This window comes from Ovis aries, chromosome 8 (genome assembly GCF_016772045.2).
Source record: "Ovis aries strain OAR_USU_Benz2616 breed Rambouillet chromosome 8, ARS-UI_Ramb_v3.0, whole genome shotgun sequence".
In the NCBI taxonomy this organism is placed as follows: Eukaryota; Metazoa; Chordata; class Mammalia; order Artiodactyla; family Bovidae; genus Ovis; species Ovis aries.
The window spans coordinates 74282498-74425144 of NC_056061.1; the positions used below are offsets into that span (position 1 = coordinate 74282498).

The 142647-nt window shown below is 47.8% G+C and overlaps 3 protein-coding genes and 4 pseudogenes across 10 annotated transcripts; 4 read left to right on the forward strand and 3 right to left on the reverse strand.

Annotated features, from left to right (window-relative positions):
* Positions 1–2958: 2958 nt before the first annotated feature.
* On the reverse strand, positions 2959–10202 carry LOC114116132 (UL16-binding protein 1-like; annotated as a pseudogene).
* Positions 10203–13531: 3329 nt separating this feature from the next.
* Positions 13532–26260, forward strand: LOC101111174 (UL16-binding protein 1-like). The gene is made up of 5 exons (XM_060419185.1): positions 13532–13589; positions 20817–21080; positions 21312–21596; positions 22256–22388; positions 23234–26260. Exons 1-4 carry the CDS (start codon positions 13532–13534, stop codon positions 22369–22371), a joined length of 723 nt encoding a protein of 240 aa, XP_060275168.1. The 3' UTR covers positions 22372–22388; positions 23234–26260.
* An 8949-nt stretch (positions 26261–35209) lies between these two features.
* Positions 35210–42285, reverse strand: LOC101110921 (UL16-binding protein 1-like; annotated as a pseudogene).
* Positions 42286–43952: 1667 nt separating this feature from the next.
* Positions 43953–63792, reverse strand: LOC114108725 (UL16-binding protein 3-like). 8 transcript variants are annotated; one of them, XR_009601668.1, is made up of 7 exons: positions 63562–63792; positions 56285–56548; positions 55771–56055; positions 55024–55156; positions 50294–53862; positions 48940–49055; positions 43953–48811 (listed from the first exon to the last, which is right to left on the reverse strand). XR_009601668.1 is itself a non-coding variant. In XM_027972410.3 (6 exons), exons 1-6 carry the CDS (start codon positions 63632–63634, stop codon positions 46083–46085), a joined length of 1017 nt encoding a protein of 338 aa, XP_027828211.1. In that variant the 5' UTR covers positions 63635–63792; the 3' UTR covers positions 43953–46082. The 8 variants fall into 8 exon arrangements, 6 of the variants coding, with proteins under 6 accessions (XP_027828211.1, XP_042109534.1, XP_060275793.1 ...); XR_009601667.1 differs by having other exon boundaries at positions 43953–49055; XM_027972410.3 differs by lacking the exon at positions 48940–49055 and having other exon boundaries at positions 43953–46196; positions 53715–53862.
* A 48665-nt stretch (positions 63793–112457) lies between these two features.
* LOC105605910 (tyrosine-protein kinase RYK-like) lies at positions 112458–113350 on the forward strand (annotated as a pseudogene).
* Positions 113351–114367: 1017 nt separating this feature from the next.
* LOC121820200 (EP300-interacting inhibitor of differentiation 1-like) lies at positions 114368–116553 on the forward strand (annotated as a pseudogene).
* Positions 116554–117894: 1341 nt separating this feature from the next.
* On the forward strand, positions 117895–120905 carry LOC114116134 (UL16-binding protein 3-like). The gene is made up of 2 exons (XM_042253609.2): positions 117895–118338; positions 118574–120905. The coding sequence occupies exons 1-2, from the start codon at positions 117942–117944 to the stop codon at positions 118855–118857; spliced, it is 681 nt and encodes a 226-aa protein (XP_042109543.1). The 5' UTR covers positions 117895–117941; the 3' UTR covers positions 118858–120905.
* Positions 120906–142647: the final 21742 nt, after the last annotated feature.

Here is a 142647-nt window from a genome sequence, read left to right on the forward strand (position 1 = left end):
AGGAAATAAAATGACTAAAAGAGGCATTCAGGCATAATATTTTGTTTTGTTGGAAATACTCTAAAGTTATTTCTCTGAAGATACAAAGAATCCCTGAGTCCTGTAATGACAGATGGTACTTTTTCCCACTGTCATCATTTGCAACAATGAGATTGACATACAGAAGGGAGTCTGATTTTTCACAAACTAGAAGAATACAGAAAGTGTCCTATTTGTGGAGATTTCTTGTTCAAGTAGTTGAACATTTCAGTGCAGGGATTCCATCCTTAGAACCAAGAGAAAGAGGTAAAATAGGCTGGGGAAAAAAAAAAAAAAAGAGCCTGAGGAGGCTGTTCACCAGATGTGACAAGAGACAGGAGACAGTGCAGCCACCGCGTCATCATAACTGGAAGGCAGGCTCCGGATTCCTGGGTCTCATCTCCTGACTCTAAAGTGAACGCAGGAGAACAAAGGCCGCCAGGCAAAGACTGAATCCTGAGGCCAACAGAGCACCTGTTGGGCTTCCTGGGAGCACCGCCTTCTGCAGAAAAGAAAGAGGCCTTGGTCCAGGAGGCTGAGGAACTCCTGTCACTTTCCTGGGGTTGCCCCTCCCCAGCCCCCCTCCAGCACCCCCACCCCTACTGAGGGGCTCCTATGTCCTCCACCACCACCCCAGGCCCAGCAGCTTCTTGTCACCTCCTCCTTCCTTTCTGCATCACAGAGTCACCCCAGGCCCTGACGCCCCCTGCTCAGGCTCAGGACTGGAGCCAGTGAGGAATCAATCTGCCCCCTTTACTCAGGTCCGGATCTTCCCCGGGTGGGTCTAAAGGACCAGGGAGCAGGTCCCTGGAGGACGGGCTTTGCTTCCTGACAGCCTTGCAGGTCTTCAGGCAAACCTCCTTCCTTCGCTCCCCTCCAGCCTCTGAGCCAGCAGCACACACAGCTCTCAGGATCAGGGTCCCTGTCCCCATCTCTTCCTGGTCACCCCAGCTGGGCACCTCTACCCCAGCTCAGGCCCACCACCCCCAGGCACCTCTGCTCAAGGCAGGGCTGCTAAGTGATGGAAGCTCTGGGTCCCCAGGAGGCTGGTGACATGCAGGCCACAGGCTGAGTTAGAACTGCTGCTGCTCCAGGAGCACAGGCCTAGCCTCAGTCCTTCCCCCAGTCTCTGCTGTGGGGCTCCTGCCTTGCCTGCTTGACCCATGCCACCTCTGTGAGAACAGGCCTTTGGAGTTGGGTCTGCAAAGGCTTTCCCACCCATTCCTCCTGGGATGAGAGCCCTGCCCCTCTCATCTTGGCCCCTGGGTGGGTCCCCTCCCGGGTCCCCTCCCCGCTGACGCATCATGTGGAGCCCCCATGCTGCTCTCAGCCCCCTGGAGTCCTGCCCTCACCCTGAGTGCCTGCTGTTCTCACATCCCTACCGTGGGCCCTGCCAGCCAGCAGTCTGTGCTCAGTCAGGGGACTTGGCTAAACCCTTTAAGCATCAGGAGGCCCTCAGCCTAGTGAAGGCCCCTCCCTTTTCACAATGTCACCTGACAGTGGGGACCTCTCAGACCTCAGGGCTGAGCTTGTCTGAGTTCTGCTCTCAGGTGATATGGGGTCTTATCCTCCTGCTCATTTCCAGGATGAGGAGGTTCAGTGAGAGGCAGGGGTTGGCTGGGATTCACCTTCCCTGGCCTCACGCCAGGCCCTGTGCCCCTGCTTTCCCTCTGAATTCTGCACTCAATACCTATTCTTGTAAATGATCAAGGCTAAGATGCTTATTATGACGAAACTGGGGAGAACTCCAAGGATGATCTTGGTTATGTGGTTGCTGACTGGGGCTGTAGGCTGCACTGTAGCGGGGACTGAGGTCAGTGATGCTGCAAGGAGAGTAAGAGTGAAGCCCTTGTCCAGACCCCAAACTCGGCAGATGCCTCCTCGCCCCCCTGACTCAGTACCCCTACTGTGCAGACAGCTTGCACCCATCACATGGAGGCCTCTGTGATAAGTCCCCAGGCGAGATGGGGGGAAGGGAGGAGCCCAGTCCTATGAGGCTCTGACAGCTAATGGGGGAGCAAGGTTTCCAACACAGCCACTCAGTCCTGCTGTGACATCAGAGATGTGACCTGAGGATGCAGTCCTCAGGAGCTACAGTAGAGGCGGTATTGACATTTTTCCCTAAGTGGAATTGGTGACATTTAGAAGAAGATTCTGGAAAGAGGGTACAGTGAGAAATAAATCCCAGAAATCAAAAAGATGTCTACGGGATTTGGACCAGCAAAAATCCACGTTCAGTCATCTAAATGCCTATGCTGTGAGGAGAGACGTCAGGAGGTGGAAGAGGAAGGAAGATGACAGAGCATCCCGGATCATTGTTCCCAGGAACAACTCATTTTTTAAATTTATTTTTTTACGTTCTTTTATTTTATTTTTATTCATGCCCAAAAACATTGTTAATTAGGCAATAGCCATTAACAATGCTATGGTAGTTTCAGGTGAACAGCGAAGGGATTCAGCCATACACATACATGTAGCCCTTCTCCCTTAAAGCCCTCTCTCATCCAGGCTGGCACATAACACTGAGTAGAGTTCGATGTGCTATACCTTGGGAGCTTGTTGGTTATCCATTTACATATAGCAGTGTGTACATGACCTTCCCTGAGTCCCTAACTAGCCCTTCCCCCGGGTAACCATAAGCTTGTTTTCTAAGTCTGTGAGTCTCTTTCTGCTTTGTAAGTTTTCTTGTACTATTTCTTTTTAGATTCCACATATAAGGCATGTCATATGATATTTCTCCTTCTCTTTCTGACTTAGATCACTCAGTATGACACTCTCTAGGGCCATCCGTTTCAGGAACAGCTTGCTGTAGATGGATCACTTTGCCAAAACACACACACACACAAACACACAGACACACACAACACACACACAGGGTGGGTCCATATCACCTTGAGTGGAGTACCAATTCTTTATACTTGTCTCACTTACCTGAGGTCGTCAACATTTTCTCCAGTGCACCATAAAATCCCGAAGCCAGGCCTGACAGTCTCCATGGAGACCTTCTTGAAGAAGTCAGTCACAGCTCTGTCCTTCTCCCACATCTCTTTAATCTGCCTCCTTCCAGAATGATCCACTGTCCAGTGCCCATTCTCTGAATCAAAGCGGAGGCACATTTCTCCATTGAAGCCAAATTGCCAGGATCCACTGATGTGTCCATCGTCTTCACACCAGCACGTCATCCTGCCCTGCAGGGTCAGAGGGTCTGACCCCACCAAGGAAAAGAAAGAGCTCAGGCTCTGGACTTGATGAATTCTTTGCCTCACCGTGTCCACCTCCCCTGGGCCTAGGTAATCTGGCCCCGATCTCTCCTCCAAGGCCTGCTCCTTCCACTGGACTACTAGGGAAGGACCAATACCCAGTTGAATTTTTTACCCATAAGCAATGGATGCAGCTCCTTCAGTATTTGGACTTCCTAAACAAACCTGGACTCGATGGACATGAGTCTGAGCAACCTCTGGGAGTTGGTGAAGGACAGGGAAGCCTGGCATGCTGCAGTCCATGGGGTTGCAAAGAGTGGGACACGACTGAGTGACTGAACTGAACTGAATTGAACTCACCTCTGGGTGTGCGTTTCTCTGGTATAATGTCAGGCAGTTGCCCCTTGAGGAAGTCCCTGATGTCTCTCAGTGTTCCTCTCTGTGTTTCCCAAGTGTTCATAGTTTTCACCTCCTCTCCCAATGGACTTGTGGATTGGATCATGGCGCCACCACAGTCATAGGAGAGAGAAGCATTCCCATCTACCTGGCCTAGAGCCACACACCACGGCTCTCCAAGACGGGTGAGGATCGACAGGGAAGTTGTAGCAAAGAGATTGAGCGTCTGTGAAGGAAAACGCAGCTGAGGGCAGGTTTTGGAGAAGAAGACCCTTTACCTTCTCCCCTCACTTATGTGAGAGCAGAGGAAAGCTGCAGGCCTGGGTTGGTAGAGCAGGAAGGCCCCCCTGCCCCCCAACACCACCTACAGGCTTAGCAAGTGGAGAAACCACATAACATTATCTCTACTGTGCTCATAAGGCTCACACAGAAAGCTGCAGAAAGGAGAATTCACAATTGGTGTCACAGGATTTAGCAAGGCCAGGGAGATGCTGCTGATCTACCACTTGATGGGTCTTGGGATCCTGGAGAAGGCGTGGCCCACATGGCATGAAAGAGAAAATCCAGAACTTCTGAGGCAGGTGGTAGAGGAAGGGATCAAAGGCTCAGAGAAGTGAATGTGCCAGCGAGGATATGGTATGAAAGGGCAGGAAAGTGTGCAGTCCCCCAGGTTCTCTGGAGCCAGAGAGGAAAGAACGAATGAGAAGCATCTCCAACAGCTCCAGGGTGACTTTTGCTGAGGGTCAGGGACGGTGTTGGGACTGGTGTTCCTGTGCGCTTCCAGCAGGAGCGAGGATGGAGAAGGGGAAAGAGCTGATGCCAGGGGGAGTGCCCTATGTCAGAAACAAAGCAGATGCAGAGGCCAAGGGGACCAGAGAGCCCCACTGTAGCCAGGCCTCACTGCAGAGAGTACCACGCTGGCTCCTAGCACAGGGCGATCCTAGAGGCCGACAGATGAGCAGTGAGCCCTGCTAAAAACTACAGGATTGAAAGGAAAAAGTATATAATAAAAAACAGAGACAAACACAAAGCTGGATGTTCAGGAATCTGAGTGCAGACATCCCAACAAAGTGTCCAGGTCCTTTGTGCAGTATCCAGCACTGAGTCAGGTCTTATATTCAGAATCCATTCCTAGAGACAGAGATGCCAGGCATCAGCAAGGAGGGCCCTCTTATCACCACAGCAAGTGCAGAAGTCCTTCTGGCCTTGGAAGCCACAGGGTCATTGACTGGGATAAGTGCACACTTGGCAGAGAAGCCACTCCCACATCCATAAGGACCTAGAGTGGGACTGTCATCATGTCCAGCAGTCTGAAACATCGTCATGGCCCGCCTGTTATTACTGTGGTGCCTGAGATCTGTGTAAGGAATACACATCTGTCCCACGTCCTGCCCACAGGAGTGTCACCCGTTCACTGGTCCTCATAGTGCTCATTTCACATCCATTGCATTTGCAATATGAATGAAAAATCTTCACAGTAAATTACCGTGCAGTGAGGGCTATCATAGAACCGATTTCCAAGTTCACACTTCTGACACTGACCTTCATCCCCCCATAGTACATGTAAGCAATATCATATTCTGGAGAAAATGACAGAGAGGAGTACCAACCTACAATCCTCCAGGGCTGCAGGAGTGTCATCCCTATCCTATCTCCATAATTCCAGTGTGGCTCAAAGATTTCTATAGTTGTACATATGACATATTTCAGGCTCTGCAGACCATAGTTTTCTGTTACAACTGCTGTCCTAGCATGAAAGCAGTCACAGATGAGTGGTGAATGATGATTTGCTTCTTGGGCAGATGACCCAGCAGAGCCTGTGACATCAGAGGTATCTGTGGTCAGAAAGGTGCTATGTGCCGAATATGGCATTTTACTTGAAGGTTCACAACACAGACTCTATGTCCTGAATCAAGGCCATGCGATTTGCAGTGGGGAATACTACATCATTTAAATGTGGCTCCTGGTATGGTCCTGGGTACTGGTGGAGGTGAGGCCTCTGGTCATGAAATTTCAACGTTGTCCATCATGATCTGGGCTCATCAACCTGCAATCGTTAGTTCAGATAGACCAGCCATCAGAGGATTAAATCGATACTGTGCTTAGGCATAAGAAGGGCCAGAGGCAACAAATAAGAGAGAGAAACCGGTGGCCTAGGCCTGACATCAGAATTGTTGTAGGACCACTATTCCTCCAGGCCTGCCCCTGTGGCTCAGCCGTAAGGAATCCACTTGCAATGTCAGAGCTGGAGTAGATGTGGGATCTATCCCTGAGTGCGAGAAGATCCCATGGAAGAGAGCATGGCACCCCACTCCAGTGTTCTTGCCTGGAGAATCTCTTGCCCAGAGGACCCTAGTGGGCTATAGTCCATAGGATCATAAAGAGTTGGACATGACTGGAGTGACTCAGCATGCACACACTGTTCTCTGCTCATGCCTGAGGCTTCGTGCAGTGTCCCCTATATCTTCATGGGCCATGGAAACCACTCTAGAGCAGAGGGGGTCAGGGGACTTTAGCCCATATCTGCTGGACCCACACTCCTTTCACATTAACCCACAAGGTAGGACAGAGCATGTTGTTGGTTTGCCAACAGGAAGCTAAGCATCCGGTTCTCTAGGCCCTAGGGGATGAGTCATCTGTTACTGTTTTGTGACCCAGGGAAGTCACATGGTTCTTTTTTTTTTTTAGGTCATCTTTTCCTGCTGTTACCACAAATGTGGAGATGCAGAATTCACACAGACACCAAATGGCCTGTCGAGACCAACAGTGTTACTCTCTCTCATTTGAAAAAAAGGTTCTCCAACTCCTGTCTTAAATAATAGGTATTTTAGGCCACTGTCCCCATAGTCTCAGGGCTATGAATGTGGGACCAAAGGGTAGAAGTGGAGGGTGCCCATCCTCACCCTTGTGCCCTGTGTCACACACTTTGGGAAACTTTTCTCCCATCTCTCCTGCTTTATGTCCTGGGGGCCAGGCTGGGAGGCTTCTGCTGGGGTGAATTCTCAGGCAAGAGGATAGGGTGCCAGTTGACAGAGGGCAGGTTTAGGATCCCTTCACAGATGGGAAGTTGTTGGAGGCCCTGAGCTTCTTGGGATGGGAAGGAATTCGGAAAAAATAGTGTTGTAACTAAGCACATGAAATTAAAAGAAGCTTACTCCTTGGGAGGAAAGTTATGAGCAACCTAGGTTTGGTTCAGTTCAGTCGCTCAGTCGTGTCCGACTCTTTGCAACCCCATGAATCGCAGCACACCAGGCCTCCCTGTCCATCACCATCTCCCAGAGTTCACTCAGACTCATGTCCATCAAGTCCGTGATGCCATCCAGCCATCCCATCCTCGGTCGTCCCCTTCTCCTACTGCCCCTAATCCCTCCCAGCATCAGAGTCTTTTCCAGTGAGTCAACTCTTCGCATGAAGTGGCCAAAGTACTGGAGTTTCAGCTTCAGCATCATTCCCTCCAAAGAAATCCCAGGGTTGATCTCCTTCAGAATGGACTGGTTGGATCTCCCTGCAGTCCAAGGGACTCCCAAGAGTCTTCTCCAACACCACAGTTCAAACGCATCAATTCTTTGGCACTCAGCCTTCTTCACAGTCCAAATCTCACATCCATACATGACCACAGGGAAAACCATGACTAGATGGACCTTAGTCGGCAAAGTAATGCCTCTGCTTTTGAATATGCTATCTAGGTTGGTCATAACTTTTCTTCCAAGGAGTAAGAGTCTTTCAATTTCATGGCTGCAGTCACCATCTCTGGTGACTTTGAAGCCCAGAAAAATAAAGTCTGACACTGTTTCCACTGTTTCCCTGTATATTTCCCATGAAGTGATGGTACTGGATGCCATGATATTCGTTTTCTGAATGTTGAGCTTTAAGCCAACTTTTTCACTCTCCTCTTTCACTTTCATTAAGAGGCTTTTTAGCTCCTCTTCACTTTTGCCATAAGGGTGGTGTCATCTGCATATCTGAGGTTCTTGATATTTCTCCCGGCAATCTTGATTCCAGCTTGTGTTTCTTCCAGTCCAGAGCTTCTCATGATGTACTCTGCATATAAGTTAAACAAGCAGGGTGACAATATACAGCCTTGATGTACACCTTTTCCTATTTGGAACCAGTCTGTTGTTCCATGTCCAGTTCTCACTGTTGCTTCCTGACTTGTATACAGATTTCTCAAGCGGCAGGTTAGGTGGTCTGGTATTCCCATCTCTTTCAGAATTTTCCACAGTTTCTTGTGATCCACACAGTCAAAGGCTTTGGCATAGTCAGTAAAGCAGAAATAGATGTTTTTCTGGAACTCTCTTGCTTTTCCATGATCCAGCGGATGTTGGCAATTTGATCTCTGGTTCCTCTGCCTTTTCTAAAACCAGCTTGAACCTCTGGAAGTTCACGGTTTACATATTACTGAAGCCTGGCTTGGAGAATTTTGAGAATTGCTTTACTAGCATGTGAGATGAGTGCAATTGTGCGGTAGTTTGAGCATTCTTTGGCATTGCCTTTCTTTGGGATTGGAATGAAAACTGACCTTTTCCAGTCCTGTGGCCACTGCTGAGTTTTCCAAATTTGTTGGCATATTGAGTGCAGCACTTTCACAGCATCATCTTTCAGGATTTGAAACAGCTGAACTGGAATTCCATCACCTCCACTAGCTTTGTTCATAGTGATGCTTTCTAAGGCCCACTTGACTTCACATTCCAGGATGTCTGGCTCTAGATGAGTGATCACACCATCATGATTATCTGGGTCATGAAGATCTTTTTTGTACAGTTCTTCCATGTATTTTTGCCACCTCTTCTTAATATCTTCTGTTTCTGTTAGGTCCATACCTTTTCTGTCCTTTTTCGAGCCCATCTTTGCATGAAATGTTCCCTTGGTATCTCTAATTTTCTTGAAGAGATCTCTAGTCTTTCCCATTCTGTTGTTTTCCTCGATTTCATTGCATTGATCGATGAAGAAGGCTTTCTTATCTCTTCTTGCTCTTCTTTGGACTCTGCATTCAGATGCTTATATCTTTCCTTTTGTCCTTTGCTTTTTGCCTCTCTCCTTTTCGCAGCTATTTGTAAGGCCTCCCCAAACAGCCATTTTGCTTTTTTGCATTTCTTTTCCATGGGGATGGTCTTAATCCCTGTCTCCTGTACAATGTCACAAACCTCATTCCATAGTTCATCAGGCACTCTATCTATCAGATCTAGGCCCTTAAATCTATTTCTTACTTCCACTGTATAATCATAAGGGATTTGATTTAGGTCATACCTGAATGGTCTAGCGGTTTTCCCTACTTTCTTCAATTTAATTCTGAATTTGGTAATAAGGAGTTCATGATCTGAGCCACAGTCAGCTCCCGGTCTTGTTTTTGTTGACTGTATACAGCTTCTCCTCTTTGGCTGCAGAGAATATAATCAATCTGATTTCGGTGTTGACCATCTGGTGATGTCCATGTGTAGAGTCTTCTCTCATGTTGTTGGAAGAGGGTGTTTGCTATGACCAGTGCATTTTCTTAGCAAAACTCTATTAGTCTTTGCCTTGCTTCATTCCGCAATTTGCCTGTTACTCCAGGTGTTTCTTGACTTCCTACTTTTGCATTCTAGTCCCCTATAATGAAAAGGACATCTTTTTTGGGTGTTAGTTCTAAAAGGTCTTGTAGGTCTTCATAAAACTGTTCAACTTCAGCTTCTTCAGCATTACTGGTTGGGGCATAGATTTGGATAACTGATATTGAATGGTTTGCCTTGGAGCTGAACAGAGATCATTCTCTCATTTTTTAGATTGCATCCAAGTACTGCATTTCGGACTCTTTTGTTGACCATGATGGCTACTCCATTTCTTCTGAGAGATTCCTTCCCTGCAGTAGTAGATATAATGGTCATCTGAGTTAAATTCACCCATTCCAGTCCATTTTAGTTCGCTGATTCCTAGAATGTTGACATTCACCCTTGCCATCTCTTGTTTGGCCACTTCCAATTTGCCTTGATTCATTGACCTGACATTCCAGGTTCCTATGCAATATTGCTCGTTACAGCATTGGACCTTGCTTCTATCACCAGTCACATCCACAGCTGGGTATTGTTTTTGTTTTGGCTCCATCCCTTCATTCTGTCTGGAGTTACTTCTCCACTGATCTCCAGTAGCATATTGGGCACCTAATGACCTGGGGAGTTCCTCTTTTGGTATCCTATCATTTTGCCTTTTCATGCTGTTCATGGGATTCTCAAGGCAAGAATACTGAAGTGGCTTGCCATTCCCTTCTCCAGTGGACCACGTTCTGTCAGACCTCTCTACCATGACCTGCCCATCTTGGGTTGCCCCGCAGGCATGGCTTGGTTTCATTGAGTTAGACAAGGCTGTGGTCCTAGTGTGATTAGATTGACTAGTTTTCTGTGAGTATGATTTCAGTGTGTCTGCCCTCTGATGCCCTCTTGCAACACCTACCATCTTACTTGAGTTTCTCTTACCTTGGGCGTGGGGTATCTCTTCACGGCTGCTCCAGCAAAGCACAGCCACTGGTCCTTACCTTGTATGAGGGGTATATCCTTACAACCACTGTTCCTGACCTTCAATGTGGGACAGCTCCTCTAGGCCTTCTTGCGCCTGCATAGCCACCGCTCCTGGGTTGCTCCTCCTAGGTAGCATATTGAAAAGCAGAGATATTACTTTGCCAGCAAAGGTCCTTCTAGTTAAGGCTATGGTTTTCCAGTAGTCATGTACGGATGTGAGAGTTGGACTGTGAAGAAAGCTGAGCGTGGAAGAATTGATGCTTTTGAACTGTGGTGTTGGAGAAGACTCTTGAGAGTCCGTTGGAGTGCAAGGAGATCAATTCAGTCCATTTTGAAGGAGATCAATCCCTGGATTTCTCTGAAAGGAATGATATTAACGCTGAAACTCCAGTACTTTGGCCACCTCATTCGAAGAGTTGACTCATTGGAAAAGACTCTGATGCTGGGAAGGATTGAGGGGAGGAGGAGAAGGAGACAACAGAGGATGAGATGGCTGGATGGCATCACTGACTTGATGGATGTGAGTTTGAGTGAACTCCAGGAGTTGATGATGGAAAGGGAGGCCTGGCATGTTTCGATTCATGGGGTTGCAAGTAGTCACACGACTGAGTGACTGAACTGAACTGAAACTTGAGATAAAGCTTGAGCTCATCCAGGCTCTAGGCCTCTGACTTCTCTTTTCTTAGAACATTTTATTTCAAAATCTGTTGTCACTTTTTTCTCTTACTAATTTACAACTCAGGCCTGTTTTCTCAAGGCCCTGGGAGCCATCTCTTTCTTTCTCTTAAGGTGACTTATTAGGGCCATTTATTACTTAAATGTGCTAGCACACTCTATGACCAAGCCCAGATGAAAGGAAGAATGAGAAACTAAGACAAGCTATACACCTAGTGGAAAAGGAATCAGTGGAGGATACTAACTTGCTAGTCTATGTGACGAGTTTTTCCACCGTGTATTATCTAATAATGTATAACTTCCTTTATTGCTGTTTAGCCCCTAAGTCATGTCCAACTCTTTGAGACCTCATGGACTATAGCGAGCCAGGCTGCTATGTCCATGGGATTTCCCAGGGAAGATACTGGAGTAGCATCTGTTTACAGATTTTTGTTTTTGGTTGCCCTGGTCCTATGTTTCTGCATGCAGGCTTTCTCCAGCTGCAGCTAGCAGGAGCTCCTCTCTAGTGACGGTGCTTGGGCTTCTCACTGAGGTGGCTTCTCTTGCTGTGGAGCACTGGCCTAAGGCACGTGGCATTCAGTAGTCACAGTATTGGGTTCGGTAGTTATGGCCTGCAGGCTCTAGAGTGTGGGCCTTGGGAGCTATCTCTTTGAATCTGGAGTATTAAAGGAGATAGTGCTGGCATCTCCCAGTCTCTGTAGGAGGGTAGGAGCCTATATTTGGCTCTGAAGTAGCTCAGCTTGTAAAGAATCCACCTGCAAGGCAGGAGACCCTAGTTTGATTCCTGGGTTGGGAAGATTCCAGAGAGAAGGGATAGACTACCCACTCCAGTATTCTTGGGCTTCCCTTGTGGATCAGATGGTAAAAGAATCCACCTGCAATGTGAGAGACCCAGGTTCAATCCTTTGGTTGGGAAGATCCCTTGGAGGAGGGCCTGGCAACTCACTCCAGTATTCTTGCCTGGAGAATCCCTGTGGACAGAGGAGCCTGGAGGGCTATAGTTCGCGGAGTTGCAAAGAGTCAGACAGGACTGAGCAACTAGGCACAGCACAGCACAGGAGCCTATACTAGTCAGCTGGTCCTGCCATACAGAGGACCACAGACTGGATGGCTTACACTACGAACACAGGTTTTTCTGCAGTTCTGTAGGGAGGAAGTCCAAGATCATGGTGCTGGAGGGTTTGTATCTTCATAAGATCAATGGATCTTATTTTTTGATGCATTTCAAACGTGAAAACAATAAAACATTTGCCTCAAACACTTCATCATGCAGTTCCGTAACTAATGGTCTTTTCTGCCTTTGAATCTGTACTGTTTCCCCATGTCACCATGAACTTCTAATTTAATGAATATTGCTGCATTTTGTTTAATGGACTGTATTAATTTTTTGGTTGTAATATTTAAAGGTTAAGGGTTAAAATTTAGTTTCCCCAGATAGAAATTAAGATGCATCATTTTTAGTTTTTGGCTGTGCCATGAGGCATGTAGGATCTTGTTCCTTAACCAGGGATCAAACCCCTACCCCTGGCAGTCTAAGCATGGAGTCTTTACCGCTGGACCAACAGAGAAGCCCCCCTATCCACCATTTTAATATACATACATATATATAAATATATTTTATAGATATTATAAATATATTTTATATTTTTCTTTTTATCTCAGTAAGAGATAAATGATCACTAAAGGGAGCCTCCCCAACTGTATAAATAGTACAAATTGAAGAGCTCTGGTCCATGGATGGAAATGAAGAAAGAGCATAAGATAAAAATAGACATCGGGAATCAAGACAGCCTTTCATTACCGTCCCTTTTGGTTGTTGTTAGTCCTGTTCAGAATGATCATCTCCAATACATTTTTAGGGGATATATCAACCAAGCTCCCCTCTAATTTTCAGAAAACAATACGGACCTCAGCTCCAGTATTTTCCCAGAGGACTCATGAATGTGATGTTAACAAGACCACAGTCATAGGAGAGAAAAACCTCTCCATCCACCTGGCCTTGAACCTCACACCATGGCTGTCCAGGACTGGGCTGAGGACTGATGGTGAAATTATAGGAAAGAGAGTGAGCATGTGTGAAGGCAAAACACAGTGAGGGTGAGGTTGGGAGAAAAAGACCCATAGGCCTCCTCCCCCAGTTATGTGAGAGCGGAGTAGGGCTGCAGGGCTGGGCTGACAGAGCAGGATGGCCCCCCTGCTGCCCCCCAACCCCAAACACACCCCAGTTACTAGCTGAGGAAGAGGAGGAAGCCTTGATCAGGCAAAAAACAGCACACAGCCCTGGATATGCCTATCTCCACTCTGTTCAAAAGCTCCACACCTTCCATGAACTGACACACTTTTTTCCAGAGGTGTGCCAGGCCAGCTCAGAAGAAAAGGCCTAAACACAGAGGACTGTGACAATGTCTCCAAGTGTCCTGAGGAGAGATGGGGAGCATTTGGGGGCTGCTCCTGAGGAAGCAGGATCACAGTGGGGGAGGATGAGCACAGAATCCAAAGCTGGAGAAGAGAGAGTTCACAGTTAGGGGGTCACTGGGCTTAGCAAGGCCAAGGAGATGCTGCTGATCTCCCACTAGGATGGGTCTTGGAAGCCTGGAGAAAGGCCTGGCCCACACAGCATGAGAGAAATTCCAGAACTTCTGAGGCAGCTGGTAGAGGAGGGGATCCAAGGCTCCTAGATGTGAATCTGCCAGGGCGGACACGATATGAAAGGGCAGGAAATTGTGCAGGCCACCAGCTCCATGGGAAAGCCTGATGGACTCCATGGAGCTCGAGAGGAAAGCGCGGATAAGAAACATGTCCAACAGCACCAGTGAGATCTGCCGGGACTTGAAACCTGGGATCTGTGAACCTTTGCTTTAGTGCTTGCACCTGGACAATGATCTCCTCTAGGAACAAAATACAAAAAAATTATAAGGGACCGAAAATAACTGCATGCATGCCAAGTTTGAGTTAATTATGAATGAAAAGATAAAAAACCCAACTGGAAAAGCAGGGTACGGGGTATGATCTCTGCACAGGGCACTGCCACGACGGTGGGCAGGCCACCTAGGCCATCCCTCGGGTCCTAACCTTTGGCCTGTCCATACCCTCACCCCATATAAGAGGCCAGCCTGCCACCCCCCACCCCGCAGAAGGGTATAAGCAAGGAGACCCATTGCTGGTGCTTGCGCCCTCACACTGCAGCACGTGTCCCAGGGAAGCCTCGCCTGGATTTCTTATCTGGCCTCTTATCCACTTCTGTCAATTAAGGTTCTGTTCCTGCCCTCCTAGAGTCTATTTGCCCAGTCCTGTGTACGTTCTGGCAGCTCTTTGATGGGGTTAATGGCGACCTCTACCAAGAGGACTTATGCCATACCCATGTCTGCCGAACCCAGAGCCCCTGCCCCTGCGGCGTCACTGACTCAATGGGCATGAGTTTGAGTAAACACTGGGAGTTGGTGATGGACAGGGAGGCCCTGGCATGCTGCAGTCCATGGAAATGCAAAGAGTTGGACACGACTGAGTGACTGAATGAACTGAACTGAATGAACTGATTAAGGAGGCCAAGAAGCTTGCTCACTAACATACTCTGTGGCAACCACGAAGGGCTACTGTCCCCTTTCTGCCAGAGCATCTGGGCATCTCTGTGACCTCGGGGTGCAACTTCCCCGGAGCCTGCAGCACAAATTAGTAGAGGCCAATAATCCGCAGGCAATTTCTCAACAGGACCTGGTCCACAAGGTCAGATTGCCTGTGGAATGGGTTACCTGGTCAGAAAAGTCCTCCACATAACCCGGCTGCTAGGAGCTCTGCCATTGATGACAGCCTCAAGTTAAGAGTGCAGATAGCCCCTCTCCAGAATCTTGTACCCATGGACTCTCACTGTGTGGGGGACAATGAAAAAGTGGGATCGATGGATGGCTCATGAACGTCTGGTTAAGAATGAGGTCTCCAGACATTCCTGGTGATCCAGTCGCTAAGTTTCCAGATTCCCAGTGAAGGGGCCGGGTTCGATCCTTGGTCGAGGAACTGGATCCCGCATGCTACAACTAAGAAGTCAGCATGTTGCAACTAAGAGTCTTCATGCTGCAGAAAGATCCCAAGTGCCACAACAAAGACCCAATACAACCCCCCCCCCCAAAAAAAAAGATATTAAAAAAATAATTTTTTTAGTTCTCCATTGCTAGTGATGTGTGGGCCTTCAGAGTGATAGTGTGGGAGTTCATAGCTCTGGGTCAAACACCTTACACGGATGTAGACTCTTTAGAGATATGAAAGAAGGTCATCAAATAGCCCAGCCTATTAACTGTCCTGATGAACCATTTGCTGTGATGGCTTGTGCTGGGCCTCAGATTCGGAGGAGAAGCCCAATTCTAGCAGCTGGCCCATTGTCTCACAGGGTTCCATGCAGCCCTGGGGGCCTGTGTCTGACTGTCCTCTCACACTCCCCCAGCATCAGGGGGAAGGTGCCTGCTGAAGCCCCCTTGGAGCCAGCCAGTCACATACATCACCCAGCACCGCAGAAGCACATTGTCTTCCAGAACACTGTGCCTTAGGAACGCCATAGCATCTGAACTTTCTAAGACAGACTTAGTGATGTGGAATATTTTCTAGATATCACTTTCATTAGGTTGAACTGAAAATGTTTGTATACGTTTTTTGACCAAGAAATTTTTAAACAGTATTGTAAAATAAATAGTTTTTAAAATTGTTTCAACGCAAATACTTGGACTAGCTTAGTGCCAAGTGCTTTTTAGTTTTTACTTCATCAAAGTAATATAGTTGATTCACCCTTTGTGCTGGGCTTAGTTGCTCAGTCGTGTCCGACTGTTTGCAACCCCGTGGACTATATAGCCCGTGGAATTCTCCAGGGTTGAATACTGGAGTGGGTAGCCTCTCCCTTTTCCAGGGGATCTTTCTGACCCAGGAATTGAGCTGGGGTCTCCTGCATTGCAGGTGGATTCATTACCTCCTGAGCCACCAGGGAAACCCTTAAGTTTCTTTCTTCTTCTTTTTAAAATATTTATCACAAGTCTTGGGAATTATTTGTCTATAAGATAAAATACTTTGTCTTAGGGAAAGAAAAATGAAAAAATGCTGTTGCCTTGTACAGGAAAAGGCAGTGTTGGAGGAAAAAAACTTAAAAGCTAGAAGGAAAAAAAAGAGAAAAATACAATAGAAACAGAAACTACTCTTTCATGAAAAATTGCCTTAAAAAAATTTTTTTTAATACAGAGGAGTTCTACCTTCTTACTTTGGGGAATGTAGGAGAGGAATTCACTGAAACATCTTAAATTTGGCAGATCCTAGCATATGGCACCCCACTCCAGTACTCTTGCCTGGAAAATCCCATGGATGGAGGAACCTGGTAGGCTGCAGTCCATGGGGTCGCTAAGAGTCGGACATGACTGGTAGACTTTGCTTTCACTTTTCACTTTCATGCACTGGAGAAGGACATGGCACCCGACTCCATTATTCTTGCGTGGAGAATGTCAGGGACGGGGGAGCCTGGTGGGCTGCCGTAATGGGGTCGCACAGAGTCGGACATGACTGAAGCAACTTAGCAGCAGCAGCAGCAGCAGCAGCAGCAGCAGCAGTTCTCAGAGCCACAAGTGGATTTGGGGCAGGTCAATAGTAAACAATGGTGATTTTATTTATTTTTACTTTCTAGAAAAGGAGGATAACTCAATTCCAGAAGGTGCAATCATGGTTTAAGGTTAAGAATCTCTTTTACTGCACCTAGAACAGTGCTATGCACAGAATGGGTGCCCGAGTTGTGTTGCGTAAATTAAAAAAAAAAAGTAAAGAGATTTTGTGCTTATTTTCAAGACTGGCTTAAGCATAAAATGGATTTTTTATAACACTTGAAAAAATTAAGTAATTCAATTTATTAATAAAAAAATTATGTATGCATCATGAGGAAGGCACTCAATGCCTAGCCACCGATCAGCGCCTCCCTGGAGTCAAAGGTCCTCCCAGACAGCTCAGGCTGTTACTGATTGAAGCTGGTTATGACCCAGATCCTACCACTGGTGAAGTTAACAAGTGGTGGAAAAGGACAAGATGGTTTGTCCAGGAGCCCTGAGGAAATAGTGACCTAATGTCTTCAGACCGCCTCCAAGGTTCCAGGTTAGAAACGGGCCAGAGGTGGCTGCTGCAGGGCGCATCAGCCCATCAGGTGGCTGACTTGTGCGTAGTCAGGGTGGTTGGCACAAGGCGAATGTTTGAGCACCACCAAGCTTATGGTTTCAACCAGTCTGGGGGTCTGCGTGCTTGCAGCCAACAGTTTTTATGTGCTGGGGGTCTGCTTCCTGTAGAAGCAACTTGAGGCTTGTGTCAGCTCTTTGTTATCTTTCAGGGAACTGGGAATTTCATGACACTGCTCTGTGGCTGCTCACAGTCTAAATTGTTACGTTTCCCAGCCTAAGGAGTGTTTCTTTCTCCATCTTCACATGTTCTAATCCTTAACTCTTAAACCACCATTTGAGACTCACAGGAGGCCTGGCTGACTAAAACTTTTCTACAGACAAGAGGCAGACATATTCCATGGGGGGTGGTCTTTCCCACTAAGGCACCCTAGGGCCCTTTTGGTTACAAGACCATTTATTACCCATTTTTCCATGATCCCAAGAAGCCCAGAGCCTTCAACAGCTTCCTGTCTCTTGAAGAAAGTCTAAACATGCCCTCTCTCAACTGGCATCTTATCCCTCTGTCTGATAACTCACCCAACAAAACCCCCTGAACTGGCCCCCAGGACCTAACTTAGGGAGAGGAACAGGGTTTCCCAGAGTGTGACACAGGGCTCGAGGGTGAGGCTGGGCATCCCCACTTCTACCCTTTGCTCCCACATTCATAGTGTCTAGGAATTGGGACAGCAGCAGCCTATAATGGTTATTGATTAAGGTAGGAGTTGACAGACTGTTTTCTACAGAAGAAAGTAAATCTCGAAGCATCTTTAGGAAATTTGGTATCTGTCTCTGGGTGCAAAAGAGCTTCCATGTTCGTGGAGCACCAGAAGCCAAATATAATGTGTAAATCAACTGAGAACCAGACTTGTTCACTGTCCTGGTTTCTGACCCCAGTAATGAGTGACCCATCCCGTAGAGAATCAGCCAAGAGCTGCTTCAGTTGTCTGTTTACGAACCAGAAACTTACCCTGTCCTGCCTTGTAGCTTCTGGTGGTGGGACTGTGATGGGAGTGTGGATCTGGCTGTTAGGGGCTCATGCACCCCCTCTGCTGTAGACTGGCTTCCTTGGTTCAAGGAGCCATAGGGGACACTGCATGAAGCCACAGATGTGATCAGGGGATAGTGGCCCTGTATCAACGCTGGTGTCAGGCCTAGGTCCCCTGCTGGTACATCTGATTTTTTCCCTGTGGCCCTGGTTATGCCAAGCCACATAATCACTTCTATCCTATGACGGCTGGCCTATCTGAACTAATGGTTAGGAGTTGGTGAACCCAGATCATGCTGGGCAACTCTGACATTCCATGACCAGAGGCCTCTTCTCTCAGGCCCCAGGACCATACCAGGAACCACACTGAATGGTATGGGCTTTCTCACTGCAAGTGGCGTGTCCTTTCTTCAGGACACTAGGAGTCTGTGTTGTGAGCCTCCAAGTAAAATGCCACATACAGCATGTAGCCCCTTTCCAAACACAGATAGCTGTGACGTCACCAATTCTGTTGGGTCATCTGCCCAAGAAGCAGGTCCAGCCACACTCATCATTCATCAATTGTGACTGCTTTTGTGCCAGGACAGCAGTTGCATTGGATACCTAGGGTCTGCGAAGCCTGAAATGTTTCATATGTACCATTAGAGGAAACCTAGGACCTCAGTGGTAATTCAGTGGCGATAAGATAGGGACCACAGCTCTGCATGCCTAGGGAGACTGTAGGTTGGTACTCGTTTCCATGATTTCCTCCAGGAGATGATATTGTTTACACGTACTATCAGGGGATGGGGAGTCAGGGTCAGAAGAGTGAATGTGGAATTCACGATGATGGTACCCTCACCCATGGTAGTTTACTAACAACACAGACTGTCCATTCATGTCAGAAGTCCAGGACATGTGCAATGGACACTGAGTGGATCTGTGGACCCAGAGACAATCACAGTTAGCAGGACCTGGGACATGTTACTATTAATTGCCTGGTCCTTGGAGCATCACTTCACAGCACGGGGGCCATGATCATGCTACAGTCCTGTGCGTGGTGTTAGTAACAGACTGGGTCCCATATGAATGTGGGAGTAGTTTCTCCTTCTGCAGTTCCAGTTCAGTTCAGTCACTCAGTGGCGTCCGACTCTTTGCGACCCCATGGACTGCAGCCTGCCAGGCTTCCCTGTCCATCACCAACTCCCAGAGCTTACTCAAACTCATGTCCATCGTGTCGGTGATGCCATTCAGCCATCTCATCCTCTGTGGTCTGCTTCTCCTCTGGCCTTCAATCTTTCCCAGCATCAGGGTCTTTTGCAATGAGTCAGTTCTTTGCATCAGGTGGCCAAAGTATTGGACTTACTTACCCCAGTAAATAACCATGTGGCTCATCGGGAGAGAATGGAAGGACTTCTGTACTTGCTGTGGTGATGAAAGGGCCCACCTCACTGCAACGTGGCTTCTTTCTCTGGTGATGCCTTCTGAGAAGTAGCTCAGTTCTGGAAATTTTGGTAGGGATGTTTGGGAGGGATGGCTGCTTTCAGCCTGCTGATTATCCAGTCTTGTGTTTGTCTCTCCTTGGTTTCTCTCAATCAAGCAGTTTGCATCCAGGTTCACTGACCATCTCTTTGTCTCTAGGATCACCCTGTGCTCTGAGCCGGCATTGTGCTCTCTGCAGTCAGGCCTTGACTGGCATTGGGACTCTCTAATCACTTTCAGCTTCCCTGATAGCTGAGTTGGTAAAGAATCCGCCTGCAACACAGGAGGCCCAGTTTGATTCCTGGGTTAGGAAGATCCGCTGGAGAAGGGATAGGGTACCCACTCCAGTATTCTTGGGCTTCCCTTGTGGCTCAGCTGGTAAAGAATCCGCCTGCAATGCAGGAGACCTGGGTTCAATCCCTGAATTGGGAAGATTTCTCTGGAGAAGAGAAAGGCTACCCACGGCAGTATTCTGGCCTGGAGAATTCCAGGGACTGTATAGTCCATGGGGGTCACAAGAGTCAGACATGACTGAGTGACTTTCACTAATCACTTTGACCATTGTACCAACTTTGCTCCTGACATAGAACACTCCACCTGGAATCTGATCTTTCCCCATTTTCCATCCCTGTTCCTGCCGGAAGCCCATAGGAACACGGTCTCCTACCACTATCCCTGATTTCCGCAAACGTCATCCTTGAGCTATTGGAGATGCTTCCCATCCATGCTTTCCTCACTGGCTCCATAGACTCCATCAGGCTTTCCCATGGTGCCTGGTGTCCTGGACACTTTCTCTCCCTTTCATTCTGTGTCTGCCCCGGCAGATTCACTTCCCTGAGCTTTTGATCCCCTCCTCTACCACTTGGAAGTTCTGGATTTTCTCTTTCATGCCATGTGGGCCAGGCCTTTCTCCAGGCTTCCAAGACCCATCCTAATGGGAGATCAGCAGCGTCTCCCTGGCCTTGCTAAGTCCTGTGACCCCTAATTGTGAACTCTGTCTTCTCTAACTTGAGGTTCTGTGCTCACCCGTCGCCTCTTTGCCCCTCTCCCTGTGATCCTGCTTCTCCAGGGGCATCCCCACAGGCTCCCCATCTCTCACAGGACCCGGGGTTAGATTCTGACAGTGCTCTGTCATCTAGGCTTTTCCTGCATAGCAGCCTGACACGTCTCTGCAAAGGTTATGATGCTGGGAAAGGACCTGGTGGACAAGGGGACACAGCCAGGATGTGTGAAATTTGCCAGGCAGGGGACTCCTCCTTCTCCACAAGGAGAGGAGGGGCACTGGCTGTATGGTGTGTGTTGTGGGGTGTCATTGCTCTGTCAGCCTAGCCTTGCGCTTTACTCCGCTCTCACATAACTGGGGGAAGGGGTCTCAGGGTCTTATTTTCCCCAACCTCACCCTCATTGTGTTTTGCCTTCACAGACACTCATTCTCTTTCCTATAATGTCACCATTGATCCTCGGCCCAGAGATGATCAGCCATGGTGTGAAGTTCGAGGAGAAGTTGATCAAAATGTCTTTCTCTCCTATGACTGTGGTAGAGCTAAGATCAAGTATATGAGTCCACTGGGAGAGGAAGTGAAAAGTATGAGCACCTGGGATATGCAGACTGTCACACTCAGAGACACTGCAGACTTGCTCAAGGAGCAAATGCCTGACGTTACACCAGAAAAACAGATAGACAAGGGTGAGTTAGAAAATCCAAATGCAGGAGGAATAGACTGGGGGCTTAGCTGTATTCACTGTTTTCAGGTTAAAAGAAAAAAATTGAATATTGTCCTTCCCTAGTAGTCCAATGGAAAGAGCAGCTGTTGCAGGAGAGACCAGGGCCAGACTAGCTGGACCTAGGGAAGGTGGACCCAGGTAGGGCAAAGAATCTGTCAAGTCCAGAGGCTGAGCACTTTCTTTTCCTCGGTAGGGCCAGGACCTCTCACCCTGCAGGCCAGGATGACATGCTGGCGTGAAGACAATGGTGGACACACCAGTGCATCCTGGGAATTTGGCTTCAGTGGACAACTGTGCCTCCTCTTTGATTCGAAGAATGGATTCTGGACAATGGTTCATTCTAAAGGGAGGCGGATGAAAGAGAAATGGGAGAACGACAGAACTGTGACGGACTTCTTCAGGACGGTCTCCATGGGAGACTGTTGGCTCTGGTATCACACTTTCTTGGAGCACTTGGAGAAAATGTTGAAGACATCGGGTAAGTGAGAAGAGTAGGAGAGAGTGGTAGTTCTCTCATGGTGAAATGGACCCACCCCTCTGTGTGTATGTGTGTGTGTGTGTGTGTGTGTGTGTGTGTGTGTGTTTGTGTGTGTGTGAAAATGATCCATCAGAGGTGAGCTGTCCTGGTAGAACAATGTCCCGGGGATGCTCTGTCATCCTCTTTCCTCTTCCACCTCCTGACATCTCTCCTCACAGCACAGGCCTTTGTACAATTGAACATGGATTCTCACTGATCCTAAACATGAGAGCATCTCTATGATTCCAGTCTCCTTCTTACCATTCCCTCTTTCCGGAACCTTCTTTTAAATGTCACCAATCCTTCTTTTAAATGTCACCAAATCTGTCAATAGCACCTCTGCTGTCAGCTCCTGAGGACTCCATCCTGATGTCACCATCTCTGATGTCACAGCAGGACTGAGTGACTCTGTTGGAAATCTTGCTTCCCCATTAGCTGTCAGAGTCCCATGGGGACCGGGCTCCTCCCTCCCTCCCATCTCACCTGAGGACCTGTCATAAGGGCCTCCACGTGTGGGTGCAAACAGACTGCATAGTAGGGGTACCTGGGTCTGGGGGGCTGAGGCGGCATCTGCCGAGTTTGGGGTCTGGACAAGGGCTTCACCCTTATTCTCCTTGCAGCATCACCGACCACGGGCCACCCTACAGTGAAGTCCTTGGCCACAGCCATCATGCACATCACCTGGATCCTCCCCGTGCTCCTCACCAGCTTCATTATAACTGTCTTCCTGGGCTGAGTCCTTTCCAGGAGCAGGTACTGAGGGAAGAATTCAGAGGGAAGGCAGGGGCACAGGGCCTGGTGTGAGGCCGGGGAAGGTGAATCCCAGCCAACCCTTGCCCCTCACTGAACCTCTTCACCCTGGATAAGAGCAGGTGGATAAGACCCCATATCACCTGAGAGCAATAACTGCAGACCCAACTCCAAAGGCCCGTTCTCACAGGAAGTGGCCTGGGTCAAGCAGGCAACGCAGGAGACTCACAGCAGAGACTGGGGGAAGGGGTGAGGCCAGGCCTGTGCTCCTGGAGCAGCAGCAGTTGTGACTCAGCCTGCATGTCACCAGCCTCCTGGGGACCCAGAGCCTCCATCACTGACAGGCCCTGCCTTGAGCAGAGGTACCTGGAGATGCTGGGCCTGAGCTGGGGTGGAGGCACCCAGCTGGGCAGGACCGTGAAGAGATGGGGTGCAAGGACCCTGGTCCTGAGAGCTGTGTGTGCTGCTCAGAGACTGGAGGGGAGCGAAGGAAGGAGATTTCCCTGCAGCCCCCCAAGGCTGTCAGGAAGCAAGGCCCCTCCTCAGGGGACCTGCTCCCTTGTCCTTTAGGCCCGCCTCAGGTAGGGTCTGGACCTGAGTAAAAGGAGCAGATTGATTTCTCACTGGCTCCAGTCCGGAGCCTGAGCAGGGCATGTCAGGTCCTGCCATGACTCTGTGATGCAGGAAGGAAGGAGGAGGTGACAAGAAGCTGCGGCCTGGGGTGGGGGTGGAGGACATAGGAGCCCCTCAGTGAGGGCAGGGCTCGAGGCAGGGCTGGGAAGGGGTCACCCCAGGAAAGTGACAGGAATTCCTCAGCCCCCTTGACCAAGCCTCTTTCTTTTCTACAGGAGACAGTTCTCCCAGGAAGCATGACAGGTGCTGTGTCTGCCTTTCTTCTGCTCTTCACTTAGATCCAGGAGATCAGACCCCATGAATCCTGAGTCTCTTTTCCGGATACGACGTCACAGTAGATGCATCACCTCATGGGCTTTATCACATTTGGGGAAATCCTACTCAGCATCTCTAAAAAACAAAACAGAAACAATTTATTTCCCCACTTTCTCCTGTTGCTAAGTGATGGAATTTCTACACTAAAATGCTCAAGTAGTTGAAGAAATCGCCACAAAAAGAACACTTTTCATCATATTCTAGTTTGTGGATAATTAGATTCTGCCTCGTGACCTCATTCTTGCAAATGATATTGCTAGAAAAATACCATCAGCTATTACAGGACTCAGGGATTCTTTCTGTGTCTGGAGAAATCACCTCAGACTATTTTCAATAGAAGAAAGTTTTATTCATGATTATTTCCCTTAATAGTTTATTATGCTGAAAGGGAAGTGTTAGTCGCTCAGTCATGTCTGACTCTTTGCGACCCGGTGGACCTTAGCCTACCAGGCTCCTCTGTCCATGGGATTCTCCAGGCAAGAACACTCAAGTGGGTTGCTGTTTCCTTCTCCAGGGGACCTCCCCAACTCAGGGATTGAACCCGCGTCTCCTGTGTCTCCTGCGTTGACAGGCAGATTCTTTACCATCTGAGCCACTGGGGAAGCCTGTTTACGATGCTGGTGCTGTTTGAATCAGCATCTCAGGACTCCAGCAAGCTTGAAGTATGTGAGAGTTTTGTTTTCTAACCCACGAGAGAGGTCATGATGTTTCACCATTTCTCCGTCTTATGGGATTCAGTGCACCTGGAGATTCTGAGGAAACAGGGTCTGAGAGGACACCCTGTGTTCACAGCAGCACTGCTCACAGCAGCCGGAACCTAGAAGCCACCTAAACGTCCAGCCACAGGTGAATGGATAAAGAAGATGTGGGACATATACACAGGGCAGTATTACTCAGCCGTCAGAAAGAATGAGATAATGCCTATGCAGTAACATGGATGGACCTGGAGATTGTCATATTGAACAATGTAAGTCAGACAGGGAAGCAGAAGCACCTTCTGACATCGCTTATATGTGGAATCCAAACAATTGTGATACAAGTGCTCTTACTTACAAAACAGAAAGAGACTCACAGACTTAGAGAATGAATTTATGGTTTCCAGGGGGAAAGGATGGGGGGAAGGGATAGTTAGGGAGTCTGGGATCAACATGTACATACTGATTTATTTAAAATGGATAACCAGCAAGGACCTACTGTATAGCACACAGAACTCTGCTCAATGTTATGTGGCAGCCTGGGTGGGGATGGGAGGGGAGCTGGGGAAGAATAGATGCATGTATGGAAGTGAAAGTGAAAGAAGGTTAGTTACACAGTCATGTCTGACTCTTTGGGATCCCATGGACTGTCAGCTGCCAGCTCCTCTGTTCATGGAAATCTCCAGGCAAGGGAGTACTGGAATGGGTTGCCATTTTCTTCTCCAGGAGATCTTCATGACCCGGGGGTCGAACCCGGGTCTCTTGCATTACAGGCAAATTCTTAGCAACTGAGCCACCAGGGAAGATAGAGACATGTAAGTGAGGAAGTGTTCGTTGCTCAGTTGTGCCCGACGGTTTGCAACCCCATGGACTGCAGCCCACCAGACTCCTCTGTCCATGAGATTTTCCAGGCAAGGATACTGGAGTGGGTTGCCATTTCCTTCTCCAGGGAATCTTCCCAACCCAGGGATCGAACCCGGGTCTCCTGCACTGCAGGCAGATTCTTTACTGACTGAGCTACAAGGGAAGACCTGTATGTGTGTGTTAAGCCCCTAGCCTGGCTTCTCTGTGCTGCTCATTCAGGATGCCTGCACTCCTCTCTGGGTGTATATTTCTGCCTTGCTTCCATCTTAAATAAATAAACTATTTCTGTATGTCCCCAGTAATAACTTTGGTATCTGTTTTTACAGCTTTTGCCTCCTTGAAACATTCTTGCTTTCAAAGATGGTAAGAGCCAAGGGAACTTTGCATGTAGCCCCTGGTGTTAAGTGTCTAGACTTCCTCATTTGACACCAAGCTACCCAGATTCAATTCCTGAGCAGGAAACTAAGATCCCTCTTTTGCATCACTCACTGCTGTCTCTCTGAGATCAATATTAAGGAAATAGACACCTTATATTACTACACCTTATATTAAGGTGTAAATATGCACCTTAAATACACAGGTAGAGGGGCTTCACAATTTTGTCATGGGAGATTTCGCCTCTGCCAAGAGTTTAAAAAAAAAAGAGCAAGTCCTTCCAAAGTTAACCCGGGTCCTTCCCTTTCTAGGCCCTTTAATGGCCATTGTTGTTCTTTCCTTTCTAGCCCTTGTTTATTTAACCCTTTGATTGACTTTGTGTCTGTAGGATCTACCAGTTTGAAATAACACTCCTGGTGGCTCAAGGAATACAGCCCCTTCCAGTGGAGGGTGGCCCAGATCCATGTAGGTCCTTGTGAGGGACTTCTGCACCTTGAGGGGAGGCTCAGTTCAGTGGTCTCTGTCCATAGGGAGAAGTTTTGATAGAAGAAAGCTTCAGCCCCTCAACCCTTAAGAATACGGGTGTAGACCCCTCAGTGGGTAATGAGACAGGCTGGGACAGTTTGCTGCAGTGAGTGTACTGGGACCAAAGTCACATTAAGCATCAAAATACAAAGAAATTGTAAGGGGCTAAAAGTAATTGCATGCATGTGCAGTTGGGAAAAATAATCAACAACAAGATACAAAGAGACCAAAAACCAAAGGCGATTTCAGAGCAGCTATGCGCAAAAGCAGGGTACTGGTCATGATCCCTGCACACAGCACCACCAAGGGGGAACAAACACCCAGGTTACCCCCCTGGCCTGAACCCAGGACTTGCCCTCACCCTCATCTCATAGGTGGGACCGGCTCCACCAACCTCTGGAGCCAGCAAGGGAACATGTTACTTGTTTTTGCTCCCTCATGAGAGTCCCAATAAAGCTTTTCTCCCCTTGATTTTGTGTCTGGCCTTTTACCAACTTCTATTGATCGAGTCCAGGAGCCCTGGTCAGTAACACAGGAGGGCTTGCTTTTGCTGAAGATCAGGATGCTGCTCGGAGATGGTGTCTCCAGTGGGCTTCCAGCAGAAACAGGGGTTGAACGCATGCAGATCCCAGGTGGGGATGCACCGTGTCAGGAACAAAGCAGGTGCAATGGTTGATATGAGTAGAGAGATGGGACGGCTGCCAGGTCCTGACTGCAGAGTATGACGCTGGTTCCCAGCACAGGGCGATCCTAGAGGCAAACACCTGGATGGGTGGCCAACCTGGACACAAACTGCACGACTGAAAGGAATGAGACCAGGAGATGCCCTGGGGCTCCACTGGTTAGGACTCCAGGCTTTCACTGCCAGGTGCCCGGTTTGATCACTGGTTAGGGAGTTAAGATCCCAAAAGCCAGGCATCTGAACAAAAAACAAAAAACCCAAGAAACAAAACCAAAATATAACACAAGCTGGATGATCAGGACGCTGAAAACAGCCATCACAACAGCTTGTCTGGATACTTTGCCCAGTTTCTAGAACTGAGCCAGTTATCAGAACTGAGAACCCGTTATCTGAGAGAGGTGCAGTTTCCAGCAGGCGGGCCCTCATCACCATGGCAAGCGCAGTGCTGTGGTCCTCTGGCCTTCCCCATCCCTGGGAGCCATGTGGCCATTGACTCAGGTAAGTGCCCACTGGGAAGTAGAAGCCACCCCATATTCCTATGGACCCAGGGTGTGACTCACATCATGTCCAGGGATCTGAAGCATCATCGCAGCCCCTCTGTGATTAATGTGATGCATGAGATGCAGGGTACTGAGTACGTAACCGTCCTGCATCCTGCTTACAGGGGTCTCACGGTGTGTGAAGACCCACGCAGTGGTTATTTCACATTCTCCAGATTTGCACCAGTGATGGAAAAGTCTCTGAGGTTAGGAATGGGGTGAAGGCTGCCATAGTTGAGAAGTACGAGTACATTCTCATATTGCCTTTCCTTTGCTACAAACAGAATGTTGCAAGACCACCCTTTTCTGGGTAAAATGACAGAGATTAGTGAACAGTCATAACCTGAAAGCATGCAGGGCTCTGATCCCTTCACATCTCCTTTTTATATCTGCCTGGTCTAAAGCATTTCTATCATGGCTGGACACTATATATTTCAGAATTTGCAGACCAGAGGCCTCTGCAACTGCTCAGCTCAGCTGTGGAAGGTGTTCATGGAAAGGACATGAAGGAAGGAGTGTGGCGGGATCTGCCACTGGGACCCTAGGACCCTGCAGCACCCATGACACAGAAGTCCATCAGCGGGGAAATCACGCCAGGGGTAACCTGCCTGCCTGCTAAGTCACCTTAGTCATGTCTGACTCTTTGCGTCCCTATGGACTGTAGCCCACCAGGTCCCTCTGTCCATGGGATTCACTGGGCAAGAATACCAGCGTGGGTTGCCATGCCCTTGCACAGGGACAGCTTGTGACATCTAATCAGAGCACCCCAACCCAGCTCCACAAGCTCAGAGGTATGGCCACGCCACTTGTAGTGGGGAAAGCCTAACATTTAAACATGGCTTTTGATATGGTCCTGAGTCTGGTAGAGAAAGGACCTCCGGTCTTGATGAACTGGGCTCATCCAGTTGGTAATCATTACCGAGAGGTCAGCTGTCATAGGATAGAAGTGATCGTGTGGTTTGGCATAAGCAGGGCCACAGGGAACAAATAAGATGAACAACAGGGGACCAAGACCTGACACCAGAACTGTGGTACCTCCCAATCCTTTGCTTACCTCTGTGGTTACCCAGGGTCCCCGTGGCCCCTTGGACCCAGGAAGCCACTCTACAGCAGAGGAGGGGAGCATTAGCCTGTAACTGCAGGACCTACACTCCTATCATCTTCCCACTACCAGAGGCTACAAGGCAGACCGGGCAGGGTTGGGATTCATAAACAGGCAGCCGAGGCAGCCGCTGGATAATTCCCCAGGTGACGAGTCGCCCAGTGCTGGGGTTCGAAAACCAGGGCAGTGGTCAGAGGGGTTCCTTTGGTTTTTCACGTTGTCTTTGCCTGTTGTCGCACCACAAACCTGGAGGTTCACAGAGACAGACGCCAAAAGGCCTGAAGAGACAAACAGATTTGTCTTCTGTAGATTTCCCCAGCTCCTGTCTTAATCAATAACCATTACAGGCTGCCATTTCCACAGCCTGTGGATGATATGAATGTGGGACCAAAGGCAGAAGTGGGAGTGCCCCTCCTCATCCTCAAGCCCCATGTCACACTTTGGAAGAATGGGCTCCCATCGCTCCTGGGGACCAGGCTGGAAGGCTTTTGTTGGGGTGAATCCTCAGGCAAGGGGATACGATGTCAGTGGTGGAGAGTGTGATTCTTGTCCCTTCACATGTGGGAAGGTATTGGAGGCCCTGGGCTTCTCAGGATGCAGAGATGTATAATCAACTTAGTGAGTTGCAGAGGAGGAGCTGTGGCCACTAAGGGGATGTGTCTGGGGAAGGGAGAGCCCGGGGTGGCACGGGTTGTTCATGGCTGGTAAAGTGGCCTGGGAGTCAAGGGCAGGGGGTCGTGTGGAGGAGAAGGGTTTGTGTGGACAGATGAGATGAGTGGTGTGTGCTTTTCAGGGGGTGTCTGGGTTCCTCCCCACAGGAAAGTCGCCTGTCCCAGCCCTGCCACGGGGGCTCCCACTCCTGGAGGCATGGCTGAGGGGCTTGGAGCTTAGGGATGGCAGTGTTTCCTGCCATGCTCTCCTTGTCCTCTTGCCTCCCCACCTCCCATTGTCTGAGCATTGCTATATCAACCAGTTTGCCCTTTTGCTGGCCTGAAAGTGGCCAACAGGCCAGCAGCTGTCTACAAGGAAAGGAGCTCACCTACAGATTGAGGAGGAGGTGGCGGAGGCAACACCACACCCGTGGGCTCTCTGATCAAGGCAACTCGGTCCTGCTCTCTGGTTATAATGCATCATCCCCGCCCTCTCCCAGCAGGTTTACCAGGAGCTCACCACCCTGTGCTTTGTGGGCACAGTTGGGCTGCAGAAGCAGGACCAGGAAGCACGAGTGAAGTTGGTGCCAGCAGCCCTTGCCACCTGGAGCCCCAGGGTGACCCACCCTTGGGGAGGAGCCTGGTTGGCCAGTGGAGAAGGGAATGAGTCCCCAGAGTTCTCCGTCTGGAGTCTCTCCTGAGGGCTCCCCACAGGCTCCCCAAACCTTCTGTGGGACTGATGTTCCTCAAAATTTCAATGATCTGTCCCTCACCTTTCTTCTATCCAGCCCCTTCTCTGGATCCTCATGTTCCTTGTGTGTTTTTTTTTTTTTTTTTTTTTTTTTAGCAGCACTAACACCTGTTAAGGGGCTTCCCAGGTGGCTCAGCAGTGAAGAATCGGCCTGTCAATGTGGGAGATATCTGTTCCATCCCTGGATGGGGAAGATCCCCTGGAGGAGCAAATGGCAACACACTCCAATATTCATGCCTGAGGAAATCCCATGGACAGAGGAGGCTAGCGGCCTACAGTCCACAGGATCACAGAGATATGACTTAGTGACCAAACAACAACAACTCCCGAGACAGGGGTTTGGCGAGCCCTCAGCATATACACACTCGGGGCCACCTGCATGATCTCCTCAGGTCCTAAATGAATGTTCAGCCTCTGTTCATTCCCGAGGGTAGCGTTTCCCATTGACAAATGTGTAAGTTGAGGCATGGCAAGATGAAGAAACTAGCATAGTCAGAATTTTGTCCAGATTCCTGTTTCTGGAGGTATCTATAGTTCACATCCATGAAACTGCCTCAGGTACTAATTGCAACCTCCCCAGCCCTCCACCTCTGACCTCACGCCTGGGGATGTGGAGTGAGCCTGGGGGTCAGGGGCATGCATGGGGTGAGTCTGGGTGCCCAGGTCTCTGGAGCCCGTGCTCCTCACCCAGGGCTGATCTGGCCCATCTGTGGCGGCAGCCTCTGACTTCCTTCTGTTCTCCCAGTCCTTCCTCCCTGTGGTCTGAGTCTACCAGGGGCTTCCAGGTTGCCGCCACCGGGGGATTCAACCCAGGCTCTCGCCCCCAGCCCTTCATAAGGGAGTCTCTTCCCATGCAGCTCACCTGGCCCCACCAAGCTCTTGCCCCATTCAACCCTGAGTCCTGCACACCCCTGTGGGTCTCTTGTCCTCCAACCAGCCTCCTAGCACTGGTCCGTCCTACACAGAGACTCTAGTGAGTCCATTGAGAAACTTCTTGTCTCCTTTGCACCTGCTGATTCACAGAGTTTGGAGCTCTCTGTGGGCGGCTGCTGGGTGACCCCAATGTAGAGCCTGGTGTCAGACTGGGTGTGAGTCAGGGCTTCTACCAGATAAGCCTGTGTGTGGCAATGCAGTCACACAACTCATCAGGATCCCAGGGACCTGCAGGGATTGTCTTAGCCTGGGCTGGCATCACGTGGAGGTGGGGCAGAGCTGAGAGATTGGCTAGAGCCAAGCTTTGGCCTCTCCCTGTGTGTCTGTGGGTGTGTTGGTGGGGGGATGGTTTGCGGGGAGGCTCCTGTCTGGAGCTCTGTTGGCTGTGAGCCCCAGCCTATGCTAGGCATGGTCTCCAAATGCTGGCCAGAGCACCAGACACTTTGCAATCTGCTGACTGCTGGGACAGGAAGCAAGTAATTCTGTGCCCATGGTCTCTAAGAGTGGAGTCTCCATTTCCCACAGTCCTCCAGTGCTCCAGATCATAAACCCTCTTGGTTTCTAAAACAGGAGTGAGGGAGGAGGGACGTGGGGCTGGTTCTCCCAGCACTGCACCAGGGCTGAGGTGCCTGATGGAAGGCCAAAACCTCCTGCTCCTTAGGCAGAATGCTCCATTTTGTGATGACCCCTCTGTTGGAGAGTACCTGGCCAAAGGGTCCTGACTAGATCCCTTCTTTTCTGCTCCTTCCCTTCTCAGCGTAGTTCTTCTCTATGCTGGTTGTAGAGGGGATGTTCTGCTGGTTTCAGGTCATTTTCTTAGAAAGAGAGCTGTTCTGTATGTGGTTGCAGTTTTGGTGTGTCCATGGGAGAGTGGAGCTCAGGGCGTCCTTCTTGGCCATCTTGATTTTGACTTTGTGTGATCAATGATCTCTCATGTTAGTATTGTAAATGTTTTGAAGTGCCAGGAACCATGTGTACATTGCCATCCGATATGTGTGTGTGCCCTGACTGCTCCGTTGACCCATCCATCTCTCTCCTGAGACTCCTGAGTCCCTGAGACACAGCAATATCGAAATTAGGCCAATTAATAACATTACCTCTACATGTCCCATTGACAGGAAGAATCACACCTCTCTCACTTTAAATCCAAAGATAGAAATGGTTAAGCTTTTGAAGAAGGCATGTCAAAGCCAAGATGGACCAGAAACGAGGCCTCTTCCCTGTAATAGTCAAGTTGTGAATGCAAAGAAAATGTTCATAAAGGAAATCAAAAGTGCTCCTCCAGTGACCAAACAAAGGAGAAGATATGAAAACAGCCTTCCTGCTGATATGGAGAATCTTTCAGTGGACTGGAGGAAAGATCACAACACTGCCTTAGGCCAAAGCCTAATCCAGAGCAAGGCCCTAGCTTGCTTCAAGTCTATGAAGGCTGAAAGAGGTGAGGAAGCTGCAGGAAAAAACGGTTGAAAGCCAGTAGAGGTTGGTTCATGAGTTTTAAGGAAAGAAGCCATCTTCGTAATTTAAGCACAGAGTGGAAGAGAGAGGGTTGATGCCGAAGCTGCAGCAAATCATCCAGAAGAGCTAATAAAATAATCTCTGAAGATGGCTTCCTAAATTAGAGCTTTCCAGTGTGGAGAAAAGAGTGTTCTATTGGAAGAAGATGCCCCCGAGGACTTGCACGGCTAGCAAGGAGAACTCAGTGCTTGGCTTCAAAGATTCAAAGGCTAGGCTGACTCTCTTGTTAGGGGCTAATGCAGCTGGTGACTTGAAGCCAAGCCTCACTTACCTTCTGAAAACCCTAGTGACTTTCAGAATTATGCTAAATCTGCTCTGCCTGTGCTCTGCAAACAGAACAACACAGTCGAGATGACAGCATCTCTGTTTACAACACTGATTACCAAAAATATTAAATCCACTGTGGAGACGTAGTGCTCCCAAAAAAGGATTCCCTTCAAGATATCACTGCTCATTGAGAAAGCACCCAAGGGCCCTGATGGAGAAGTGCAATGAGATTCAGGTTGTTTTCACACCTGGTAAGACAGCATCCATTCTGCAGCCCACGAATCAAGGAGTAATCATGATGTTCAAGTCGTGACACTTAGGAAATAGTTTCTGTAAGGCTATAGCTGCCACAAATAATGATTCCTCTGATGGATCTGGGCAAAGTCAATTTGAAACTTTCTAAAGCGAATTGAGGATTATAAGTTCCACCCAAAACATTTGTGATTCATGAATAGAGGTTGAAATTTCAACATTAATAGAAATTTAAAAGAAGTTGATTTTAACTTTCTTAGATGACTTTGAGGGCTTCTAGAGTTCACTTTTGAAGAAGTAACTACAGCTGTGGTGAAAATAGCAAGAGAGTTAGAATTAGAAGTGGAGCCTAATGTAAAGATGGGACTGATTGTTGCAATCTAATGATAAAATTGGAATAAATGAGAGTTGACTCTAATGGATGAGCAAACAAAGTGGTTTCTTGATATAAAATCTACTCCTGGTGAAGATTCTGTGAAGATTGTTGAAATGACAACAAAGGACTTAGAGTCTTTTAAGTTTAGAATGAATTTAGTTGAAAAGGCAGGAGGAGGATTTGAGAGGCTTACCTCCAGTTTTGAAAGAAGCTCTACTATGGGTAAAACGCTGTCAAAGAGCATTGCTGCTCAGAGAATCCTTCTGTGAAAGGAAGAGTCAAATGATGTGGCAAATTTCACTGTTGTCCTATTTTCAGAAATTGTGCTACCCACCGAAACCCTCAGCAACCACCACCCTGATTAGTCAGTAGCTACAGACACTGAGACAGGACCCTCCACCAGCAAAAACATGGTGACTCACTGGAGGCTCAGATGATGCTCAACATATTTTATTTTAGAAACAAAGTGTTGTGTATTAAGGTCTGAACATTGTTTATTTAGACATGAAGGTATTGCACACTTAACAGATTTCCATGTCAACACAATATTATGTGCAATGGAAATGAAAAAGTTTGTGTGATTCCCTTTATTGTGAAATTTACTTTATTGCCCTGGTCTGGAACCCAGCCCACAGTATCTCTGAGGTTGGCCTCTATCTACATGGCTTTTAGGCTATGTTTTCCAGCCTGGAACTAACACTCGAATGGCTGCATAGTAGGGTGAACACATGACCTACTGTTGGGATATGGTGAAATATACATTTAAAAGTCCAGAGAATTTAAAGATCACTTCACAGCTGGACTGCATGTTACTTTAGGAATGATCGTTTAATTCTGTTTCCACAAGAAATAAAGCATTATCATTGGTTTTATTTATAGAATGTGAAGGAATGGGAAATACCATGCTACCACCCTTGTGGCAGAAAGTCAAGAGGAACTAAAAAGCCTCTTGATGAAAGTGAAAGAGGAGAGTGAAAAAGTTGGCTTAAAGCTCAACATTCAGAAAACGAAGATCATGGCATTTGGTCCCATCACTTCATGGGAAATAGATGGGAAACAGTGGAAACAATGTCAGACTTTATTTTTTTGGGCTCCAAAATCACTTCAGATGGTGACTGCATCCATGAAATTAAAAGGCGCTTACTCCTTGGAAGAAAAGTTATGAGCAACCTAGATAGCATATTCAAAAGCAGAGACAATACTTTGCCGACTAAGGTCCGTCTAGTCAAGGCTATGGTTTTTCCAGTAGTCATGTATGGATGTGAGAGTTGGACTGCGAAGAAGGCTGAGCGCCAAAGAATTGATGCTTTTGAACTGTGGTGTTGGAGAAGACTCTTGAGAGTCCCTTGGACTTCAAGGAGATCCAACCAGTCCATTCTGAAGGAGATCAGCCCTGGGATTTCTTTGGAAGGAATGATGCTAAAGTTGAAACTCCAGTACTTTGGCCACTTCATGCGAAGTGTTGACTCATTGGAAAAGATTTTGATGCTGGGAGGGATTGGAGGCAGGAGAAGAAGGGGACGACCGAGGATGGGATGGCTGGATGGCATCACTGACTCGATGGATGTGAGTCTGAGTGAACTCTGGGAGATGGTGATGGACAGGGAGGCCTGGCATGTTGCGATTCACGGGGTCACAAAGAGTTGGACACGACTGAGCGACTGAACTGAAATGATGACTTTTCTCCTGGATTAGAAAACAGGCATGAAGTACTTAACTTTTGTGCATTATAGAGATGTTGATTTAAGAATCACTATAAAGGCTTCCCAGGTGGCGCTTGTGGTAAAGAATCACCTGCCTACGAATGAGGTACAGGAGACACAGGCGACATGGGTTTAATCCCTGGATCAGGAAGATGCCCTGGAGACGTAAATAGCAACTCACTCCAGTATTCTTGCTTGGGAAATCCCATGGACAGAGGAGCCTGATGGCCTACAGTCCACGGGATCGCAAAGAGTCGAACATGACTCAGCACCAATAGGGTAATAAATTATGATGGGAACCAGTCAATGTAAAACTGTATCCCTTTGAAAATATAATGAAGTTGTTTCTCTGGATAAAGAAAAAAACCCCTGAGTCCTGCAAGAGCAGATGTATTTTTCCACCAATATCATCATTTTTAAGAATAAGGTCACGATGCAGGCAGAAGTCTAATTTTCCAAAAACCAAAAGATTGAAAGTGTTATGTTTATGGTGATCTCTTGCACAAGTAGTTAAAAGTATCAGTGCAGAGACTGCATCACTCAACACCAAGAGGAAGTGGGAAAGGAGATTTGAAAAAAGTAAAGATGTTGAGGAGGATGCTCATCAGCTGCGACAAAAGACTCGAGATGGTGCAGCCACTGTGTCGTCATAACTGGTAGACAGACTTGGGATTCTGAAGGTGTGGTCTCTTGGCTCTGAAGTGAACAGCAGGAGAACAAAGGTGGCCAAGCAGAGACTGAGTCCTCAGGCCAACAGAGCACCTGCTGCACTTCCTGGGAGCACCGCCTCCGGCAGAATAGAAAGAGGCCTTGGTCCACGAGGCTGAGGAACTCCTGTCAATTTCCTGGGGCTGCCCCTCCCCAGCCCCCCTCCAGCCCCACCCTCACTGAGGGGCTCCACCTCCACCCCCACCTCAGGCCCAGCAGCTTGTTGTCATCTCCTCCTTCCTTCCTGCATCACAGAGTCACGCCAGGCCCTGACACCGCCTGCTCAGGCTCAGGACTGGAGCCAGTGAGGAATCAATCTGCTCTCTTTACTCAGGTCCGGATCCTCCCCGAGGAGGGCCTAAAGGACCAGGGAGCAGGTCCCAAGAGGAGGGGACTTGCTTCCTGACAGCCTTGGGGGGCTGCAGGGAAACCTCCTTCCTTTGTGCCCCTCCAGACTCTGAGCAGCACACACAGCTCTCAGGACCAGGGTCCCTGCCCCCATCTCTTCCTGGTCACCCCAGTTGGGCATCTCCACCCCAGCTCAGGCCCACCACCCCCAGGCACCTCTGCTCAAGGCAGGGCCGCTCAGTGATGGAAGCTCTGGGTTCCCAGGAGGCTGGGGCCGGGCAGGCCACAGGCTGAGTCACAACTGCAGCTTCTCCAGGAGCACAGGCCTGGCCTCAGCCCCTCCCACAGTCTCTGCTGTGGGGCTCCTGCCTTGCCTGCTTCACCCACACTACTTCCTGTGAGAACGGGCCTTTGGAGTTGGGTCTGCAAAGGCCTTCCCACCCCTTCCTCTGGGATGAGAGCCCAGCCCCTCTCATTTTGGCCACTGGGTTGGTCCCCTCCCCGCTGACACATCACGTGGAGTCCCCATGCTGCTCTCAGGCCCCTGAGTCCTGCCCTACCCCTGAGTGCCTGCTGTTCTCACACTACCTACCCTGGGCCCTGCCAGCCAGCAGTCTGTGCTCAGTCCGGGGACTTGGCTAAACCCTTTAGCATCAGTAGGCCCTCAGCCTAGTGAAGGCCCCACCCTTTTCACAGTGTCACCTGACAGTGGGGACCTCTCAGAACTCAGGGCTGAGCTTGTCTGAGTTCTGCTCTCAGGTGATATGGGGTCTTATCCCCCTGCTCATTTCCAGGATGAGGAGGTTCAGTGAGGGGCAGGGGTTGGCTGGGATTCACCTTTCCCGTCCTCACACCAGGCCCTGTGCCCCTGTCTTCCCTCTGATTTCTGCCCTCAGTACTTCTTCTTTTAAAGGATCCAGGCTACGATGCTTATTATGACAAAACCGGGGAGAACTCCAAGGACAATCTCAGTTTTGTGGTTGCTGGCTGGGGCCGTGGGCTGCACTGTAGCGAGGACTGAGGTCAGTGATGCTGCAAGGAGAGTAAGAGTGAAGCCCTTGTCCAGACCCCAAACTCAGCAGATGCCTCCTCGTCCCCGACTCAGTATCTCTACTGTGCAGACAGCTTGTACCCATCACATGGAGGCCCCTGTGATAGGTCCTCAGGTGAGATGGGGCGAAGGGAGGAGCCCAGTCCTCTCGGGGCTCTGACAGCTAATGGGGGAGCAAGGTTTCCAACACAGCCACTCAGTCCCGCTGTGACATCAGAGACGGTGACCTGAGGATGCAGTCCTCAGGAGCTACAGCAGAGGCGGTATTGACAGTTTTCCTAAAGTGGAATTGGTGACATTTAGAAGAAGATTCTGGAAAGAGGGTACAGTGAGAAATAAATCCCAGAAATCAAAAAGATGTCTACAGGATTTGGATCAGCAAAAATCCATGTTCAGTCGTCCAAACGCTTGTGCTGTGAGGAGAGACGTCAGGAGGTGGAAGAGGAGTGAGGATGACAGAGCATCCTGGATCATTGTTCTCCCAGAAACAATTCACTTTTTAGATTTTTTAAAATATTATTTATTTTTATTCACTCCAAAAACATTGTTAATTGGGGTATAGCCATTAACAATGTTATCATAGTTTCAGATGAACAGCAAAGAGATTTAGCCATACACATACATGAACCCCTTCTCCCCTAAACCCCTCTCCCATCCAGGCTGGCACATACCACTGAGGAGAGTTCCATGTACTATACCGTGGGTGCTCGTTGGTTATCCATTTACATATAGCAGTGTGTACATGACCTTCCCATAGTTCCTAACTATCCCTTCCCCCAGGTAACCATAAGCTTGTTTTCTAAGTCTGTGAGTCTCTTTCTGTTTTGTAAGTTTTCTTGTACTATTTCTTTTTAGATTCCACTTATAAGGCATGTCATATGATATTTCTCCTTCTCTTCTGACTTAGATCACTCAGTATGACACTCTCTAGGGCCATCCATGTTTCAGGAACAGCTCACTGTAGATGGATCACTTTGCCAAAACACACAGACATACAGACACACACACGCATACACAGAGGTTGGGTCCATATCACCTTGAGTGGACTACCAGTTCTCTACACTTCCCTCACTTACCCGAGGTCTTCAACATTTTCTCCCAGCACACCATAAACTCCTGAAGCCAGGCCCGACAGTCTCCATGGAGACCTTTTTGAAGAAGTCGGTCACAGCTCTGTCCTTCTCCCACTTCTCTTTAATCCACCTCCCTCCAGAATGATCCACTGTCCAGTGCCCATCCTCTGAATCAAAGTGGAGGCACATTTCTCCATTGAAGCCAAAATGCCAAGATCCACTGACGTGTCCATCCTCTTCACACTGGCATGTCATCCTACCCTGCAAGGTCAGAGGATCTGATCTCATCAAGGAAAAGAAAGAGCATAGGCTCTGGACTTGATGAATTCTTTGCCTCACCGTGATCCACCTGCCCTGGGCCCAGGTAATCAGGCCCTGTTCTCTCCTCCAAGGCCCACTCCTTCCACTGGACTACTAGGGAAGGACCAATACTCAATTGAATTTTTTACCCATAAACAATGGATGCAGCTCCTTCAGTATCTGGACTTCCTAACTCACCTCTGGATTCGATGGACATGAGTTTGACTTGATGGACATGAGTTTGAGCAACCTCTGGGAGTTGGTGAAGGACAGGGGAGACTGGCACGCTGCAGTCCATGGGGTTGCAAAGAGTGGGATATGACTGAGTGACTGAACTGAACTGAACTGAACTGAAGTCACCTCTGGGTGTGTCTTTCTCCAGTATATTGTCAGGCACTTGCCCCATGAGGAAGTCCCCGATGTCTCTGAGTGTTTCTCTCCGTGTTTCCCAAGTGTTCGTAGTTTTCACCTCCTCTCCCAATGGACTTGTGGATTGGATCATGGCGCCACCACAGTCAAAGGAGAGAAAAACATTCCCATCTACCTGGCCTTGAGCCACACACCACAGCTCTCCAGGACTGGGGTGAGGATCGACGGTGAAGTTGTAGCAAAGAGAGTGAGCATCTGTGAAGGAAAATGCAGGTGAGGGCAGGTTTTGGAGAAGAAGACCCATTACCTTCTCCCCCCACTTATGTGAGAGCAGAGGAAAGCTGCAGGGCTGGGCTGGTAGAGCAGGAAGGCCCCCCTGCTCCCCAACACCACCTACAGGCTGAGCAAGTGGAGAAACCACATAACATTATCTCTACTGTGCTCATAAGGCCCACACAGAACCCAAAGCTGCAGAAAGCAGAATTTACAATTAGGGTCACAGGATTTAGCAAGGCCAGGGAGATGCTTCTGATCTGCCACTTTGATGGGTCTTAGGATCCTGGAGAAGGCGTGGCCCACATGGCATGAAAGAGAAAATCCAGAACTTCTGAGGCAGGTGGTAGAGGAAGGGATCAAAGGCTCAGAGAAGTGAATGTGCCAGAGTGGGCACAGTATGAAAGGGCAGGAAAGTGTGCAGTCCCCCAGGTTCCTTGGAGCCCGAGAGGAACGAGCGGATGAGAAGCATCTCCAACAGCTCAAGGGTGACTTTTGCTGAGGGTCAGGGTTGGTGGTGGGATTGGTGTTCCTGTGCGCTTCCAGCAGGAGCGAGGATGGAGAAGGGGAAAGAGGTGATGCCAGGGGGAGTGCCCTATGTCAGAAACAAAGCAGATGCAGAGGCTAAGGGGACCAGAGAGCCCCACTGTAGCCAGGCCTCACTGCAAAGAGTACCACGCTGCCTCCTAGCACAGGGCGATCCTAGAGGCAGACAGAAGACAGAAGAGCAGTGAGCCCTGCTAAAAACTACATGATTGAAAGGAAAAATTATATAAAAAACAGAGACAGACACAAGGCTGAGTGTTCAGGAATCTGAGTGCAGACATCCCAACAAAGTGTCCAGGTCCTTTGTGCAGTATCCAGCACTGAGTCAGGTCTTATATTCAGAATCCATTCCTAGAGACAGAGATGCCAGGCATCAGCAAGGAGGGCCCTCTTATCACCACAGCAAGTGCAGAAGTCCTTCTGGCCTTGGAGGCCACATGGTCATTGCCTGGGGTAAGTGTACACTTGGCAGAACGCCACCCCCACATTCATGAGGTCCAAGGGAGGGACTGTCATCATGTCCAGCAGTCTGAAACATCATCATGGCCCGCCTGTTATTACTGTGGTGCCTGAGATCTGTGGTAAGGAATACACATCTGTCCCACAGGGGTGTCACCCATCCACTGGTCCTCATAGTGCTCATTTCACTTTCATTGCATTTACATATGAATGAAAAATCTTCACAGTTAGTAAATTACCGTGCGGTGAGGGTACCATAGAAGTGATTTCCAAGTTCACACTTCTGACACGGACCTTCATCCCCCAAGAATACTTGTAAAGAATATCACATCCTGGAGAAAATGACTGAGTACCAACCTACAACCCTCCAGGGCTGCAGGAGTGTCATCCCTATCCTATCTCCATTTAGTTCCCAGTGTGGCCCATAGATTTCTATACTTGTGCATATGACATATTTCAATCTCTGCAGACCATGGTTTTCTGTTACAACGGCTGTCCTAGCACAAAAACAGTTAGGGACAATTGGACCTGATCACCTGCTTCTTGGGCAGATGACCCAGCAGAACCTGTGACGTCAGAGCTATCTGTCTGTGGTGGGAAAGGTGCAATGTGCCGTCTACGGCATTTTACTTGGAGGTTCACAACACAGACCCTTTATGTCCTGAAGCAAGGCCATGAGATTTGCAGTGGGGAATAGCACACCATTTAAATGTGGCTCCTGGTATGGTCCTGGGGGTAGTGGAGATGAGGCCTCTGGTCATGAAATGTCAGCGTTGTCTATCATGATCTGGGCTCACCAACCCCTAATTATTAGTTCAGATAGACCAGCCATCAGAGGATTAAAGAGATATTGTGGTTTGGCATAAGAAGGGCCAGAGGCAACAAATAAGAGAGAGCAGCAGGTGGCCTAGGCCTGACATCAGAATTGTTGTAGGACCACTATTCTCCAGGGTCTGCCCCTGTGGCTCAGCAGTAAGGAATCCACTTGCAATGTCGGAGCTGGAGTAGATGTGGGATCTGTCCCTAAGTGAGAAGATCCCGTGGAGGAGAGCATGGCAACCCACTCCAGTGTTCTTGCCTGGAGAATCTCTTGGACAGAGGACCCTCGTGGGCTATAGTCCATAGGATCATAAAGAGTTGGACATGACTGAAGGGACTTAGCATGCACACACTATTCTCTGCTCATGCCTGAGGCTTCATGAAGTGTCCCCTATATCTCCATGGACCATGGAAACCACTCTAGAGCAGAGGGGGTCAGGGGACATCAGCCCATATCTGCTGTACCCATACTCCTTTCACATTCACACCACCCAGAACCTACAAGGCAGGACAGAGCAAGTTTTTGGTTCACAAACAGGCAGCTAAGCCATCCTTGCACTAGTCCCTAAGGGATGAGTCATCTATTACTATTACAGGGGAGTCACATTGTTCTTTTTTTTTTTTTTTCCCCAGGTCGTCTTTGCCTGCTCTTGTAGCACAAATGTGGAGATGTAGAATGCACACAGACACCAAATGACCTGTTGAGACCAACTGTGTTACTCTCTCTCTTTTGAAGAAAAGATTCTCCAACTCCTGCCGTAAATAATAGCTATTTATAGGCCACTGTCTCCATAGTCTCAGGGAATATGAATGTGGGACTGAAGGGTAGAAGTGGGGTTGCCCATCCTCACCCTCATGCCCTGTGTCACACACTTTGGGAAGCTCTTCTCCCATCTCTCCTGCTTTATGTCCTGGGGGACAGGCTGAGAGGCTTCTGCTGGGGTGAATTCTCAGGCAAGAGGATAGGGTGCCAGTTGACAGAGGGGCAGGTTTAGGAAGTTGTTGGAGGCCCTGAGCTTATTGGGATGGGGAGGGATATGGAAAAAATAGTGTTGTAACCAAGCAGGACTCTAAGGAGGCTTCTTAGGTAGACTCCAGCCATCTCCTTGGCCCCACCTCCTGCTCCGCGCCCCCCCCCCCCCAACACCCCGCCCAAGTGTCGGACTCCACTTAGACCTTTGCCCATCTCCCTCCCCGCCCCCTGCCGCCCCGGCCCGCCCAAGGCAACTGGTCAGGCTCCACCCAGCCTTCCTCTGAACCCCATGGGTTCGGTCCCTCGGGAGCGGCCCCCACCTGTCCTGCACCCGCTTCAGTGGCTCCAAATTCCAGAGAGGCGGCCTGCGGATTGGAGCAGCATTTCTTGCTGCTGCCCGGGCTCCCATTTCTCCCAGCTTCCTCTCCCTTTATGCTGTGATTCCTCTTTCACCCAGATCTTGTCTTTTTCATGCCAGGGCAGGGAGGGGGGCCGGGGCGGGGGACGAGGGATGGCAACAAGCTGGGGAGTGGGGGCGGGGAGCAGGAGCCCAGCGGGAAAGGAGGCGCGGAGGTCTAAAAGCAGGGAGGCGGTCCAGGCTCGACGTTCCCGAACCTGGCGGACACCCTCATCCCTCTCGGGGTCTTAAGGCCCCGTGTCCGCTCCCCGCAGGTTAATCCATGAACTCACCGCCTTGCGCCGTGCAGAACCGGAGAGACAGGAGAAGAAGCAGGGCAGCCACACAAAGAGGCGCTTCGGAGTCAGTGGTCCAGCCCATCACCAAGGGGAAAGTGCTTTGATCTGACTTCGTGGGGAGACCCGAGCTATTTGTGTGAGAGCCCGCCCCGCCCTTCCACTCTCCGCCCTGCCCTCCAGTCCACTCCCGCCGGTTCCTCGCCGTGTCACCCCCCTGACCCTCCTCAGGTGATGCCTGGAAGGTCCAGGGGAGCCAGGCGCCTCCTTCTCAGGCATCGGAAGCCTCGCATGGCCCCACCCAGCCGGCCCCTCCTGACTCACTCCTTGCTCCTCCGAGTCCTTCTCGCCCCTCAACCTTCCTCCCCATTCCCGCCTGCAGTCTTCCTGCGGTGGTGGTTTACTTGTTCAGTCGTGTCCGACTCTTGCGACCCTGAGGACTGTAGCCCGCCGGGCTCCTCTGACCATGGGGATTCTCCAGGCGAGAGGACTTCAGTGGGTCGCCATGCCCTCCTCCTTGGGATCTTCCTGACCCTGGGATCGAAGCCGGATCTCCTACGTTGCAGGCAGAGGCTTTACCGACTGATGTAGGAGGGAAGCCCTGCTTTTTTTTTAAAGACTCAAGATTTCCAAGCCATCCACCACCCCTCAACCACCCCCACCAAAGAATTCTGCGGATCTCTTGAAAGGGCCTGAAGACAGCCCTTAACTGCAGTGTCATCAGCAATATGTTTTCTAGTACTTTCTGCCCCCAGAGTAGTCCTAGGTCTTTTGTGGGCCAAAGTAACTGCTCATTAGAAAGAGTTTGAGGACTGAGGCCAGAACCTGAATTTGCAGGTTCCGCGCGGAGACCGGGATCCAGCGCTGCCACCGCGCGCCCCCTGGCGGTCTCTTCCGGCTGCTCGTTCTACACTGGTAGCCTGTGTGATCCGTTTTATTCCCCCTCATAATTTACTTGTATGCAGCATCCAGCCAGCACTGAACATCTCACTTTCACATCTCAGGGCTATCCACTGATGAAGAGTGAGATGATCCATCACTCTTTGGGACTGACAAGACCTCCTAATTCTTGGGAAGTGGTCTATCTATGACATAGTGATCTATCAATGACATTGAGAGGTCAACGTCTGTGACAGAGGGATCCATCTCTCTGTTATCACGGGGCTCTTGGCTTTTGCTAGCTTCAGGGGTGACTGAGCCCTGACCTCGGAAGGTCGCACGGACACCTCAGCACGGGTAGTGCTCCATTTCATGTCTTCTCACTGAGTGAGGCTGGCTTCCCTATTTATAGATATGGAAATGGATGCGAGCAGAATATTACCGAAGTAGCAAGAGCGATCAGGTGGAGTTTTATGTTCTTGGAAGGATGTTCATTGTTGACACTCATTAACATCACCTCCCGGTTGATTTCACTCCCATCTGGGGCCACTGTGTCTGGGGGTGGCCAGGCCTGTCCAGAGTGGCCCGTCTTCTCCTATGTGGCTGTCCTGACCAGGGGTCTAATGCTGTCCTTTCGTCTTTCTCGTGCTCTCCTAAATCACTTGCCTCTTTACCAGCCTCCTCCACTGGGGCTATGTGGTCCCCGTGTTGCCTCTTGCCAGAGATTAAACCCAAGGTCCTCTCCCCCAGGCCTATGCATGAGAGTTTTCCCCTGACACATTGATCACCTGAACCCACTAAATTGGTGCCCCACCCAAGCCTGAGTCCTGTCTGTTATGCACTGAGCCTGTATCTCCGAACCGACCGAACCCACCGAGACAGCAAGTCCACCACAGTAATGCAAAGGCAAGAAGGGAGTTTATTTCTAGCGCGCTAGGGCCCAAGTCTCTTCCAGCACAGTGGAATCCGACAAGAGCCCCGAACAAAGGAGTATGGCGGCTTATATACAGGCAGTTCTTTGTCTCAGTTACAAGAGTAGCTGGCGTTACATGATTGGCCAGGCAGGGTGAGCGCATGTCCTGTCTCTTTCTGGTAAACATGACTCAGGTCCTAGAGCCCGTCATTTGGTCCCTAACATTCCCCCCATCCTTAGATCATATAGAGGAATCTTCCTCTCAGTCCTGAGACACAGTTTGATATTGTTGCCGAAGCACAAACAGCTGTACTGTATTTATGCGTTCCTTTACAAAGGCTACAAGTCTATTGATAATACATGGGCCAAAGGTAAGCATCAGTAGAAGTATTAGCAGGGGTCCCAGCAAGGTGGAGATTAGGGTGGTCAACCAAGGGGATTGTGGAAACCAAGACTCAAACCATCCTTTTTGAGCCTCACATTCTCGTTTATGTTGGGCTAGTCCCTCTCTTACTTTGGCCATAGATTCTCTAACTATTCCTGTGTGATCAGCATAAAAACAACACTCTTCTCCTAGGGCAGCACAGAGTCCCCCCTGTTGCAGAAAGAGCAGATCTAATCCTCTTCTGTTTTGCAGAACTACTTCAGATAGGGAAGTTAAAGACGATTCTAAATGACTAATAGATTGCTCTATACGGGTGATGTCCTCATCTATGGCCGCTCTCAGGGAGTTAAATCCTTGGCTTTGCAGGGACAAAGCTGTTATTCCTGTTCCGGCCCCGGCTATTCCAAGACCGAACATAGTTGCTATGGTTATGGCAGTAAGAGGTTCCCTCTTGACTTTGTAAGTTCCTTCTTGAGGATTTAGGGTCAATTTTTGGGCCCAGTAATCATATATTGTTTCCTCTGGTCGGTACAGAATCTTTGGCACGACTGCTACCATAACACAGAATTCTTCTTTGGGATCAAAGATTGAGCTGTGTAAGCATGGAGTCAGCCCCATGTGTGAACAGACCCACCATCCTCCCATCCGTGGTATTAGCCACCTGGCTATGGGCAAGCCCATAGGCTCAACGACATGCACACACAGTGGAGATCTCTCTGATAATACCTTGCCCATACATAACCCTTTTCCCCATACCTCTCTCATTGTAAGGCCTACTTTTCGGTCTCCCCATTAACATTGAGGAGGATTGGTGCTGTTGGCCAGGTCGTAAGAGGCGTTGAGGCCTACTGCCTCATAATAAGGGGGAATTAAGTTGTAACATAACCAACAGGATTTAGTTGCCTCAGGATGGGTTTGATTTAAGGTAGCATAAGCTGCCTTTACTAATTTCCATAGTGGATCTGTTTGTCCGAGTTTAGCAAGGGGGCCTGCCTCTGGGTCTTTTGTTGGTCCCTGGGATGTAGGTAGGGAGGTGGTCGGGTAGAGAGTTGCATGGACCTGTTCAATGGGGTTTGGACCTATACTATATATTTGTACCGATTCTAAAACTTGACTCACAACAATGATCTCATTATAATACTCCCGGTATGGGAACCCGTCAGTTCTGGTCTGAAGCCCCCATGATCTCCCGTTGACCCAGGCCTTTTCTTTTTTTGCTTTGTCAATGTTAAACCTTATTTTTACCTGGGCAAAGTTATGATCCTTTTCCCAATTGGAGTACGGAGGTACGGGTCCTACAAATGAGAAGTTAAGCAAGTCCCGATTTCCTACATCCCACCGTCTATACCCTGGAGTCTCCGATCCATCATTGGAAGTTACGCAGTCCCAAGATTTACAATAAGAGTCCTGTATCCCCCCACAGATCTTCCAGTTATGCCTGGGCGCACCTGGACATGCCCAGAATGCATGATTCCGGAGCTTGCCCCTCTTCCAGGGTACATTTACCACCGGCTTAAGGTCAAAGTATAAGTCTGGCCACCAAGTATTTGGTGGATGTATTGTGGTGGTGAGTTAAGCATCTCACATGTTAGTCCATTTTGCAGTTTCCAGGTGATTCTGATGGGTTGGTGCGGGTTCACGCTGGCAGCTTCGGAGCAGAGTAACATGGTCATCTATAAGATGGTCCAGACAAGTTGTCTTGGTCCTGTTGACGACGCCGGAGCTTCAGCCTCAGGGGGTTGAACGGGTGCAGACACGCTTCTCATTTTTTTTAGCGTCTTCCTGCTCTGCTGAAGTAGCTGGGCGTACGTGGTTGCAATGCACACAAGGCCCGATACTGTCAACCTTTAGGGCAGTTGGGGTGGTAAGAAGAACAACATAAGGACCCTTCCATTTGGGTTCTAGTGCCTTTGTTTAGTGCCTTTTGACCCATACCCAATCTCCTGGGCCAATGTCATGTGAGGGAATAGTTCCCTTATTTTGACCCATATGTATTTCCCAGAGCAGTTTCCAGACACGAGAGTGCACCTTGTTTAAGGCCATCAAGGCCTCTTGGAATTGTCCCAACGTGGGAGGCGGTAGTTTCTTCCCTTTAAATATTGGACATACAGGGGGAGGTCTCCCATACAGAATTTCAAATGGGGTCAGATTAAGTTGATAAGGAGTATTATGCGCAGGGAAGAGGGCGAAGGGAAGGAGGGTCACCCAGTCCCCGCCAGTCTCTATAGCCAATTTAGTTAAAGTTTTTTTAGGGTCCGATTCATTTTTTTTTTTTTACTTGCCCTGAGCTCTGTGGACTGTATTTACAATGTAACTTCCATTTAGTCCCCAGGGCTAGGGCAAGGCTCTGAACTATTTGACTCACAAAAGCAGGTCCATCATCAGAGCCGATGGTCACCGGCAGGCCAAACCTGGGAACTATTTCTTTTAAAATCTTTTTCGCCACTATCATTGCAGCCTCTCCCTTTGTAGGAAAAGCCTCCATCCACCCTGAGAAGGTATCCACCAACACTAATAAGTACCGGTAACCATACTTGCCTGGCCTTACCTCGGTGAAATCTATTTCCCAGTGTTTCCCTGGTCCTTCTCCCCGATACCTCAGTCCTGCATGTTGTCTTTTTCCTGGTCTCATCTGTTGACATGCCTTACAAGCATGCACTATGTTTTTTACAGTTGTCTGGTACCGGGGAAATCGCAGGAGCGCAGTTTGAAAGAGCATCAGAGTCTTCTTTTTTCCCAGATGAGTAGACAAGTGTAAATGCTCACATAGTTGCTGTCCCAACTGAGCAGGGAGTATCAAGTAGCCGTCTGAGTCTCGGTACCATCCATCTTCACCTTTTTGAAGGTTGGTGTGTTCTTGGATCCAAGCAATGTCTGTGGATGAATACTCAGGGATTGGGGGCAGAGTTCCCATACCTGGAGGTGGAAGTCTGATCGCCAACACAGGGGTGATGAAATCTTCATCAGCTACTTTTTGAGCTGCCAGGTCTGCAGCACGATTCCCTCGTGCCGTGAGGCTGTCACCCTTCTGATGCCCAGGTATGTGTACTATTGACACAGCCCGAGGCATCTGTACAGCCTCTAAAAGTCTACGGATTTCACGCAAATTTTTAATTTCTTTTCCTTCAGCTGTCAAAAACCCCCGTTCCCGATATATCGGGCCCTGGATGTGTACCGTGCCTAAAGCATAGCGACTGTCAGTGAAAATAGTTATTTTTTTTTTCCTTTGGCTCTCTCTAATGCTTGAATCAGGGCAATTAACTCTGCCTTTTGTGCTGAGGTATCCGGGGGAAGGGCCTCTGCCCATATCGTCTGTCCAGAGTCATCTACTACTGCGGCTCCTGCCTGTCTCTGTCCATCTTTTACATAACTGCTGCCGTCTGTGAACCATTTTAGCTCACTGTTATCCAGTGGAGTATCAGTTAAGTCCTTTCATATTGCTGTTACCCCGGCCAGTATCTCATCACAATCATGGAGGGGGCTATTTTCCTCCGGACTGGGCAAAAGAGTGGCCGGATTTAGAGTGCAGGGCGTTTGGAAATGAATCCATGGGGTGTCAAGTAGCAAGGCCTGGTAGTGCGTCAAGTGGGCATTAGAAATCCATTTACCTGGGGGTTGCTTTAAAACTCTCTTTATGGCATGAGGAGTGTAGACCAAGAGTCTCTGTCCATAAGTCAGTTTATCAGCATCATGGACTAAGAGCACGGTGGCCATGATGATACGGAGGCAAGGTGGCCATCCGGCTGCCACTGGGTCCAGTCTCTTGGAAAGGTAAGCTACAGGTCGCTTCTATGGTCTCCATCTCTGTGTTAGTACCCCCTTTTCTATCCCCCGCTTTTCATCTACAAATAATTGGAAAGGCTTAGATGGATCAGGGAGGGCAAGGGCAGGAGCTTCTAGCAAGGCTAGCCTGAGCTCTTGGAAGGCCTCTTTCATTGGCTCAGTCCATTTCCAGTCCTTGTTTTCTTTGGTCCCTTCATATAGGGGCCTGGCCTTTTCTGCAAACCCCAAGATCCATAACCAGCAATATCCCACAGTTCCCAGAAATTCTCTCACTTGTCTAGGGTTAGCTGGCTCAGGGATCTGGAGGATGGTTTCTTTCATAGCCTGTGTTAGCCACCCCTGGCTGTTTTATCTTATAACCGAGGTATGTAACCTCTTGCTTGGCAATCTGGGCCTTTTTGGCACTGGCCCTGTAACCTAAAGTCCCCAAGGTTTGGAGAAGGTCACCTGTTGCCTCTTGGCACTCTTTCTCTGTAGCCGCTGCCAGCATAAGGTCATCAACATATTGTAATAAAACAATGGTAGGGTGTTCAACCCGATACTCATGGAGGCCTTCGTCCAGGGCCTCATTAAATAACGTGGGCGAATTTTTGAAACCCTGTGGTAAGCGAGTCCATGTCAGCTGCACAGGGGTCTGACCACAGTCTTCCTGCCATTCTAAGGCAAAGATCTCTTGGCTTGCGGGGGCAAGAGGCAAACAGAAAAAGGCATCTTTTAAATCTAAAACAGTATACCAAATGTAGTTTGGAGGTAAGTTGCTTAGCAATCTATAAGGGTTAGGAACCATAGGATGAATATCACTCACCCGTTTGTTGACTTCTCGTAGATCTTGAACCGGTCTAAAATCAGTTCCCCCAGGCTTTTTCACAGGCAACAGGAGAGTGTTCCATGGGGACTGGCACCTTTTCAGGACCCCAGCGTCTATGAGACGTTGTATATGAGGAGTAATTCCTTGTCGAGCCTCTTGACACTGGCTTTCAGTCCCACAATGATAGGGCGCCTCTGTTTGGCCAGTCCCATTCCTGCTGTTTCAGCCCAGGCCTGAGGGTATCTTTGAACCCATGGCTGTACTTTGGGGCTTATCGTCGCTGGGGCCTCTGGCAAGTAGAGTCTGTATTCATCTTTTAATGCCAGAGACAGGACCTGAAGAGGATGCCCGGTCCCATCTAAAACCGACACTTGTCCGTGGTCGAAATGAATTTGGGCGTTCACTTTAGACAGTAAATCCCTTTCCAACAAGGGCACTGGACACTCAGGTATCACCAGAAAAGAATGGGTTACCTGGTGGGCCCCCAAGTTCACATGCCGTTTTGTAGTCCATCCATATCATTTAGTCCCGGTTGCTCCCTGCACCCAGCTACTTTTCTTACACATGGGTCCATCTTTTTGGTTTAAGACTGAGTATTGGGCTCCCGTGTCCACCATGAAGCCAACCAGTTTCCCCTCCACATTTATAGTTACCCAGGACTCGGGGAGGGGCTTCGAGCCCTGACCCCCTTAGTCGCTATCCTCACCCACGTAGAGGATATGACTGTCTGGAGAGGGAGTCTCGTTCTTGGGGTTCTTGGGCCCCTCTTTTAGACTTTTCTTGGGGCATTTATCTTTCCAATGTCCAAACTCTTTACAAAATGCACATTGGTTTTTCTCAAGCTTACGCCTTGTCATTTTTTCTTCAGTTTTTGAGTCCAATTTTTTCCCTTTTTGAAACCTGTTTTTGTTTTCAACCCCAGCAAAAAATATCTGGGCCAGCTCTTTTTGATTTTTACAGTTTTCTTCAGCTCTAAATTCTCTTTCTTCTCTTTTAATGCGGTCCTCTCTCTCTTCTGGGATCTCTCTATGATTAAAAACTCTCTCGGCTGCCCTCACTAGATCTTGCAAGGATTGTTCACTTTACCTCTCTATCTTTTGTAACTTTCTTCTAATATCGGGGGCTGCTTGATTTACAAATGCTAACATAACTGCCGCTCGTGACTCATCTGCCTGTGGGTCCACAGGGGTATACTGTCTAAAAGCTTCCATTATCCTTTCAAGGAAGGCTGCTGGGCTCTCATTTGGCTCCTGCCTCACTGAATTTATTTTGGCCAAATTAGTTGGCTTCCTGGCGGCCGCTCTAAGGCCGGGCATAAGAGTCTGGCGGTACACTCGGAGACGCTCCCTACCTTTAGCACGCTCAAAGTCCCAGCAGGGCTGCATCAGGGGAAATCCCTCATCAATCAGGTTAGGCTGCATAGTGGGTCTCCCATCTACCCCGGCACATTCTTCCAAGCTTCTGACAGGATCCGCTCGTGCTCCTCTGTAGTGAAAAGCACCTGTAACAGTTGCTGACAATCATCCCAAGTGGGATTGTGAGTAAAAAGGATAGACTCTAAAAGATCAATTAGACCCTGCAGTTTTTTAGAGGAGGGGGTCTGGGTTTTCCAATTGTACAAATCACTAGTGCAGAAAGAAGGGCCAATACTGATATGTCCCCTCTCCACCCTCTCTGGCTGGCCCTGCCCGGACCGGAAATGCGTGAATGGTGGAGGAGGGGACTTCTGGGTCTTCTTTTTCCGCTATGCTGGCCATTTTCCCTGTTCTTCCCTGAGTTCCCTGGGCGGGGGCCCCTTCTCTGGGAGGAGCTGAAGGCTCGGTTCTCCTCCTGGCTTCTCCCGATGAAACCTGTGGAACCTGTGGAAGCAAGGGCAGATGTGGATCTGCATACAGGGGTGGGAACAATTTGGTCTCCAGATCAAGTAAATTGGGGTATAGTGAGGATTCCTAGAATACCGGTTTCACCCGGTTGCTGCACTTTTTTTTCTCTTTTTTCTCTTTGGATGCTTCAACGACTAGTACCTGTGGACGTAATGAAGCTGAGGATGCGGAAGAGGGAAGGGAAGTGAGGGGCTGGAAAACAAAAGGTTTTAGCCAGGCTGGGGGGTTTTCCACCAGGTCCTTCCAGACCAAAATGTATGGAGTTTGGTCTGGGTGCCCCGAAGGGTAGGGGGCGAGCACCTTCTCTCTGACCGCTCAAATAGTAGGCAGGCTGAAGGTGCCTTCTTGTGGCCAGCGAACATCAAAAGCAGGGCACTTGGCAGAACAAAAAGTTACTAACTTGCTTTTCTTCACCAGCAATGATAGATTCTGTGTTCTAGACTTAAAATCAGAGAAGTGGTTAACCATAAGAGATAAAGGAGTAGAAGTTGTTTGTCCCATGATCACAGAAAAGTACACTGAGAGCCAACAGAGCACACAAAGAGCAACGCAGACACCACAAATAGACAAACAGATAACAAACGCAAGGTAGCCACCAACAACGCACTCAATCTTACCTGCAGGATGTTCACAGAGCCAGCCGCCTCCCCGGCACGATACTGGGCCTCGGCCTTATGCCGGACTTAATCTAGTAACCAGAGCCAGCCGCCTCCCCAGCACGATATTGGGCCTCGGCCTTATGCCGGACTTCCCTCTGCACTTTACACCCAGATGCCTCCCCAGTACGATACTGGGCCCCGGACTTAATCTGGGCTTCTGCAACGTTAGCACCAGTGCTCAGAGCTCTTATCTCCTAACGAGGTTACTCCCTTCTACCAGGAGAGTTGTCCTCCCCGGTGGGATGGAGATCCTGGACGAGCACCCAAATGTTTTGCACCAAGCCCGTATCTCTGAACCGACCGAGACAGCAAGTCCACCACAGTAATGCAAAGGCAAGAAGGGAGTTTATTTCTAGTGCGCTAGGGCCCAAGTCTCTTCCAGCACAGTGGAATCCGACAAGAGCCCCGAACAAAGGAGTATGGCGGCTTATATACAGGCAGTTCTTTGTCTCAGTTACAGGAGTAGCTGGCATTACATGATTGGCCAGGCAGGATGAGCGCATGTCCTGTCTTTCTCTGGTAAACATGACTCAGGTCCTAGAGCCCGTCGTTTGGTCCCTAACACTGTCCTCCTCCCAGCCCCCATGTGTCTCTTGTTCCCAAATTGCTACACACCAGGCTCTTGGTTTCCTTAATCAGTATAAATCAATCAGAGGCCAGATAATAGAAATAAATCAAATTTCTTAATGAAAAGAAATTGAGGCAAGGCTTTATTGGGACCACTACTGCAGCAGAGGGGAGTGAGAACAAATGACAGTTTGCTTGCGTGCTTACTCCCCAAGGTGGTGGAGCTAGCTGGTTCCTTCTATGGGGTGATGGGAGGGGTGTGTCCAGGGGTCAGTCAGAGGGATGGCTAGGTGACTGGCTGAACCCTTAAGTGTTGTTGTGTTCTGGGGGCATGTGAGGCATCCTGCTTTTGCTCTGGGTTCTTCAAAAGTGGCAGTTGGGTTTTTCATCTCTTTGTATCCTTTTTCCAGAATTTGCTTTAACTACTCACTAAGCGCAGGCGGCTGTGACAGGGTGCACTAAGCGCAGGCGGCTGCGACTGGCGCACTAAGTGCGGTCGAGAGGAGCTACCCCACGGCTGAGGTTGGGGCAGCAGTCGAGAGTGCCAGGCTGCTAACACGCAGGAACAGCCGGGAAGAGCTACCCTGAGTCCAAGGAGCGGTGGCTGCGCGGGCACAGGAGGGCCTAGAGGAGCTATCCCATGTTGAAGGTCAGGAAGGGTGGCGGTGAGGAGATAGCCCTTATCCAAGGTAAGGAGCAGCAGCTGTGCTTTGCTGGAGCAGCCCTGAAGAGATTCCCCACGCCCAAGGTAAGAGAAACCCAGGTAAGATGGTAGGTGTTGCAAGAGGGCATCAGAGGGCAGACACACTAAATCCATACTCACAGAAAACTAGTTAATCTAATCACACTAGGACCACAGCCTTGTCTAACTCAATGAAACTAAGCTATGCCCGCGGGGCAACCCAAGACAGGCGGGTCATGGTGGAGAGGTCTGACAGAATGTGGTCCACTGGAGAAGGGAATGGCAAACCACTTCAGTATTCTTGCCTTGAGAACCCCATGAACAGTAGGAAAAGGCAAAATGATAGGATAATGAAAGAGGAACTCCCCAGGTCAGTAGGTGCCCAATAAGCTACTGGAGATCAGTGGAAAAATAACTCCAGAAAGAATGAAGGGATGGAGCCAATGCAAAAACAATACCTAGCTGTTGATGTACTGGTGACAGAAGCAAGGTCCGATGCTGTAAAGAGCAATATTGCATAGGAACTTGGAATGTCAGGTCCATGAATCAAGGCAAATTGGAAGTGGTCAAACAAGAGATGGCAAGAGTAAACGTCAACATTCTAGGAATCAGCGAACTAAAATGGACTGGAATGGGTGAATTTAACTCAGATGACCATTATATCTACTACTGTGGGCAGGAATCCCTCAGAAGAAATGGAGTAGCCATCATGGTCAACAAGAATCCGAAATGCAGTACTTGGATGCAATCTCAAAAATGACAGAACAATCTCTGTTCCTTTCTAAGGCAAGCCATTCAATATCACAGTAATCCAAGCCTATGCTCCAACCAGTAACACTGAAGAAGCTGAGGTTGAACGGTTCTATGAAGACCTACAAGACCTTTTAGAACTAACACCCCAAAAGGGGTCCTTTTCAGTATAGGGGACTGGAATGCAAAAGTAGGAAGTCAAGAAACAACCTGGAGTAACAGTGCAGCCACCTTGTCATCATAACAGGAAGGCAGGCTCCGAATTCCTGGGTCTCTTCTCTTGCCTCTAAAGTGAACGCAGGAGGGCAAAGGCGGCTGAGCAGAGACTGAGCCCACAGGCCGACAGCACACCTGCCACACTTCCTGGGAGGACCATCTCCTGCAGAAAAGAAAGAGGCCTTGGTCCAGGAGGCTGAGGAACTCCTCTCACTATCCTGGGGCTTCCCCTCCCCAGTCCCCCAGCCCTGCCCTCACTGAGGGACTCCTATGTCCTCCACCCCCACCCCCACCCCAGGCCCAGCAGCTTCTTGTCACCTCCTCCTTCCTTCCTGCATCACAGAGTCACCCCAGGCCCCCCTGCTCAGGCTCAGAACTGGAGCCAGTGAGGAATCAATCTGCTCCCTTTACTCAGGTCCAGATCCTCCCCGAAGGGGGCCTAAAGGACCAGGGAGCAGGTCCCAAGAGGAGGGGACTTGCTTCCTGACAGCCTTGGGGGGCTGCAGGCAAACGCCTTCCTTCGTGCCCCTCCAGCCTCTGAGCAGCACACACAGCTCTCAGGACCAGGGTCCCTGCTCCCATCTCTTCCTGGTCCCCCCAGTTGGGGGGGCGCTTCCACCCCAGCTCAGGCCCACCATCCCCAGGCACCTCTGCTCAAGGCAGGGCCGCTTGGCAATGGAGCTCTGGGTCCCCAGGAGGCTGGTGACGTGCAGGCCACAGGATGAGTCACAACTGCTGCTGCTCCAGGAACACAGGCCTGGCCTCAGCACTTCCCACAGTCTCTGCTGTGGGTCTCCTGCCTTGCCTGCTTGACCCAGGCCACTTCCTGTGAGAACAGGCCTTTGGAGGTGGGTCTGCAAAGGCCTTCCCACCCCTTCCTCCTGGGATGAGAGCCCAGCCCCTCTCATCTTGGCCCCTGGGTGGGTCCCCTTCCCGCTGACACATCACGTGGAGCCCACATGCTGCTCTCAGCTCCCCTGAGTCCTTCACTCGCCCTGAGTGCCTGCTGTTCTCACACCACCCACCGGGGGCCCTGCCAGCCAGCGGTGTGTGCTCAGTCAGGGGACTTGGCTAAACCCTTTTAACTTCCAACAGGCCCCCAGCCGCCCCCCACTTCTCACTGTCATCTGACAGTGAGGACCTTTCAGTACTGAGGCCTGAGCTTGTCTGAATTCTTGCTCTCAGGTTATATGAGGCCTTGTTCACCTACTCATTTGCAGGATGAGGAGGTTCAGTGAGGGGCAGGGCTTGGCTGGGATTTCCCTCCCTGTCTTTACGCCAGGCCCTGTGCCCCTGCCTTCCCTCTGAATTCTGCCCTCAGTACCTCTTCTTGTAAAGGATGCAGGCTACGATGCTTGTTATGACGAAAACGGGGAGAACCACAAAGATGATCTCTGTTATGTGGTTGTTGGTTGCGGCCGTGGGCTGCACTGTCGTGGGGACTGTGGTCGGTGGTGCTGCAAGGAGAGTAAGAGTGAAGCCCTTGTCCAGACCCCAAGCTCAGCAGATGCCTCCTCGCCCCCCTGACTCAGTACTCCTACTGTGTAGACAGCTTGCACCCATCACATGGAGGCCCCTGTGATAGATCCTCAGGCCAGACGGGGGAAGGGAGGAGCCCAGTCCTCACGAGGCTCTGACAGCTAATGGAGGAGCAAGGTTTCCAACACAGCCACTCAGTCCCGCTGTGACATCAGAAATGGTGACATGAAGGTGCAGTCCTCAGGAGCTGACAGCAGAGGTGCTATTGACAGATTTCCCGAAGTAGTATTGGTGACATTTAGAAGAAGATTCTGGAAAGAGGGTACAGTGAGAAATAAATTCCAGAAATCAAAAAGTGTCTACAGGTTTGGGGTCAGCAAAAATCCATGTTCAGTCGTCCAAACGCCTGAGCTGTGAGGAGAGACATCAGGAGTGGAAGAGGAAGGAGGATGACAGAGCGTCCCCGGGCCATTGCTTTCCCAGGAACAACTCACCTCTGACGGATCACATTCTAACACACACACACACCACATGGGAATGGGTCCATGTCACCATGAGAGGACGACCACTTTCTCTTACTCTTCTCACTTACCCAAGCTCTTCAACATTTTCTCCCAGTGCACCAAGAAAGCCTGAAGCCAGGCCCAACAGTCTCCCATGGAGACTGTCCTGAAGAAGTCAGTCACAGTCCTGTCGTTCTCCCATTTCTCTTTCATCTGTCTCCCTCCAGGATGAACCACTGTCCAGTGTCCATTCTCTGAATCAAAGAGGAGGCACAGCTGTCCATTGAAGCCAAACCCCCAGGATGCATTGGTGTGTCCATCGTCTTCACGCCAGCATGTCATCCTGGCCTGCAGGGTCACAAGGCCTGATCCCACTGAAGGAAAGAAAGAGCTCAGCCTCAGGGCTTGACAGATTCTTACCCACCTGGGTCCACCTCCCCTTGGCCCAGCTAATCGGGCTCTGGTGTCTCCTGCAACAGCTGCTCTTCCCACTGGACTACTAGGGAAGGACAATATCCAATTTTTTTTTTTTTTTTACCCGATAACAGTGGATGCAGCTAAGCCCCCAGTCTACTTCTCCTGCATTTGGATTTTCTAACTCACCCTTGTCTGTGTGTTTCTCCGGTGTAACGTCAGGCATCTGCCCCTGGAGCAAGTCTCCAGTGTCTCTGAGTGTGACAGTCTGTGCTTCCCAGGCGCTCATATTTTTCACTTCCTCTCCCAATGGACTCATGTACTTGATCTTAGCTGTACCACAGTCATAGGAGAGAAAGACCTTTTGATCAACTTCTCCTTGAACCTCACACCATGGCTGATCATCTCTGGGCTGAGGATCAATGGTGAAATTATAGGAAAGAGAATGAGCGTCTGTGAAGGCAAAACACAGTGAGGGTGAGGTTGGGGAAAAAAACCTGCAGGCCCCTTCCCCCAGTTATGTGAGAGCGGAGTAAAGTGCAGGGCGGGCTGACAGAGCAATGACATCCCACAGCACACACCATACAGCCAGTGCCCCTCCTCTCCTTGTGGAGAGGGAGGAGTCCCCTGCCTGGCAAAGATCACACATCCTGGCTGTGTCCCCTTGTCCACCAGGTCCATTCCCAGCATCATAACCTTTGCAGAGACGTGCCAGGCTGCTATGCAGGAAAAGTCTAGATGACAGAGGACTGTCAGAATCTAACCCTGTGTCCTGTGAGAGATGGGGAGCCTGTGGGGATGCCCCTGAGGAAGCAGGATCACAGGGAGAGGGGCAAAGAGGCGGCAGGTGAGCACAGAACCCCAAGTAGGAGAAGGAAGAGTTAATAATCACGGGTCACAGGACTTAGCAAGGCTGGGGAGACACTGCTGATCTCCCACTAGGATGGGTCTTGGAAGCCTGGAGAAAGGCCTGGCTCACATGGCATGAAAGAGAAAGTCCAGAACTTCCGAGGCAGGTGGTAGAGGAGGGGATCCAAGGCTCAGAGAAGTGAATCTGCCAGGGCAGACAGGGAATGAAAGGGAGGGAAAGTGTCCAGGACACCAGGCACCATGGGAAAGCCTGATGCAGTCTATGGAGCCCGAGAGGAAAGCATGGATGAGAAGCATCTCCAACAGCTCAAGGTTGACTTTTGTGGAAATCAGGGATAGTGGTAGGAGACTGTGTTTCCATTGGCTTCCAGTAGGAACAGAATGGAAAATAGGGAAAAATCAGATTCCAGGTGGAGTGTTGTATGTCAGGAGCAAAGCTGGTACAATGGTCAAAGTGATTAGTGAAAGTCGCTAGTTTTGTCTGGCTCTTGTGACCCCCATGGACTATACAGTCCATGGAATTCTCCAGGCTAGAATACTGTGGTGGGTAGCCTTTCTCTTCTTCAGAGAAATCTTCCCAATTCAGGGATCAAACCCAGGTCTCCCGCATTGCAGGTGGATTCTTTACCAGCTGAGCCACAAGGGAAGCCCAAGAATACAGGAGTGGGTAGCCTATCCCTTCTCCAGCGGATCTTCCTAACCCAGGAATCAAACTGGGGTCTCCTGTGTTGCAGGCAGATTCTTCACCAACTGAGCTATCAGGGAAGCTGAAAGTGATTAGAGAGTCCCAATGCCAGCCAGGGCCTGACTGCAGAGAGCACAATGCCAGCTCAGAGCACAGGGTGATCCTAGAGACAAAGAGATGGTCAGTGAACCTGGATGCAAACTGCTTGATTGAGAGAAACCAAGGAGAGACAAACACAAGACTGGATAATCAGCAGGCTGAAAGCAGCCATCCCTCCCAAACATCCCTACCAAAATTTCCAGAACTGAGCTACTTCTCAGAAGGCATCACCAGAGAAAGAAGTCCCATCCAGGTGAGGAGGGCCCTTTCATCATGACAGCAAGTGCAGAAGTCTTTCCATTCTCTCCCGATGAGCCACATGGTTATTTACTGGGATAAGTCAGTCCAATACTTTGGCCACCTGATGGGACGAATTGACTCATTGGAAAAGACCCTGATGCTGGGAAGGACTGAAGCCCAGAGGAGAAGTGGACGACAGAGGATGAGATGGCTGGATGGCATTACCGACACGATGGACATGAGTTTGAGTAAACTCTGGGAGTTGGTGATGGACAGCGAAGCCTGGCAGGCTGCAGTCCACGGGGTCACAAAGAGTCGGACGTGACTGAGTGACTGAAGTGAGCTGGAACCACTCCCACGTTCACATGGGACTCAGTGTGCTACTAACACCATGCACAGGACTGCAGCATGATCATGGCCCCCGTGCTGTGAGGTGATGCTCCGAGGACCAGGCAATTAATAGACACCTGTCCCAGGTCCTGCTAACAGTGCTTATCTCTGGGTCCACAGATCCACTCAGTGTCCATTGCACATGTCCTGGACTTCTGACATGAATGGACAGTTTGTGTTGTTAGTAAACTACCATGGGTGAGGGTACCGTAGTCGTGAATTCCACATTCACTCTTCTGACCCTGACTCCCCATTCCCTGATAGTACGTGTAAACAACATCATCTCCTGGAGGAAATCATGGAAACAAGTAGCAACCTACAGTCACCCTAGGCCTGCAGAGTTCTGGTCCCTATCTTATCTCCACTGAATTACCACTGAGGTCCTAGGTTTCCTCTGATGGTACATATGAAACATTTCAGGCTTCGCAGACCCTAGGTATCCAATGCAACTGCTGTCCTGGCACAAAAGCAGTCACAATTGATGAATGATGAGTGTGGCTGGACCTGCTTCTTGGGCAGATGACCCAACAGAATTGGTGACGTCACAGCTATCTGTGTTTGGAAAGGGGCTACATGCTGTATGTGGCATTTTACTTGGAGGCTCACAACACAGACTCCTAGTGTCCTGAAGAAAGGACACACCACTTGCAGTGAGAAAGCCCATACCATTCAGTGTGGCTCCTGGTATGGTCCTGGGGCCTGGCAGAGATGAGGCCTCTGGTCATGGAATGTCAGAGTTGCCCAGCATGATCTGGGTTCACCAACTCCTAACCATTAGTTCAGATAGGCCAGCCGTCATAGGATAGAAGTGATTATGTGGCTTGCAATAACCAGGGCCACAGGGAACAAATCAGATGTACCAGCAGGGGACCTAGGCCTGACACCAGCGTTGATACAGGGCCACTGTCCCCTGCTTACACCTGTGGCTTCATGCAGTGTCCCCTACGGCTCCTTGAACCAAGGAAGCCAGTCTACAGCAGAGGGGGTGCATTAGCCCCTAACAGCCAGATCCACACTCCTATCACAGTCCCACCACCAGAAGCTACAAGGCAGGACTGTGTAAGTTTCTGGTTCATAAACAGATGACTGAGGCAGCTCCTGGATGATTTCTACGGGTTGGTCACTCTTTACTGGGGTGAGAAACCAGGACAGTGGACAAGTCTGGTTCTCAGTTGATTTACACAGTATATTTGGCTTCTGGTGCTCCACAAACATGGAAGCTCCTTTTGCACCCAGAAACAGATACCAAATTGCCTAAAGAGACCTCAAGATTTACTTTCTTCTGTAGCAAAAAAAAAAAATCTGTCAACACCTACCTTAATAACCATTATAGGCTGCTACTCTCCCAATTCCTAGACACTATGAATGTGGGAGCAAAGGGTAGAAGTGGGGATGCCCAGCCTCACCCTAAAGCCCTGTGTCACACTCTGGGAAACCCTGTTCCCGTCCCTCCTAAGTTAGGTCGTGGGCGCCAGGTCAGGGGGTTTTGCTGGGTGAGTTAACAGACAGAGGGATAAGATGCCAGTTGAGAGAGGGCATGTTTAGACTCTCTTCAAGAGACAGGAAGCTGTTGGAGGCCCTGGGCTTCTTGGGACCCTGGACAAATGGGTAATAAATGGTCTTGTAACCAAAAGGGCTCTAGGGCGCCTTAGTGGGAAAGACCCCACCCTCCCACCCCCCGCCATGGTCTCTGTCTGCCTCTTGTTTGTAGAAAAGTTTTAGTCAGCCTGGCTTCCTTTGAATCTCAAAATGGTGGTTTAAGAGTTAAGGATTAGAACATGTGAAGATGGAGAAAGGAATACTCCTTAGGCTGGGAAACTGGTAACAATTTAGACTGTGAGCAGCCACAGAGCAGGGTCATGAAATTCCCAGTTCCCTGAAAGACAACAAAGAGCTGACACAAGCCTCAAGTTATTTCTACAGGAAGCAGACCCCCAGCACATAAAAACTGCTGGCTGCAAGCACGCAGACCCCCAGACTGGTTGAAACCACAAGCTTGGTGGTGCTCAAACGTTCACCTTGTGCCAACTAACCTGACTGTGCTCAAGACGCTGATGTGCCCTGCAGCAGCCACCTCTGCCCCCTTTCTAACCTGGAAACTTGGAGGTGGTCTGAGGACATTAGGTCACTATTTTCACGGGGCTCCTGAGCAAACCAACTTGTCCTTTTCAACCACTTGTTACCTTCATAGGTGGTAGGATCTGGGTCATAATCAGCTTCAACAAGTAACAGCCTGAGCTGTCTGGGAGGAGCTTTGACTCCAGGAAGGTGCTGATCAGTGGCTAGGCATTGAGCGCCTTCCTCATGATGCATATGTAATTTTATTATTAATAACTTGAATTATTTAATTTTTTCAAGTATTTTTAAAAATCCATTTTATACTTAAGCCAGCCTTGAAGATAAGCACAAAATCTGTTTACTTTTTTTTTCCTACACAACACAACTCAGGCACCCATTCTGTGCATAGGACTGTTCTACTGCTACTGCTTCTGCTGCTGCTAAGTCGCTTCAGTCGTGTCCAACTCTGTGCGACCCCATAGACAGCAGCCCACCAGGCTCCCCCGATCCTGGGATTCTCCAGGCAAGAACACTGGAGTGGGTTGCCATTTCCTTCTCCAATGCGTGAAAGTGAAGTCTCTTAGTCATGTCCAACTCATCGAGATCCCATGGACTGCAGCCTACCAGCCTCCTCCATCCATGGGATTTTCCAGGCAAGAGTACTGGAGTGGGGTGCCATTGCCTTCTACGATAGGACTGTTCTAGGTGTAGTAAAAGGGATTATTTACTATTGACCTGACCCAAACCCACTTTTGGCACTGAGAAATGCTAGGATCTGCCAAATTTAAGATGTTTCAGTAAATTCCTCTCCTACTTTCCCCAAAGTAAGAAGGCAGAACTCCTCTGTATTAAAAAAAAAAAAAAATTAAAGGCAACTTTCCATGAAAGAGTAGTTTATGTTTCTATTGTATTTTTCTCCTTTTTTTTCTTTAGCTTTTAAGTTTTCTTTCTCCAACACTGCTTTTTCTTGTACAAGGCGAGAGCATTTTTTCATTTTTCTTTTCCTAAGACAAAGTATTTCATCTTATAGACAAATAATTCCCAAGACTAGTCATAAATATTAAAAAAAAAAAAAGAAAAGAAAGAGAGAAAAGAAAGAAACTTAAGGGTTTCCCTGGTGGCTCAGCAGGTAATGAATCCACCTGCAATGCAGGAGACCCCAGCTCAATTCCTGGGTCAGAAAGATCCCCTGGAAAAGGGAGAGGCTACCCACTCCAGTATTTGTGAGCTTCCCTGGTGCCTTAGATGGTAAAGAATCCACCTGCATGGTGGGAGACCTGGGTTCAATCCCTGGGTTGGGAAGATCCCCTAGAGACGGGAAAGGCTATCCACTCCAGTATTCAACCCTGTATAAGTCCATGGCATCGCAAAGAGTCAGACAGGAGTGAGCAACTACTCACGGCACATTCAAGGATGAATCAACTACATTACTCTGGTGAAGTAGAAACTAAAAAGCACTTGGCCTTAAGCTAGTCCAAGTATTTGTGTTGAAACAATCTTAAAAACTATTTATTTTATAACATTGTTTAAAAATTTCTTGGTCACAAAAGTTATACAAACATTTTCAGTTCAACCTAATGAAGGTGATATCTAGAAAATATTCCACATCCCTAAGTCTGTCTTAGAAAGTTCAGATGCTATGGCATTCCTAAGGCACAGTGTTCTGGAAGACAATGTGCTTCTGCGGTGCTGGGTGATGTATGTGGCTGCCTGGCTCCAAGCGGGCTTCAGCAGGCACCTTCCCCCTGACGCTGGGGGACTGTGAGAGGACAGTCAGACACAGGCCCCCAGGGCTGCATGGAGCCCTGTGAGACACTGGGCCAGCTGCTGGAACTGGGCTTCTCCTCCGAATCTGAGGCCCAGCACAAGCCATCACATTTCGTAGCACATTTTCCTTCCTTTCAAATTTTTGAAGAAGGGAAGTTTTTGAAGAACTTACAGTCAATACTAATACTGACAGTTGACAGACTAATACTATCAGTGTAGCACTGCATTTAGTATCATAACCTCATCATCTACTTTGCAGAAAAGGAAAGCTAGAGACAATATAGTGCGTGGAAATCCCTCCACCCCGTGCCCCTCGCACCCCCACCCCCACCCCCACCAAGCAGAAATGCTGACCTGGGGAAGGTCCAGGAAACTGTCTACTTGGAAACCTACTTATACTCAACTTGGACTCTGCAGGCCACGTGAAAGGCAGGACATCTATTTCGCTGGGTACTAACAGGTTAAGGGATATACGTGGTGCCCAACAGGATCAATTCTCTAATAAAAAATGTTCTGCATCTAGACCAATGGGCCAGTGCACGCGGTCCCTGCACAGAAAGAGGCTAGCATCCGCCACCGGAGTTCGGGGTGCAGCCGCGCAGGGGAGCACAGGAACAGGGAAGGAACTGCGCCACAGAGCCCAGGGATTCCTGGGGGAGCAGCGCAGCGGAGCCTCGGGGTCCTGGGGTGGAGCCATGGGGCCGGGGGTGGAGCCCAGGGAACACGGATGGAGACGCGCCTTGGAGCCCGGGGACCGGGGTGGAACCAGCAGCTGCGGCTCGGACAACAGCAACTCAAGCACGTTTCAGCCAGGAGCGCGCCGCCGTCGCCGCCTGGGCACCCGGGTCCGCTCTGCGTTTATAACTTACCGCCGGGAAAGAGCGCTGGTCCTTCAAGGGCCGGGAGATGGACGGACCAGAAGGGTCTCTGTTGCACAGGTCGGGGCAGGAGAGTGTGCTTTTCGGGGTGGGTCTGGGTCCCTTCTCCCCGGGAAGGCCGACTGGTCCCAAACCGCCAGGCTCCAGGGCTCCCACTTTCCAGGGGCGGGCTGGACCTTTGGGTGGTTTCACCGCATTTCCTGCCGCGTCATGGCCGCCCTCTTCTCCCAGCGTCACCTCCCAAACTCCCGGCATTACTACTTCACCCAAGGCACCCCTGTTCTGTCCCGTAGAGCCGGCAAGAAGCTGGCAGGAGCCTCCGAGGAGAAAAGGGGCCGAGGGAAGCGAAAGAGGAGGAGGCGACGGCGACACGCTGCAAGAAGTTTCGCGAACCCCGCGGACACCACCCCCATGCCCTTTCCGGGTCAGAACCCATCCAACCTCCTCGCGTTCCCCCGCAGGTTCATCCTGGAACTCACCGCTGGACGTCCCGCTGAACAAGACAATCAGAAGCAAAAGGAGGAAGCCAAGACTGCTCTTGGAGTCACCCATCTCTCCCTTTCCCACCTGGATCGCAGTTTTGCAAGAGTGCGAGTCTGCCAAGTCAGAACCTGTGATCCTCTATCGCTAGCCGGCAACTGCGGTCTGGACCTCCGCGGCTGCGGTCTGGACCTCCGCGGCTGCGGTCTGGACCTCCGCGGCTGCGGTCTGGACCTCCGCCTCTGCGCGGACTGCCTGGCGGTCCCTCCGCCGACAGGCCCCGCCCAGGTTTCCGCTTGGAGGCTTCGCGCCAGGGTCTGGGCTGGGCACGCTTGCCAGCTCCCTCACTCACAGGCTTGCCTTCCTGTAAACCAGCCTACCCGCCTGTTTACCCTGGGCGCCAACGTGCACTGGTTACAGGAGACAGCAAGCCCTTGTTCCTTCAGTTCAGTTCAGTCGCTCAGTCGTGTCCGACTCTTTGAGACCTCATGGACTGCAGCTCACCAGGCCTCCCTGTCCATCACCACCTCCTGCAGTTTACTCAAACTCATGTCCACTGAGTCGGTGATGCCATGCAACCATCTCATCCTTTGTTGTCCCCTTCTCCTCCCGCCTTCAATCTTTCCCAGCATCAGGGTGTTTTCCAATGACTCAGTTCTTTGCATCAGGTGGCCAAAGGATTGGAGTTTCAGCTTCAACATCAGTCCTTCCAACGAATATTCATGACTGATTTCCTTTAGGATGGACTGGTTGGATCTTGCACCAAGAGTCTTGTCCAACACCACAGATCAAAAGCATCAGTTCTTCAGCACTCAGCTTTCTTTACAGTTCAAATCTCACGTCCATACATGACTATTGGAAAAATCATAGCTTTGACTAGGCAGATCTTTGTTGGCAAAATAATGTCTCTGGTTTTTAATATGCTGTCTAGGTTGGTCGTAACTTTTCTTCCAAGGAGCAAGAGTTTTTTAATTTCATGGCTGCAGTCACCATCTGCAGTAATTTCTGGGGCCCAAGAATATAAAGTCTGTCCCTGTTTCCATTGTTTCCCCATCCATTTGCCATGAAGTGATGGGACCAGATGCCATGTTCTTGGTTTTCTGAATGTTGAGCTTTAAGCCAACTTTTTCACTCTCCTCTTTCACTTTCATCAAGAGGCTCTTTAGTTCTTCTTCACTTTCTGCCATAAGGGTGGTGTCATCTGCATATCTGAGGTTATTGATATTTCTCCCAGCAATCTTGATTCCAGTTTGTGTTTCCTCCAGCTCAGCATTTCTCATGATGCACTCTGCATATAAGATAAATAAGCAGGGTGATAATATATAGCCTTGATTTACTTGTTTCCCGATTTGGAACAACTCTGTTGTTCCATGTCCAGTTCTAACTGTTTCTTCCTGACCTCCATACCGATTTCTCAAAAGGCAGGTCAGGTGCTTGGTATTCCCACCTCTTGAAGAATTTTCCACAGTTTGTTCTGATCCATACAGTTAAAGTCTTTGGCTCAGTCAATAAAGCAGAAGTAGATGTTTTTCTGGAACTCTCTTGCTTTTTCAATGATCCTTTTTCTTTCACTTGTTCCTTATCAGATCAGGGCACTCAGGCCAGTTGTCAGAGTTAGGGGAGACAAAGGAGAAAAGAAAATACCTGTTTAGGCCACTGGGTTGGGTCAGTCAGTGGACAAGCTTGTCCATAAGTACCTGAATGTTCAGGGCATCAGTGGCAGTGAGGAAATCCCACCAGAGTCACCATCTGTTACAGAAAGGGGGACTCCTTGCAGGGTCTGAGAGTGGGCTTTTGTCTAACACTGAAAAGTGAATTGTTCCATGCTGACAAAGCAAGAGGCTTTTTTGGGAAGGGGCTACAGGGTAGAGAGCAGCATGTTAAGGGAACCCAGGAGAACTGCTCTGCCACATGGCTTGTAGTCTCAGGTTCTCTGGTGATGGAGTTAGTTTCTGGGTCATTTCGGGCCAATCATTCTGACTCAGGGTCTTTCCTGGTGTCAGAAATGTGTTCTGGTGAGCTTTATTGATATGTCTGAGACTTTATTTATACAGTGCTTCAGTTCAGTTCAGTTCAGTTGCTCAGTCGTGTCCGACTCTTTGCGACTGCATGAATTGCAACACGTCAGGCCTCCCTGTCCATCACCAACTCCTGGACTTCACTCAAACTCATGTCCATTGAGTTGGTGATGCCATCCAGCCATCTCATCCTCTGTCATCCCCTTCTCCTCCTGCCCCCAATCCCTCCAAGCATCAGAGTCTTTTCCAATGAGTCAACTCTTTGCACGAGGTGGCCAAAGTACTGGAGTTTCAACTTTAGCACCAGTCCTTCCAAAGAACACCTAGGACTGATCTCCTTTAGAATGAACTCGTTGGATCTCCTTGCAGTCCAAGGGGCTCTCAAGAGTCAACTCCAACACCACAGTTCAAAAGCATCAATTCTTCGGTGCTCAGCTTTCTTCACAGTCCAACTCTCACATCCATACATGACCACTGGAAAAACCATAGTCTTGACCAGAAGGACCTTTGTTGACAAAGTGATGTCTCTGCTTTTTAATATGCTATCTAGATTGGCCATAACTTTCCTTCCCAGGAGTAAGCGTCTTTTAATTTCATGGCTGCAGTTACCATCTGCAGCGATTTTGGAGCCCAAAAAAATAAAGTGTAACACTGTTTCCACTGTTTCCCATCTATTTCCCATGAAGTGATGGGACCGGACGCCATGATCTTCGTTTTCTGAATGTTGAGCTTTACCAAGTTTTTCACTCTCCTCTTTCACTTTCATCAAGAGGCTTTTTAGCTCCTCTTCGCTTTCTGCCATAAGGGTGGTGTCATCTGCATATCTGAGGTTATTGATATTTCTCCCGGCAATCTTGATTCCAGCTTGTGCTTCTTCCACTCCAGCGTTTCTCATGATGTACTCTGCATAGAAGTTAAATAAGCAGGGTGACAATATACAGCCTTGACGTCCTCCTTTTCCTACATAGTGCCTACCTTCCCTTAACCCAATTAAATCCAGCTCAGTTACAAATTCATTTCCATGTAAAGACGGAACCAGAAATCTCCTTGTTTTACTGCTTCGGTTTTTGAAAATGCTATTTTTTCCCCTCATTCTAGGGGACCACAAATGGATCAGATGGTTCCTGAGAACCCAGGCGAAAGACTTACATTTTTGGAAGGGAGAAATTCAAGCTCCCTTTTTTGTTTGTTTTGTTTTTTTAATACTTCCAAAATGATTGTGAACAGTGACTGCAGCCATGAAATTAAAAGATGCTTGCTCCTTGGAAGAAAAGCTATGACAAACCTAGACAGCATACTAAAAAGCAGAGACATCACTTTCCTAACAAAAGAGCCTATAGTCAAAGCTATGGTTTTTTTCAGTAGTCATGTATCGATGTGAGAGTTGGACCATAAAGAAGCCTGAGCACTGAAGAATTGATGCTTTTGAGCTGTGGTGTTGGAGAAGACTCTTGCGAGTCCCTTGGACAGCAAGGAAATCAAACCAGTCAATCCTAAAGGAAATCAGTCCTGAATATTCATTGGAAGGGATGCTGAAGTTTAAGCTCCAGTACTTTGGCCACCTGATGTGAAGAGCTGACTCATTGGATAAAACCTGGGAAAGATAGAAGGCAGGAGGAGAAGAGGATGACAGGGAATGAGATGGTTGGATGATATCACTGACTCAGTGGACATGAGTGAGAGCAAGCTCCAGGAGATGGTGAAGGACAAGGAAGCCTGGTTTGCTGCAGTCTATGAGTCACAAAGAGTCAGACATGACTGAGTGACTGAACAACAAGTAACCCATGCCCACAATTGTAGCAGAGCATTGCACGAGCAATGGGACAGAGAAAAGTACATAAAACAAAGATACTTTTAAATTCACTGACTGACAGAACCTCCCAATGATAGAAAATTAACAAACAAGAAACAAAGAGAGGGTCTTACTGGGAAGTGGCCTCTGGGGCACTTTGGCCAGCCCAGTCCAAGTCTTCTCTCAACTGGCCCTTCTACAAGGGGGCCAGTGGGAACCTCAAGCCTGAGTTGGGAACACAAAGCAAACAAGTGGTGGTGAAAAAGGTGACCCAGCAGGGAGTCTCTTGGATGTAAAATGACAGGAGTGTAGGTATGAGGACCAAGGGGGAGCAAAAGGGAGGAGGCACAGAAAAGACTGAGAAACGGAAAGGTGCCATTGCCTTTTCAGCCCCTGCACCTGCGGGTGTCTATTTATTCAGGCACCAACCTGCAGGCTTCCAGAAAGGGCCAGTGAGGGAGGGAGCACCCTGTCCACTGCCCACTGGGGTGATCAAGCCCAGAAACTAGCCCCTTGTACATCGGCTGTGGGCCTGCAGCCCAGAGGTGGGATTCTTACCCATGTGTAAACCAGCGTTTAGAAATCTGCCCCTTCACTGAGTTCCCAACAGGGCTTCTCTTGGCGGCAGGAAAATTGATGCGAGAATATTGGTATGATTAGACGTCCAGCCACTGCCTAATAAGAGGTTTGAACCTCTAGCATTCTCACAAATCTCTTATGAGGCAGAACCTGCTGGACCAAGACCTGCAGGGTATGAGGTGGGTCTCTGCCACCAGCTTGTCACTCATCAAAGTAAGCCATTGACAGCCAGAGGGAGCTTTGTCTCCTAAGTTGAGAGGAGTGATGCTATCCTTGCCGAGGTCCACTCTCTCAGAAGGATAAGACAGAGAGAGGAGAAGTGGAGAGATAATAGACGAGGGAAAGGGACAAAGGGTGAGGGGAGCACGATGCCTAAATGAGGGCCCTGAGGCCCCCAGGGGCCAGGAAGGCAGACCAACCAAACTGGTGACTCTGAGCCGAGGTTCAGGTGGCAACTTGTCACCACGGGGAAGTTGCACCCCAAGGTCACAGAGATGCCCAGATGCTCTGGCAGAAAGGGTACAGTAGCCCTTCGTGGTTGCCACACAGTATGTTAGTGACCAGGCTTCTTGGCCTCCTTAATCAATCAGTTCATTCAGTTCAGTTCATTCAGTTGCTCAGTCGTGTCCAACTCTTTGTGACCCCATGGACTGCAGCACGCCAGGGCCTCTCTGTCCATCACCAACTCCCACTGTTTAGTCAAACTCATGCCCATTGAGTCAGTGACGCTGCAGGGGCAGGGGCTCTGGGTTCGGCAGACTTGGATATGCTTAGTGCTGCAGACATGGGTATGGCATAAGTCCTCTTGGTGGGGGTCACCATTAACCCCACCAAAGAGCTGCCAGAATGTACACAGGACTGGAGAAATAGACTCTTGGATGGCCCAAACAGAACCTTACTCGATAGAAGTGGATAAGGGGCCAGATAAGAAATCCAGGCAAGGCTTCCCTGGGACATGTGCTGCCGTGTGAGGGCGCGAGCACCAGCAATGGGTCTCCTTGCTCATTCCCTTGGGAGGCGTGGGGGGGGGGTAGGCTAGCCCCTTATATGGGGTAAGGGTAGGGGCAGGCCAAGGGTTAGGACCTGAGGGATGGCTTAGATGGTCTGTCCACCGTCGTGGCAGTGCCCTGTGCAGGGATCATACCCCGTACCCTGCTTTTCCAGTTGGGTTTTTTATCTTTTCATTCACAATTAAGCCCAACTTGGCATGTGTGCAGTTATTTTCAGTCCCTTATAATTTCTTTGTATTTTGTTACTGGAGGAGATCATTGTCCAGGTGCAAGCACTAAAGCAAAGGTCCACAGATCCCAGGTTTCAAGTCCTGGCAGATCTCACTTGCACTGTTGGACATATTTCTCATCCATGCTTTCCTCTAGGGCTCCATAGAATCCTTCAGGCTTTCCCATGGAGCTGATGGATTGCACACTTTCTTGCCCTTTCATACTGTGTCTACCCTGGCAGATTCACTTCTCTGAGCCTTGGATCCCCTCCTCTACCATCTGCCTCAGAAGTTCTGGAATTTCTCTTTGATGCCATGTGGGCCAGCCCTCTCTCCAGGCTTCTAAAACCAATCCTAGTGGGAGATCAGCAGCATCTACTGGGCCTTGCTAAGTCCTGTCCCCCTAATTGTGAACTCTCCCTTCTCCAGCTTTGGCTTCTGTGCTCATCCTCCCCCACTGTGATCCTTCTTCCTCAGGAGCAGCCCCCAAAAGCTCCCCATCTCTTCTCAGGACACTCAGAGACATCCTCACAGTCCTCTGTGTTTAGGCCTCTCCTTCTGAGCTGGCCTGGCCCATCTCTGGAAAAAATTGTGTCAGTTCATGCTAGGTGTGGAGCTTTTGAAAAGAGTGGAGATAGGCATATCCAGGGCTGTGTGGTTTTTTTGCCTGATCAAGTCTTCCTCCTCTTCCTCAGCCAGTAACTGGGGTGTGTTTGGGGTCGGGGGTGGGGCAGGTGGGGCCGTCCTGCTCTGTCAGCCCAGCCCTGCAGCCCTACTCCGCTTCACATAACTGGGGGAGGAGGCCTATGGGTCTTTTTCTCCCAACCTCACCCTCACTGTTTTGCCTTCACACATGCTCACTCTCTTTCCTATAATTTCACCATCAGTCCTCAGCCCAGACCTGGACAGCCATGGTGTGAGGTTCAAGGGCAGGTGGACGGAGAGGTTTTTCTCTCCTATGACTGTGGTCTTGCTAACATCATGTTCATGAGTCCTCTGGGAGAATTCTGGAGCTGAGGTCCCTATCGTTTCTGAAAATTAGAGGGGAGCCTGGTGGATATATCCCCTAAAAATATATTGGAGATGATCATCCTGAACATGACTAACTCTAACAACAATAACCAAAAGGGACGGTAATGACAGGCTGTCTTGATTCCCGATGTCTATTTTTATCTTATGTTCTTTCTTCATTAGCATGGACTTGAACTCTTGAATTTGTACGGTTTATGCATTTGGGGAGTTTCCCTTTAGTGGTCATTTATCTCTTACTTAGCTAAAGTGAAAGTGAAGTTGCTCAGTCCTGTCCGACTCTTCACGACCCCATGGATTGTAGCCTACAAGTCTCCTCTGTCCATCGGATTTTCCAGGCAAGAGTACTGGAGTGGATTTCCATCGCCTTCTCCAGGAGATCTTCCCAAGCCAGTGATTGAACGCAGGTCTCCTGCATTGTAGGCAGACCCTTTACCATTTCAGCCACCAGGAAAGTCAAAAGGTAAATATTAAGAATATTTATAATATCCATTTATAATATATGGAGAAGGCAATGGCACCCCACTCCAGTACTCTTGCCTGGAAAATCCCATGGACAGAGGAGCCTGGTGGGCTGCAGTCCATGGAGTCGCTAAGAGTCGGACATGACTGAGCAATTTCACTTTCACTTTTCACTTTCATGCATTGGAGAAGGAAATGGCAACCCACTCCAGTGTTCTTGCCTGGAGAATCCCAGGGATGGGGGAGCCTGGCAGGCTGCCGTCTATGGGGTCGCACAGAGTTGGACACGACTGAAGCTACTTAGCAGCAGCAGTGGCGGCAAAATATATATATATATATATAAACATGGTAGATCGGGGGCGGGGGGCCTTCCCTGTTGGCCCAGTGGTAAAGACTCCAAGCTTAGACTCTAGGGGTGCGGGTTCGATCCCTGGTTAAGGAACAAGATCCTACATGCCTCATGGCACAGCCAAAAAAATTAAAATGATGCATCTTAATTTCTATCTGGGGAAATTAAATTTTAAACCTTAACCTTTAAATATTAAAACTAAAAAATTAATACAATCCATTAAAGAAAATGCAGCAGTATTCATTAAATTAGAAGTTCAAGGTAACATGGGGAAACAGAATACAGATTCAAAGGCAGAAAAGACCATTTGTTTCTGAACTACATGATGAAGTGTTTGAGGCAAATGTGGTATTGTCTTCAAGTCTGAAATGCATCAAGAAATAAGATATATTGATCTTATGAAGATACAAACCCTCCAGCACCATGATCTGGACTTCCTCCCTACAGAACTGCAGAAAAACCTGTGTTTGTTGTGTAAGCCATCCAGTCTGTGGTCCTCTGTATGGCAGGACCAGCCGACTAGTATAGGCTCCTGTGCTGTGCTGTGCCTAGTTGCTCAGTCCTGTCTGACTCTTTGTGACTCCACGTACTATAGCCCTCCAGGCTCCTCAGTGCACAGGGATTCTCCAGGCAAGAATACTGGAGTGAGTTGCCAGGCCCTCCTCCAAGGGATCTTCCCAACCCTAGGGTTGAACTTGGGTCTCTCACATTGCAGGTGGATTCTTTTACCATCTGACCCACAAGGGAAGCCCAAGAATACTGGAGTGGGTAGTCTATCCCTTCTAAAGGGGATTTTCCCAACCCAGGAATCAAACCAGGGTCTCCTGCCTTGCAGGTGGATTCTTTACCAGCTGAGCTACTTGGGAGCCAAATATAGGCTCTTACCCTCCTACAGAGACTGGGAGATGCCAGCACTATCTCCTTTAATACTTCAGATTCAAAGAGATGGCTCTCAAGGCCCACGCTTTAGAGCCTGCAGGCCATAACTGCCGAACCCAATACCGTGACTACTGAACCCATCGTGCCTCAGGCCAGTGCTCCACAGCAAGAGAAGCCACCTCAGTGAGAAGCCCAAGTGCCACCACTAGAGAGTAGCTCCTGCTAGCTGCAGCAGGAGAAAGCCTGCACGCAGAAACATAGACCCAGGGCAACCAAAAACAAAAATCTGTAAACAGTGCCACTCCAGTATTCTTCCCTGGGAAATCCCTTGGACATAGGAGCCTGGCTGGCTATAGTCCATGAAGTCTCAAAAAGCTGGACATGACTTAGGGACTAAACAGCAGCAACAGCAGCAAAGGAAGTTATAGCTTATTAGATAATACACAGTAGGAAAGCTCATGTCACATAGACTGGCAAGTTAGTATCCTCCACTGATTCCTTTTCCACCAGGTGTGTAGCTTGTCTTAGTTTCTCACTCTTCCTTTCATCTGGGTGGGCTTGGTCATAGAGTGTGCTGGCGCATCTAAGTAATCAATGGCCTTAATAAGTCACCTTGAGAGAAAGAAAGAAACAGATGGCTCCCAGGGCCTTTGAGAAAACAGTCCTGAGTTGTAAAACTGGTAAGAGAAAAAAATGACAATGACAAGATTTTGAAATAGAATGCTCCAAGTAAAGGGAAGTCAGAGGCCTAGAGCCTGGAATGAGTTCAAGCTTCATCTCAAGTTTAGTGAAGCGAAAAGAAATATTAAGGTCACCCTGGTCACACTTCTCAAAATAAAGGCAGTGGAAACCACAGAGCAACTCACCTAAGGAAGAAAAAGTCCTCAATAGTCAGGATAAAGGAGGTCAAACCAAAGTCTCCAGAATGTCAATAAGATACAGACTAGCAAGTGATCACGATGATGATGATGGCAAAAATAAAAGGTGAGTTTGATTCTGATATTTGCACAGACAAATAAAATGTGGGCTGAAACTTCATTTCTGTATTAGAGGGATATTCCTCTATTATAAAACAGTAATAATAATAGGAATATCGTAATATTCCTCTATCATAAAACAGGAATATCCTGTTTCCTGACAATATTTCAGCCCATAATTTTACCATCTATTGATGATCCTGGACTGATAACATTTTCATTAACACTAGAAAACAAGCAGTAACTGAACATGTACTCATTCAATAAATATTTATTGGATTCTTGCTGAGAAATAGGAACTTTGCAGGCATGGAGACAGCAGCTGCCCCTGTTGACCATCTCCTCACACAGTGTGGCCAGGATCTCTCTCTGTGTCAACCACACTTTTCCTCTGAACCATGGAGAACAGTAATTGAGTTCAGTGACTATTTCCTCAATTCATCCAAAAGGATGGCATGTAACCAGAACCATTTTAGATGTCTGGATGAGAAGTTAATTCACTATACACTGCGAAATTAACTCCATACAGCAGTTCTTCCAATCAGATGGAAGGGGGTTCAGTTATTCTCAGAACTCATTTTCTGGGTGTTGAGTATAGACCGTGGGAAAGTTTATGACCGGGGAGTCCAAGCCAGAATTCCCTCTTCTCCTCCTGCTTCTGTCACACCTGAGACAGGCTGGGACCTGGACTAAGGTCTCATCAAGCATCAAAATGCAAAGACACTATAAAGGGAGAAAAAGTGCTGCATGCATGCACAGTTGGGACAATTATGAGCAACAAGATACAAAATGATCAAGCCCCAACTGCCACTACTGAGGTGTTGGGAGCAAAAGCAAAGTAGTGAGTATGAGCCGACACACAGCACCACCAATGGGGTGAGCAGACCACCTAAGCCACCCCTCCTGCCTCACCCAGGGATCCGGCCCCACCTTCACCCCACATAAAGGACCAGCGTGTCCCCCTCAGGATCAAGTGAAGGAACTTGTTTCCCTTCCCTCGAACTGTAGCAAGAATTCCATGAAACAGGGCGGGACCCTATGGTCCTTGCCCCACCATGTCCTCAGCCTGCCTTTTGTCCGTGGAAAAGCTCTAGCCACACACTAAGCTTAATCAGAGAGTGAAAAAATGCAGAAACTAAGGAAATAGTCAAAGGAGACCAAATAAGAATAGTGTAGTCATAAGTGTCGTCAAGGACTTTGAGGTCCTTCTCAAGGGCTGTTGATAATATTCTGAGCTCTATCCTGTGAGCTGTCTTATAGATACATAAATTCTCACCAGTTGGAAGAAATTAGCTACATGATGACCAGACTGTAGCCATGATATAAGCTGCCACAATTCCAAGAACTGTCCTCAAGGAGATGAGAACAAGCCAACCATGGAACCAAGATTAATTGTACTTGAAACAATCAAGATGACTCTGGTCAGACCATCCATGACCAATCTGGAGATGACTGTCAGAGCTGACTGTGCTGTTTCTGCATGCAGCCCCCTCCCTCTGTCTATAAAAGTTCTTGCCCACTGATTGTGGGGAGTCAGCCTTTGGACAGATGTCCATCGTACCCACACCTCCCCTCACCTCCATTTGTTGTTTACTCACTAAGTGTGTGACTGTGACCCCATGGACTGTAGCCTGTCAGACTCCTTTGTCCATGGGATTTTCCAGGCAAGAATACTGGGGTGGGTTGCTATTTCCTTCTGCAAGGAATCTTTCAGAGGCAGGGATTGAACCCACACCTCCTGCACTGACGGGTGGATTCTGGGCAGATTCTTTACCACTGATCCACCATGAAAGTCCCCTACCCCTGTCCCCTCTGCCATTGCTGGCATCCAGAATAAGGCAAACTTTCCTTTCCATCAGCATGACCTCTTTAATGGTTTTTGAGCGGGAAGCAGCCAGACCCTAGTTTCAGGAACGCCAATAAAACCTAGCCTGGATTTCTCGTCTGGCCTCATCAAATTCTATTGATTAAATATCTGAGAGGAGCTACCCCACGTACAATGTAAGGAGCAGTGGCTGCGCTTTGCTGTAGTAGCCGTGAAGAGATACCCCACATCCAAGGTAAGAGAAAGCCAAGAGAGACGGTAGGCACTGAAAGAGGGCATCTGAGGTCGGACAGATGGAAACCACAATCACAGACAACTAGCCAATCTTACCACATGGACCACAGCCTTGCATTACTCAGTGAAACCAAGCCATGCGTGTGGGGCCACCCAAGATGGATGGGTCATGGTGGAGAGGTCTGACAGAATGTGGTCCACTGGAGAAGGGAATGGCAAACCACTTCAGTATTCTTGCCTTGAGAACCCCATGAACAGTATGGAAAGGCAAAAAGACAGGACACTGAAAGATGAACTCCCCAGGCTCGTAGGTGCCCAACATGCTACTGGAGATCAGTGGAGAAAAAACTCCAGAAACAATGAAGGGATGGAGCCAAAGCAAAAACAATACCCAGCTGTGGATGGAACTGGTGACGGAAGCAAGGTCTGATGCTGTAAAGAGCAATATTACATAGGAACTTGGAATGTCAGGTCCATGAATCAAGGCAAATTGAAAGTGGTCAAACAGGACATGACAAGAGTGAAGGCTGACATTCTAGGAATCAGCGAACTAAAATGGACTGCAATGGGTGAATTTAACTCAGATGACCACTATATCTACTACTGTGGGCAGAAATCCCTTAGAAGAAATGGAGTAGCCATCATGGTCAACAAAAGACTCTGAAATGCAGTACTTGGATGCAATCTCAAAAAATGACAGAATGATCTATATTTGTTTCCAAGGCAAACCATTCAATATCATGTTAATCCAAGTCTGTTCCCCGGCCAGGAACGCTGAAGAAGCTGAACAGTTCTATGAAGACCTACAAGACCTGCTAGAATTAACACCTAAAAAAGATGTCCTTTTCATTATAGGGGACTGGGATGCAAAAGTAGGAAGTCAAGAAACCCCTGAAGTAACAGGAAAATTTGGCCTTGGAGTACAGAATGAAGCAGGGCAAAGGCTAATAGAGTTCTGTCAAAAGAATGCGCTGGTCATAGCAAACACCCTCTTCAAAAAACAAAAGAGAAGTCTCTACACGTGGACATCACCAGATGATCGACAGTGTAATCAGATCGATTATATTCTTTGCAGCCAAAGATGGAAAAGCTCTATACAGTGAGCGAAAACAAGACCGGGCGTGGACTGTGATCAGATCACGAACTCCTTATTGCCAAATTCAGACAGAAATTGAAGAAAATGGAGAAAACCACTAGGCCATTCAGTTCAGTTCAGTTCAGTTCAGTCGCTCAGTCATGTCCGACTCTTTTAGACCCCATGAATCGCAACACGCCAGGCCTCCCTGTCCATCACCAACTCCCAGAGTTCACTCAGACTCGCATCCATCGAGTCAGTGATGCCATCCAGCCATCTCATCCTCGGTCGTCCCCTTCTCCTCCTGCCCCCAATTCCTCACAGCATCAAAGTCTTTTCCAATGAGTCAACACTTCGCATGAGGTGGCCAAAGTACTGGAGTTTCAGCTTTAGCATCATTCCTTCCAAAGAAATCCCAGGGCTGATCTCCTTCAGAAAGGACTGGTTGGATCTCCTTGCAGTCCAAGGGACTCTCAAGAGTCTTCTCCAACACTACAGTTCAAAAGCATCAATTCTTTGGCGCTCAGCCTTCTTCGCAGTCCAACTCTCACATCCATACATGACTACTGGAAAAGCCATAGCCTTGACTAGTTGGACCTTAGTCGGCAAAGTAATGTCTCTGCTTTTCAATATGCTATCTAGGTTGCTCATTACTTTTCTTCCAAGGAGTAAGCGTCTTTAATTTCATGGCTGCAATCACCATCTGCAGTGATTTTGGAGCCCCAAAAAATAAAGTCTGATACTGTTTTCACTGTTTCCCCATCTATTTCCCATGGAGTGATGGGACTGGATGCCATGATCTTCATTTTCTGAATGTTGAGCTTTAAGCCAACTTTTTCACTCTCCTCTTTCACTGTCATCAAGAGGCTTTTTAGTTCCTCTTCACTTTCTGCCATAAGGGTGGTGTCATCTGCATATCTGAGGTTATTGATATTTCTCCCGGCAATCTTGATTCCAGCTGTGCTTCTTCTAGTCCAGCGTTTCTCATGATGTACTCTGCATATACGTTAAATAAGCAGGGTGACAATATACAGCCTTGACAGACTCTTTTTCCTATTTGGAACCAGTCTGTTGTTCCATGTCCAGTTCTAACTGTTGCTTCCTGGCCTGCATACAGATTTCTCAAGAGGCAGGTCAGGTGGTCTGGTATGCCCATCTCTTTCAGAATTTTCCACAGTTTCTTGTGATCCACACAGTCAAAGGCTTTGGCATAGTCAATAAAGCAGAAATTGATGTTTTTCTGGAACTCTCTTGCTTTTTCCATGATCCAGCGGATGTTGGCAATTTGATCTCTGGTTCCTCTGCCTTTTTTAAAACCATCTTGAACATCAGAAAGTTCACGGTTCACATACTGCTAAAGCCTGGCTTGGAGAATTTTGAGCATTCCCTTACTAGTGTGTGAGATGAATGTTATTGTGCAGTAGTTTGAGCATTCTTTGGCATAGCCTTCTTTGGGATTGGAATGAAAACTGACCTTTCCCAGTCCTGTGGCCACTGCTGAGTTTTGCAAACTTGCTGGCATATTGAGTGCAGCACTTTCACAGCATCATCTTGCAAAATATGAAATAGCTCAATAGGAATTCCATCACCTCCACTAGCTTTGTTCGTAGTGATGCTTTCTAAGGCCCAGTTGACTTCACATTTCAGGATGTCTGGCTCTAGATGAGTGATCACACCATCGTGATTATCTGGGTCATGAAGATCTTTTTTGTAGAGTTCTTCTGTGTATTCTTGCCATCTCTTCTTAATATCTTCTGCTTCTGTTAGGTCCATACCATTTCTGTCCTTTATCGAGCCCATCTTTGCATGAAATGTTCCCTTGGTATCTCTAATTTTCTTGAAGAGATCTCTAGTCTTTCTCATTCTGTTGTTTTCCTCTATTTCTTTGCATTTATCACTGAAGAAGGCTTTCTTATCTCTTGCTATTCTTTGGAACTCTGCATTCAGATGGTTATATCTTTCCTTTTCTCCTTGGCTTTTCACCTCTCTTCTTTTCACGTCTATTTGTAAGCCTTCCCCAGACAGCCATTTTGCTTTTTTGCATTTCTTTTCCATAGGGATGGTCTTGATCCCTGTCTCCTGTACAATGTCACGAACCTCATTCCATAGTTCATCAGGCACTCTATCTATCAGATCTAGGCCCTTAAATCTATTTCTCACTTCCACTGTATAATCATAAGGGATTTGATTTAGGTCATAGCTGAATGGTCTAGCGGTTTTCCCTACTTTCTTCAATTTCAGTCTGAATTTGATAATAAGGAGTTCATAATCTGATTCAGGTATGACTAAATGAAATCTCTTATGACTATACAATGGAAGTGGGAAACAGATTTAAGGGACCAGATCTGATAGGCAGAGTGCCTGATGAACTATGGACAGAGGTTCATGACATTGTACAGGAGACAAGAATCAAGACCATCCCGAAGAAAAAGAAGTGAGAAAAAGCAAAATGGCTGTCTGAGGAGGCCTTACAAATAGCTGTGAAAAGAAGGGAAGTAAAAAGCAAAGAAGAAAAGGAAAGATATATCCATTTGAATGCAGAGTTCGAAAGAATAGCAAGGAGGGATAAGAAAGCCTCCCTCAGTGATCAATGCAAAGAAATAGAGGAAAACAATAGAATGGGAAAGACTAGAGATCTCTTCAAGAAAATTAGAGATACCAAGGGAACATTTCATGCAAAGATGGGCTCGATAAAGGATAGAAGTGGTATGAACCTAACAGAAGCAGAAGATATTAAGAAGAGATGGCAAGAATACACAGAAGAACTCTACAAAAAAAGATCTTCATGACCCAGATAATCACGATGGTGTGATCACTCATCTAGAGCCAGACATCCTGGAATGTGAAGTCAACTGGGCCTTAGGAAGCAATGCAATGAACAAAGCTAGTGGAGATTATGAAATTCCAGTTGAGCTATTTCAAATCCTGCAAGATGATGCTGTGAAAGTGCTGCACTCAATATGACAGCAAATTTGGAAAACTCAGCAGTGGCCACAGGACTGGAAAAGGTCAGTTTTCATTCCAATTCCAAAGAAAGGCAATGCCAAAGAATGCTCAAACTGCCACACAATTGCACTCATCTCACATGCTAGTAAAGTGATGCTTAAAATTCTCCAAGCCAGGCTTCAGCAATACGTGAACCGTGAACTTCTAGATGTTCAAGCTGGTTTTAAAAAAGGCAGAGGAACCAGAGATCCAATTGCCAACATCTGCTGGATTATTGCACAATCAAGAGTTCCAGAAAACATCTCTTTCTGCTTTATTGACTATGCCAAAGCCTTTGACTGTGTGGATCACAAGAAACTGTGAAAAATTCTGAAAGAGATGGGAATACCAGACCACCTGACCTGCCTCTTGAGAAACCTATATGCAAGTCAGGAAGCAACAGTTAGAACTGGACATGGAACAACAGACTGTTTCCAAATAGGAAAAGGAGTCCGTCAAGGCCGTATATTGTCACCCTGCTTATTTAACGTATATGCAGAGTACATCATGAGAAACGCTGGACTAGAAGAAGCACAAGCTGGAATCAAGATTGCCAGGTGAAATATCAATAACTTCAGATATGCAGATGACACCACCTTTATGGCAGAAAGTGAAGAAGAACTAAAGAGCCTCTTGAAAGTGAATAAGGAGAGGGAAAATGTTGGCTTAAAGCTCAACATTCAGAAAACTGAGATCATGGCATCCAGTCCCATCAGTTCATGGCAAATAGACGGGGAAACAATGGAAAGAGTTGTTGACTTTATTTTTCTGGGCTCCAAAATCACTGCAGTTGGTGATTGCAGCCATAAAATTAAAAGACAATTACTCCTTGGAAGGAAGGTTATGACCAACCTAGACACCAACCTAAAAATCAGAGACAAACTGTCACTGAGTTGCGTCTAGTCAAGGCTATGGTTTTTCGAGTAGTCATGTATGGATGTGAGAGTTGGACTGTGAAGAAGGCTGAGCGCCGAAGAATTGATGCTTTTGAACTGTGGTGTTGGAGAAGACTCTTGAGAGTCCCTTGGACTGCAAGGAGCTCCAACCAGTCCATCCTAAAGGAAATCAGTCCTGGGTGTTCATTGGAAGGACTAATGTTGAAGCTGAAACTGCAATCCTTTGGCCACCTGAGGTGAAGAACTGAGTCTTTCAAAAAGACCCTGATGCTGAGAAAGATTGAAGGCAGGAGGAGAAGGGGATGACAGAGGATGAGATGATTGGATGGCATCACCAATTTGATGGAAATGAGTTTGAGCAAGCTCTGGGTGTTGGTGATGGACAGGAAAGCCTGGCATGATACAGTCCAAGGGGTGGCAAAGAGTCGGACATGACTGAGAGACTGAACTGAACTGAACTGAACCCACCAATCACTTCCCACACATCCAACTTTCGATTCTATCACATTCAGGGCCAAAGTTGCAACATACAAATTTCGTAGGGCACATGAAGAGTGAGTCAGCACTCCCCAGGCCAGCTAGCACCTGAGTTTCCTCACAGACCCTTAACTTGGCTACAACTTCATTGTCACTCCAGCCCTAATATAGAAACAGACTTTCCTTCATTATGACAGTTAACAGGCCCAAACCCTTGCTTCTTTTGGAGAATTAATGCCTTGTAGGCCTGCTCAGAACAGACCCAGACCCTGGGGGAGACATGGGGCAAGGACTCAGAACCTGAGGCCGTTCAGCTGGAGAATTATGGGCCCAGGGTAAGAGGTGGGAACCAGGGCCTAGACACCATCAGGGGAAGGAGAATGTGTGTGTGCTTAGTAGCTCAGTCGTGTTCAACTCTTTGCGGCCCCATGGACTATGGCCCACCAGGCTCCTCTGTCCATGGGATTCTCCAGGCACGAATACTGGAGTGGGTTGCCATGCCCTCCTCCAGAAGAGCTTTCCAACACAGGGACTGAACCCAGGTCTCCCACATAGAAAGCAGATTCTTTACTGTCTGGTGCCCGCCGTGGCTGGTCTCTCTCTCGCTACTGCGCGTTCACTGGCCCGGCCAACGCCCGCAGCTGCGCCGCTGCTATGGGAGTCCTGGCCTTCTTCCGCTGGCTCGAGTCCAGGCCTTCTTCCGCTGGCTCGAGTCCCGGCCTTCTTCCGCTGGCTCAGCCGCAAGTACCCGTCCATCATTGTCAACTGCGTAGAAGAGAAGGTGGGGGGGCTCCAGGCGGCCGCCACGCCGACGTCTAGAGCACCCCCCTGCCCCGGCGCGCGTGCAGACAGTGGTCCTCGAGGGGCTCGCCGCCCGCCCGCGGGGCCCGCGCCCGCTGCCTCTCCGGTCGCCGCGGGCCGAGTGCGGGCGCTCGCAGTCCCGGGCCGGGAGCGGCTCGGGCGGTGCGAGGGCCGCCCCTGCGCTGCCCGCGGGTTCCCGGGCGGCAGACCCCGCCCACGGCTTTGTCTCCTCCCGGGGCGGCCGGCCTGAGAGGCTTTCGGCTCGGGGAGAGGCAGTCCGTCGCTGTTGTGTCAGGGGTCGCCTGGGGAGAGCAGCGCCTCGGGAAGGTCTCGGACAGCACTCAAGTCCGCGAAGGGGCCCGTCCCTCGTTGCCTGACTGCTGGGCCAAGCCTGCCTTTGACGTTTTCAGGGTTCCTGGGCGCGCTCGATCGGTGCTACGCCTCTTTGCTGTTGGTTTCTTGGCGTTTCGTATTGTTTCCAGGTTTCTCTGTCCGGTTTCGATTTGGTACCCGTGCTTTCAGTTTCCAGATCGGGGAGGTTCAGGGCCACACGATGCCCTGATTTTGAACGAAGTGCCCAGCCGACACTGGGAACTTTCTGCTTAGGCTAGTGAGGGTTTTTTGGGGGGGGAAGGGGGAAAGGTTATTTGTTTAGGTTTTGTTTGTTCTGGACAGGTAGATGGGTCTCCAGGCTTCATTCAGTGTGAGATCTTGACCTTGCTTAGTTCCTGTCCGAGGAGAAACCGAAACTGATGGTTCTGATGAAATTTCCAGTACCGCCTGTTTTTCTCAAAGAGAAACTGTGGAAAAAATGTTCATGTCCTTTGCGTTTAAAACTTCGATTATATCTTACCTCCTTTCTGCTCTGCAGGGATAACTGCTTTAAACTTATTTTTGGTTCTATCTCTGAGTGTCATGGTTATGTTTGATGTATTGCTTTTGGATGTATCTGTTGAATTGTAGCTGTGTTAGAAGTCACTTGTACAGGCTCCCCCCCCCCCCCCCCGCAATCAGTGCCTTTATTCTTCTACTGATATACTATAGCGTTAAGTAATTTTTTCCCCCTTTTCTGTCTCCTATACAGAGTACCCCTTGACCCTTCACATGCTGAGGTTAGGTATTAACTTTTCTACCCCTGCTGTCCTTACTGCTCATGCTAAGCTTGTCAGCTGTGCTCTTTGCCTTGTTGGCATCCAGGATTAAATTGTCAGGGCTTTGGCTATACAAATTTGTTTTAAAAGCTGAAAAATCAAGTAGTATTGGTGACTATTGTCACTATGTAGATCTAGGTTGTGTACTAGGATTCTGTTTCTTTTCTGCTACGTTTGCCTTTTTGTCTGTTGTCTGTTTTCCACTGTACATGGTTCCCCATCCAGACTCTTATATCAGATATTCTATCAAGTTCTCTTTCTAACTGGAGACTGCTTGAAGTCTGTATTTCTGCTGCTGTGGCACCTGGTTATGTAGCCTTGCTGGAAAGCTGCTTCTTGATATTTTTAAAAATTTCTGCAGTTGGAGGTACTGTTTTTAATCATCTTTCTTGGTTTTGGTTCTTACTTGCGTTCTTAAGAAGCGCTGTTGTAGTTTGTGAGTTTTCTAAGTCCATTCTTCCCTCGTAATCATGAGTAATCATTAGCTAGGCAGAGGTTGAGTTTGAAAATTGCTTTCCCTCAGAACTTGGAAAGCATTGTTTTTAAAATTTTTGTCATCCAAAATTGTTGATGAAAAGTTGAATGTTAATGCAGTTTGTTTATTTGGCTAACACTTAAATGCAGTATTTAGTAGGTACTAGGCATTTCACCGGAGAAGGCAATGGCACCCCACTCCAGTACTCTTGCCAGGAAAATCCCATGGATGGAGGAGCCTGGTAGGCTACAGTCCATGGGGTCGCTAAGAGTCGGACACAACTGAGTGACTTCACTTTCACTTTACCATCTGAGCTACCTGAGAAACCATAGAAGCAACTTAAATGACAATTGACAAATGAATGGATAAAGAAGATGTGGCAGGGGCTTTCTGGTGGGCCAGTGATAGGAATTCACCTGCCAATGCAGGGGACACAGGTTTGATCTCTGGTTAGGGAAGATCCCACATGCCACAGGACAACAAAACCCATGTGCTTTGGAAGCCCAAGCAAAGTAGAACCAGTGCTTTGCGACAAGAGAAGCGACTGCAATGAGAGGCCTACGCAACCAACCCTGCTCTGTTTCTTAAAGTCTGTCCTTGTTCCCCAGTAGGTGCCCTGGATCCTGGGGCTGAGACGCTTTAGCTTTTACTGCTCATTCTCTGACAACATTTATTCTCCTTCCCCCTTCAAGGAACCTCACACTGGTCAGAATGGCCATATTGAAAAGTCTGTGAGTTTGAGTAGGCTCCAGGACTTGGTGATAGACAGGGAAGCCTGGCGTGCTGCAGACCATGGGGTCACAAAAATCTGGACAGGACTGAGTGACTAAACTGAACTGAACTGAACAAACAATAAATGCTGGAGAGACTGTGGAGAAAAGGGAACCCTCCCACACTGTTGGTGGAAATGTAAATTGATACACGCACTATGGAGAATGGTATGGAGATTCTTTTCAAAACTAAAAACAGAGCTAGCACGTGGTAGTGATTTAGTTGCTAAGGCGTGTCCGACTCTTTGCCACCCCAGGGACTGAATTCCCCCATGGAATTCTCCAGGGAAGAATACTGAAGTGGGTTGCCATTTCCTTCTCCAGGGGATCTTCCTGACCCAGAGATTAAACCCAGGTCTCCTACATTGCAGGCAGGTTCAGGCTACCATATGATTCAGCAGTCCCACTCCCTGGCATATATCCAGAGGTGATAGGTGATGGAGAGAGAGAAACTGGGAGGTTAGGATTGACATATACACACTACTCTACTTAAAATAGATAACCAACAAGGACTTGTGTGGCATAGGGAACTCTGTTCCATATTCTGTAATAGCATAAATGGGAAAAGAATTTATAAAAAAATAGATACATGTATATGTATAACTGAATCACTTTGCTGTATACCTGAAAGTAACACACATTTTAAATCAACTATATATTCCAATATACAATAAAAATGCTTAATTAACTAATTAAAAATAATAAATATTGATATTGAGCATCTTTTCACATGCCTATTGTCCATGTGTATGCCTTCTTTGAAGAAATGTCTATTTAGATCTTCTGCCCATTCTTTGATTGGGCTCCCTGTTTTTATTATTGAGTTGTAAGAGCTGGTCATGTATTTTGGGAATTAAGCCCTTCTGAGCTGCATCATTTGAAAATCTTTTCTCCCAGTCTGCAGTTTGCCTTTTTTGTTTTGTGCATGGTTTCCTTTGCTGTGCAAAAGTATATAAGTTTGATGAGGACTAATTGCTTTATTGCTTTTCCTCATCTTTCTGTTTTCTGTTTCTACCAGAGTAGAAGCTATATTGAATTGGCCTTCTTTCAGGAACTTTAATTTCCCTTGGATGGTTGCTGGGAGCAAGGGAAAGTTTTTTGTTTTGTTTTGTTTTTTGAATGACAAATAATACTGGATCATTATAACTTATGTAATTTTCAAAGGTTGGACAATTATACAAAAAAAAATCAGGGGCAAACAACCTGTAGAATTACACAGAATCCCTCTTCAAAATGCACTGGCATTGAAATTGTGAAGGAGAAATAAACAAATGGGACTGAAGCAAACTTGCGGTGATGAACTGGCCTAATTTCAATACTGCTGTGTCTCTGGGACTCAGGAAGCCCAAGGAGAGGGAGAGAGATGAGAGAAGGGCAGATCAGTGGAACGGTCAGAACACAGACAAAATTTATCAATTAAGTCTGCCACCTGAACTGGCACCGGAAACAATAAGTGAGTTGGCTGAAAAGTTCCTTCAGGTTTTCATAAGATGGTATGGAAAACCCTAAAGAAACTCAATACAATGGAAAAGGTCAGTGATCACCCAAGGCAAGCTCAAGATGGGGAAGCAGGAAGCCCTGAGCTCACCCCTCCATAACCTTCTTGCCAGAAATTCTTCCCTGACCACTGATCAATTTCTATTAATTCAGTTCAGTTCAGTCGCTCAGTCGTGTCCGACTCTTTGCCACCCCATGAATGGCAGCACGCCAGGCCTCCCTGTCCATCACTAACTCCCGGAGTTCACTCAGACTCACGTCCAGACCAAAATGACAAAATGATCTAACTAGGAAGATTCTGGCTATCAGCCCATTAAACGCCTCCAACAAGTGGGAAGAGGAGGAAGTGGCAACACCCTGGAGGAAGTGGCAACACCCTGGCTTCCAGCTAGCAGTCTGGGGAAGCCACAGGTTACTGACTGCACTGGCCTTGCCTGGGGCGTGTGGGCGGAGCAACGCCAGCGGCCCCAGAAGTGCAGTGTCTGCCTCCCCAGAAAGGATAGGCTCCTCTGACCTGGCATCCTCCACTCCTGCAAAATCGAGATCCAGGTAGCAAAGGGAGAGATGGGTGGCCCCAAGACCAGTCTTGGCTTCCTGGACTTGCTTCTCTTTGTCTGGTTCAGCGGGACTTGCAGCGGTGAGTTCTGGGATGAACCTGCCATGGGGCGGGGGAAGTTGGGTGAGTTACAACCTGAACGGGAGTGGTGGTGTGCGCAGGGGTTCTGGAAACTTCTTCCGGGGAAGCGACGCCTTTCCCTTGGTCTTTTACTCCTCAGTGGCTCCCCTGGCCTACTTGTGGGCTCTCCGGGCCAGAACAAGGGTGCCTTGGTGAAGCAGTAATGCGGAGACTTTGGGAGGTGACGCTAGGAGAAGAGGGGGCCAGAACGCTACAGGAAATGCTGCTGAGGCCCCCAGGGTTCAGCCTGGCCCGGGGTAGTGGGAGTCCTGGAGCCCGGAGAAGGGACCTGAAGCCGCCCCGAAAAGAAAACCACAGGTGTATGATCTGCCCTTCTGCACAGTCGCAGCCGCCTGGCTCCTGTCCCCTGTCTCAGCCGCTGCTCTCCTGAGCCAGGCTTCAGAAGTACGTGAACCATGAACTTCCAGATGTTCAAGCTGGTTTTAGGAAAGGCAGAGGAACCAGAGATCCAATTGCCAACATCTGCTGCATCATCGAAAAAGCAAGAGAGTTCCAGAAAAACATCTATTTCTGCTTTATTGACTATGCCAAAGCCTTTAACTGTGTGGATCACAGTAAACTGTGGAAAATTCTGATGGAGATGGGAAAGCAGACCACCTGACCTGCCTCTTGAGAAACCTATATGCATGTCAGGAAGCAAGAGTTAGAACTGGACATGGAACAACAGACTGGTTCCAAATGGGAAAAGGAGTACGTCAAGGCTGTAAATCGTCATCCTGCTTCTTTAACTTCTATGCAAGGTACATCATGAGAAACACTGCTCTGGAGGAAGCACAAGCTGGAATCAAGATTGCAGGAGAAATCACAATAACCTCAGATATGCAGATGACACCACCCTTATGGCAGAAAGTGAAGAAGAATTAAAAATCCTCTTGATGAAAGTGAAAGAGGAGAGTGAAAAAGTTGGCTTAAAGCTCAATATTCAGAAAACTAAGATCATGGCATCTGGCTCCATCACTTCATGGCAAATAGGTGGGGAAACAGTGGAAACAGTGGCTGATTTTATTTTTCTGGGCTCCAAAATCACTGCAGATGGTGATTGCAGCCATGAAATTAAAAGACTTCTTGGAAGGAAAGTTATGACCAACCGAGGCAGAATATTAAAAAGCAGAGACATTATTTTGTTACAAAGGTCCATCTAGTCAAGGCCTTGGTTTTTCCAATAGTCATGTATGGACATGAGAGTTGGACTATAAAGAAAGCTGAACGCCAAAGAATTGATGCTTTTGAACTGTGGTGTTGGAGAAGACTTTTGAGAGTCCCTTGGACTGCAAGGAGATCCAACCAGTCCATCCTAAAGGAGATCAGTCCTGGGTGTTCATTGGAAGGACTGATGTTGAAGCTGAAACTTCAATTTTTTGGCCACCTGATGTGAAGAGCTGAATCATTTGAGAAGACCCTGATGCTGAGAAAGATTGAGGGCAGGAGGAGAAGGGGAGGACAGAGGATGAGATGGTTAGATGGCATCACCGACTCAAAGAACATGGGTTTGGGTGGACTCCAGTAGTTGGTGATGGACAGGGAGGCCTGGTGTGGTGTGGTTCATGGGGTCGCAAAGAGTCAGACCTGACTGAGCGACTGAGCTGAATTGATGATCTGCACACAGAGCCCCTTGTGGTCCCTTCGTACTACAGATGAGCTGAAGCAGCTTCCTTCTCTACTGCTCTCTGCCCTTAAAGGACCACCAGGTCTCTTCTCTACTGCTTTCTGGTCCCTTCTTACTATTGCTGAGGGAAGTAGGTAATTTCCCTACTGTTCTCTGCTCCCTTCTCACTACTGCTGAGGGAAGTAGGCCCCTTCCCTGCTGCTCTCAGCCCTTGAAGGACCAGCAGGTCCCTTCCCTACTGCCCTCTGGTTCCATCTCATTACTGCTGAAGGGAATTAGGTCCCTTCCCTTCTGATCTTTGGTCTCTTCTTACTACTGCTTAAGGGAAGTGGGTCCCTTAACCCAAACTGCTATTTCAAACTATTTCAGCATGTAATCAATATAAATATGAAATCAATATAAAATTCATAATGGGATACTGGACATTTTTTGTACCAAGTCTTCAAAATCTGGCATGCATTTTACAGTTACAATATCCCAAATCAGACTTACCATCTGATTTCAAGTGCTTAAGAGCCAAATGTAGCTAGTAACTACTTACTGTTTTAGATTTTAGAACTATCAGGCAGGAATTAAAAATAGCTATACTTAGTATGTTTAAGGGTCTAAAAAAGATGGAAATTCAATGTAGCACTAGAAATTATATACACTTGATATATGGAATAACCTATGACATAAAACTGAGTAACTAAAATTAGGAATTCAATACATATGTCTAATAGCAGGTTATACATGGCTGAAGAGAGAATTAGTAAACTGGAAGGTAAATAAAAAGAAATTATCTGGAATGAGGTACCAAAAGTCCAAAGGGTGAAAAAATACAGAAGAAAGAGTAAGAGACATGGCAGACACAGTGAAGCTTACCCCATATTTCCCTGGAATCCCAGGAAAAGGTGAAAGAAAACAAGGAAGAAGTCATATTTGAAGAGATGATGGTTCAGGATTTTTTAAACTAATTTGAAGTCTGTTGTCAATTTGATTGTCTTTCCATTACAGATAGCCTATATTTTATCAATAGTCACTTTTCATTTTTTCTCCTTTTTCTCTTTTAAGATCTTGAAAATATTTTGAAATTTCACTACAGTACATCTAGTAATTAATTTATTCATGTGTCTCTTTCTTGGGATTTGTTGTTTTCAGAAATTGAGAATTAATGTCTTTCATAAGAATCTGGGAAATTCCTAGCTCTTTGAAAATTTCCTCTCTCTCATTTTTTTCCTTTCTGCTTTTGAAAGTCCTGTTAGATGTAGGTTGGAAGTCTTATTGTATAGCTTTCTCTTATATCTCTCTCTCAGTTTCAGAATGAAGCTCTCTGCTGAATTTTGATTAATTTCTTCAGACCAATCATCTAGGTCATGGATTCTTTATGCTGCTTTGTCTAAAATGCTGGTCCACCAGTGCAGTGAGTTTTAAATTCAGCAAACATTTTCACTGCTAGAAGTCTATTTTGACAATGTCTCATTATTTGCAGTTATTTTTGTTCTTTCCTATATGCCTTTATTTTATATATATATATATATATATATATATATATATATATATATATATAATGGTTCCTACTGAGTTGGCTAGACTTATTTCACTTACCGTGGTTTGAGTCTTGATGCGATTTCTAAGTTTAAGCCATGAGGTTTTCTTGGCTGGCCTTTATCTATGACTAATGTCAGCAGCCTACTTGAGATTGTGTTCTTCTGGAGGAGTATTAGTTTAGTCCTGTAGACACACATGGATCTTTACTAGCAGGAATCATTTTTATGTTAGTTTTGTGACTTGGAGATCCCTTGATGGGTCAGGCAGAGTAAATTCTAACCCTAAAACCAGATAAAGACAGTCTATAGCTATTAATTCTCAGCAGAGTTTCTCTTTTGTTTTACAAAGATCTCTCGGGCGAAGATAGAGAAGTATGCCTGCTGTCCCCTTTTACTGTTGTTTCTCTGTGGCCCTGAGATGTCTTTCTAAATCATCTTTTCACTCTCTCTCAGCTTTATACGGTGTCCCAGATCCAACTCCTCACCTTGATAAAGCCCATAGGCTGGTGCCTAGATAGGAGTGAAATCTAAATGCTTAGCGTCCTGAGGCCAAGAACCCTGCCCTTCCACCAACCTCTGGAAATCCTCCCCTCCTTGGCTTACCATTCTGTCTTTCAATTCTCTTTTCTGGTTTGGCCCTCACAAATTTCCCTCCTGTGTAAACTCAGCTGTGCTTTAAGGAGTTATGTGTCCTTCTCGCTTTGGAGACTCAGAGCCAAAACTCTAAACTGAAAATATCTCAACTCTCAGTTAAAGGTGAATATTTCATCATGAATTTTACCCAGTTAGAACACACAGGAATGGTTCTCATGTGTTCTTACCTAGCTTAAACTTCTAGAGAATAAAATCTAATCTGACTTCACTGTAGCAACATAAACATTAGAAGTTTCTCTATATATTTCCATTTTCCCACCTCGCCATCTGAGCAAGTAGTTTTCTGGGTTCTTTCCCTCCAGAAAGATTCACAGCAAAGTGAAAAAGACTCCCTTCCCTCCACTCCAACCCCGCCTCTACCAAAATCCTAAACCCTGAGAGAAAGTCTTAGATGGCGTCTTCAAGAACTATCAAGAGAAGGTCCCCCCACCCCCAACTGCAGAGAGCCAATGGAGATGGTGATAAACCACTCAAGGAATCCTGGGCAAGTGTTCTTCACACGAGTAACAGCAGGGCACCATCTGAAACCTGCTGATGACTTAGAGCATTCTGTCCCATATTTCCTCTCCTTTTATTTTTACTTCTCCTTCTCCTCTCTTATTCCAGTGCACATCTTAACTGCTCACGCCGGGACCCAATCCATTCTCTTTCCCACCAATGGTTATGGAACAAATGAGTAAACCTGCCTTTGTGAGACAGAGAAGGCAATGACACCCCACTCCAGTACTCTTGCCTGGAAAATCGCATGGATGGAGGAGCTTGGTAGGCTGCAGTCCATGGGGTCACTGAGGGTCAGACACGACTAAGGGACTTCACTTTCACTTTTCCCTTTCATGCATTGGAGAAGGAAATGGCAAGCCACTCCAGTGTTCTTGCCTGGAGAATCCTAGGGATGGGGGAGCCTGGGGGGCTGCCATCTATGGGGTTGCACAAAGTCGGACACAACTGAAGTGACTTAGCAGCAGCAGCAGCCGTTGTGAGAAAATGAGCATGACTTGCTGTAAATTCAGCCAAGGAGTGCCAGTGACCAGATTCATGTTCTCTACGAGAAGAAGCAGAGAAGCTAAGTAGTGTCATCGCAAAGATGAATCTCATGGCTCAGAAGGGAGACCAAAGGAGTCCTTTCCAAAAGAGAGAGAAGTGAAGGAGAATTCAAATTACCGTGGGTAGATAGGAGCTTTTCAAAGGAGTCTTTGAGAAATCAAGCACACTCCTTTGAGATAAGCTTTACTTTTATGAAAAGATAAAAAAATATTTTGATAGTAATTAAAATGGATGGCATTCTGACAGGAACAAATTTCAGGCATTCAGTATTGTGGGGGAAAAATAAGAGAAAATGTCTTACATAATACACAAAAAAATCAGAAAAAATGGAAAACAAAATTACTATCTGATTTGTTAAATATTAAAATAAGTGCAATTACATGTTTAGCACATACCTGCTAATAAGGCAAAACATGTTCATGAAAAGCATATGTTACTAGCTTTCCATTTTATACCTTTTTTCCCCAGATAAATATTACTTTCTTCCTTTGACAATTTTCATCCATTATTGTAGAAATCAGAGGTTTGAATGTTGTTCATCTTTGCTGCTATTCCTTGTTCCTTGTTTGTTAGTTCATCATGGGGAAGATGGGCTTTAGCCAAAATGTTTTGTAGAAGATGATCTGAAACTGATTGTAGCAGAAAAAATAACATGTGCTTTTCTCGCCCTTCTGCTACTATATCACGTAGTAACTGGTAGCTAAAACTACAGTTAATTATGTAGTTTCAAGGTAAAAAGAAAAAAAAATTCTCATATTACAAGGAAATGTCTAACCATCCAATGAAGTAACTGTGTAGTATGGATTTTCACTGCTCGCTTGTATTCATAGAGGCACAATTCTCCCAATTCATCTTTTCCTATTGTGCAACTCTATGTTAAATCCAAAACTAATGATTTCTCCTCAACAGCAAAGTGTTACTATAATTCACGCTGTTTAGATATATTCTAAAATGTATTTTAAATTATTTCAAACTGTTCATTAAGCTTCTCTGAGAGTCTTCAAGCTATCTAGTTTATCTGATTTAATTTGGTTGAGTTCAGTTTTTAAAGGGTGCTGTATTCTACAACGTGACTTAAAAAAAATTTTTTTTTAGTAAATTAATATATTTTTTTCTTCCATTTTTGAGATATAATTGACATACAGAAACATAAGTTTAAGGTATATAGGATAATGCTTTGACTTGTATATACCATAAAATGATTGCCACAAGTTTTGTAAATATCCATCACTTCATTTAGATACAAAAGAAGAAAATGTTTTTTACTTGTGATGAGAATTCTTAAGATTTACCCACTTAAGAAATTTAACACAGAACATTGTTGTTCAGTCGCTAAGTCATGTCTGACTCTTTGAGACCCCATGTACTGTAGCCCACCAGGCCTCCTTGTCCTTCACTATCTCTCAAAGTTTGCTCAAGTTCATGTCCATTGAGTCAGTGATGCCATCCAACCATCTCATCCTCTGATGAGATATATCATACATACAGCAGTGTTAATTTTATTTACTATACTGTATATTACACCCAGTACTCTTGCCTGGAAAATCCATGGACAGAGGAGCCTCCGAGGCTGCAGTCCATGGGGTCGCAAAGAGTTGGATACGACTGAGCGACTTCACTTTCCCTTTTCACTTTCATGCATTGGAGAAGGAAATGGCAACCCACTCCAGTGTTCTTGCCTGGAAAATCCCAGGGACGGTGGAGCCTGGTGGGCTGCTGTCTGTGGGGTCGCACAGAGTCGGACATGACTGAAGCGACTTAGCATCAGCAGCAGTGATTACTTATCTTATAACTGGAAGTTTGTACCTTTTGGCTAACTTCATTCAATTCCCCTTCTCCCACCACTTCCACCCCCACCCCGCCTCTGGTAAACACAAACCTAATCTCTTTTTCTGAGGTTGTTATTTGTGTTTGAAATATAACTGATATACAACACTGTGTTAGTTCCTGGTATACAGCGTAGTGATTAAATATTTCTATATATTTCAAAATGATGACCGTAAGTCAGTAAGTCGAGCTACTTTCTATCACCATGCAAAGATGTTAAACTCTACTATGTTCCCCACATTGTACTTTTCATGCCCTTGCCTCATTTATTTTGTAACTGCAGGTCTGTTCCTCTTAATCTCCATCCCCTACTTCTTTCTCCCTCCACCCACCCTGACAACCACTTGTTTGTTCTTTGTATCTATGACTCTGTTCATTTGTTTTGTTTTTTAGATTCCACATGCAAAGGCATACAATATTTGTCTTTTTCTGTCTGACTTATTCCCCTTAGCTTCCCTGATAGCTCAGTTGGTAAAGAAGCTGTCTGCAATACAGGAGACCCTGGTTCAAGTCCTGGGTCGGGAAGATCCACTGGAGAAGGGATAGCCTACCCACTCCAGTATTCTTGGACCACCTTGATGGCTCATCTGGTAAAGAATCCACCTGCAATGCGGGAGACCTGGGTTCAATCCCTGGGTTGGGAAGATCCTCTGGAGAAGGGTAAGGCTACATACTCCAGTATTCTGGCCTGGAGAATTCCATGGACTATATGGTTCATGGGGTCGCAAAGAGTCAGACATGACCGAGCGACTTTCACTTTCACTTTCATGGTCCATCCTTGTTGTCACCAATGGCTGTGGCTTTTTTAGGGGTTGGGGGCCCACACCATGCAGCATGTAGAACTTGCCTCGCCAGGGACCGAACCCATGCCCCTGCATTGGAAGCACAGAGTCTTAACCCCTGGGCCACCAAGGAAGTCCATATTTTTTAAAGTCTATAATCAACATAAGTGTTTCCAGTGACTAAAAGTGAGTGGGCAGTTCATTAAAATATCTACCATACTTGTAATAAATATAGTATTATGTGGACTAATTTTATGAAGCTCATAAACACCATAGTAAGTGGAAGTGACTTCTAGTTCTGGCATTCACTTTGTCTAAAAGATCAAGGGCTTCACTGAGAAAAATCATTAGTTCTTTCAGTTCTGCACACTTGAAAATAGGACTACATGGAAATATGATTCTCCACAGAATTTACAGTTTGGTATGATGATTAATCTGGATTGTGAAGATCATTTCTGTCAGTAATACGTGAACCGTGAACTTGCAGTTGTTCAAGCTGGTTTTAGAAAAGGCAGAGGAACCAGAGATCCAATTGCCAACATCCGCTGCATCATTGAAAAAGCAAGAGAGTTCCAGAAAAACATCTATTTCTGCTTTATTGACTATGCCAAAGCCTTTGACTGTGTGGATCACAACAAACTGTGGAAAATTCTGAAAGAGATGGGAATACCAGAACACCTGACCTGCTGCTTGAGAAAACTATATACAGCTCAGGAAGCAACAGTTAGAACTGGACATGGAAAAACAGAATGGTTCCAAATAGGAAAAGGAGTGCGTCAAGGCTGTATATTGTCACCCTGCTTATTTAACTTCTATGCAGAGTACATCATGAGAAACGCTAGGCTGGAAGAAGCACAAGCTGGAATCAAGATTGCTGGGAGAAATATCAATAACCTCAGATATGCAGATGACACCACCCTTATGGTAGAAAGTGAAGAGGAACTAAAGAGCCTCTTGATGAAAGTGAAAGAGGAGAGTGAAAAAGTTAACTTAAAGCTCAACATTCAGAAAACTAAGATCATGGCTTCTGGTCCCGTCACTTCATGGCAAATAGATGGGGAAATAGTGGAAATAGTGTCAGACTTTATGTTTTTGGGCTCCAAGATCACTGCAGATTGTGATTGCAACCATAAATTAAAAGATGCTTACTCCTTGGAAGCAAAGTTATGACCAACCTAGAAGCATATTAAAAAGCAGAGACATTACTTTGCCAGCAAAGGTGCGTCTAGTCAAAGCTATGGTTTTTCCAGTGGTCATGTATGGATGTAAGAGTTGGACTATGAAGAAAGCTGGGCATCGAACAATTGATGTTTTTGAACTGTGGTGTAGAAGACTCTTGAGAGTCCCTTGGACTGCAAGGAGATCCAACCAGTCCATTCTAAAGGAGATCAGTCCTGGGTGTTCATTGGAAGGTGAATGAATGCTGATGCTAAAGCTGAAACTCCAGTACTTTGGCCACTTCATGCGAAGAGTTGACTCATCGGTAAAGACTCTGATGCTGGGAGGGACTGGGGGCAGGAGGAGAAGGGGACGACAGAGGATGAGATGGCTGGATGGCATCACCCATGATGGACATGAGTTTGAGTAACCTCTGGGAGTTGGTGATGGACAGGGAGGCCTGTCGTGCTGCGATTCATGCGGACTCAAAGCGTTGGACACAACTGAGTGACTAAACTGAACTAAACTGATGATGATTCGTGGCTGAAGTAATATCATTCATCTGCTCTTACTTCCATAGCCTGGGAACATGTCTTATAATTTTGCCAAATGCCTACATGTTTCTAATATACTCCCAAAGATAAAGGACTTTAAGCTGCTTTATTCAAAAGGAAGGCACTCTATAAACTATATCTCAATAACTTTCTATAAATTATATCTCAATTATAACTGTCTGTAAATTATGTCTCAGTAACTGGTTTACATTAAAGATGGAAAGAGAGAAGACTAATAATAGTGGAACAAAAGAAAAACAATGAACTTGTCCCACCTATGAGCACATCTATTGATCTGTTGTTTGAAACGTTTTTGAAACCTTCCCCCACGTCCACTAGGACTAAATGACTGCCTGTGTGTGCATGCATGCTAAGTTGCTTCAGTTGTGTCCAACTCTTTGCGACCCCACAGACTGTAGCCCACCAGGCTCCTCTGTCCATGGAATTCTCAAGGCAAGAATACTGGAGTGGGGTGCTGTTTCCTTCTCCAGAGGATCTTCTCAAGCCAGGAATGGAACCCAGGTCTCCTGTATTGGCAGGCAGATTGTTTTTACCACTGAGCCACCTGGCAAGCCCCTAGAAAAGAGTTTTAGGCCTACAGTTTTATATCCAGACAAAGTTTCCTTTAAGTGGGAAGGGTGTGTGTATTAGTTTTCTATTTCTGCCATAACACAGACTCAACTGCTCAAATCAAACCCACTATTTTCAGACACTTCTTGTCTGCAGGACAGAAGTCCGAGGTGACTCCCTGAGTTTCGCTGCTCTGGTTCTCCCCAGCCTGAAATCAAAGTGTGGAGCAGTTGGGCCCTTTGCCTGGGGCCCTGGGAGGAATCAGCTTCACACCTCCCTAGATCACTAATAGAAGCCATTTCCTTAGAGGTTCTGGACTGGGAAGCCATTAAGACCCAGGACTAGGAGGCGGTGCCCCAGAAGTTTCTTGCTGGTGGTTTCCTCACCCCTGTCTCATTTCTCTCTGCAGGCTCTTCCTCCTTGTAAATTCTCCTGGGGCTTGTTGCCATCCTCCAGTCAAGGCAAGGCCAGATAAAATTTAAAAACTGGCCCCCTAAAAGTACTGTGTGGAGGAGAGGTAGCGCACAGAGAAGAGGGCGTGGCAGGAAATGCTGCTGCCCGCAGGCCACCCCATCCCCTCAGAAAGTGGGAGCCCCTGAGTTGGGCAGGGCAGGACAAGGCAGTTCCTCCCTGTGGTTCCCTGGACAACTGTGAGAAGACCTGAAATGCTTTAAAAAGCCAGTGAGCAAGTGAATGCATGTACACACACAGTCACACACACAAACACACCCCTCCCTCTCATTTGGTAAATTCATGACACCTCTGCTTTTACCCTTGAACTTGCCAGAGGAAAACCACTAACCAAAGCAAGTTAGCCCTCACTTCCCCCAAACACTGGCATGTTACCCTTTTGCCTGAGGACAAACCCCAGTGGAGCCCTCAGTTCCTGAAGTAGGAGGAATGGAAGTACAGTTCCCCAAAGTGGGGCTTGGGCCGTGAGGGTGAGGATGGGCACCCCACTTCTACCCTCTGGTCCCAGATGCGTATAGTTACCTGCTGGGGACACAAACATCACAGTGGTACTTGATTGAAGCAGGATTCTGCAAACTTTTCCAGGCAGGCCCTTTGGTGTCAGTCTCTGTCTCAGGGGCCCAGCCCCACCTTTGTAGAGCAAAAGCAGCTGAAGACAACAGGCAAATCAATGCGGGGGACAGGAGTGCCACTGTCCTAGCTTACCATCCTCAGATTTAGGGTATATGGGGCCCTGAAATGGGTGTCTCACCTCTAGTGAACCTGCTGAGGGGTTCCTCAGCCTGCCTTTGAAGAGCCCTGGCTATGGTTTCAGGGCACAGTGGATGTGCTAGGAGCATGGGTGTGCTATGCAGTGCCTTCCTGGTCTAAGGGGCCACGAGAGATGATTCGTGAAGCCGAAGGTGTGAGGAGAGGGTGTATCTGATGATCACTGAGCCCACCTGACCTAATGAGTACTGGGTTGAGGAGCACAGATCACGATGGGCACGCCTGGGTTGCCAGGTTTCTTGATTTCCTATGGTATCCAGCTTTGGATTCTGTCCTCCTCACCCTCTCTGTGATCCCACTTCCTCAGGAGTGGCCTCCACATGCTTTCCATCTCCCCGCATCTTCCTCTCCCTCCTCAAGCCAGCAAAGGACACTCTTTTGACTGGTGATGACAGGGCTGGGCAGGGACAGTCCTTGCTCTGCCAAGCGCAGCCCTACAGAGGGATGCACTTGCTGTCACAGGGATCAGGAAGGAATGCCTGTGGGTCCTTTCCTCCTGACAGGTGAGTGTATTCTCCTCAGTTCTGTCTCCTCTCAACAAAAATTAGAAGCGATGGACGTTAGAGCCCTCAGCTTGTCATAAATCTCGGACAGACTGTGTTATAGCTCTCAGGTTCAAACAGACCGTGTTATAGCTCTTAGATCAGTGTTACAGCTCCGTGTTACAGTTCCATTATATTTAAAAAATAGCAGGAAAATACATCCTGGAGGCGTGAGGGCATGCCGACCCAAAGAAGCCAAGAGAAGAGAGAGAGAGGGAATGAGCACACACGTGTGGAGAAGAGAGAGCACCCCGGCCCTTTGGCTCCCTTTTTTATATGTTTTTTCCTCCCTCCTGGGCCTGCCCTGTGTAAGTTGGACTAGCCAGGAGTGCTGTTTGTTCTGCCTGAGGTCCTCACTCTGGTCCTCGGACCTTCCTTTGTTCTATTTTCACGGGCTTTTCCCTTCCTTGTCTTTTAGCTACCGCCATTTTGGACTCCTGTTTCCTATTCTAACTACCTAACACTCCTCCCTCAAGAGATGGGCGGCCCAATTCTTTGGGAATAGGGGCGTCAAGGTCTTTCTGGCTTCTTCCTGCTGAACTGGGACGACGAGGGGTATTGGGCCTCCCCCTCTTGTTAGTCTCAGGCCTCAGAGTCCTTATGGTGGTATCCATGTAAGGGTGAGGGAGATTTTTCATGGTTGGCTGTAGTTTTATATATCTTTGTTGAACTGGGCACTGCATGTTGTAGCTTGTTGACCTGGTGGCAGAGACAACACAGGTTAGACAATTGATAATACATGGAACAATCATAAGCAGCATCAATATGGCATAACAAGGACTAGTAGGGGCGTTAGCCAATTCCAAATTCCATCGCCAGGAAGGCTCAAGTCCCTCCCTGTTCAGGTATCAGAGGACCTATCTCCTGTCTGTTTTGGAGTACAACCCCTGCCAAGATGTGTTGGCTCTTAAAAGCTGAGCTGAGAAATCTTATCCCCAGAAACCAGATTTTGGGGGTGCTCATTAGAATGGCACTCCTCTGTAGTCCTAAATAGGTGTCTGAGATCTTCCCAGGGTCTCACAGGTGTGTTGAGTGTCTTCTTCTGTTTTCATTCACGGCTTGACTCGTGAGTAGTAAACCCAGAAGTCATGTCCTGGTACCTTGACTGCTGTGGGGGTAGAAAGTATTACAGGGTAGGGGACCTTCCATGTGGGCTAGAGTTGAGCCTTTGGGGACCCATCTTTCCAGACTTTAATTAGGACTTGAGTCCCTGGAGCAGATAGTGGTGACTCCTTAGAATCATTTGGGTCCTGGTTCACACCTCACAAGTGTGTATCCTGTTGGATTTGCCCAGTGGCCATGGTATAAGACTGAGGGTCTGAGCCTCTGGATCTAGGAAGCAGTCATTGACATAAACAAAAGGTCTCCCATATAGCACCTCATAAGGACTAAGGCCAACCTGTTCCTCAGGGGTGATATGGGTGCAAAGGAGAGCGATTGGTAAAGCCTCCTTCCATCTCAGGGAGGTCTCCTGGGTTATCTTTTTTGTCGCTGATTTTAAGAATTCGTTGGCTCTTTCTGCTTTTCCTGAAGACTGAGGCCTCCAGGCACAATGGAGATAAGTAATGCCCAATGCTTTAGAGACCCCTTGGGTGACCTTAGAAGTAAATGATGTCCCACTGTCACTTTGTAATGATCAGGGCAGACCAAATCCTGGAATGATTTCATGGAGCAGTTTTTTTTATCACCTCCTCAGCCTTCTCAGTCCAGATGGGAAAGCCTTCGATCCATCCTGTGAATCTAACATGACTTATAGGTATTTATACCCTTGAGAAAAGTGGCATCTGGGTGAAGTCCATCTGCCAGTCCTCTCCTGGGTAGGCCCCACATTGTTGGATGGGCTGGGCCAGCTGGGGTCTTTGAGCTCCTTGGGGGTTGTTTAATTGGCAACTTGCCTTATGGTTGTTTGGAGGCCTGTTCCTCTGAAGGACCTTTCTAGTAATCTTTGGAGGGCCTTTGCCCCTAAATGAGTGGTGGCATGTAAGGAGTTAACCAACATTCATTGGAGGTTCCCAGGCAGAAAAATGAGTCCCTCCTTTTGGAACCACCCCATAGGATCTTCTTGAAAGCCCTCGATGTTAGCTTTAAGAGTTTCATCTTCAGTATGTGAAGGAGTTTCTGGCAAATTAGCCTGTGGAACTAGGGTGGCAACCCCTATTAGGTCATTGTTCTGTAATGCTGCTCTCTTAGCTGCCTGATCAGCTGCTTGGTTCCCTCGTGCCACTTCCGTGCTCCCTTTTTGGTGTCCTTTACAGTGGGAGACTGAAACCTCAGTGGGCAGATGTATTGCCTGCAAGAGTCTAAGAATTTGATCACCATTTAATTGGGGACCCTCGGGTGGTCAAGTGGCCCCTTTCTTTCCAAATAGCAGCATGTTCATGTAGCACCAGAAAGGCATACTTGGAGTCATTATAAGTGGCTATTCTTTTTCCTTTTCCCAGTCCTAAAGCTTGAGTCAGGGCTATGAGCTCAGCTTACTGAGCTGAAGTACCTGGTGGCAGAGGCTTAGCCTCTATGGTCTCAAAATTGGAGACTACTGCATACCCGCCTCTTCGTTTTCCATCCAAGACAAAGCTGCTTCCATCAGTGTACCAGATTTCCTCAGGATTGGTCAGAGGATCTTCTGACAATCCCTCTCGGAGTTTTGTCCAGTGGGCCAAGGTTTCTAGACAAGAGTGAAAGGGGAGAGAGCCCTCGGGGATAGGCAGGAGGGTGGCTGGGTTAAGAACCTCACAAAGGGATATAGTGAGGCCTGGATTTTCCATCAGCACTACTTGATATCTGAGGATTCTTTGATCAGACATCCATAAACAGCCTCTCCCATTTAGGAGTTGTTTTACTTGGTGGCTGGTAAAAATAGTTAGTTTGCCCCCAAAGGAGAGTTTTAAAGCATCTTCGATCAAGATTGTAATAGCTGCAAGATTTCAAAGGCAGGGGGTCGATCCTCTTGGATAAATAAGCTCCAGGCCGGCACTCAGAGCCCAACCTTTGAGTGAACACTCAAAGAGAGGCTATTCCCTCTCTTTCGTGGACATAAAGTTGGAATGCTTTTTCTGGGTCTGACAACCTCAAGGCTGGTGCCTGAGTTAAGGCCTGTTTTAGGGTAGTGTCTGCCTTCTTTTGAGGAGTTCCCCACATCAGTGGGATTGAATCATCCTGTCCCTTTAAGCTTTCATATAAGAGCTGGGCAATTACACCATACTTGGGTATCCAGATTCTACAATACCCAGTTAGCCCCAGGAAAACTTGCAATTGTTTTAGAGTCGTGGGGAAGGGCAACTGGAGGATTCCTTGTACCTGATCAGATGACAGCCTCCTAGACCCGTGTGTAATCTGAACTCCCAGGTAAGTGACCTTTGTCTCGACCATCTATGCCTTAGCACGCAAGACTTTATATCCCCTCTCTGCCAAAAAGTTTAGGACCTGAATTGCATGTTGTTGGACATTTTTTTTTTTTCATCTGGAGAGCAGATTAGTAGGTCATCTACATATTGTAATATTTTTCCATTAAGTCCCAGGTCCAGATCTAGGAGATCCTGGCTAAGGGCCTGACCAAACAGGTGGGTGCTATCTCTGAACCCTTGAGGTAATACTGTCCAAGTCATCTGTTGGAGTTTTTCTCCTGGGGCTGCCCACTCCAAGGCAAAATCATACTGTGATTCTTTAGCCAGTGGTATGCAAATAAATGCATCTTTGCGATCCAAGACTGTACACCACTTGGCACTGGGTGGGATTTCTCCCAAGATTACATAGGGATTGGGTACTGTGGGATAGAGGGGGCTACAGCTTCCTTTATGATCCAGAGATCTGGAACCATTTGCCCGGTTCCGTCCTTTTTCTTTACGGAGAGGATTGGGGTGTTACATGGTGAATTGGTGGGGACCAATAGCCCACAAGCAAGGAATTTATTTATTAAAGGCTGTAGTCCCTCCCGAGCGTCTATTTTGAGGGGATATTGTTGCCAGTTGGGAAACCGAGTGGGATCTTGGAGGACAATGATGACCGGTTCAGCTTGGTGGGCTCGTCCAGGAATCCCCTGGTCCCACACCTGGGGGTTAATTTTGTCCTCCCATAGTCTTTGGTCCCTCTCTATTGAAGGTGTAATGGGTTCTTCAGTAGTAACCAGGAGCTATAGGGCTCTGGGGGCTGAAAAGCTTCCCATCACCAGGGTGGTCCCCAGTTTAGTGAGTAAATCTCTTCCCAATAAGGGAGTAGGACACTCAGGGAACACCAGAAGCTGGTGAGAATATATTTGTTCATCCCAGCAACAAAGAAGTGCTTAGGTGAATCTTTTAGTAGTTGTTTTTCCTGTAGCACCCAAAATGGTACAGGTTTGGGAGAAGGCTCCAGAGTAGGAGATCAAGACAGAGTAGGTAGCCCCCGTGTCAACCAAGAAATTCTCAGACCTGCCTGCCACATCCAGTTGCACCCTTGGCTCCAGCCCCGTGATGGTTATCTGTGACAAGCAGACTGGCTGGAGCGGGCTGCTTCAGTCCTGTTGAACCATCTTGAGGGAAGGCTTGACCTTGAGGCTTTTGGGTCGCAAGGGCAGAGTGCTGCCCACTGTCCCAGTTGATGGCATTTGTAAGGAAGCCGTTTTAAGGGACTTGTCACGGTTTGAACACTTTTTGGCCCAATGCCCCGCCTGTCTACAGATTAGGAATTTGCCTTGTCCTTTCAGGACTCGGGGTTTGCCATAGGGCTTCCCTGGAGGGCAGCCAGCATCTGGGCATGCTTTGTCTCTTTCCTTCTCTCTCTCTCCTGGGCCTTGGCCTCCTTCTCCTGTTCTCTGTCATAAAACACATTGGTGGCCGTCTGGACCATCTCATCTAAAGAGGAAGCAGGGTCCTGCTGCTGTAGCTGTTACAACTTTATTCTGATATCTGATGCCCATTGGGACAGGAATTTGTCCTTTAAAATCACCTGTCCTTCATAAGAGTCTAAGCCCATATTGGTAAACTTTTGGAGGGCCTTTTTTAACCTTTCCAGAAAGGCAATGGGGTCTCGTTGGGTTCCTGAGTTTTGTTGAGACTGGGCACAGCCCCACAAGTTAATAGGCTTCCTTCTGTTTCCATGGGTGGACTTCCTTAGGGGTGAGTCTATCTGAAGCTTACCCTACCTAGTACTGTTGGAACCCGAGAGCCAGGTATCCCTGGGTCAGGGTGCAGATCCCCAGGCAGGCTGAGGCGTGACAGCCTCCTAGAGATTGAATCCATGGGCAGGTCGAGGTGTGACGGTCTCCCGGGGATTGGGTCCTTGAGCAGGTCAAGGCGGGACGACCTCCTGGGACCCCTGGACTGGCAGATCCCCAAGCAGGTTGAGGCATGACAACTTTTCGACGACCAGATTCCTAGGCAAGTCAAGGCAGGTTGACCTCCTGGGACCCCCGGGCTGGCGTTGGGCATCCCCAAGATCTCCAGCATGACCAGTGCTGGGTAGGATTAAGGGGTTATAATTTTACCTCATTGCCAGTTTGTTGACTGCAGATGGGAATAGAAACCCTGCTGCTGGTAAGTCACTTCAGTCATGTCTGACTCTGTGTGACTCCATAGACGGCAGCGCACCAGGCTCCCCCATCCCTGGGATTCTCCAGGCAAGAATATTGGAATGGGTTGCCATTTCCTTCTCCAATGCATGAAAATGAAAAGTGAATGTGAAATCGCTCAGTTGTGCCTGACTCTTAGCGACCCCATGGACTGCAACCTACCAGGCTCCTCTGTCCATGGAATTTTCCAGGCAAGAGTACTGGAGTGGGTTGCCACTGCCTTCTCCATAGAAACTGTAATGTAAAGCAATCCTAGCCTATGCCCTGAGACTGGGAGCCTGGTGAAACGGTCATAAGCTTTATCCTCTTACTGCTCTAAATGATTGTAAGTCACTGATTTCCTCCCCTAGTCCTCCATAAGAGCAGGTTAGAGTGTATCCACAGGTAAACATTTTGTTGTCATAGACCCACTTTAGGTAATAACAGAAGTAATGACAAAGGAATGGGTTATCTGGCCCTGTTAGGGGCATTAAGGTATGTTAATAATAGTCTGGGTGGAGCAACATTGCCTACAAAGGGCAGGGTCCTAACTGTAGGAGTTAGTAATTGGCATAAGAACAAGTTTGTTAAGAGGCAACAAACCAGATGTCCCATAAAAGTGGAATGGAGATTTGATCCAGGGATATGTTTGTAACTTTAGGAGAAGGTTGGTAAGGGTTTGGGCCCAAACAGCCTGCAGGGCTAACTCCCAAAGTGTCAAACATTATCCCTGGAAGCCCAGTCGTCTTTGAAGGGATGCCAACAGATGGACTTCTAGCAGGCATGTGTGCCTGTCGCCCGCCCCAGCGGGTTCACTGAGATGCTGGTGTTGCACATGTTGTAGGAAACATGGAAGATGAAGGCCTGAGTATCTAGAGGGGTTGGATATTATACAGTATTTCCCTCCCAAGGGCCAGCGATTTTCTGGTTGTCCCTCCAGAAGATTGTAGAGGCAACGTTGTGGGCCTGGACAGGATTCAGGAAAAGAGCATGAAACAGGAGGGAAGGGGGCAGGGCACAACTTTTGAAAGCGTGACATAGCCCAAGGGCATAACGTAAACCAATTAAAATCAATTGGGTCCAATATGAAAAGTCAAATTCAAGTAAACCTTAATCCCCAATCTGTAAGTTAAATGACACACCCAGTGGTGGCAGGACAGCTCCAGTTCAGTTCAGTTGCAGTGAGCTGAACTGGACAAGTGAAGCCACTCAGTCATGCCCGACTCTTTGTGACCCCATGGACTGTAGTCTACCAGGCTCCTCCGTCCATGGGATTCTCCAGGCAGGAGTACTGGAGTGGGTTGCCATTTCCTTCTCCAGGAGATCCTTCCTATCCAGGGATCAAACCTGGGTCTCCTGCATTGCAGGCAGATGCTTTACCATCTGAGCCACCAGGGAAGCTCTGAACTGGAGGCACTGTCAAAAGATGGTTCCCCAAGGTTGGGATGGTCCTTCCACTCATTAGCATATGAATTCATCTGGCTCACAAAACCTAGCCAGGCCACATTCCAAGGCCAGAGCCCTCTGCAATAGCCCACACCCTGTAGAGTGTGCTTCTCTCTGAATCCTAACAAATCCACCTCTTACCTATCCCTTTTTCTCTCACTGAATTTTTGCAAGGAGACATCAGAGCCTGAGCTTCATAGGTTTTGGCTGGGTTCCAGTCTCAGGAGAGAGAGCTGAAGGACAGGAGGAAAAAGCAGTGGGGAAAACGTGGGAAAATCCCCTTCATAGCCTGCCAGGAAATCTGCTAAATACCTGACCTGTGCTCACAGTTTTCAATGGCCTGCTCCTTGGCACAAAGAAGATTAAGGACAGAAGGACCCCCACCGGCTTGGGTAACAGCTACTGGGGCTCAGCAGATAGTGCCTTTGGGGCATACTGAGGAGCAACCTCTCCAGAGTCCCCCTCAATTGCACCCACTGCCACCCGCCTGTTCCTGGGGGGTTCGAGGAAATAAGAAATGAGAGATTGTAAAGGAATTAATATTTCATTAGGCATATGTCCCTCCAGCAGTAGAAGCGAGGACCTCCTACCTTAACCAGATGTCTTCTGGAATCTGAGACTGAGCTGCATGAGCTTTCTGCTGAATTCCTTTCTTACTGTCCCAGTTTCCAGCATGATGGGCTTCTTGTCACTTCCCCTGCACTGGGTTTTCTTCGTGTTTGGCTTCTACCATAGGAGCTTTCGCTGAGTCTGTTCCTGCTGTGCTTGGTCTCCTCCTTGTGGGACCATGCAGAGGTTGTTTCAGCCAGGTTAAACCCGAGTCACGACGCCATAGATGTCAGGCGAGTGTATTCTCCTCCGTTCTGTCTCATCTCAACAAAAATTTGAAGTGACAGACGTTAGAGCCCTCGGCATGTCATAGCTCTCGGACAGACCGTGTTATAGCTCTCAGGTCTCGAACTGACCATGTTATAGCTCTTAGATAGATCAGTGTTACAGCTCTGTGTTACAGCTCAATTTTATTTAAAAAATAATAGGAAAATACATGCTCAAGGCGTGAGGGCATGCCGACCCAAAGACGCGAAGAAAAGAGAGAAAAGGAGCACGCATGTGTGGAGTGTGGGCAGGTATGTTGGAGCGACTCCCCATCCTTTGGCTCCTCTTTTTATATGTTTTTTCCTCCCCCCTGGGCCAGCCCTTTGTAAGTTGGGCTAGCCAGGACTGCTGTTTGTTCTACCTGAGGCCCTCACTCTGGTCCTCGGACCTTCCTTTGTTCTCTTTTCGCCGGCTTTTCCCTTCCTTGTCTTTTAGCCACCGCCATTCTGGACTCCTGTTTCCTATTCTAACTACCTAACACTCCCAACCCCAACCATCACCTGCATTTCTCTGTCACAGACTCTTGCTCTCTTTGCGATGACTTCCCCACCAATCTTGAGCCCAAACTAGGACAACCATAGTGTGTGGTCCAGGCCAGGTCAATAAGACTTTTGTTTACTATCTTTGTTTAATGAGAAGGTTAAATTCTTTGGTCCTCCGGAACATCAAGGTGAAAGGCCTGGGAAGACAGGCAGAGACTCTGAAAAATCTGGAGGAGAACTCAAAAAAACAAAACAAAAAAACACCAGCTTGACATGAAGCTGGAAACTGTCACAACCGGCGGGAAGGTCCAGGGCAGAGGCAGAAGAATCATAGTAGGGTTACAGAATTATGTGTTTGCATACAGACTGGATGGAGAAAGCAATGGCACCTCACTCCAGTACTCTTGTCTGGAAAATCCCATGGACGGAGGAGTGTGGTAGGCTATAGTCCATGGGGTCGCTGAACTCAATGATTTCACTTTCACTTTTCACTTTCATACATTGGAGAAGGAAATGGCACCCCACTCCAGTGTTCTTGCCTGGAGAATCCCAGGGACAGCAGAGCCTGGTGGGCTGCCATCTATGGGGTCACACAGAGTTGGACATGACTGGAGCGACTTAGCAGCAGCAGCAGCAGCAGCAGCATACAGACTGGAAGTTGGTCCCGCAGGAACAGAGAGGATAGAGCAGGACCAGGAGATTGGAAGAGAAGCAGAGGAGTGATGGGGCATTGGGACAGGTTGTCTAGACCAGACACTGACCTCCCCTGCTGGGGGTAGGACTTCCCACCCTGCAGGGAGGGTGATGTGTCAGGGCAAAGCAATGAATTCTCCAGCAGATTCTGGCAGTTTGGCTTCCAAGGATAAATCCTCTTCTTTTGACTCAGAGAACAGAAATTGAACAGTGGTTCATCTTGGAGGCAGACACTGGACAATCAGAGAGCTGTGACTGAGTTCCTCATGAGAATCCCAAATGGAGACTGTAAGGGCTGGCTTGAGCAAGTTTTCGTTCATTGGGATAAAATGCCAAAGACAATAGGTAATTAAGATGCTCAAGATGGAGTGGTGATTCTCTTGAAATGGGATAGACCTATCCCACTCTGTGTGTGTGTGTGTGTGTGTGTGTGTGTGTGTGTGTCTGTCTGTGTGTTTGGGAAAATTGTCCATGTGCCATGACTTGGTCCTGGGTGGACAATTGCCCTGGGTACCGGGAGCCAGCAGGAGGAGTCCCGCCCATGGCAAAGGTCAAGAGGTTAAGGGGTCCGACAGGCAAAAGTGAGTCTGGCCTTAAGGGAGCCTCGCTATATTTTCTTGAGCATCTACCCCCAAGACCAGAGTCTGCCTGCCTTACTGCATTATGCTTTCCACCTATTCTTCTGACATTACAGGGGGGCTAACCCCGACCACCTTTCTCTGGAAAAAGTTAACTTAGAGCTCCAGTTAACAGTCTCCTGCATATAAAAGGAGTGTTTCAGCTCAAACCCCTCTGATGGCTCTCTAACTTGCCTTACCCGGACTTTCTTTTACAACTATGCCTGTGATTGTTTACAGCCCCCAACTGTGAGAGGCATGGGAAGCCTAAAACATAGAGCCTTTCAAAGCGTTAAAAAGTTATTAAGAGTAGTGCTGGTGTAAGATTTCACTGTTGAGCCAATTCTTGTTGCTAAGTTCCCATATCTCTTATTCACTGTGCACCTGGGAGTACATTTGTTAACATAGTTAGAATGTAAGAAAAACAAAATAGTAGCCTTGAAACTAACTACATCAGACTTTTGAGCTAATTGGTTCTTTCTTTACTGTAACTTACTGCACCTTTGCTTCATGAAAATATAACTTTGTTTGATACTTTCTGAGGATGACATAGATTAAAAATATAAAGAAAAAACACTTCAAGAGAAAATAAGTTTTCTGGTTAAGCAGGCTTTGTCAAAAGAGGGTCTTAAAATGTTTCACAGGCCTCCAAGGCCAGAAGATAATGTACACAACATAATTTGTGGGAAAGGTATAATAGTCCTTTTGAAAATAAAGTTATTGGGCCTCGCTCACCGAAGCAGCTTGGTCTCCCTGTGTCAATCATTTTCTCTCTCCCCCTCTTACTCTCTCTCTCAGGCTAGTTTCCATCTGGACAGAGGTCTGCCATGGCTACTTCTTTGCCTGGGTTTCTAAGACCTGAACAGGAAGGTGCCCTGCATCTTCACTCCCTTGGGAGACCGGGAGGGCACTTGTGGCCTTATGTAGACAGTGCAAGTCCCTTGTCTTGAGACTTTATTGATTTTCTGTATAAACCAAGGAACATCAGCCTCTTTTCTTCTCTCCTCTCTTTTCATATCTACAACATTCTTTCTTTATCTATCTCTCTCTAAATCAATTGTCGACTCCGTCTCCCCTTAGAATTCCCTGGATCCACCGGGCTGGACCCTGGCACCTGGGGATGCTCTGTCATAGTCCTTTTCTCTTCCCACCTCCTGACATCTCTTCCTTACATCACAGGCCTTTGGAATATTCACTAATCAAAATAACTCAACTATGGAATCATTTTGATTCTAGAGATTTACTTCTTATTGTTCCCTCTTTCCAGAATCTTTTGTTTCTCATCTCACTTGTTCTATTTCCAGAATACCTTCATACCATCTGACATGCCAGCTTCTGGAAACACTCTACTACCTTCCTCATGAGTAACGGCATTTTCCATCACAGCAGGAGTGACTGGATATATGACCTATGCTTCCCTCATTAGGTGTTTGAGCTGTGTGGGCCCAGTCCTAACACCTGAGCCATTTTCTCACCAAACAATAGGAGTCACAGCCCTCTTACTCTACACATTCATCAACTGATGGGCAAGGCATCTATTGCCAATAAATTCTACTGTGCTGCAGCTGTGGGGAGGCAGAAGAACCTGTACCAGGACACAGGATCTGTCTCTGCCCTGGTGCAGGGCCATGGGACAGCAGGTTTTGTAAATTACCAATTATAAACAAAAGGCACTACTCTTCCAGTATTCTTGGGCTTCCCCTGTGGCTCAGCTGGTAAAGAATCCACCTGCAATGTAGGAGAACTAGGTTTGATCCCTGGATTGGGAACATCACCTGGAGAAGGGAAAGGCTACCCACTCCAGTATTCTGGCCTGGAGAATTCCATGGACTGTATAATCCATGGGGTCGCAAAGAGTCAGACATGACTGAGCAACTCTCACTTTCTCGTCACTGATTCACTTTAATCTCTATTCAGGAGGGGGCCTGTATGGTTTGGGGACACAGGGGCGCTGGGAGAAGGACAGCATGCAGGCTTGGGTGGGTCACCAGCTTGGTGGGTTCAGGTGATCAATGTGTCAGGGCCTTATGCATAGGTCTGGGGAACAAGGGCCTGGGTTTAATCCTTGGAAAGAGGCAACATGGGGGACCTGGTAGCCTCAGTGGAGGAGGATGGTGAAGAGGCAAGTGACTGGGAGAGCAGGAGAAAGACAGAAGGACAGTGTTAGAGTCCTGGTCAGGACAGCCAGGTGGGGGAAGACGAGCCTCTCCTGACACCTAGACGGTCCTGGCCAACCCTACCTTGTGCATGCTCCTGGCACCCGGACAAATTGCAGAGCCCATATGGGAGTGAAATCAACTGGGAGGTGATTTTAATGGGTGTCCGCAACAGAGCATACTTCCAAGAACCTGATTGTTCTTGCTACTTCCTTAAAATCCTGCTTGCATCTATAAATAGGAAACCCAGCCTCACTCAGTGACAAGACATGAAAGGGGCACTGCCCGCGCTGAAGACTCCGCATGCCCCTCCTAGTTCAGGGCTCAGTCACCCCCTGAAGCCAGCAAAGGCCAGGACCCCCATGATAACAGAGATGGAGCCCTCTGTCACAGACATTGATGTCACTGGCAGTCTCCTGGAGTGAAAAAAAATGTCCAAAGACAAGGACCCACTTCCAAAGAATTAAGAGGGCTTGTCAGTCCCAACAGGTGATGAGCTCACTCTTCATCACCGGATAGATAGCCCAAAGAAGTGAATTCAGAGATGCTGAAATCTTGGTTAGAGGCAGCACAAAAGACTGACTGAATGAGACAAACGTGAGGGGGGAAAATCCTCCACAAAGGCTCTGTTACGGGAACCACTGACCAAAACCACGGGCCCTAGCCAGGCCTGATACAGACCATTTGCATGAATTGGCTTACAACCAGAAGTCCTGGTGAGGAATGCAGCACTTACAAGATACCATCAACCAGAAGAACTGGGGGAAGGTCCAAAGGGGAGAGGAGACGACAGTCCATATGTCCTACCAGCTTGCCAGAATCCTCCCTGGAATCCGTCTTGGCTGAGAGATGCCTGCACCTCCAGAAAGGATCCTAAGACCAAAGATGGATCAAGCAAGATGACTGGCCAGAGACAATTTCCAGAGGCCTGGAAAATAACCCCATCACCATAAAATCCAAGACCGTGAGCCACATAGCAGAGCAGTTCTCCTGGGTTCCCTTACGCTGTTTCTCTCCACCTGGGCGCCCCTTCCCAATGAAGTCTGTTGCTTTGTCAGTGCCTGTACCTGCTCAGAAAATTCATTTCCAAATGTTAGACAAGAGCCCACTCTTGTTCCTGGGAAGGGCTCCCCCTTCCTGCGACAAAGGGCAACTCTGGTGGGATTTCTTCAATACAGCTGACCTCTCAGGTACTCAGGGACCAGCTCGTCTGCTGACCAATCAGACCCAGTGGTAGAAACAGGGACTCTTTTGTCCCTGTTCTCCTCCTGACAAAGACAACTGGCTAGTGCCCCGACTGGGTAAGAAACAAGAGAATTTACTGACCTTTTTCCCCTTTCTTCTGTTCAGTCCCTCCTTTTGTGTACTTTTTCTTCTGTCCAGGTCCCGAATGCAGGAGTCCTCAGCCTGAACTGAGGGTCGGAGCCTGATCATCTCCAGTGAGCAGAGAACTCGTATTCTGGTCTATTGTCTGGTTTCTGGAGGGCTGAGTTCTAGTCCTCCTTGCCTGGAAGCCAAGGGAAAAGTCCTGCAATGCCTGGTGGCAGGTGATGTCCACAAGGCTCCCTTTAGTCCCCCCTCCTTCCCCTCTTCTTTCAACCTGGCCTCCTTTCCTCCCTTTGCAACATTTCAAGACCTGAGCTATTTCAGTTTACTCAGTACTTGGAGCTGAAGTTCTGGGTCTCTGAAGGAGGTTTTCGGAAAGACTGAAGCCTTTCATTTAAAGGGGCAACCAATTAGGGTGGCTGGGCCTAAGTGTATAGCTTGTGTTCTGTGTTATGATATGTGGTGGCCGTTCTGCCTTCTGAAATTAGAAATTCTGGTTCTGTTGCACTGTGGAGGTATCTTGAGTGAATGCTATCTGACTGCAAAGATTCTAGCTATGAGCCCATGATTCTGGAGGGAAGGGCTGGGGCACAGCAACTGGCAATCAGGAGCCAGAGGGTCTTTTAGGACAAGCCTGGCCAAGCTGGTTTGACCCGGCACAAGGGGCGGGCCCCAGAGGGGTGCGGCTGGAAAGGAGCAGGCAGAAAAGAAAGCAACCAGAGCCAGCTAGGTCTCAGATAATCCCCACTTCGGACAGGCAACCAGGCAACCTCGCATTCCTGTGGAATTGGGATGGGGTGACAATGGCCTAGATGGGGGGTTCCAAGCCCCGTCTTTGCTTTTTGCTTCTACTTCCGTTTTACCTGTTCATCGTGATGCCAGGCGGTGAGTTCAGGGATGAATCTTCTCGGTTGTGGGTGGAGGGGGTGGAGGGAATGACTTAACCCGGGAAGGGGATGGGAGTATCCTAGGGGGTTAGGGGAACTTTGCGCTGTGTGACCCTCGCCCTCCTCTGTCCCTTCCCATGGCCCCTTTGCTCCTGGGGTGGGGGGCTTCCCTGGGCTGGTTACGCACCCTCTGTGCCAGAAAAGAGGTGACTTTGGTGAAATAGTGGTGCCGGGAGTTTCCGAGGAGAAGTTGGTAGAAAAGGTGGCGAGAAAGCAGCAGGAAATGCTGCCCTCAAGACCCAGGCCTGCCCTTGCCAAGTGGGAGCCCTGGAGCCAGGAGGTTTGGGACAGGTGGCCGTCCCCAGAAAAAGAGACCTAGATATCTCCTCGAAAAGCACGCCCTCCCCCCCCACCCCATCTGCTCACACAAACCCTTCAGATCCGTGCTGCTCTCTGTCCTTGAAAGACCAGCGCTGTGTGATAAATTTCACCTGCAAAACGCTCCGGGCTGCAGGGAAGGCAGGGTCGAGCTTGAGAGCGCGGAAGTGGCGGCCGCGCTCAGGTCTGTGAACGGCTGGGGCTGGCTGCCACGTGCTAGGACTAGATGTGCTGGGCAGCAGCCCAAGCTCGGGTCTTTGAAGGGCTCAGGGCGGCGGTGGCGACTGCCCGCGGCCCAGATTCTCCTGGGCGGCGGAGGCGCGGTCCCGAGCTGGACGGATCTGCGCGGGCTTCTCCCGGGGCCGCGCCTCCTGCGGGCTGTGGATGCCGCCAGTGCTGCTCTTGCTGGCTCTGCTGCGCTCGCACCAGCCCCGCGACGCCCCGCATCCCGTCCCCCGCCCCTCCAACTCCCCGCGCCCTGCCACCAGCAGCCGGGGTCTGGGGAGGTGGTTGGGGGAAGGGGCAGGGGGAGGGAGGTCAGCGCGAGCCTCTACCTGAGCGAGAACCCGGTGTGTTGGCTCTTGGGTTTTGATGCATAACTTCATTATGTGAGAAATGACCTTATTCCGGTAAAGAATCTGCCTGCGATGCAGGAGGCCCAGGTTCGATTCCTGAGTTGGGAGGATCCCCTGGAGAAGGGAATGGCAACCCACTCCAGTCTTCTTGCCTGGAGAATCCCATAGACAGAAGAGCCTGGCGGGCTACAGTTCATGGGGTCGCAGAGTCCGACAGGACTGAGCGATTAACACTAATCCTTTAATCTGTTAATACTCAGCGAGACAAATTCCCTGCCCTTCACTTGGCTTGCAGAGTTTGAACATAAAGCAGGTTTCCAAGTAAACAATTTTGTGGGAATTCCCTCTTCAACGTTTCTACTTGGAGGAAGTGGCCACGCATTGTATCTCTGTTTCAGACTGAGTTTTCCTGTTCTGGCAAAGTAGATTCTGAGGTTATAAGAATCTTCTAATCTTCCAATGCGGATCCACTTGACAGTAGTCTTCAAAATGCTTTACAGTCTTAACGTTGAAATGACAAAAAATGTGCCACAAAAAATTTGAAGAAGACTTCAGTTTTGTACAGAATCACTAGCAGAACTATTTATGATCCTGTTTGCAGCTCCAACCCCTTCTACATGTGTGTTTTATATCAGTGCAAGCGTTTACTCTGCAGTAATATTTTGAAATATTAGCTGTTTTCACCTTGATAGTATGAAAATGATGGAACTGGATGGCAGCATCAGTGCCCAGTAGTTCCCAAGGGCTGTCTCAGACATGTGCAGATGACTCAGTATCTGAGAGGCGGCACACCCAACAGTGCAACTCCTATCTCCAGTTATTTTACCCTTGGGATAGAGGAGTGGGAGTTGAAAAGTGTCACTTTTTGGAGACAAAAGCTAAGGTGAAGGATATTGAGATATCCAGAGAGATCAGTTTTTATCAGTTCAGTCGCTCAATCATGTCCGACTCTTTGTGACCCCATGAACCGAAGCATGCCAGGCCTCCCTGTCCATCACCAATTCCTGGAGTCCATCCAAACCCATGTCCATTGAGTCAGTGATACCATCCAACCATCTCATCCTCTGTCATCCCCTTCTCCTCCCACCTTCATTCTTTCCCAGCATCAGGGTCTTTTCCAATGAGTCAGCTCTTTGCATCAGGTGGCCAAAGGATTGGAGTTTCAGCTTCAACATCAGTCCTTCTAGTGAACACCCAAGACTCGTCTCCTTTAGAATGGACTGGTTGGATCTCCTTGCAGTCCAAAGGATTCTCAAGAGTCTTCACCACAGTTCAAAAGCAGCAATTCTTCAGCTCTCAGCTTTCTTTATAGTCCAACTCTCACATCCATACATGACCACTGGAAAAACCATAGCCTTAGACTAGATGGACCTTTGTTGACAAAGTAATGTCTCTGCTTTTGCTGTCTAGGTTGGTCATAACTTTCCTTAGGAGTAAGCGTCTTTGAATTTCATGGCTGCAGTCACCATCTGCAGTGATTTTGGAGCCCAGAAAAATAAAGTCAGCCACTGTTTCCACTGTTTCCCCATCTATTTCCCATGAAGTGATGAGACCAGATGCCATGATCTTCGTTTTCTGAATGTTGAGCTTTAAGCCAACTTTTTCGCTCTCCTCTTTCACTTTCATCAAGAGGCTTTTTAGCTCCTCTTCGCTTCTGCCATAAGGGTGGTGTCATCTGCATATCTGAGGTGATTGATATTTCTCCTGGCAATCTTGATTCCAGCTTATGCTTCTTCCAGCCCAGCGTTTCTCATGATGTACTCTGCAGATAAGTTAAATAAGCAGGGTGACAATATACAGCCTTGACGGACTTTTCCTATCTGGAACAAGATTGTTGTTTCATGTCCAGTTCTAACTGTTGTTTCCTGACCTGCATACAGGTTTCTTAAGAGGCAGGTCAGGTGGTCTGGTATTCCAATCTCCTTCAGAATTTTCCACAGTTGATTGTGATCCACACAGTCAAAGTCTTTGGCATAGTCAATAAAGCAGAAATAGATGTTTTTCTGCAACTCTCTTGCTTTTTTGATGATCCAGCAGATGTTGGGAATTTGATCTCTGGCTCCTATGCCTTTTCTAAAACCAGCTTGAACATCTGGAAGTTCACGGTTCACGTATCCAGGGAGAGGATAACTCTAAAAGATGTACTTTGGGGTGTATTTTTCATGAGGTTTTAGTAGATGAAAAATATCCAAATAAAGAGAAACAGTTAAAGAGCAAGCTTCTGGGTGGAAAACGAACAACTTAGGCTGCTTACACTATGTCTGAAATGAATGAGCTGTCGGAGCTCTATGAAGAGAGCAATGACCTGCAGATGGATGTGATGCCTAGTGAGAGTCACCTTCCGCATATCAAGGTAGGTGGCGGGAGCCCGGAGCTATCCCAGAACCCCTCCCGCGCGGCCGGTGCCCAGCCACAGCTGGAGGAGGAAGGCCCCACGGAGGAGGAGGCGGCCCAGCCAATGGCCCCAGAGGGGCCCCAGCGCTGAGGAGCAGCCAGGCCAGATCTCGGGCCCTGAATTCGAGAGCGAGAGCAAGGGCTAGGGCGAGGAATTCGATGACTGGGAGGATGACTATGACTCTCCGGAAGAGGAGCCGCTCAGCGGTGAGGGCTACAGAGTATCAGCGGCCCTTGAAGAAGCCACCAGGATGTTTCTGAGAACCTCCAGAACCAGAGAAGCAGCTCTGGATGACACGTTTCAGATGCATTCTGAGAAGACCCTGTTAGATCAGCTGGCTTTTATCGGAGAGTTTTCACTTATGGTTGTCAGTCGTCTGACTGAAGAACTCGGCTGTGATGAGATCATTGATAGTAGTTGAGTGCTCTTAAGAGAGGAGGAAGCTGCTTGAGGAGAGACCCAGCATTCCACTGTCTTTGGGGTTCATTCCAAATAGTTCTGTGCCAATGAAAAGCTTGATCCTCCCCCCCCCCAACCACTCCCCACTCTCCCACTTCAAAAAAAAAAAAAAGCAGAGTAGAAAAAGGTAGTGACTGCACAGTTGTGAAAAAGGAGAAAAATTGTTAAAGCAAAGTATCTTAGTACTGTCGAAACCTGTTTTCAACAATGTCCAGAGACACTTATGGCTTTGACTTTGTTGTTTATTCAGATTAATTTCCTCTTATTGGGGAAGATAATCTTCCATGTTTCACTGTAAGAAATGGCTTTGCAAGTTACGACCAAGATAGACTGCCAGTCAAGAGCCCACTGATGATAATTATATGAGGGAAAACAAGACCAATTTATCCACCTTAGGACATAAGTTTTGAGTTATTTGGACTGAAAGCATATTGAGAAAACTTTAAAGATTCAACTTTGTGAGCTATCCAAGCTGTGGTTATCAAAGGCTAAATTTTGGTGTAAAATAAATCTACCCAGTGTTCTTCAGGATCTCAAAGGATAATCTAGTCCCCAAAGAGGTATGTGTCATGTGTGCTATATCTTAAAATGTGTTTCCAAGAACAACTGAGATTTTGTTTGTATGTTTATCTTGATCATTTTTAAAGCTACTGTAATCTTTAATTCAAGAAAATTAGTTGCCTTGAACATTTTTAAAAGGCAAAAGTTAAGACGTCCTTAATAAAGTTTCAAATTTAGACTGTAAAATGTACATGAAGGTACAAAGAATACAAACTCTTTCAAACATCAGTATATACTAGGGAATTTTCTGTTTCTCTTGCTCTCTTTTTTCATTTAACTTTACAGGCAAAAGACTGGTTGAATTTCATAATGTAAGAAATGTTAAGTGAAAATTGTCCAGTAAAAGGAAAGCCCTGCATCTAAAAAAAGACATTATGAACAACCCTTAAAAGTTTTAAATCTTCCCAGAAATCCACCTCAGTATTTGAAGTTTCCCTCTGTCTCCTCCTCTAACTACGCTTGTTTTTGGTTATGCACCAGCATTCAAGATAATAAAAATTTCTTGTTCTGTGCAAAAAAAAAAAAAAAAATCAAGCTTCTGAAATTCAGGTGGCAGTGATGCTCACTGAAAGTTGAAGGCTTCATCACAGAAATCTTCCTGATACCCATATGTATATAGAAGGAGAAAAGCCCATGGTGGATTGCCTTACATGAATTGGGAGAATCTTAAATTGTTTTTATGGCAGCACAAGTTAGTAGAGGCCACAGGGAATTTCTCAACAAGACCTGGTCCACAGGTCTGTTGACATTGCCTGTGGGATTAGCTACCTGGTCAGAAGGGATGTCATCCACAAACACCAGTCTGCTAGGAGCTGTGTCATTGATGACAGCTTCAAGTTAAGAGTACAGACAACCCCTCTCCAGAGTCTTGTTCCCCATGGGATCTCACTCTCTGGGGAACAACGAAAACAATGGATCAATGGATAGCCCCTGAAAGTCTAGTTAATAATGAGTTCTCTGGACTTCCCTGGTGATCCAGTTGCTAAGGGTCCAGCATTCCCAATGCAGGGGCCCAGGTTCAATCCCTGGTTGGGGAACCAGATCCTACTTGCACATCTAAGAAGGCAGCATCCTGCAACAAAGGGATCCCACATGATCATGACTTTGTGCCAAACGCTCTACTTGGACATCTACCCGTTTGAGATGGGCACGTACCTGAAAGGGGTTACCAAATAGCCCAGCCCATCAGCTGTCCTGATGAACCATTTGCTGTGATGGCTTGTGCTGGGCCTTCAATCTGGAGAAGAGGCCCAGTTCCAGGTCTTGTTGAGAAATTATAATAGTTATATATTGTTACAAAACAAATTATGCCCCAAACTAAATGGCTTGCATAACAGTAAACAGTGGTTTCTGTTTCTTTGGGACTGGTTCAGCTTGGAAAAGACCCTGATGCTGGGAAAGGTTGAGGGCAGGAGGAGAAGGGGGCGACAGAGGATGAGATGGTTGGATGGCATCACTGACTCAGTGGAGATGAGTTTGTGTAAACTCTAGGAGTTGGTGATAGACAGGGAGGCTTGGCATGCTGCGGTCCATGGGGTTGCAAAGAGTCAGACATGACTGAGTGACTGAACTGAACGGATACTACTGTGAGATACAGAGTCAGGTCAGAAGTATGAATGTGGAAATCCCTACTATGGTAGCCCTCATCCAATGGTGTTTTACTAACTACAAAGATTGTCCATTCATGTCAGAAATCCAGGCCACGTGAAATGAGTGTGGTGTGGATCTGTGGACCCAGGGATAAGCACTGCTAGCAGGGCCTGGCAGAGCTGTCCACTGACTGCCTGGAGCCCCGAGCTGCACTTCAGAAACAGGGAGGCCATGACGATACTGCAGTCCCTGTGCATAATGCTAGTAACATGCTAGGTCCAACATGAATGTGGGAGTTGTTTCTGCTCCTTCAGGTTCACTTACCTGAGTCCACAGTCACGTGGCTCATTGGGAAAGAAGGAAAGGACTTCTCTGCTTACTGTGGTGATGAAAGGGCACTCCTCACTGGAACGTGGCTTCCTTCTCTGGGGATGCATTCTGAAAAGGGGCTCCATTCTATAAATGAAATGTTCCTCAGAAGCAGCCCCCACATGCTATCCATCTCTGGCAGGACACTGGGTTCGATTCTGAAAGTCCTCTTCCATCTAGGCTTTTCCTGCAGAGCCGTCTGGCATGTATCCAGAAAGGCTGTGTGTTAGCCGATCCTGGGTACTGACCTGGTGGGCAAGGGCACACATCCAGGATGCGCAATTTCTGCCCAGCAGGGGACTTCTCCTTCTCCACAAGGAAGGGAGGGGCACTGGCTCTATGGAGTGTTGGGGATGGAGCAGGAGGGACCATGCTTGCTCTGCCAGGCCAGCCCTGTACCTTCACTCTGCTCTCACATAACTGAGGGGAGGAGGCCTATGGGCCTTTTTCTGCAACCCTGCCCTCACCTGCCTTTTGCCTTCACAGATGCTCACTCTCTTTGCTATAACTTTACCGTCGATTCTCAGCCCAGACCTGGACAACCAAGGTGTGTGGTTCAAAGCCAGGTGGATGGAAATGTTTTTCTCTTCTGTGACTGTGGTCGTGCTAAGATCCAATTCACAAGTCCATTGCGGGAGGAGGTGAAAACGACAAAGGCCTGGGAAACACAGACTGAAACACTCAGAGACGTCGGGGACTTGCTCAGGGAGCAGCTGCCTGATGTTACGTCAGAGAAACACAAGGTCACAGGTGAGTTAGAAAGTCCAAGTGCAGAAGGAGCAGGCAAGGGGCTTAAACTCATTCATTGTTTCTGGGTAAAAAATAAAATGGAGGATATTGGTCCTTCCCTAGTAGTCCAGTGGAAGGAGCAGGCCTTGGAGGAGAGAACAGGGCCAGATTAGCTGGGCTCAGGGGAGGCGGACCCAGGTGGGGCAAAGAATCTGTCAAGCCCAGAGGCTGAGCTCTTTGCCACGGCGGGGGGCAGACCCTCTCACCTTGCAGGGCAGGATGACATGTCGGTGTGAAGAGGATGGACACATCAGTGGATCCTGGCAGTTTGGCTTCAGTGGACAAATGTGCCTCCTCTTTGACTCAGAGAATGGACACTGGACCGTGGTTCATTCTGGAGGGAGACGGATGAGAGAGAAGTGGGAGAAGGACAGGGCTGTGAGCAACTTCTTCAAAAAGGTCTCCATGGGAGACTGTCGGGCCTGGCTTCGGGATTTCTTGGTGCACTGGGAGGAAATGTCGACAACCACAGGTAAGTGAGACTAGAAGAAAGAAGTGGTAATCCACTCAAAGGGACATGGACCCACCCCTCTGTGTGTGTGTGTGTGTGAAAGTGACCTATTCAAGGTGAGTAGTTCCTGGGAGATCAATGGCCCTGGGGATGCTCTGTGATCCTCTTTCCTCTTCCATCTCCTGACATCTCTCCCTCATAGCACAGGTGTTTGAACCATTGTACATGGATTCTTGCTGACCCCTAAATATGAGGCACCACTCTGATTCTAGAGATCTCCTTCTTACTGACACTCTCTCTACAACCTTTTAAAGATATCAGCTATTCTAGTTCTGGAAATCTGTCGATGCCACCTCAAACATCAGCTCCTGAGAGGACTTAATCTGTTCCCATCCTCGTTCACCTCATCTGATGTCACGCAGGACTGAGGGGCTATGTGGGGACCCTTGCTCGCCCATTCACTGTCTGAGCTCTGTGGAGAAGGGGCTCCTCCCTTCCCCCATCTCACCTCAGGACCTGTCACAGGGGCTGCCATATGGTTGGTTCAAATGACTGCATGACACGAGACAGACTTGTGAACATAGCAGGGGAAGGACAGGGTAGGACGAATTGAGACGGTAGCAGTGACATATATACGTACTATGGTGCAGAAAATAGCTAACCGGTGGGAAGATGCTATATAACACAGGGAGCCCAGCCTGGTGCTCTGTGATGACCTAGAGGGGGGGGATGGAAGCAGGAAAGAAGGTTCAGGATGGAAGGGATATATGTATCTAATTATGGCTGATTTGCATTGTCCTATAACAGAAACCAACACAGCATTGTAAAGAAACTATGCACTAATGACTCCATAGTAGGGTACCTGGGTCCAGGGGGGCTGAGGCGGCATCTGCTTAGTTTAGGGGTCGGGACAAGGGCTTCACTCTCACTTTCCTTACAGCATCACCAACTGAAGCTCCCCTCACAGTCAACTCCACGGCCACAGCCATCAAGCACACCACCTGGATCCTCCCCGTGCTCCTCACCAGTTTCATCATAACTGTCTTCCTGAGCTGAGTCCTTTCCAGGAGCAGGTACTGAGGGCAGAATTCAGAGGGAAGGCAGGGGCACAGGGCCTGGTGTGAGGCCGGGGAAGGTGAATCCCAGCCAACCCCTGCCCTTCAATGAACCTCCTCGTCCTGGAAATGAGCAGGTGAATAAGACCCCATATCACCTGAGAGCAAGAACTGCAGACCCAACTCCAAAGGCCTGTTCTCACAGGAAGTGGCCTGGATCAAGCAGACAAGGCAGGAGCCCCACAGCAGAGACTGGAAAAAGGGCTGAGGCCAGGCCTGTGCTCCTGGAGCAGCAGCAGTTCTGACTCAGCCTGTGGCCTGCACATCATCAGCCTCCCGGGGACCCAGAGCCTCCATCACTGAGCGGCCCTGCCTTGAGCAGAGGTGCCTGGGGATGGGTGGGCCTGAGCTGGGGTGGAGGCGCCCAGCTGGGCGGACTATGAAGAGATGGGGGGCAGGGACCCTGGTCCTGAGAGCTGTGTGTGCTGCTGTCTCTGAGGCTGGGAGGAAGGGAAGGAAGGAGGTTTGCCTGGAGCCCCTCAAGACTGTCAGGAAGCAAGACCCCTCCTCCCCGGACCTGCCCCTGAGGGAGGATCAGGACAGGAGTAAAGGGAGCAGATTGATTCCTTACTGGCTTCAGTCCTGAGCCTAAGCAGGTGATCTGTGTGTCAGGGAAAGGTTCTCATGCACAGACCTGGGGGACAGAGGCGTGGGTTTAATCCCTGGGAAGAGGCAACATGGGGGACCTGGTAGCCTCAGTGGAGGAGGCTGGTAAAGAGGTAAGTGACTGGGAGAGCAGGAGAAAGATGGAAGGACAGCGTTAGAGCCCTAGTCAGGACAGCCAGGTGGGGAAGATGGGCCTCTCTGGACACCTGGACAGCCCTGGCCACCCCTACCCATGCATGTTCCTGGCACCTGGACACAGTGCAGACCCCAGATGGGAGTGGAATCAACCAGGAGGTGATTTTAATGGGTGTCAGCAATAGAACATACTTCCAAAAACAGTGGTCATGATGAAATTATCCGAACGCTTTGTGTTTCTTTCTTAAACTTCTGCACGCGTAGTTTCCACATATGTCAATAGGAAACCCAGCTTCACTGAATGAGAAGACATGAATTGGGCACTGCCTGTGCTGAGGCCTCAGCACACTCCTAGTTCAGGGCTCAGTCACCCCTGAAGTCAGCAAAGGCCAGGAACCCCATGATAACAGAGAGATGGAGCCCTCTGTCACAGGCATTGACCTCTCTAGGTCATTCACAATCTCTTTGGATGGAAATAATGACCAAAGACAAGGACCCATTTACCAAGAATTAGGGGGCCTTGTCAGTCTCAACAGGTGATAGATGGCTTCACTCTTCATCGCCAGATAGATAGCCCTGAGATGAGAATTCTGAGATAGTAAAACGCTGGTTGGAGGTTGTACAAAAGGAAACGAATGAAACGAACACCAAGGGAAGAAAGGTCTTTCATAGTGGTTACGAGTGTCATTTGGAGAACAAGAACACTTAAGACGTCTCCAGGTGACAGCTCTGGATCCCAGTCTCCCTGCCAAACTTGGAAATAGACATTCCAAGCTGAGTCCTCAAACTTTTTCTAAAGAGCAATTACATTGGTCCACAAAATGTCTTGGGCTCCCCTGGAACAGAAACAACTAGAGAACATATTGTTGATGACCCTGCAGGTAATGGCTGTCTTCTATCCCTTTCATGTTACTGTTCAGTCATGTCTGACTCCTGCGACCTCACAGAATGCAGGATACTAGGCTTCCCTGTATTTCACTATCTCCCAGAGTTTAGTCAAACAGTCAATCCTAAAGGAAATCAGTCCTGAACATTCATTAGGCTGATGCTAAAGCTGAAGCTCCAATACTTTGGGCATTTGATGCAAAGTACTGACCCATTGGAAAAGACTCTGATCCTGGAAAGACTGAAGGCAGAAAGAGAAGGGGACAACAGAGGATGAGTTGGTTGGATGGCTTCACCGACTCAATAGACATGAGTTTGAGCAAGCTTTGGGAGTTTGTGATGGACAGGGAAGCCTGGCGTGCTGCAGTTCATGGGGTCTCAAAGAGTGGGACATGACTGAGTGACTGAAGTGAACTGAACTGAACTCACCTCTGGCCATGTTTTTCTCCAGTATAACATCAGGCAATTGCCCCTTGAGGAAGTCCCCATTGTCTCTCAGTGTTTCTCTCTGTGTTTCCCAAGTATTCATAGTTTTCACCTCCTCTCCCAATGGACTTGTGGATTAGATCATGGCGCCACCACAGTCATAGGAGAGAAAAACATTCCCATCAACCTGGCCTTGAGCCACACACCATGCCTCTCCAGGACTGGGGTGAAGATCGATGGTGAATTGTAGCAAAGAGTGAGCGTCTGTGAAGGAAAACGCAGGTGAGGGCAGGTTTTGGAGAAGAAGACCCATTACCTTCTCCCCCCACTTATGTGAGAGCAGAGGAAAGCTGCAGGGCTGGGTTGGTAGAGCAGGAAGGCCTCCCTGCCCCCCAACACCACTTACAGGCTGAGCAAGTGGAGAAACCACACAACATTATGTCTACTCTGCTCATAAGGCCCACACAGAACCCAAAGCTGCGGAAAGGAGAATTCACAATTGGTGTCACAGGACTTAGCAAGGTCAGGGTGATGCTGCTGATGTACCACTTTGATGGGTCTTGGGATTCTGGAGAAGGCCTGGCCCACAAGGCATGAAAGAGAAAATCCAGAACTTCCGAGGCAGGTGGAAGAGGAGAGGATCAAAGGCTCAGAGAAGTGAATGTGCCAGGGTGGACACGATATGAAAGGGCAGGAAAGTGTGCAGTCCCCCAGGTTCTATGGAGCCTGAGAGGAAAGAACGGATGAGAAGCATCTCCAACAGCTCAAGGGTGACTTTTGCTGAAGGTGAGGGATGGTTGCGGGACTGGTGTTCCTGTGCCTTTCCAGCAGGAGTAAGGATGGAGAAGGCGGAAGAGCTGATGCCAGGGGGAGTGCCCTATGTCAGAAACAAAGCAGATGCAGTGGCCAAGGGGACCAGAGGGCCCCACTGTAGCCAGGCCTCACTGCAGAGAGTACCATGCTGGCTCATAGCACAGGGCGATCCTAGAGGCAAACAGATGAGCAGTGAGCCCAGTTAAAAACTACATGATTCAAAGGAAAAATTATATAACAAAACAGACAAACACAAGGCTGGATGTTCAGGAAGCTGAGTGCAGACATCCCAACAAAATGTCCAAGTCCTTTGTGCAGTATCCAGCACTGAGTCAGGTCTTATATTCAGAATCCATTCCTAGAGATAGAGATGCCAGGCATCAGCAAGGAGGGCCCTCTTATCACAACAGCAAGTGCAGAAGTCCTTCTGGCCTTGGAAGCCACACGGTCATTGACTGGGGTAAGTGTACACTTGGCAGAGAAGCCACTCCCACATTCATAAGGACCTAGAGTGGGACTGTCATCATGTCCAGCAGTCTGAAACATCATCATGGCCCGCCTGTTATTACTGTGGTGCCTGAGATCTGTGTAAGGAATACACATCTGTCCCACGTCCTGCCCACAGGAGTGTCACCCATTCACTGGTCCTCATAGTGCTCATTTCACATCCACTGCATTTGCATATGAATGAAAAATCTTCACAGTTAGTAAATTACCGTGCGGTGAGGGCTACCATAGAAGCGATTTCCAAGTTCACACTCCTGACACTGACCTTCATCCCCCAATAGTACGTGTAAAGAATATCATATCCTGGAGAAAATGACAGAGTACCAACCTACAACCCTCCAGGGCTGCAGGAGTGTCATCCCTATCCTATCTCCATTTAATTCCCAGTGGGCCCCATAGATTTCTATAATTGTACATATGACATATTTCAGGCTTTGCAGACCATGGTTTTCTGTTACAACTGCTGTCCTAGCACAAAAGCAGTCACGGACGATTGGTGACTGATGACCTGCTCTTTGGGCAGATGACTCAGCAGAATCTGTGACGTCAGAGGTATCTGTCTGTGGTCAGAAAGATGCTATGTGCTGAACATGACATTTTACTTGGAAGTTCACAACACAGACCCTTTATGTCCTGAAGCAAGGCCATGAGATTTGCAATGGGGAATACTACACCATTTAAATGTGGCTCCTGGTATGGTCCTGGGGGCTGGTGGAGGTGAGGCCACTGGTCACGAAATGTCAACGTTGTCTATCATAATCTGGGCTCACCAACCCCTAATCATTAGTTCAGATAGACCAGCCATCAGAGGATTAAAGTGATATTGTGGTGTGGCATAAGAAGGGCCAGAGGCAACAAATAAGAGAGAGCAGCAGGTGGCCTAGGCCTGACATCAGAATTGTTGTAGGACCACTGTTCTCCAGGGCCTGCCCCTGTGGCTCAGCAGTAAGGAATCCACTTGCAATGTCAGAGCTGGAGTAGATGTGGGATCTGTCCCTAAGTGAGAAGATCCCGTGGAGGAGAGCATGGCAACCCACTCCAGTGTTCTTGCCTGGAGAATCTCTTGGACAGAGGACCCTCGTGGGCTATAGTCCATAGGATCATAAAGAGTTGGACATGACTGGAGTGACTTAGCATGCACACACTATTCTCTGCTCATGCCAGAGCCTTCATGCAGTGTCCCCTATATCTCCATGGACCATGGAAGCCACTCTAGAGCAGACGGGCTCAGAGGACATTAGCCCATATCTGCTGGACCCACACTCCTTTCACATTCACACCACCCAGAACATACAAGGCAGGACAGAGCAAGTTTTTGGTTCAGAAACAGGCAGCTAAGCATCCTTGCACTAGGCCCTAAGGGATGAGTCATCTGTTACTGTTACTATTACTATTACTATTACAGGGCAGTCACATTTTTTTTTTTTAGGTCATCTTTGCCTGCTCTTGTAGCACAAATGTGGAGATGTATAATGCACACAGACACCAAATGGCCTGTCGAGACCAACAGTGTTACTCTCTGTCTTTTAAAGAAAAGGTTCGCCAACTCCTGCCTTAAATAATAGCTATTATAGGCCACTGTCTTCATAGTCTCAGGGAATATGAATGTGGGACCGAAGGGTAGAAGCGGGGCTGCCCGTCCTGACCCTCATGCCCTGTGTCACACACTTTGGGAAGCTCTTCTCCCATCTCTCCTGCTTTATGTCCTGGGGGCCAGGCTGGGAGGCTTCTGCTGGGGTGAATTCTTAGGCAAGTGGATAGGGTGCCAGTTGACAGAGGGCACCTTAGGATCCCTTCACAGATGGGAAGTTCCTGGAGGCCCTGAGCTTCTTGGGATGGGAACGGATATGGAAAAAATAGTGTTGTAACCAAGCAGGACTCTAAGGAGCCTTCTTAGGTAGACTCCAGCCATCTCCCTGCCCCCACCTCCTGCACCGCCCCCCCCCCCCCAAGTGACAGATTCCACCTAGACCTTTGCCCATCTCCCTCCCCGCCCCCTGCCGCCCCTGGCCGCCCAACTGGTCAGACTCCACCCAGCCTTCACCAGCGGCCCCCACCTGTCCTGTATTAGCTCCAGTGGCTCCAAATTCCCAAGAGGCGGCCCGCGGATTGGAGCAGCATTTCTTGCTGCTGCCCGGGCTCCCATTTCTCCCAGCTTCCAGTCCCTTTATGCTGTGATTCCTTTTTCACCCAGATCCTGTCTTTTATATGCTAGGGCGGGGAGGGGTGCCGGGGCGGGGGACGAGGGAGGCCAACAAGCTGGGGAGTGGGGGCGGGGAGAAGGAGCCCAGCGGGAAAGGAGCGCGCGGAGCTCTAAAAGCAGGGAGGCAGTCCCGGCTCGACGTTCCCCAAACCCCGGCGGACACCCTCATCCCTCTTGGGGTCTTAAGGCCCCGTGTCCGCTCCCCGCAGGTTAATCCATGAACTCACCGCCTCGCGCCGGGCAGAACCGGAAAGCCACGAGGAGAAGCAGGGCAGCCCAACTAAGAGGCGCTTCGGAGTCAGTGGTCCAGCCCATCACCACGTGGAAAGTGCTTTGATCTGACTTCGCGCGGAAAGTAAAGTGAAAGTGAAATCGATCAGTCGTGTCTGACTCTTGGCGACTCCATGGACTGTAGACTACCAAGCTGCTCCGTCCCTGGGATTCTCCAGGCAAGAGTACTGGAGTGGGTTGCCATTTCCTTCTCCAGGAGATCTTCCCACTTCGCGCGGTGACCGGAGCTATTTATATGAGAGCCCGCCCCGCCCTTCCACTCTCCGCCCCGCCCTCCCGTCCACTCCCGCCACTTCCCCGCCGTGTCACTGTCCCGCCGTGTCACCTCCCCGCCCTCCTCAGGTGACCCCCGGACGGTCCAGGGGAGCCAGGCGGCTCCTTCTCCGGCTTCCGAAGCCTCGCATGGCCCCACCCAGCCGCCCCCTCCTGACTCGCTCCTTTCTCCTCCGGTCCCTCCCCGTTTCTTTTCTCCTCCGAGTCCTTCTCGCCCCTCAACCTTCCTCCCCATTCCCGCCTGCAGTCTTCCTGCGGTGGTGGTTTACTTGCTCAGTCGTGTCCGACTCTTGCGACCCCGAGGGCTGTAGCCCGCCGGGCTCCTCTGACCATGGGGATTCTCCAGGCGAGAGTACTTCAGTGGGTCGCCATGCCCTGCTCCTTGGGATCTTCCTGACCCTGGGATCGAAGCCGAATCTCCTACGTTGCAGGCAGAGGCTTTACCGACTAAGGCAGGAGGGAAGCCCTGCTTTTTTTTTTTTAAAGACTCCGGATTTCCAGGCCATCCACCACCACCCCTCAACCACCCCCCACCAAAGAATTCTGCGGATCTGTGGAAAGGGCCTGCAGACAGCCCTTAACTGCAGTGTCATCAGCAATATGTTTTCTAGTAATTTCTGCCCCAGAGTAGTCCTAGGTCTTTTGCGGGCCAAAGTAACTGCTCATTAGAAAGAGTCTGAGGACTGAGGCCAGAACCTGAATTCGCAGGTTCCCCGTGGAGACCGGGATCCAGTGCTGCCACCGGGCGCCCCCTGGCGGTTTCTTCCGGCTGCTCGTTCTACACTGGTAGCCTGTGTGATCCATTTTATTCCCCCTCATAATTTGCTTGTATGCAGCATCCAGCCAGCACTGAACATCTCACTTTCACATCTCAGGGCTATCCGCTGATGAAGAGTGAGATGATCCATCACTCTTTGGGACTGACAAGACCTCCTAATTCTTGGGAAGTGGTCTATCTATGACATAGTGATCTATCAATGACATTGAGAGGTCAACGTCTGTGACAAAGGGATCCATCTCTCTGTTATCACGGGGCTCTCGGCTTTTGCTAGCTTCAGGGGTGACTGAGCCCTGGCCTTGGAAGGTCGCGCTGACACTTCAGCACGGCCAGTATTCCGTTTCATGTCTTCTCACTGAGTGAGGCTGGCTTCCCTATTTGTAGATATGGAAATGGATGCGAGCAGAATATTAAGGAAGTAGCAAGAGCAATCAGGTGGAGTTTCATGTTCTTGGAAGGATGTTCATTGTTGACACTCATTAAAATCACCTCCCGGTTGATTTCATTCCCATCTGGGGCTACTCTGTGTCTGGGGGTGGCCAGGCCTGTCCAGAGTGGCCCGTCTTCTCCTATGTGGTTGTTCTGGCCAGGGCTCTAACGCTGTCCTTTCGTCTTTCTCCTGCTCTCCTAATCACTTGCCTCTTCACCAGCCTCCTCCACTGGGGCTATGTGGTCCCCGTGTTGCCTCTTGCCAGAGATTAAACCCAGGATCCTCTCCCCCAGGGCTATACATGAGAGTTTTCCCCTGACACATTGATCACCTGAACCCACTAAATTGGTGCCCCACCCAAGCCTGAGTCCTGTCCTCCTCCCAGCCCCCATGTGTCTCTTGTCCCCAAATTGATACACACCAGGCTCTTGGCCTCCTTAATCAGTAGAAATCAATCAGAGGCCAGACAATAGAAATAAATCAAATTTCTTAATGAAAAGAAATTGAGGCAAGGCTTTATTGGGGCCACTACTGCAGCAGAGGGGAGTGAGAACAAATGACAGTTTCCTTGGGTGCCCACTCCCCGAGGGGGTGGGGCAAGCTGGTTCCTTCTATGGGGTGAGGGGAGGGGTGTGTCCAGGGGCCAGTCAGAGGGGTGGCTAGGTGACTGGCTGAACCCTTAAGTGTTGTTGTGTTCCGGGGGCATGTGAGGCATCCTGCTTTTGCTTTGGGCTCTTCAAAAGTGGCAGTTGGGTTTTTCATCTCTTTGTATCTTTTTTCCAGAATTTGCTTCAACTACTCCAACTAAAAAACAATCTATTTTTTTAAGCCTTTTTATTTTGTATTGGGTATAGCTGGTTTACAAACAGTGTTGGGATCATTTCAGGTGAGCAGCTAAGGGACTCATCCGTATACATACATATATGCATTCTCCCTACACTCCCATCCTGACAGGGAAGTCACATAACATTGAGCAGAGTTGTGGGTTTGTTCCTTGGGCTGGGAAAATCCCCTGGAGAAGGATAGAGCAACCCACTCCAGTATTCTTGGTTGGAAAATTCCATGGACAGAGGAGCTGGCAGGCTACAGTCCATGAGGACAGAAAGAGTTGGACACACACAGAAGGAGTATACACACACTCAGACACACCATGTGCCATTCTTAAGTCCTTGATGGCTATCCATTTTCAACAGAGCAGGGTGTACATGACCTTTCCATACTCCCTAACGATCCCTTTCCCCCATCCCAGCTCCAGCAACTAGAAGTTTGTTCTCTAAGTAAGTCTCTTTCTGAGAATGCACAACATCCTTATTGCTGATATGAAGAAAGGTTTATGGGTTTGGATAGAAGGTCCAACCAAGCACAACATTTTCTGAAGCCAAAGCCTAATTGAGATCACAGCCCTAATTCTTCATTTCTATGAAGGCTGAGAGAGGTGAAAAAGTTGCAGAAGAAAAATTTAAAGATAGCAGGAGTGGTTCATGAAGTTTAAATAAAGAAGCCATCTCCATAACATACAGTGCAGAGTGTAGTAACTAGACCTGATGTAGAAGCTGCTGCAAGTTTTCCAAAAGATTTAGCCAAGATAATCTATGAAGGTGGCTCCACTGAATCAGAGATTTCCAGTGTAGACAAAATATCCATCTATTGGAAGAAGATGCCCGCCAGGACTTTGATACCTGGAGAGGAGTAGTCAATGCCTGACTTCAAAGATTCCAAGAACAGGCTGATTCTCTTGATAAGGACTAATGCAGCAGACTACTGGAAGTCAGTGGTCCATTACCACTTGGAAAATTCTAAAGCCCTTTAGAATTAGGCTGAATCTGTTCTGCCTGTTGTCCTTGGATGAAACAATGAAGCCTGGATGACAGCATACCTGTTTACAGGTATGTTTACATTGGCGCCAAGTGTTTTAAGTCCAATGTTGAGATCAATGCTCAGAAAGAAAGATTCCTTTCTAAATATTACTGCTGATTGACAAAGCATCCAAGAATGTGATGGAGAAGTACAATGAGATTCATGTTATTTTCATGGCTGCCAACACAACATCCATTCCGAAGCACATGGATCGTGGAGTAATTATAATGTTCAACTCATTATATTTAGGAAGCATATTATAGGCTATAGCTGCATAGATTCCTCTGTTGGATCTGGGCAAAGTCAACTGAAAAATTTCTGCATTGAATTCATTTAAAAAAAATGATATAGTCTTTTTAAAAAACATTTGCTAATTTATATTTTTGGTTGCAATGGTCTTAATTGAGGCATGCAAGGACTTTGTTGGGTCATGCAGGATCCTTCATCTCAGCACACAGACTCTCTAGTGGTGTTGCCTGGGTGCAGCAGTTGCGACATGTGGGCTTAGTTGTTCGGTGACATGTGGGATCTTAGGTCTCTGAACAGGTATCAAGCTATTATTCCTTGCATTGGAAGGTAGATTCTTCACCACTGGGCCACCAGGGAAGTCCCTTTACAGTGGATTCGTGATTAGAGATTCCGCTGAAAATGTGAATCATGGGAATAGGTTGAAATATCAACATTAATGTGAGTATGGGAGAAGTCGACTTCTCCCTTCACAGATGACTTTGAGGGGTTCAACAATTCAGTGGAGAAACTAAGTGCAGATGTAGTGCAAATAACAAGGAAGCTACAGTTAGAAGTGGAGCCTGAAGATGTGGCTGAATTGTGGCAATTGCATCATAAAGGTGCATCATAAATGAAGGAGGGTTCATTCTTATGCATGAGTAAAGAAATTGGTTTCTTGAGACAGAAACTGCTCTTGGTGAAGAAGCTGTGTAGTTTATGGAAATGACAGCAAAGGATTTAGAATATAACATAAACTTAGTTGAAATAAGCAGCAGCAGACTGCAGAGGATGAACTTCAATTTTCAAAGAACTTCTCCTGTGGGTAAAAACACTGTTAAAGGGCACTGCATGCTCCAGAGAAACCTGTGAAAGGAAGAGTCAAAGGATGTGGCAAACTTCATTGTTGTCTTCTTTTCAGATATTGCCCTACCCACCCCAACCTTCAGCAGCCACCATCCTGATCAGTCAGCAGACATAGACACTGAGGCAAGACCCTCCACCAGCAAAAAGATTTTGACTTGTGAAGACAGAGATGATGCTCAAACTACTTTATTTTAGAAACAAAGTGTTGTTAATGAAATTCTGTATATTATTTATTTAGTTGTAAAGCTATTGCACACTTAACAGATGTCGGACAGTGTCAGTTAACTATATACAAAGTGGGAAATGAAAAATTTGTGTGACTCACTTTATTATGATATTCAACTTACTGCCCTGGTCTTGAAAACAGCCTGGACTATCTCTGAGATTTTGCTGTATCTACACAGCTTTTGGTCTACATTTTCCATCTGGAACTAACATTGGGTTGGTTGTGTAGTAAGATGGACAAATGATCTACTGTTGAGATACAGTGAAATATACATCTCAAGACAGGATTCAGTTTTACTCCTACAAACAATGTACGAGAACTCCTGTTATTGCATTTCCTATACCACTTGATCCAGATTTATTTTAAAGGCTGTCAGTTATATGAATATATGAGGATATCCCAGCATTTTTTTGGTCAGGTTGATTATTTGAGATATGTTCAATCTTTTCATAGTTTTATGCTTCTGTGAAGACAGACACGACCTTCTAGAACTAACACCAAAAAAGATGTCCTTTTCATCATAGGGGATTGGAATGAAAAAGTAGGAAGTCAAGAGATTCCTGGAGTAACAGGCAAGTTTGGCCCTGGAGTACAAAATGAGGCAGGAGAAGGCTATTTTGAGTTTTGTCAAGAGTACACAGTAGTCATAGCAAAAACACTCTTCCAACAAAGCAAAGAAGACTCTACACATGGACATTACCAGATGGTCAATACTGAAATCAGACAGATTATATTCCTTGTAGCCAAAGGTGGAGAACCTCTATACAGTCAGCAAAGGCAAGACCGGGAGCTGACTGTGGCTTAGATCATGAGGTCCTTATTGCAAAATTTAGACTTAAATTGAAGAAAGTAGGAAAAAAACACTAGGCCATTCAGCTATGACCTAAATCAACTCCCTTATATTATGCAGTGGAAGTGACAAATAGATTTAAGGGATTATATGTGGTACACAGAGTTCCTGAAGAACTATGGATGGAAGTTCATGACATTTTACAGCAGGTGCTGACCAAAACCATCCCCAAGAAAAAGAAATGTAAGAAGACAAAATGATTTCTGAGGAGGCCTTACAAATGGCTGAGAAAAGAAGAGACGTGAAAGGCAAAGGAGAGAAGGAAAGATATCTCCATCTGAATGCAGAAATCCCAAGAGTAGCAAAGAGAGGTAAGAAAGGCTTCCTAGATGATCAGTGCAAATAGAGGGAAACAATAGAAAGGGAAAGCCTAGAGATCTGTTCAAGAAAATTTGAGATACCAAGGGAACATTTCATGCAAAGACGGGCACAATAAAGGACAAATCAAAAGGACCTAACAGAAGCAGAAGAGATGAAAAAGGGGTGACAAATCAGACAGAAGAAGAGTACAAAAAGGTCTTAATGACCTGGATAACCACGATGGTGTGGTCACTCATTCAGAGCCAGGTATCTTGGAGTATGAAGTCAAGTGGGCCTTATGAAGAATTACTAAGAACATAGCTAGTGGAGGTGATGGAATTCCAGCTGAGCAATTTAAAATCCTAAACGGAGATATTCTCTAAGATGGTGGAGGAATAGGATGGGGAGACCACTTTCTTCCCCACAAATTCATCCAAAGAACATTTGAACGCTGAGCAAATTCCACAAAACAACTTCTAAATGCTGGGAGAGGACATCAGGCACCCGGAAAAGCAGCCCATTGTCTATGAAAGGAGGTAGGGAAAAAACTATAAAAGATAAAGAGAGACAAAAGAGGGATGGATGGAGATCCATCCCGGGAAGGGAGTCTTAAAAAAGAGAGACGTTTCCAAACACCAGGAAACACTCTCACTGGCGAATCTGTGGTGAGCCTTGGAACCTCAATGGGCAACATAACCAGGGGGAAAAATAAATAAATAATTAAAAGCTACATATTACATGCCTAAGGCAACTCCCAGCAGAGAAGCAGCGCAGGTGCTTGTATCCACCACTGGCAAACAGGGGCTGGGCAGGGAGGTGCGGGCTGCATTGCTTAGAGTAAGGACCGGGCCTGAATGCCCTGAGGGCAATCTGAAGGAACTAGCTTGAGGTAGCAAACCAGACTGTGGGATAGCTATCCCGCGAAAAGCCCTAACCTAAAACACTACCAGGCCTGCTCACAGAACAAAGGACTGAGCAGAGCTAGCTGGCTGTGGACCGGCCCATACCCCGCTGGAGACAGGCAGGCGAGGGCAGCCAGAGCCGGAAGAGGGCAATCACAGCCCCAAAGAGGCATTATCTACCAAACTGCAAGCAGGTTTCGTTGCTAACCATGACTCCTTGGAATTCCGGACAGTCGACATCTGCCGGGAGGGTCGCAGCCAGAGATCAGCTCCCCAGAGGAGACACAGGCACACCTGAGAAGGCATCCCTGTTGTACACCCAGAAAACCGAGTGGCTGGGCCGGGGGAGGCGATAAGTAGCAGCCTGCCAAGCACCTGGTCACTTGAGCTGCTCAGACTGGGGAAGGGCCCAAAATGCAGGCCCAATCAAGTCTGCACCTTTGTGGAGTACCTGAGAACCTGAACCTGAGCAGCTTTGACCTGGGAAGTGCACTCAACCCAGGACTGGCCTCAGACAGTTCCTGGCACAGCAACCTAGAGCCTGAGCAGTGTAGACTGGGAAAGCTCATATGCCATGAGAGAGGGCAAGCCCAGTGTGGCCGAGACACTGGGAGCACTTCCCACAGATGCCAGCGATATTTGTTTGCCATGTTCCTCCCTGCCCATACATAGCATGACTGAACAAGTGAGCCTAAAAAAAAGTGACCACCACTGCCCCCTTGTGTCAGGATGGAAATTAGACACTGCAGAGGCCATGCAGAGTACATCATGAGAAACACTGGACTGGAAGAAACACAAGCTGGAACCAAGGTTGCCGGGAGAAATATCAATCACCTCAGATGACACCACCCTTATGGCAGAAAGTGAAGAGGAACTAAAAGCCTCTTGATGAAAGTGAAAGAGGAGAGTGAAAAAGTTGGCTTAAAGCTCAACATTCAGAAAACGAAGATCATGGCATCTGGTCCCATCACTTCATGGGAAATAGATGGGGAAACAGTGGAAACAGTGTCAGACTTTATTTTTCTGGGCTCCAAAATCACTGCAGATGGTGATTGCACCCATGAAATTCAAAGACGTTTACTCCTTGGAAGAAAAGTTATGACCAACCTAGATAGCATATTCAAAAGCAGAGACATTACTTTGCCAACTAAGGTCCGTCTAGTCAAGGCTATGGTTTTTCCAGCAGTCATGTATGGATGTAAGAGTTGGACTGCGAAGAAGGCTGAGTGCCGAAGAACTGATGCTTTTGAACTGTGGTGTTGGAGAAGACTCCTGAGAGTCCCTTGGACTGCAAGGAGATCCAACCAGTCCATTCTGAAGGAGATCAGCCCTGGGATTTCTTTGGAAGGACTGATGCTAAAGCTGAAGCTCCAGTACTTTGGCCACCTCATGTGAAGTGTTGACTCACTGGAAAAAACTTTGATGCTGGGAGGGATTGGGGGCAGGAGAAGGGAATGACAGAGGATGAGATGGCTGGATGGCATCACTGACTCGATGGACGCGAGTCTGAGTGAACTACGGGAGTTGGTGATGGACAGGGAGGCCTGGAGTGCTGCAATTCAAGGGGTCGCAAAGAGTCAGAAACGACTGAGCAACTGAACTGAACTAAACTGAATTGAACTGAGAGGCCAGCAAACAGAAGCTAAAATAAACAGAGGGAACTGCATTGGAAGTGACCGTTGTAATAGATTAAAACCCTGCAGTTAGCACCAACTACATATGAATGGGACTATAGATCTTGAGAAGTGTAAGCTGGATCAAGGAACTATCTGAAAATGAACTGAACCCACACTGTCCACAACAACACCAGAGAAAGTCCTAAATATATTTTTACTATTATCATTTTTTAAATTAATTTTTTTTAATTCCTTTGTTGCTGCTGCTGCTGCTAAGTCACTTCAGTCGTGTCCGACTCTGTGTGACCCCTAGATAGCAGCCCACCATGCTCCCCTGTCCCTGGGATTCTCCAGGCAAGAACATTGGAGTGGGATGCCATTTCCTTCTCCAATGCATGAAAGCAAAATGTGAAAGGGAAGTTGCTCAGTCATGTCTGACTCTATTACTCCTTTAATTTTCATTTTTATAACCTATTACTTTGCAAAGAAAAAAAGACCCTATTTTTAAAGCAAACTTCATATATATATATTTTATAATTTTTGTGACTTTGTTCTTTTCTTTAATATTGTATTTTTGAGACTCTAACCTCTACTTTAGATTTTTAATCTTTACTTTTGGTATTTGTTATCAATTTTGTACCTTTAAGAACCCAATCTTCAGTACCCATTTTTATTTGGGAGCGAGATTACTGGCTGGATTGCTCTCCCTCCTTTGGTTTCTCCTCTTTCTCCACCAGGCCGCCTGTATCTCTTCCCTCCCCCTTCTCTTCTCTATCCAACCCTGTGAATCTCTTTGTGTGTTCTGGGCTGTGGAGAACACTTAGGGAACTGATTGCTAGCTGGATCTGTCTCTCTCCTTTTGATTCCCTCTTTTATCCTCCTGGCCACCTCTGTCTCCTTCCTCCCTCTTCTCTTCTCAGTGTAACTCCATAAACATCTCTGAGGGATCCAGACTGTGGCGAGCACATAGGGAAGTGATTACTGGCTAGCTTGCTCTCTCCCCTTTTGATTCCCCCTCTTCTCCTCCTGGTCACCTCTGTCTCCCTCCTCCCTCTTCTCTTCTCTTTTCCATGTAACTCTGTGTACCTCCCCAGGTGTCCCTCACTGTGGGAAACTTTTCACCATCAACCTAGATGTTTTATCATCAGTGCTGTATAGATGGAGAAGTCTTGAGGCTACTGTAATATGACTGAAAACCAGAGGCAGGAGGCTTAAGTCCAAATCCTGAGAACACCAGAGAACTCCTGACTCCAGGGAACATTAATCAATAGGAGCTCATCAAACACCTCCATACCTACACTGAAACCAAGCACCACTCAAAGGCCAACAAGTTCCAGAGAAAGACATACCATGCAAATTCTCCAGCAACACAGGAACATAGCCCTGAACTTCAATATACAGGCTGCCCAAAGTCACACCAAATCCACTGACATCTCAAAAATCATTACTGGACACTCCAGAGAGAAGAAATCCAGCTCCACCCACCAGAACACCAACACAAGCTTCCCTAACCAGGAAACCTTGACAAGCCACATGTCCAACCCCACCCACAGCGAGAAATGTCCACAAGAAAGAGGAACCACAAAATGCTGGAATATGGAAGGGCCACCTCAAACACAGGTGAAAAGGCAGAGAAATACCCAGCAGGTAAAGGAACAAGATAAATGCTCACCAAACCAAACAAAAGAGGAAGAGATAGGGAATATACTTGATAAAGAATTTCGAATAATGACAGTGAAAATGATCCAGAATCTTGAAAACAAAATGGAGTTACAGATAAATAGCCTGGAGACAAGGATTGAGAAGATGCAAGAAATGTTTAACAGGACCTAGAAGTAATAAAAAAGAGTCAATATATAATGAATAATGCAATAAATGAGCTCAAAAACACTCTGGAGGGAAGCAACAGTAGAATAATGGAGGCAGAAGATAGGATTAGTGAGGTAGAAGATAGAATGGTAGAAATAAATGAAACAGAGAGGAAAAAAGAAAAAAGAATTAAAAGAAAAGAGGACAACCTCAAAGACCTCTGGGACAATGTTAAACGCCCCAACATTCAAATCATAGGAGTCCCAGAAGAAGAAGACAAAAAAAAAAAAAAAAAAAGGGCCATGAGAAAATACTTGAGGAGATAATAGTTGAAAACTTCCCTAAAATGGGGAAGGAAATAGTCACCCAAGTGCAAGAAACCCAGAGTCCCAAACAGGATAAACCCAAGGCAAAACACCCCAAGACACATATTAATCAAATTAACAAAGATCAACCACAAAAAACAAATAGTAAAAGCAGCAAGAGAAAAACAACAAATAACACACAAGGGGATTCCCATAAGGATAACAGCTGATCTTTCAATAGAAACTCTTCAGGCCAGAAGGGAATGGCAAGATATACTTAAAGTGATGAAAGGAAATAACCTACAGTCCAAATTACTGTACCTAACAAGCAAAAGCTGAGAGAATTCAGCACCACCAAACCAACTCTCCAACAAACGCTAAAGGATCTTCTCTAGACAGGAAACACAGAAAGGGTGTATAAACTTGAAGCCAAAACACTAAAGTAAATGGCAACGGGATCATACTTATCAATAATTACCTTAAATGTAAATGGGTTGAATGCCCCAACCAAAAGACAAAGACTGGCTAAATGGATACAAAAACAAGACATCTATATATGTTGTCTACAAGAAACCCACCTCAAAACAAGGGACACATACGACTAATAGTGAAGGGCTGGAAAAAGATATTCCCTGCAAATAGCGCCCAAAAGAAGGCAGGAGGAGCAATACTCATATCAGATAAAATAGGCTTTAAAACAAAGGCTGTGAAAAGAGACAAAGGACACTACATAATGATCAAAAGATCAATCCAAGAAGAAGATACAACAATTATAAATATATATGCACCCAACATCAGTTCAATTCAGTTCAGTCACTCAGTCGTGTCCAATTCTTTGCGACCCCATGAATTACAGCATGCCAGGCATCCCTGTCCATCACTAACTCACGGAGTTCACTCAGACTCACACCCATCGAGTCAGTGATGCCATCCAGCCATCTCATCCTCTGCCGTCCCCTTCTCCTCCTGCCCCCAATCCCTCCCAGCATCAGAGTCTTTTCCAATGAGGACCATGCAATATGTAAGACAAATACTAACAAGTATGAGAGGGGAAATTAATAATAACACAATAACAGTGGGAGACTTTGATACCCAACTCACACCTATGGATAGATTAACTAAACAGAAAATTAACAAGGAAACACAAACTTTAAATGATACAGTAAACCAGTTAGACCTAATTGATATCTGTAGGACATTTCACCCCAAAACAATGAATTTCACCTTTTCTCAAGTGCACATGGAACCTTCTCCAGGATAGATCACATCCTGGACCATAAATCTAGCCTTGGTCAATTCAATTAAATTGAAATCATTCCAAGCATCTTTGCTGACCACAATGAAGTAAGATTAGATGTCAATTATAGGAGAAAAGTAATGCTCAAAATTCTCCAAGCCAGGCTTCAGCAATATGTGAACCATGAACTTCCAGATGTTCAAGCTGGTTTTAGAAAAGGCAGAGGAACCAGAGATCAAATTGCCAACATCCGCTGGATCATGGAAAAAGCAAGACAGTGCCAGAAAAACATCTATTTCTGCTTTATTGACTATGCCAAATCCTTTGACTGTGTGGATCACAACAAACTGGAAAATTCTGAAAGAGATGGGAATACCAGACCACCTGACCTGCCTCTTGAGAAACCTGTATACAGGTCAGGAAGCAAGAGTTAGAACTGGACATGGAACAACAGACTGGTTCCAAACGGGAAAAGGAGTCCGTCAAGGCTGTATATTGTCACCCTGCTTATTTAACTTATATGCAGAGTACATCATGAGAAACGCTGGGCTGGAAGAAAGACAAACTGGAATCAAGAGCCAGGAGAAATATCAATAACCTCAGATATGCAGATGACACCACCCTTATAGCAGAAAGTGAAGACGAACTAAAAAGCCTTTTGATGAAAGTGAAAGAGGAGAGTGAAAAAGTTGGCTTAAAGCTCAACATTCAGAAAACGAAGATCATGGCATCCGGTCCCATTACTTCATGGGAAATAGATGGAGAAACAGTGGAAACAGTGTCAGACTTTATTTTTCTGGGCTCCAAAATCACTGAAGATGGTGATTGCAGCCATGAAATCAAAAGACGCTTACTCCTTGGAAGAAAAGTTATGACCAACCTAGATAGCATATTGAAGAGCAGAGACATGACTTTGCCAACAAAGGTCCATCTAGTCAAGGCTATGGTTTTTCCAGTGGTCATGTATGGATGTGAGAGTTGAACTGTGAAGAAAGCTGAGCGCCAAAGAATTGATGCTTTTGCACTGTGATGTTGGAGAAGACTCTTGGGAGTCTCTTGGACTGCAAGGAGATCCAACCAGTCCATTCTGAAGGAGATCAGCCCTGGGATTTCTTTGGAAGGAAGGATGCTAAAGCTGAAACTCCAGTACTTTGGCCACCTCATGCGAAGAGCTGACTCATTGGAAAAGACTCTGATGCTGGGAGGGACTGGGGGCAGGAGGAGAAGGGGAAGACAGAGGATGAGATGGCTGGATGGCATCACTGACTCGATGGACGTGAGTCTGAGTGAACTCCGGGAGTTGGTGATGGACAGGGAGGCCTGGCATGCTGCAATTCATGGGGTTGCAAAGAACTGAACATGACTGAGTGACTGAACTAAACTGAACAGGAGAAAAACTTAAGAATTCCAACAAATGAAGGCTGAACAACACGCTGCTGAATAACCAACAAATCACGAAGAAATCAAAAAAGAAATCAAAATATACATAGAAACAAATGAAAATGAAAACAGAACAACCCATACCTTTGGGACACTGTAAAAGCAGTGCTAAGGGGAAGGTTCATAGCAATACAGGCTTACCTCAAGAAACGAGAAAAAAGTCAAATAAATAACCGAATTCTACACCTAAAGCAACTAGAAAAGGAAGAAATGAAGAACCCCAGTGTTAGTAGAAGGAAAGAAATCTTAAAAATTAGGGTAGAAATAAATGCAAAAGAAACAAAAGAGACCATAGCAAAAACCAACAAAGCCAAAAGCTGGTTCTTTGAGATGTTAAATAAAATTGACAAACCATTAACCAGACTCATCAAGCAACAAAGGGAGAAAAATCAAATCAACAAAATTAGAAATAAAAATGGAGAGATCACAACAGACAACACAGAAATACAGAAGATCTTAAGAGACTACTATCAGCAACTATATGCCAATAAAATGGACAACTTGGAAGAAATGGACAAATTCTTAGAAAAATACAACTTTCCAAAACTGAACCAGGAAGGAATGGAAAATCTTAACAGACCCATCAGAAGCACGGAAATTGAAACTGTAATTAGAAATCTTCTAGCAAACAAAAGCCCAGGACCAGATGGCTTCACAGCTGAATTCTAGCAAAAAGTTAGAGAAGAGCTAACACCTATCGTACTCAGACTCTTCCAGAAAATTGCAGAGGAAGGTAAACTCATTCTATGAGGCCACCATCACCCTAATACCAAAACCTGACAAAGATGCCACAAAAAAAGAAATCTACAGGCCAATATCACTGATGAACATAGATGCAAAAATCCTTAAAAAATTCTAGCAAACAGAATCCAACAACATATTAAAAAATCATACATCATGACCAAGTGGGCTTTATCCCAGGGATGCAAGGATTCTTCAATATTCACAAACCAATCAGTGTAATACACCACATTCACAAATTGAAAAATAAAAACCATATGATTACCTCAGTAGATGCAGAGAAAGCCTTTGACAAAATTTAACATCCATTTATGATAAAAACCCTCCAGAAAGCAGGAATAGAAGAACCATACCTCAACATAATAAAAGCTATATATGACAAACCCACAGCAAACACTCTCCTCAATAGTGAAAAATTGAAAACATTTCCCCCAAAGTCAGGAACGAGACAAGGGTGCCCACTCTCACCACTACTATTCAACTTAGTTTTGGAAGTTTTGGCCACAGAAATCAGAGCACAAAAAGAAATAAAAGGAATCCAAATTGGAAAAGAAGTAAAGCTCTCACTGTTTGCAGATGACATAATCCTCTACATAGAAAACCCTAAAGACTCCACCAGAAAAGTACTAGTACTAATTAATGAATATAGTAAAGTTGCAGGATATAGAATCAAGACATAGAAATCCCTTGCATTCCTATACACTAACAATGAGAAAATAGAAAGAGAAATTAAGGAAACAATTCCATTCATCATTGCAACGAAACGAATAAAACACTTAGGAATATATCTACCCAAAGAAACAAAAGACCTATATATAGAAAACTATAAAACACTGGTGAAAGAAATCAAAGAAGACACAAATAGATGCAGAAATATACAGTGTTCATGTATTGGAAGAATCAATATAGTGAAAATGAGTATACTAGCCAAAGCAATCTACAGATTCAATGCAATCCCTATCAAGCTACCAACAGTATTTTTCACAGAACTAGATCAAATAATTTCACAATTTGTATGGAAATACAAAAACCTCGAACAGCCAAAGCAATCTTGAGAAAGAAGAATGGAACTGGAGGAATCAACCTGCCTGACTTCAGGCTCTACTACAAAGCCACAGTCATCAAGAAAGTATGGTACTGGCACAAAGACAGAAATATAGATCAATGGAACAAAATAGAAAGCCCAGAGATAAATCCACGCACCTATGGACACCTTATCTTCCACAAAGGAGGCAAGAATATACAATGGAGAAAAGACAATCTCTTTAACAAGTGCTGGGAAAACTGGTCAACGACTTATAAAAAAATGAAACTAGAACACTTTCTAACATCATACACAAAAATAAACTCAAAATGGATTAAAGATCTAAACGTAAGGCCAGAAACTATAAAACTCCTAGAGGAGAACATAGGCAGAACACTCTCCGACAGAAATCACAGCAGGATCCTCTATGACCCACCTCCCAGAATATTGGAAATAAAAGCAAAAATAAACAAATGGGACCTAATTAAAATTAAAAGCTTTTGCACAACAAAGGAAACTATAAGCAAGATGAAAAGACAGCCTTCAGAATGGGAGAAAATAATAAATAGCAAACGAAGCAACTGACAAAGAATTAATCTCAAAAATATACAAGCAACTCCTGCAGCTCAATTCCACAATTCCTGGGTCTGCTCTCTAGGCTCTAAAGTGAACAGAGGGAGAACAAAGGCGGCCAAGCAAAGATTGAACCTTGAGGCCGACAGAACACCTTTTGGGGCTTCCTGGGAGCAGCATCATCTGCAGAAAAGAAAGAGGCCTTGGTCCAGGAGGCTGAGGAAGTCTTGTCACTTTCCTGGGCCTGCCCTTCCCCAGCGCCCCTCCAGGACTGCCCTCACCGAGGGGCTCCTATGTCTTCCACCCCAACCCCCACCCCAGGCCCAGAAGCTTCTTGTTACCTCCTCTTTCCTTCCTGCATCACAGAGTCACCCCAGGCCCTGACATCCCCTGCTCAGGCTCAGGACTGGAGCCAGTGAGGAATCAACCTGCTCCCTTTACTCAGGTCCGGATCCTCCCCAAAAGGGACCTAAAAGACCAGGGAGCAGGTCCCCAGAGGAGGGGCCTTGCTTCCTGACAGCCTTGGGGGACTGCAGGCAAACCTCCTTCCTTTGCTCCCCTCCAGCCTCTGAGCAGCACACAGCTCTCAGGACCACGGTCCCTGCCCCCAGCTCTTCCTGGTCTTGCCCAGCTGAGTGCCTCCACCCCAGCTCAGGCCCACCACCCCCAGGCACCTCTGCTCAAGGCAGGACTGCTTAGTGATGGAGGCTCTGGGTCACCAAGAGGCTGGTGGTGTGTAGGCCACAGGCTGAACCACAACTGCTGCTGCTCCAGGAGCACAGGCCTGGCCTCAGCCCTTCCCCCAGTCTCTCCTGTGGGGCTCCTGCCTCGCCTGCTTGAGCCACGCCACTTCCTGTGAGAACAGGCCTTTTGAGTTGGGTCTGCAAAGGCCTTGCCACCCCTTCCTCCTGGGATGAGAGCCCGGCCCCTCTCATCTTGGGCCCTGGGTGGGTCCCCTCCCCGCTGACACATCATGTGGAGCCCCCATGCTGCTCTCAGCCCCCTGTGAGTCCTGCCCTCACCCTGAGTGCCTGCTGTTCTCACACCACCTACCCTGGGCCCTGCCAGCCAGCAGTCTGTGCTCAGTCAGGGGACTTGGCTAAACCCTTAAGCATCAATAGGCCCTTAGCCTAGTGAAGGCCCCTTCCTTTTCACAATGTCACCTGACAGTGGGGACCTCTCAGAACTCAGGGCTGAGCTTGTCGAGTTCTGCTCTCAGGTGATCTGGGGTCTTATTCACCTGCTCATTTCCAGGATGAGGAGGTTCAGTGAGGGGCAGGGGTTGGCTGGGATTCACCTTCCCCGTCCTCACGCCAGGCCCTGTGCCGCTGCCTTCCCTCTGAATTCTGCCCTCAGTACCTGTTCCTGGAAAGGACTCAGCCCAG

Coding starts and splice junctions, on each gene's coding strand:
- LOC114108725 (XM_060419811.1), bottom strand. CDS start 47,658: ATGGGCAGAGGCCCTTCCCCCGGATACCTCAGCACAAAAGGCAGAGTT.
- LOC114116134 (XM_042253609.2), top strand. CDS start 117,942: ATGGAGCAGGAGGGACCATGCTTGCTCTGCCAGGCCAGCCCTGTACCT. Junction 118,339..118,573: donor AGAGAAACACAAGGTCACAG/GTGAGTTAGAAA, acceptor GGCGGGGGGCAG/ACCCTCTCACCTTGCAGGGC.
- LOC101111174 (XM_060419185.1), top strand. CDS start 13,532: ATGGACTCCATGGAGCTCGAGAGGAAAGCGCGGATAAGAAACATGTCC. Junction 21,081..21,311: donor AGAAAAACAGATAGACAAGG/GTGAGTTAGAAA, acceptor TTTCCTCGGTAG/GGCCAGGACCTCTCACCCTG. Junction 21,597..22,255: donor GAAAATGTTGAAGACATCGG/GTAAGTGAGAAG, acceptor TTCTCCTTGCAG/CATCACCGACCACGGGCCAC.